The 144,179-nt window shown below is 39.9% G+C and overlaps 1 protein-coding gene across 4 annotated transcripts; it reads right to left on the bottom strand.

The window, feature by feature from the left end:
• Positions 1-63,785: 63,785 nt before the first annotated feature.
• IBTK (inhibitor of Bruton tyrosine kinase) lies at positions 63,786-125,816 on the bottom strand. Of its 4 annotated transcripts, none has more exons than XM_054195223.1 (28): positions 125,609-125,816; positions 117,102-117,771; positions 113,624-113,720; positions 112,000-112,124; positions 110,911-111,021; positions 109,512-109,682; positions 108,297-108,414; positions 106,338-106,518; positions 104,967-105,090; positions 102,573-102,750; positions 100,945-101,119; positions 99,528-100,124; positions 98,135-98,221; positions 97,100-97,182; positions 96,950-96,987; positions 95,116-95,212; positions 94,623-94,724; positions 93,547-93,664; positions 91,874-91,934; positions 91,018-91,145; positions 89,122-89,234; positions 88,336-88,484; positions 87,439-87,602; positions 85,645-85,737; positions 84,318-84,473; positions 77,051-77,203; positions 68,313-68,445; positions 63,787-65,974 (listed from the first exon to the last, which is right to left on the bottom strand). In XM_054195223.1, the coding sequence occupies exons 2-28, from the start codon at positions 117,423-117,425 to the stop codon at positions 65,849-65,851; spliced, it is 4,002 nt and encodes a 1,333-aa protein (XP_054051198.1). In that variant the 5' UTR covers positions 117,426-117,771; positions 125,609-125,816; the 3' UTR covers positions 63,787-65,848. The 4 variants fall into 4 exon arrangements, with proteins under 4 accessions (XP_054051199.1, XP_054051198.1, XP_054051196.1 ...); XM_054195221.1 differs by having other exon boundaries at positions 63,788-65,974; positions 84,318-84,476; XM_054195222.1 differs by lacking the exon at positions 125,609-125,816 and adding an exon at positions 122,291-122,305 and having other exon boundaries at positions 63,788-65,974; positions 84,318-84,476.
• Positions 125,817-144,179: the final 18,363 nt, after the last annotated feature.

Raw genomic sequence — 144,179 nt, 5'->3', positions numbered from 1 at the left:
ATATTTCAGACACTAAACTTACTGTGCAGGAGAGCTACAGAAGCTGTCCAAGTGGTTAATTAACAGTGCAAGCAACAGTGGACAAAATGTTAGTGGTGGAGAACAGCTTAGGCATCCAGTTAGAGACGTGCCTTTCATCATTCTCCATTATTTCAAAAGCAGGCATTTATAGCACCAGCCTGCTGTACATCGGTCTCCTTTTTTTGCCCTGAAGGAACTTCCCCAGCTCATCTAGATGGTCCTTGCCTTACTTTAAGGTCAAATCTAAATTAAGTTCAGATATGTGTATTGATATTCTTGTCAGTCATACTGCTATAATTGATTATAGAGAAATAAAAGTGAGGCTGCATGAATAGAAGTTTACAAACCATATTAAACTGAATGGAGCTGTTCAGGTTGATCTAAACACAGTAGTTACAAGGCAATAATGCAGAGTAAAATAAGTAGGACAAATTGCAAGTAAATCGGTTCTCAAGTTATGTACATAAGTAAATATCTCATATCTTATTGTCTAGGATTAACATCACTACAGTTCACAATCCTTTCCTCAAGAGCTGAGTTTCCAACCATTAACGTCATTCAGATGTCCTGAATTGCTGCTAGATAGAGGTCCAACAGTATAAATCTTACGTCTTGGCACATAAATATTTCAGACAGTGACAGCTCTTCATGTAAAACTTCATTCATGTTTGACGACTAAGTGGAAGACAGCAATCCCTGTGCAGTGGTATCTGTCCCGTCAGCCAGTCTTGAATCCCATAAATTTTCTGGGCACTAAATTAATTTGCTAGATTAGTAACATGTGAAACCTGCTCAATACTTGCAATATTATAGCTTTTTTTCCCTTATTGTTCTTATTCTCTACAGCAGTGCCTAGTCAACCTTTTTCAATGTTCAGATCTGTTCCAAGCTATCATAGAATCATAGAATTGCCTAGGTTGGAAGGGACCTTTCACATCATCTAGTCCAACCATCAACCTAACTGTGACAAAAACCATCACTAAACTGTATCTCTAAGCACTATGTCTACCTGTCTTTTAAATACCTCCAGGGATGGTGACTCAACCACTTCCCTGGGCAGCCTGTTCCAATGCTCTAATAACCCTTTCAGCATAAAAATTTTTCTTAATATCCAATCTAAACCTCCCCTGGCACAACTTGAGGCCATTTCCTCTCATCGTATCACTTGTTACTTGGGAGAAGAGACCAACACCCACCTCACTACAACCTCCTTTCAGGTAGTTGTAGAGAGCGACAAGGTCTCCCCTCCCCTCAGCCTCCTTTTTTCCAGACTAAACAACCCCAGCTCCCTCAGCTGCTCCTCATAAGACTTGTTCTCCAGACCCCTCACCAGCTTTGTTGCCCTTCTCTGAACCCACTCCAGCACCTCAGTGTCTTTTTGGTAGTGAGGGGCCCAAAACTGGACACAGTACTCAAGGTGGGTCTTCACCAGTGCTGAGTACAGGGGGATGATCACTTCCCTAGTCCTACTCACCACACTGTTCCTGACACAGGCCAGGATGCTGTTGGCCTTCTTGGCCACCTGGGCACACTGCTGGCTCCTATTCAGCTGGCCATCAACTAGCACCCCCAGGTCCTTTTCTGCCGGGCAGCTCTCCAGCCACACTTCCCCAAGCCTGTAGCGCTGCATGGAATTGTTGTGACCCAAGTGCAGCTGGCATTTGGCCTTCTTGAATCTCATACCATTGGCCTCAGCCTATCGATCCAGCCTGTCCAGATTCCTCTGTAGAGCCACCTGACCCTCAAGCAGATCAACACTCCCACCCAACTTGTTGTCATCTGCAAAATTCCTGAGGGTACACTCAATCCCTTTGTCGAGACCATTGATAAAGCTATTAAAGAGAACTAGTCCCAGTACTGAGCCCTGGGGAACATGACTTGTGACCAGCCACCAACTGGATTTAACTCTATTCACCACCACTGTCTGGGCCCGGCCCTCCAGCCAGTTTTTAATCCAGCAAAGAGTACTCCCATCCAAGCCATGGGCAGACAGTTTCTCCAGGAGGATGCTGTGGGAAACTGTATCAAAGGCCTTACTGAAGTCCAGGTATCCCATGGATCTACAGATCCCTGTCTAGTAAATTTGAACTTGTACTTTTGTTAGTTACATTTTAGAAATTCCTTAAAAGCAGCCATCATAGGCTTGAAATGCATCTATCACTCTTAGCCTGTTTTCAGAAGCCTTTTCCCTTTTTCCCTATCCACAACAGGGGTTTAAAGGCAGCCTATTAATGGACCCACATATAGCATAAAATAACATCATAATCACCCTTAACCTAAAATAAATCCCACACTTCAGCCCTCAAATGAAAAGATTGATAGTGGCCAGTGGTCACTAAACGGGTGAGTCTATGAACAGAAGTGAATTCCACCTAATGGGCCATTGCTGCTTTCACTCAACTTTTTCACCCCACAAAGTTCTTCCCTTCTCTTTTCCCTTTTCCCTTTCACACAGAATGCTAGTCCTTCCTGTTCATCTGGGGAACCTTGTGCCTAAAGCAGTGACCTATCCCATGGACAAATGAGAGGCAATTTCAGATTAGAGCAACACACATGATTAAGGGACTAGAGAGACTGACTTACCTTACAAAGAGAGGTTTTATAAGATGAATAGAACACATTTGTCTGACTAAGCATGGATTAAATTATGATCATCATCTTCCCTGTAAATATTTGAAGGGTATAAACATGAAGAAAGGGTTTGAACTTTAGTAGTTTACTTACTTGCATAAGAAATAATATCTTTGGTCATGAGTGATTACAGCCAGTGAGGAAGGACTCCTATTTCTGGCCCAACAAAACTTTTGCCAGTTGCCCAAGAAGCTGTGTGTACACTATGAAATCCTGTCAGCCTACAGCCCGGTCTAACATGGGGCAGCTCTTGGGCAGCTGCCTGTGAAGACTGCAGAGGTACCAGTCACTTTTCTGGGTATGTGCATTAAATTTCAAGTGGAGCCAACCAGGATGAGAAACATTACCAGGGAAGGCAGAGTAATCAGGCTGTATTGTTCTGGATGCATTCAGTAATTCAAACCATGCGTCAAAATGCAGTTGATCTGCAACCAACCTGACTTTGTCAAAGGAAATAGGACCCTCCATCTTTTAATATTAACGTAAATTATAATCTATTTCAGCACAGTGGTATCTCAGCACAGGAAGGTATTCAGTAAACATAGAGTTATTTGACTGCAGTCTGTCTTCCCTGTATTTCCTCCATGCTAGTTTTGTGGCATTGACTCCACTCTCTCCACACAAGCAAGTACTATACAACTATATTACTCACTAAATAACATGACACCTAGTTTTCTTCACACAATATAAATGGTGAGTCTTCGGGGGGGCAATAGAGAAGATGGGGATGCTGACTTTGAGTCAGAAAATCAATTCCACGGATGATAGGACAGCATGAGAGAGAAGATAGATTTTTGTGGAGTGTCTTGATCTAGCACTCACTAATTACCTCAGGAAAACTCAGATCAAAGGAAAGCAGCATCATTATTTGTATGGGTGCATCGATTCCAGGCACAACCTCTCCCCGCATCTGAAGTGCAGAAAGCAGATGAGAAGGGTTATTGAGAAGAGATCTCAGAATCACGGATCAACGCATGGTGGGATGGTGCTCAAAGACAAACTGTGAACTACTAAGCAAAACTCAGTCTGTTCTGTCACTTGAACTATGCAAATTCAACAGGTTACGCTTTAATGAGGATTGAAACTACTGAGAATTGTTTATGTCTAGCTGCAAAGCATTTCAGATGTTTCAGCTCATTTTGTAATGGTGATTTCTTTTGGCTTCTTAAAGCTAGAACAATTTCCTAGAGACAAAAACAGTAGCACCACTGCCCAAAGCAATTAAGACAAGACTGGACAACATTTGCTGTCAAAGGCATCACAGACTTAGCAGTGAGGAGCAGACATAAGAGATCTTTCCACAACTAATTTCTGTGCTTTACCAGAAAGAGATTTCCTTTGGCTTTGCTACATTCTTTTTAAGTTTGTGTTCCTTTGTTCCCGTCTGATGTAAATTCAGAGATCATTACATGTCTCTACACACAATTCCATGCTTTACAGTCCTTTTTTACAGTACTAGTTTTTACAGCCTTTTGAAGCATTGCAGACTCAACTGAACCCAGCAGATGACATCTTGCAGGCACAGTCATAGAAATAGAAAAAGAGCAGAACTACATATCTGAAGTGCAATTCCACTCCAGGCAAATGGCACCATCTCCATTTCAGGAACATTCAGTTTTATTGAAAGAATCTCATTTTAATGCACAACTTACATATTCTCCTTGCAGCAACAAGTGCAGAAAAATGTGTTCGTACCTGTTTCACATCCCTTCCTCTCTGACAACAGACCATGAGACAGCCCACTAGACTGGAAGAATGCCTTAGCTGTGGTTGACTGAATACCTGCTTTCTTCTCCTTCAGATTCCCCTTTGAAACGTGTTTTTCTCAGTAACAGTTTATTCATGAGTTTTGAATACTCTGTACAGGTCCGTTGTCCCTTGATTTTTTGCTTGTCTGTATCGTACTGCACTTCCTTCATGGCAGTGTTTGGAAAAGAGAGGAAAAAAGAGCCCTGTCAGTCCTGACCTGACAAGTTTGTGATCTCAGTCAGAGCATTTCTGGGATGAGAAGTGCTGTACGCCCAGAGCAGAAGAGGCCTCACTTGACATAGGTAGGGAGGCAGGACTAACAGGGTTGCTCAGATACAGGGCAGACCTCTGGAACAAGGCGGCCCAGTGACAGACATGAGCAAGACCAAGCAGGGGCCAAAGCATCCCACAGGTGGCCACAGGCCTCTCAGCAGAGCAGCTAGAGTCTTTCTGGATGAGTCCCTATCCTGGACAGAGTAGTAGTCACAGTACAGATCATTAAAACGGATCAACTGGGTACCTAAGGTCTGGATCCAGCTTTCAGGATTGATTCACTCTGACATCCTTGCCTTTTCTTCAAGGTCTCACCACCTCTTAGCAGCCCTCCTCCTTTACAGGAGATTAGTCTTTGCCTGCAAGAGAAGAAATAGCTCATGGTGTATGTCTCAATAAAAGAATTGAAGGACCCCAAACTTCAAGCCCACAAGCTCATGGATATCTGACCTGAATAGATGGACAGCTTGGGTTTCACTCAGCAAGCACCCCAACTGTGTGATCATCTCATCTGGGCACAATCCAATTCAACAGAAAAACTAATGCCAAAACTATTCACAACAAAGCATTTCATTCATTCTGAGCAAAGAGTTTTCACAACTTTTTTTTTCCCATGGGGAGAGGGAGAAGAGATATTTCAACTTTCCACCACGGTTCAGGGTGGAAACAAGTACTGAAACATTGCCATAGAAATTGAAGGTTTGGGGGGTTTTGTTTTTCTGTTTTTTTCTCAGCTTGATTTCTCTATTTGTAGGTGAGAAAGAAGGTGAGAAAAGGGCAAAAGACAGATATGACAATGGAAGATGGACAAGAACTGCAAAGGATTGGGTTAGTGCTGTGCATCCAGTCTGAACTACAGAAACTGCCATCTCTTACAGACTGAAACACTGTAGATATGTGCAATGCATGCACTTACACAAGCAGAAAAAACCCTCGTGCTTGACTTTTCTTTCCTTTTTTCCTATCAGCATCAGGAATGTGAATTTTGCCCCTTGTTAGAGGCCTGAACTCCTGCTCTGGTGAGCGTTCTGGAGTATGATTCAGAAAACGTTCTTTTTTGTCACTGGCCCCATTACCTAATGTTTTGCAGCCCTGCCCAATAAAGATTTATTCATCTCATATGTTCCTGGTTTTGACCTTATGTTCAGCCGCAGTTGGACTGCTTTGCGCTCCAAGGTTCTTGCCTCAGCGTTCCAAACCCAGGAACTGCTGCGCCTGGGAAGACCAGCCTGCAGAGCCTCACTGGACAGTAAATCAGGCCTTGAAGGCCCAACCTTTTTAAATCAAACACTCAGCTTCATCTGTTTTATTATTGCACTAATACTGCCCCGAGGAAAATAATGAATAAGAGGCCAATATATTTCAAATATGTTACTTAACTGAAGCATGTTTTCCTTAGATTTTGTTTGAATATTGCATTGCTTAACTTTTCTTTGAATATCGTTTCTTTATGTGCTGTTTATGATGAATGTCTCTGATTCAACTTTGGTACTGAAAATAGGAGCCCGCCATGAGGGTGTACATGACTGAAGTGGGCACTGTGCTCCACCCACCAGAGCTCTGGTCCGGACGTGTTTCACAAGTAAGTTTTCTGTAGTTAAATCTTAGCCTTCCACAAACTACAGGCAGTTCAGAAAACATGACTGAAAAGTTTTGTTTCTGAGTATTACCCTCCTTCCCTCTCCCTTGGTAGCCAGAAGTTCATGGGGATCATCCCCATGCTCCTCTTAATCCCTTCAGTATTTTGTCCCTCAGTCCAGCTGAGCACCACTACATTTGCCTCCTGGTGAAACCCCATGGCAATTCTTGTGCTGAGAACTAACATTGGTGCTACTTTTCTGCTCAGGGAAACTCTTTGAATAACACAGGAGAGGCTCGGTGCATCCCATCACACAGCTATAAAAATTTACTGTTGACACATCTTAGAAAAGGTGGTGTTTCAGTAGCACGAAAACAGTTCAGAGCTACGCACCTTCTAATAGTCATTTAAGAATGATGAGAAGCTCTTTGATATTAATTACAGCTAACTTCTCCTACACACTGGGCTGAAAGTGAAGCTCAAACAGTCCCAGATTAATGGCCCTTTGCTATTGACGAGGCTCTTTATGGCTAATTTGTCACCATCCATCAAGCTTTGTTCATGCATTTACTCAACAAAATGAACAGGGCTTTAACCAGGGAATGTGAGATATTTAGTTAATAAAAAATAATGAAGGATATTTCTGAGACATTCTGATGAACTCAGTACTTGAACCCTTCAACTTGCACTTACCCAGGAGAGCATTTGATGAGATCTTCCAATTTTCTTTAATCATTTCAGTCAGTGTATTTTTTTTTCCATATATTTCACTATCTGTAATAAGAACTAAGACACCAAGCACATAAGGAAAATAAACTGTCGGTATTACAGCAGAGGTTTTGGTGGGGGGGGCTAATAAAAAAGTTGTTTTATGTGCGCTGTGGACTTTTCAAGGGACCTATCTTTTGCTTTTGGTTTAAGTAGCAGAAAGTTGTCGTTGATGTGCTGCTGGTGTCTGAAAAGTACTTTTCGTTGATTTGAGAAGGAACACATGTGAAACTGGAATAATTGTGTGTTTCTTCAAGAAGCAAAAGTTCACCATAATATCAAGTCTTTCTCTGAGAGAGAAATCAGTTGCGTTTGACCTAAAAACCTCAGACCTAATTTTGAATAACTACAGAAAAACAGTTTTTAACAGGATTACATTTCACTGTTTCAGACAAATGTGAATTCCTTTCCCTTTGCGTGGATTTCTCTAAACAGGGAAATCCAATTCCCTGTGGATTCTTCCCCTCTGAGTGAGGATGAGACTTAGTCATCCTCCATTTGTTTGTCTTTGATGACGAATATTACTCTCAACTTCCAAACAATGTCAGCAATGAAAACGGGGCATCTGAAGCTTGGTTCAGTTATACTTAGAGCCTTCCAAAATACTACACAGAAAATACGCATATATGCTTAATTTTAAACACCTGAGTAACTCCACTGTCTTTAGCTGGGATATTGCTAACGTTAAAATCTGCTGGACTAAGACCATCATATTGATTAAAGCTGTGTCCCATTTGCAATAGCAATTTGGCATTGGTACAGCTGTGGCATTCCTGGCAGTGAAACAGGCTTAACAGTTTCTTAGTTTAGACATAGTCTTGGCATGGCATTCATGATTTAACACAACCACTTATGTTGCGGGTGCCACCTACATCTAGGCAGGTCTTTGGACAGGCCCTTGGAGAGGTCTGGAAGGTCTTGGACGTTTTGTGGTCCCCCTGCAGAGAGCACTGCTAAACTGTCAGACTTGCCTGTGAAAACTGCTAATGCCATTTGTGCACCTGTGAGTGCAAAATGCAAAATGTATGATGGAAACCATTCAAAAGCATCGCCCACTCTGCAGCAAGCCACAAATCTAGTCCGGAATTTTATGTCTTCTTTCTTCAGTGATGGAAGTATGGTTTAAGCTGAAGCAGTGATAGAAGCAGTGATAAAAGCTGAAAGCTGGAACTTCGGCTATCCAAAATAAAGGGAAATAATTCTGTAGCAGACTACAAAAAGCCACACACAGAAAATATGAATATTAATGTATTGCAGTTTCAGTTGCCAGAGTGTTTTCTCCCTGCTGTCTTTTACTCTGCTCAGCAACGAAATAGGCGTTCTGTTGTGCCAGGCTCTTCTCACAACAGACAGGATGAAATTGTTTCCTTGGTAAGACAGCTCACCCTTGAGGTATGCTCAAAGAATATCCTTTTTTGCACATCTATACTGCAGCTTCCAATTAGGGAGGCAATATAAGCAGCAAGAAGCAGCAGGGGAGAGAATAAGATGTTCTTTCTCTGCAGACAGAAAATTCCATGCTGACAAAAAAAGTTAGGACTCGGCAACTCAAAAAGTTTCTTTGCTTTTATTGTGCTTTTATTCATGTGAGAGAATTCACATACATGTGCACAACTGACTCCTTTCCTGGAGGCTGTTGGAACTGCAGCTCTCAGAACTCGAACTATTCAGAGAGATGGAAATATTTGTCTGATCCTCTGCAGTAACACTTTTATGGAGAAAAGCTCTTTTCTCCCAAGAATATTCTCATCTGCAAAAGCAACACAGCCTCTTCTCCATCTGATAGTGGTTTTCCATCAAATTCAGTCTGGGCAAAACAACTAAGCAAATCCTGCTGTTAGTTCTACTTGCTGCTGAGTATTGATCTTTTTCAGTCATTCCTAATGCAATATAAGATGAGAAAAAAAAATTATTTTTAAAATAGGGGACAACACAAATACCTTGCACAAGTTTATTTCCAAATTCCTGTTCATCATCAAAGTTTGAAATGGCCTGGCAGTGATAAGGCAACGCTAAGCAAGGAACAACTTGGGTTAGATATCCAGGAAAGTTCTGTCTCAGCTGGGATTCTAAACAATGCCTTTGAGCAGGTCTTTGGAAAAATCACCGTAGTTCATGATGGTCTTTTTGAGAATACAAAACTTACTGATCATTTTCAGGCTTGACAGTGTACTAGCCCATGTTCACGCTCACAATAGATTGCAATGCTTTAATAATATGCCTGGTGCTTTCTTGGAAGCAGAGAGGCTAAGCAGCACCTAGCTCAATCTGGCATGAAAGCTGAAGCAGGTTTGTGTTAAGTTTGAGCTCTTTGTGCCACCTTTGCAGTTTCTGAGGTTTTCTTTAACTTTTGGCTTTGTAGCCTTCAAGTAACTTCAGTCAAAATATCTGAGTATTGTCAGGTTTCAGGTCAAAAGTATGTCAAAAGTAGAGTTTTACATGATTTCCGCCCAAGAGTAAATCCCTCCCTGCATCTGATATTCAGCCTAAGCTCACTTGAAAAGTTTTAGGTTTTGCTGTGAATGTTTCTCACAGCTCTAGGTTGAAGCAAGCTGGAATTCTATAGTTCTCTCAGCAGGTTTCATCCAAATCCCAGCTAATTTGATAGGCGTCTTCATGACTATGAGGAGGAGTGGATCAAGACAAAGATTTTGCTGGTGTGCAGAGTCAGATTCTCAAACAGTGTGCACAGGACAGTGCCAGACAGAACAATAAACCAGGATGGCAGTGGGGTTTATTTTCTCTTACTAGTTTCAAGAAGCAAATATTGAGGGCAAAGTTCCTGGGAAACGCCTTATGAAACACATTTCTTCTTTTAGACTCATTAGTACAATAAACATCATTTTAGAGTCACAGCAACAAACATTTCCTGCAGACTATTTAAAATAGGCAATTTTTCAACCTCAGAGACAGTCAATTCCAAAACAAGCATGACACCCCCAGGTAGATGCTGCTTGACTCTGGATGTGTATTCTGGCATAGTCTGGAAAGATAACAGTACACAGCTTGCCTCACCAGTGCATCACTACACTTCTCTAATACCTCAAGCACACAAGCTATCTATTGAGCAGCCAGCTATGAGGGACACAAGCAGTGATATTTCTGGAGTGTCCTGCTTAAAATCATAAGGGCGCAATCCACAAAGAGATCTATTCATCTAAGAGTCTCAACACTGCAGTTCAGCTGCTATCTACCTTCAAGCATGCCCAAAGCCCCTTCTTTCCTCTGTTTATCCCAAAAAAGTCCCTCTGGCAGCTACATTTCTGCACGAAGGTGCCACAGAGCCTCCTTCGTCCCAACTACACAGAGTACCACCATAGGAAAGTTCTGCACCAGAGGGATCTGGGAGGATAGGTGCACTGACCTCCAGCATCAAACACACATAGCCCAGACAACAGAAGCCCCAAGCTGACAAGAGATTTTTGTCAGAGGTGTGGTATGACCATGCTCAACCTATGTCTGTGCAAGGGGGCTCTGGTGGGTCCATTATATGAATGCAGCTATCAAGGCAGTAGCTTTGGATGGCAGGTAGGGCCCAAACCTCTGGAAGGAGATGATGTCCCATCCCACTGTCAAGCTGCCGAACTGCTATTCAGAAGGCAGGCTGCCTGCTCCAGGCTCTGGCAGCAGTTTTCAGTGTTGGTGTCAGTCTTGGGTGCTTGAAGAGGTCCTTTTAGGAGACACATGCTCCCTGAACACAAACTGCCTCGCAAATAGGAACGTGCCTCTTCAGTTTTGTCTCTGATTTTCATGAACAAAGGGCCAAAGAAATTATTTTACAGCACATTTCATGAAAAGGAAATGAGTTAGTTTATTTCCTTTCCTTTTCCTTGCCTTTATTTCCTTGCCTTTTCCTTCATAGCCACTATCCAAAGGCGACGAAAACAAAAGTAGCTAAATATTAAGTTATTTTCCCCCATTAGGAAATTTGAATTACTAAATATTGTCTGTATTGAAAAACTTTTTGCAACACTGTTTTTAATTTATCATGCAGAGCAGATCTAAAAATCCAAAGAAATTACATCGAAAACATAGCAAAATGGAAAAAATCTTTGCAACAGTTCTTGTTTAAGTTATTTCAAGCATAACACCTCGTATTGCAAGCTCCCTGACTTCCTACCTATATGCTTGGTGGCTGGACGCAAAGATTGCTTTTCAAGGAAGAGGACATTCAAAGTTTCCCATCACCCATCTTGTCCTACAGGAAGAATGATAGACCTGATGGTAAACTGGTGGTAATTTATGGACAGGCATGTGGTTTGTTAAGTTGCATTCAAGGACAATTTCCTGATCTTTGTAGGCTTAACAAACAATACAGCCAGTTACACCAGTTAAAAATGAGGCCCTGTGGGTCAGTTCTGCAAAACCACAAACATACCACCAAATAGAAAGGATTACTAACCTCTATTCAAACAGGGCTCTCTTGGCAGGTTGTGTTACGCAACTTTTCCAAAAGCATGTTAGATATTGGCAGATGATGAGAAATATCATCCAAGTCCTTTTCTCTCTCTCTTACTCTTTTTCTTCTTTCATTAATAGTCAGTCGATTTGGTGTCCTGGAGAGAGAAAAAATGTTCCATGAAGAAATCGCTTTGAAGCTTAATTTTTCACTGCCAAAGTACTTGGGACACTCGTTTTTTTCCAGTCTTTCTCTAATTCTTGTTATCACTACTGCTGACTCATCTCCTGATGCCGAGGGAAAAACAGTTTTATGGGAACATGAAGAGGTCACAACTGAATTATTTTGGCTGTTATAAATACCTCTGCAACTCATTCTCTGCACTGCTATGAAACAGATTTTCGTAATTTCTGGATCAAAGCTCGTGCTTCAGGGCAGAAGGATACCCAGAGTGGTGGGGAAGCATGTAGCCTTACTTCTCAGGCAGAAGGAGCACCTCTCACCTGGCTGCAGTGAACATCACTCTCCTGCATATTGCTGAAGCAGTGCTCCACATCAACCCCATTCAGCTTTCCCCAGTGGGAAAAAAATATCTCTAACCTCCCCTATAAGTGCTTACAAGGTGCAGTAAATCAGGACTGATACCTCAAGGCACTTCTTGGGAACATAAAAGGTCTGCTCTTTTTTTCCCCTTTTTTTACCTCCAAAACTTGCACAGGGATTTTGTTTGTATAGAAACAAATAAACCACTGAATTATTTATTTCTCCCTCCATAAAATCCTATGTGCTTACCACGCATATACACACTAATATCTTTGAGAGCAAGTTAAGTAATTGAAATAAATCACTATTTCAATGAATTTCATCTGCACTTGCTGTCTGCAAATCTTTCACAGAGAAGTTATGAGATAAACAGTTTTAGCAGAAGTTTGTAAATTCCTTTAACAGAAAAATGCTTGGATATTATGCTGTTTGTGAATAGTTCACTGTACATATTTATAACGACACTGTGTGTAACTGCATCCCATTAACAAATCAGATGGTTTTGTGTCTGTTCCCTTTTCAGAGACAGAACACTGTGTGATGAGAATATAAACAGACTGTTCAGCTGAACGTAGCATTGACCTGTGGGGAATCTTTAAGCCTTTCTTCTTTTCTCAAGATTTTTCAAGATTGTTAATCCAATGTTTGTGTGTGTGTGTGTGTGTGTGTGTGTGTTCACATTAAGATGCCAGAGATTGGTCAGTAAGGACATAAAACTGAAAAATTACTTTTGACTTTCAAGAATCACTCCTGGATATTTTCCTTATCATGAGCTGCACTGTACGAGCCAGGAGGCACACGTGAGCTAGTAGGCTGTTTAGCTAATCCTCATCTGGTAAAACGAAGGAGCGTTTTGCAGCCCGCACGCTAAAATGACATAGGCAAAGTGACGTGCTCTCAGTAAGAGAGGGTAAGCTTCCTCCCGTCCTGACATAGGTTTGCCTTGCAGTTCTCACACTCATCAGACAAAATATCCCACAAGCAGACAGAGCGATGCACTTGCTGGACTGCTGCATCAGGGGCACGGTGCCAGCATGAGGACAAAGGCCATTGCTGCTGCATGTTGGTCATGAGACCATCAGGTGTGCTATTTTCCCATCACTTACTGCATTAACAACTCCAAGCAAGGCAGGCAGAGGAAGGCTGCTCATGTCTGGCGTCCTCTTAGGTTTTAGGCATGGGATGGTTGCTACATGATTACCATTAACACAAAGAAGGTTGTTCTGGACAGAGCAGAAGTCAAACTTTGGCTGCTCAGAAAGTAAAAGACTAGGGTGCCAACGCATTTTAGGCACGCCCAGCATTAGGCTGTAGCTGGGGGAAGGTCTTGGGATTGCAGCGTCGCAGATAAGCACCTACATCTCTCCTAAGTCCTATTTCAGGTGCTCTCTTCTTTGAATCAAGTTCTTTGTGCACTTTGTTCCACCTCAGTCAGTTACTTGGAATTGTCTCTGAAATTTTGAATATTTTTCATTAAGATCTGCTGTGGGAAGACTGGAATAAGCATAATGAAAAAAAAGCAAGAATAAATCTTCTCAGGACATGTTCAACTGAGGGCTGATGGCTCAAATTACTGTTGGCATCAGCTGCTTCTGAGCATTTCCAGTCCTGGCATTCGTGAGAGTAGTGATAAAATATAGCTAACGTCTGTCAGTCCCTATTTCAACAGTGGACTTCACAGTTGAATAAACATACTTCTAAGCACTGCAGTTTGATTTTCTTTTTAAGCACGTAGCTTCTTTATCCCGTCACATAGAAATGGCTTTCATAGGAAATTTAAGATAAATAGAACAGAAAGTTCAGTATAGACCATGTGGTGTTCATCAAGGAGAACTTCTAAATCAGCAGGAGTTTTCCTTCACAGAGCTGGAAACCATCACCATATCATCATCATCTGCTCATCTGGATCCCACTAGCTACCATGGTTGAAAACCATTAAGCCCCTTGTCTGCCAGTTTGACCAATGTCACTTTCAGGATTTTAGTCTCCAGAGGTTGATAACATGGGGAAAAAAACCCCAAGCAATTATGATAGATTTGTATTCCCAGACATGGGCCTTGAACTGGTTACTCCTTGAATTGTGATCAAAATGCCAGATCACCATAGCAATCCCAGTATAAAAGTTTGCTTGCTACGGCACCAAGGATCGCTCTTGGCCACGCACTGTACAGAAGCACAGGACGTGCTTATGTCCCCCCATCAGATGGGTACATGTGTCGCCGCTTAAAATTTCCAGTGATGAGCAGTCTTTTCCTTTAAGCTTGGATAGCTTGTTTTGAATCTAGTCAGGATAAGCATTAGGTATCATCTCCACAAGATATCACTGTGTCTCTTCTGTCTAGTCTGTAGGAAATATGGAAATAAAAAGGGTGCCGTTTCCCGTAGATAACATCACACAGAATCTTGAAATGCCCTAGAAAGAATTAAAAGCATCATTAGCTTATAGCTTTACTCCAGAACATATTTATTTCTAACAAAAAGCAATGTGTCCTTCTGATATATTTATCTATTCCTGTAGGTTTCTTCTGAAATCTTTTCCTTTTTTGCCCTGATCTTTCCACTTAATTTGCTTGTTCTCTCTTTTCTCCACGACTATATTAGCTTCTGTCAAGTAGCTGTTTTCAGTGTTCATAGTCCTTAAAAGCTGTAACTATTTGGTTTCTGCCATTACATTCCTTTCCCGGTTTGCACAGCGCATATATTTACACTAATCCAGTAGAGGCTTTGTAAATTGCAGTCCTCCGTGTGATGCAGTCTGAGGTATAGGATATCTCACAGGCCACCACACGAAGGGGAGACATACCATAGAAGGCAATTTCTTTTGTTAGCATGAGAGAGGCTTCCCATGGCCCTCTTGGATGAAATGGGTCTGGGTGTGCCAGGTGAAATCCTGGCTCTGTCAGGAGAATGTTTGTCACAGAGCTACAATTTCTCCATTTTTATTTCCTCTGACCACAGCTCTGACTCAAACCTTATAGAATAAACTCATCCATTCTCCAAAACATCACATTTTCTAATGTCATTTCAGGGCATGATGAACCCCTTGTTGTTGGAGGCCACAAAATGACCTCTCTTCCTGCATACACCAAGACAACCTTCGTGCTTTAATTGTGGGATATTTTTCCTTATTGGACCAAAACAGGGAATCTGCATCCAAAGCTCTTTCCAAGGTGAGTTACTCTATATGCACCTGGCACAACATCCTGACAACTAATCCAGAGCTCCCAATGGCAGAAACAAGGTGATCTCTCAAGGCCACTCATACAGAAGACTGCCGAGAAACAGCTCTTTCCAACCATCTACAAATATAAGATTTTCTCTTCACCTTTGAATTCTTTTCCCAGGAAAAATATTGAAGTTTGTCCTTAGCAGACCTTGACCTCTCTGATTCAAGAAGTCCAAGACAGTGAATTTGTAAGTATAATAGTGGTTCCACGCCAGCCAGGGGATTTCACTGGTTACCCACAGAAGATGCTGCAAAACTTTTCTAGTCTAATTTCTCCCCAGTTATTTTCCCAGTCTCCATTTCTCTCACTCTCGCATGCTCTTTTTCCACTGGGAATTATCATTGTGAGATTATTCTAAAATTAATTTTACAGGCTAATTTGATCACGTGTGGGTGTAAAGAAATTATTTGATTCCAAAAATCTGTAAAAGTTTGCTACTGTTGGCAACAATATAATATTCTCCTGCTGGTTTTATAACATACAGCCAGCTACACCTGATTCTTGTGGAAACTAGGCTGAAAAGAAGCTTTGATATCAACGTATTTCCATTCAAATCCTTTAAGTGTTTCAAAGTCCAGGGACATTATGGTAATAAGTTACAATACGTCTTGATGAAGATGTCAACCCAGGATGTCAATACCAGAGAAGCTCTCTAGGATAAGTAGCACTGCATATAATGCTGCACAAAAGCCATTGACTCTTTCTCTTTCAAGTTTTGATAGCTAGAGGATACAAGCAAAGCAACTGTGGCACAGCCCCGGGCATGTGAGATTCCCTTGCCTAGCTACCTTGCTAACGAACTGGATCAAAAATGGCCAAAAAAACCCGTCAGTCTGAATTCAGCTTTTTGTTCAAGCAACGTTCACTCCTGCAGAGGCAGGAGTTATTCCCCATGTCAGTAGTCGCTGGCATGATTCTTTGGAACAAAATTCAAAACCTTTGTTCACCATCTGAAACGAATTAATTCAGTGATTGAGCTGTGGCAGCGTGTAATGAATAATCTCTCTACAGTTGCTCATTTGTACTTGCACTAATCTTCACTACTTGTGCATGCATTGACTTGTCAGTAAGGCACTGAAACACTGATCACAGAAAAGTAATTGCCATTTATAGTCCAGCAGAGGAACAGATAGACCTACACTGAAATAATTTCTGTTCATACAGATGCCAGTTCATTCCTTCTTCGCATTGGAAGGCAGAAGACTCAAACCTGGACATGGGATGTGAGCTTGGCAACTTGGGGCCGCAACTCATTTTGAATATCCAGCAAGTTCACAAGCCTTTTCTATGTCTCCTCTCTAAGAGAGGGTAGTGGGGTCTGAGCACAATCAATTAATCCAGATTAGGTCTTGATTTCAGATTTTTGCCACGGTGTCTGTGATTTTGAGCATAACACTTAAGTTTTCAATGTTTTTGCTCTCTTGCTCAAAGCTAAGCATTCAGATTGCTCACAGAATCACAGAATATTTATTAATTGATTACTATTTCTACTGTGTTCAGCTACTGCAGTGAAAAAAGCATCAGAGAGATTTTTTAAAAAAAAATGAATATTTGTTGTCTTTCAGCTGCAAGTAAATTAAATAAAATCACTTCTATTTATCCCCCCTATTAAAGAGTTGACTGTAGCACCCATACTTCTAAAGGAACAGCATCTTCTTCAACAAGAAGTTCTGATTGTGTTAGAACTTCCTCCATAATCAGTTCATTCACCTACATTAAGGATATTAATGGTCTTCTCCAGAAGGAACAACATCCTACAGTGCAGGTTTTGTGCATACATACCTCTATGAAAACTCCTAATACCAATATACTCAGCAGGCCAAGAAAAGTACATGCCAAAAGAGCAAGCACTGGATTATTCCTTTCAGACCACAAATAGTAATGTCACAGTTTATTGAAAAATGTCTGCATTTGGGTAGTTTCCTATTTCCCTTTTCAGGGCTAGGCATGTTATTTCTCCAGGTTCTGAGAGGTTTTCTTTCAATTGTCAGGAGAAATGTTGTTAAACCTTTCATTCTCTCTCATTTTTACTCCATTTATTATTTCTAAAACAATGAATGAGCAAAACTTGGATTTATCAAGGACGGTAGTTCAGTTTCTCGCTATGAGACACTATTTAAAGGTAATTTATGGACCTTGCATTTGCTTATGCACTTAATTTGCTGATGCACTGCCAGTTTTTAAGGACTCGCTTATAAATGTCTTTCTTGCGTTTTTGCTGGAACTAATACCAGTAGAAAAAAAAAAAAAAGCGGATAAAATGAAATTGCTGAAATAAATGACCTGCATTTATCTTTAAAGGAAAAGGCTAATTATCAAAGGGAAGGAAGGTTAGATACGTGACTAAGCAATACAACTAGTATTTAAGAAAAGTGAGATGTTTATTCTGTCAGATCTTCAGAACCAGATAATCAGATGGTGCAACTAGGTGTTTCTCTACAGATTTAAACAAACCTTTACCCATTTTCACAAGTGGAAAATTTGACTCTCAGATTGCAGATGCATCTGGCTAGTGAAGCTTCAGATGATGCTGGCTTCTCAGAAGTTGTAGCACGTGTTGGTCTGATGCACAAGAAAAAATAAGTAGAGTGCTCTCCTAGGTGCAGATATATTCACGTGGATGAAAACTTTTTCAGTTAGCAGCTCTTTTCTTTCAAAAGGGTATAAAACTGATAGGAACGGGCCTGTAGTTTTCAAGGACAGTCATAAAAGCTGTGAGTATGGTACCAAATTAATTTGGTGACCTTGCTAGACAAACTGCATACAGCTATGTTTGAAAGACTGAGTTAAGAATCAAGGACACTTGGTGAGTTCGTGTGGTTTTGGGTAGTTATCTTTTGGTAGGGTAGGTGAAAAAAGAGGAGGATTGTCATTCCAGCCACATTTGCAAAAAAGTCAGGAAGAGTTACACAAATATATTACAGGACAAGCAGAAAAAGAAAAATGCAATTTTTCTGAACCTACCTAAAAGTATGACGTTCACTGTGGGATATAGGAGCGTCTGTAGCATGTTAAGGATTGTTTCCACAGTGTATGGTGTGCAGATAGTTTATAAATAAGATCTATAAGATAAAATGATACACCATCTTTTTCAGAAAGGGAACATCAGAAATATCTTTTTTGCCTACTGATCTTTAAATACAGGGTTTCCTCCCGGGTAGTATACGCTACAATGAAGCTCACTTGCCACCTTAACAATGGGGAAACAAAAGCCTCCTGATATGCTTCATTCACAGATGTCAAACTGACGTCATTGGCAAGCGGTATGCAGAACTTCAGATAAAGAGTATCCACCATTAATGTGCGTATATTAGTCTAGATTAAATTCTACTAGTGTATGTCCAGAATACCTCCAGAAACAGACTTTTGTTAGCTTACTGAAGAAACAGCTTTTGAAAGATTTAGAGCAGAAATGAACCAGGTCACGTGGAAAGCTCAAGTCTGTATGGATGCAATTCCCCAGGGCTCTCCTCTCCAGCTCCACAACAGGAATCAAGGTTCAGTTTAAATTCAGGTCCTAATATGCAAAGCGCTTCAAGAGATTGGCTTAAATTACCTGATCAATAAATTACCTATGTGTCCAAAACCAGGATCACTGTTGTCACCTTTGCTGTGATGTGACATGGTATTTTCAGCTCTGCAGAAAACAGTTGCCAGGGCCAGAGACACGACTGCCACTTGGACAGGAAACCAGTCTCTTAACTGAAGTTTCACATCTAAAGGTAACTTCTAGCGGACTTATATTTACTGCACACTCACACTAAAATAGAAGGATATAAAAGAAGACCTGAAAGCACACAAAGGCATTAATCTCATACAATGCGGGAAATGAGTTAAAATAAAAAAAAAACAACTACATGTTCTGGAAGATACTCAGATGCTGTAGGTGATGCAAAACCATGCAGATTTTGCATTAGAATGATTTTCTAGGTCCTTGGTTAGAGATCCCTCCTACTGCTCCCTCTTTCCTCATTTCATTAAAAGGTTCAAGTACAAAGCAAACCCAAATCTAAGCAGCTATGCTTTAGTGTGCTGATTAACATTTGTATTTACTGTGAACCAACCAAGTTATCTGGGAAAGGACCTTCCACTGCAGTAACCTGAGCACTGAGGGATGTTTTTACAAATCTTTTCATTTGACAAGTTAATTTTCTAAAGTAATTTTTTCTATGGCATTAAGTTAATTTGAATTTCAGGTAGTAATAGGATCCCTGAGTTGGCTTTACATTCTTGTATTCTTAACAGCAGCTTAAGCCCGTCATAGCAATCCTACAGAAAAGTCTGTGGTTCACTTATTCTTTTCCTTTGCTTCCCATGTTCATATAAGTTCTAGTGATGTCTTACTATCTTGTGGTTCAGTCCTAACTAACCTTTGGTTCTGAAAGAACCAAATGGTATTACAAGTTTTTAGATTTATTACTGCTACAAATGGGGTAAACATCTAGATTTAAAACTCATCAGTGTGAAGATATCTGAGTCAAGGTGTCTTGTTTGGGGCTCTTCTCTGGCTCTAACCTCTATGAGAAAGCCTCACAGAATTTAGTGCAGCAAACCTATACTCCAGCATTTACAAATACAGGCAAAAAACCACCTTCCGCTAGAGAACAAGACTGGTTTGAAAAAAAAAAAATTGTTTTATTTAATAAGCGCTGCTCCCTTTGGAGAGCGTGAAATGTGAAACATTTCTGAAAAGGACATGGGCAAGGGCATGCAATGGCCATGCTTGAAAGTGTTGGTCTTAATTTTTGTTTGCAGACATAGCCCTTTCAAATCTATTCCTCCAGCTGCTGAAAACACAGTGTATAACCCATACTCTGGCACTAACTGACTGTGCTGAAAAGCAGAAGATCTGCCCAGACTCAACCCTGTTCTTCACTGTCTGGCAAAGTGCAAGGGCTGGGAGCAGATGTCCCTCCACTGAGCGAGGTAAAGTGAGAGCTCAACTCTGGTGCTTTTGATCTCTGCTTTTTGTCACTTTTGAAGCAATTTATACTCCAAAACTGTTAAGAAAGATAACAACTGCTTTTGATCTCTCAACAGGAGGATAGGTCTAGAAGTCCTTGAACAGGGCCTAAATAATAGGATACGAGTTATGACTGAATTATTGCCCCCTACTAGGGTGACAAGTTTGGTTAGTACACATTCTTATATAGATAAATATTTCTGTAGAAGAGATCTAGGAAATCAATAATCAGGATCTGAAACCCGGGAAGCTAGGGAGATGCCTTGGATATAAATGGCGAGGCACTGGCAGTGGGGGCTGCGGGGCAACTTCTGTGAGGAGAGGCCGGGGCTGTCCCGAGCCGGACACGGCCAATTCCAGGTAGTTCCAACCGACCCACCACAGGGCATGGCTGAGCCCCTCAGCCCTGGTCGTGGTGCCTCAGGGACAGTGTGTGTAAGGAAGGGCAGTAAATGCCAAGAAAAACAAAAAAAAAGGACCTCCAAGGCCAGAGCAGTAGGAGGTGCTCCATGGTGGAGCTACTGACACCCTCAAAGGGACTTCAGTCCAGGGACAACCCACATCGGAGTAAGAAGGAAGGAAAAGAGAAAGAAAAGCGCAAGGAACAAGGAGCAGCAGAAAGAAACCACGATGTCCTGACCTTAATATTCTGCACCAGCCATCACCACCGAGCGTAATCTGCTACAATACAAGGGGAAATGAGCGAGGGGCTGTGTGGGTGCTGGGTTGCTGGCTGGGACCAACCCACCAGAGAAGGTTATTTGCTTTAAAATGCATGATCATTTTTGAAAGCAATAGCTATTTACCATCTAATTAGCAATAGCTATTTAGATGCCCATCTAAAAGATAAAAGGAAATGTCATGATGTTGCTGAGAGCCCATTAGGTAAAGGAAACAATCTTGAAAATCAGCTAAGTCTTCTAGGTTCAAATTTATACCCATTGTCTTCATAATAAAAAAAAAAAATTAAGTAACTGGAAAAAGAGGTCTTCAGTTTGAGTTTCAGGTAGGAGTTCCTGATAGGCAGCTGAAGGTTGCAGTTTCATCCTCAGGCTGTGAGATATAGATCTCCAGATCGTAGTGATAACTCCAAAGACAAATTAAAAGACAAAAAGGCAACAGAAACAAGTGGACTTTAAAACTTTAAAAGTCTTCTATTAGCAAGTTTCAAAGTGGCTGAGGAAAATACATCATCCAAAAGGATTTTAATTGTCTCTTTTACTTTAAAAATATCACCTTCAACACACCTATAGCCGATACTTTTTCATTTCATTGTCATTCAGCTTTGCACAGATATTATTGTTGGAGGCAGAAGAATCCTGACTCATCACTACCATTCAGCACCACTTGATGCATCCGAGATCCAAGAAGTTGTCAAAATAGGTGCAAGCTGTTCTCAGTAACACTGAGACAAAACCAATATAGAACCCTCAGCGTGCTGATATGGCGTACTTCTGTCTGCTGTGCACCCCATTATCGTTGGCTGCATGTGCTCAGTATCTCACAGGATCAGATCAAACTAACAACACAGGCAGAAACATTGATTATGAGTCCAAATGCTGACTATTTTTGCACAGCGTGCAGTCAGTAATTTACTCTACACGCTTCAATTAACCAAGCCAAGCAGCCTTTGCCAGATAACCATGAATACGACTTCTGTCTAATTGAGCAAGTATCGCTTGCAATTCATTCTTGATTATAAATATGAACTGAGGCTCCCAAACCTGTTTTCATACAAATTCATGTGAAAAGCATAGTCTCCAATGAGCATTAAATTATACAGTCCTGATTTGCACCTGTCAATTTCCATTTCTTTTAATTTTGGGATAATATTGCCTGGGAATTTGTTCACACATCCAAAGTAGAAGAGGGAGATGCATAAGCAATAATTCATCTTTGGCGCGTGATGCAATTTTTCTAAAGCAAAACTGCTTTGCTTGCTTTAGCATACAAAAAGCAAGCAAATTCTCTAAAGGAGAAGTAATGTCTTTTATGACTCACTGTAGCAACTGGACAATAGATAAGTTTTCAAGCACAAAAATACTTCTCTGAATGTGCCCTAAAAGTTCATCCTTTTTCTCCAAAACTATCATTAGTAACAGAGAGAGGTAAGATGATAACTCTCCCTAAAATCTTGCCCTAGTGGACACACAGCAGCAAATCCTCAGCTGCTGCAGGGCAAAGCACCTTTCCCTTCATCTAAGCCTTGACAGTTTTCACCTGTTGAGAATCCATCCCAATGCCTTGTCCCTACATTTTCCCAGCGTAGCATACTGCTAACAGAGTGTAAATATTTCTTTATGTCTCACGGGGTTCTCTGTTCCACTGCACAAACAAGGCCATGAGCATACAAACGTGAGGAACAGGTCCTGACATCAGAGAACGGCCCCAGATGGTTGCAGGGTAGCTGGTACCTGGGGCTCAGGAGGGAGGCAGGGCAGACGATGAGATGCTCAGAGCTCTTTTTCAGACAGGCCCCACGAACAGTAGGATTCCTTCAGACCTTACGGCCCACAGAGTAGCACCTCAGCTGTAAATCTCAGTAGACCTCTCGAGTAAGGAGGTCACCCCCCTAGAGCCCATGATTTTTCCAACCTGTGTTGAAAAATAAGTTCAAACAACATTCTTGCCTCAGCAGTAACCGAGCTGATTTCTGAAATGATTCGACCTGCCGGCGTTGCAATGGCTGAAAGAGGTTGTAGCTGAGCTGCAAGAACGCTGCTGGCAGCTCTCATCCACTCATCTAAACGCTGAAAGACATTTAAGTGCATTTATAGGTGTTCTTTGGGGTTTTCTTATTAAAAGGAAAATAGGAAAAGCGTTAATCGGACACCTTATGGAAATGTGCTGTTTAGTTATAAACTACCTCATGCTGAAAAGGAACACACAATTTCCATTCAGGTAAAGCAGGAGAGCATTTCTATCCCAAACACACAATATTCATTAACTGCAGTCAAACATAAGCCACAAGCAAGGAAAAATATTCAATCTTGGAAAATTTGCAAAGTATTTCAAAAGAGCAAGAAGTCAGCATCTAAAAGGAATTCACTTATTTACACCAGATGTTGCAGATGAAATGCAGCCTTGAAAGAGAAGCTGGATGTTCTCCAACTGTTGAAACGTCAATGCTTTTTGAGGTGTGACCAGAGTGTGGGAATCACAAAAAAATAAACAACTATCTACTGCACATCTTTTCCTGGACTTCTAGATCATGAACTTGAAAAACTCAGCTGATTTTTTTACATGTAGGAGTGTCTTTTAAGTGAAAACAGCAAGCTGAACCCCAAAACTTAATCAGTGCAACCCATCTTTACCGTGCTAAGAAATATTTCTGTAACACTAAATTATATATGTGGGCAAGGCGTGCAATAGATATAAATATGAGACACCTCAGACCCCCATGATCTGAGACACCCTGTATTTATTGCAGGCAGGATTACGCAGTTTCCTTTAGTTTGCCACAAATGCCATTAGTCCAGAGCATTTTAAAATAGAAGATAAGCCACAGCACAGTAAAAGCTCTGCTCAGCGTAAGCATCTCTCAGCTGATATCACTGGTGCACAGACCCTTCCTCATAAAGAGCTGTTGCCCTAAAATTAGAGCTACAGAAGAAAAAGGGGGGAAGATAATGAAAAAATTCTCTTTTCCTGATCTTATCTCCTGTAGCTGTCTGGAGAGGAACTTAATTGTCTGAAAGGGTAAAATCCTCTCTATCTTGATTATTGCAGACAATGAATAGATCCACATGTAGCCAGTGTGCTGTGTTCTCCCTTGACAGTTCAAACCGGAAACTATTCAGGCATAAACTCCATTTAGTAGCTGCTCAGAGCATGCTTTCCTCCCTCGGCTTTGTAAGCAAATGCAGACTATAACTTTATTCTCTGCCCTGTAAGCCATGTGAGTTTTGTTAAAGGTGTGGGGCCTGATCCAATTCTGCTGGGCCCCATGGAAGTTTTTCAACTAACTTGCTTTGGCATGAATTGGACAGTAGAAAATTCATTGGACCTCAGGCATAACCATCACTTTTTAAATTTATTAGTTAAGATTGTCACACAGAGTCCAAAAAGTACACCGGGAACAAAAGAAAAAAAATCCTGAAAGGGTGTTTATTGCAAAATTTAGGTTAGCTACACGTTATGTTCACTAAGCTGTTGCCCTGGAGGAGTCTAAACACAAAAGCCTGCAAAAAAAAAAAAAATTAAGGGACTTATCTGTATGGAGAGAAGGCAAAATCACAGTAACAAATTAGAAGAAGATAATGAGGTCTTTGTGAAGCCCTCTATCTTTGGCTTAAGTTGCAGTCTGCTGAGTGCCAGAAAAAGGGAATACGATTCTTCACTGAAAAAAACCCAAACCAAACAACAAACCACCTGAAAAACAGAAGGTCTTTATTTGCCATTAAAACAAGCACAAGATGGTGAAACTGAACTGAGTCTTATATTATGACTGTAATTTGTTATACGGTCACTAGGCTAATATCTGAGCCTCGGCAATCTGCTGACTGCTCATAAAAACATTCTATTTAGCAACGGTTTTGCTGATACTGTACAGCAGATCTGTTGTGTTCTCTCTTCCTTTCACTTTATTGCAAAGGATATTTCTACAGAAATAGAAAGCTTGCTTCTGAGGGGTTCGTCTGTTCCTTCTGGCGTTTCCGCCCCTGTTATCACAAACAGATGATCAAGACTTGACATGGAGTAACAGCTGAGAGAGCTGATAAACCCTGCCCAAGCAAAAGGCCTTGTTGATGATTCAGAACGGAATATTCTCACAGGAGGACTCACAGACCAAGGCTTCTGGGCACTGGCCTACCATAGATTCGCTAAGTAATCTGTCACCTCAACCTATGTGTATATTTTTGTATATATACACATATTCTCTAGTTCATATGTGCCCCACATATTATTATTTCTTCTTATTATTACCACAAATAATAAAAAGAACAAGGAGCTGTTTGGCTTATTGCCATTGTCATTAATCGTGCCACAGTGTGGGGGGAAAAGGCCACTCAGATCTTGTTCAAATTAATTAGCATGGATCTTCCCATGTCTATTGCATGGAGCACCCGTCCCACCACACATCTTCCACTGGGAGACCGTCAACAGCGACATCTGTATTCTTTTAATTTTACCTGCTTCTGCTAAACATAGATCTGGCAATAAAATGGGTCCTACCTTATTACAAATACATGCTAATAACAGTCTTAATAGGATTTCTCACCATCTTCTTCCTACTGGCTGCCTGTTGTAGGGGTGGGAGTTGTAGGTTCTTAAATGATCATTGCATCGCCATAAATTGTCATTGTACAGAAACATTCATCTAGTTTTAAAATCTGCTGAAGGTACTATCAAAGTAGCTGGATGCTCCCTAAACAAATTCACATACTTATTTTAAAACAAAGAAGCCTGCCTGACTTAGATAATCACTGTGAAACTGAATTAAGGCAATACAGTGAAGATACCCTCAACCCAATGTAAAAGCATGCTTGGAAATTCTGCTGTTACACTAATTTCAATTGCAAAATTGTCTCATGACATAGGCCCTTGGAAGAGTTTTTGCTATAAAAAAAACTCAGTCCAGGTTCTCAGATAGCAGGGTCTGGTGCACAGAACATCCCAGAACAGTTACGTTAAGGGTAACAGCTGGGTTTCTGATGAAAAAAAGTGCTTCATTTTACAAACTTGCCAAAATGAAAAGTTCCCACTGATGTCTCATTTTCTGAAGACTGTAGTGATTCATCATAGATATTTGACCCACAGTTTCTGCCCTTTTAAGTTCAAAAACCACTGGAGTCACCGCCTTAGGAGAAGAGCCTGATTGCTTAAGGCTTGAGGGCAAGGATTAAGCTCTCCATAGAGCTCCAGAAAGACAGAATCCCATCAGGGGAAAGTACTATTGAAAACAAGGAAAGCAGACTAGCAAAAGCCAAACAAAATGTAGGTTGCTTTATGTCTGTGCTCAGCAAAGATTGGTGGCTTTTTCTGGTAAAATCAGCTACACTTTACCAATGAGGGAGCTGTGAAGTTAATAAAAATATAAAGACAATCACTGGAAACCCAAACACACTGAATGCACAAAGGGTAGGCGCCAACTTGATCAATTAAAAACCTGTTTAGGAAGCATCCTTTCTGTTACAGACTTTGCAGATCCAATTTGTTATTCCACCTCATCCAAAGGAGCTGAAACCCACTAAAGACCACTGAGGCTGAGGACTCAGTAGCAGCCCCAGCCAGCTGTAATGGCTAGAAAAGAGCCATGCAAACAGGAGTATCACTTCCCATTCAACTACAGTTCAACAATAACTCACAGGGGCCTTCATCCCCCAGTGGAGAACAATGACTCCTTCTGTCCAGCAGTCTGAACAGAAGGAGCTATAGACGGTCCAGAAAGCAGCATCCCTTCTTACTGGTCAAAACCCTCTAAGGCAGCCAACAGACTCCAAATGGGGCTCATTCATAGAGTCATAGAATATGTTGGGTTGGAAGGGACCTCTAAAGGCCATCTAGTCCAACCCCCCTGCAGTAAGCAGGGACACCTTTAACTAGATCAGGTTGCTCAGAGCCTCATCAAGCCTGGCCTTGAATGTCTCCAGGGATGGGGCCTCCACCACCTCCCTGGGCAACCTGTTCCAGTGTCTCACCACCCTCATTGTAAAGAACTTCTTCCTAACGTCTAATCAAAACCTGCCCTGCTCTAGTTTAAAACCATTGCCCCTTGTCCTAAAGTCAGGCAGGAAGAGTAACAACTGACTGCTCCAGCAGGCCCCCCTTAGAGGAGGCCAGCACACTCTCGTTGAGCGGAAGGGGCTAGTGCACGGGTTATTAAGGCTTTCCAAATTGTACTGTAGCTTTTCTGCTGTCTTCCTCCTTCAGTAAAAATCTGTTCTCTTATGGTCTTTTGTTTAACACAGTGCTGTCAAAGGGAAAAGTGCCGCTCCTGGGAAGCCTAGGCTGTCTGATTTTATAGCAAAGGCTTTGGGATGAAGTAAGTGAGCCATGGTAGTTTATGTTTTTCAATTAAACTAGCTGGAAAAGCAGAGCTCTGCTGCGGACCCTGATGTTCAGTGCCTGGAAGAGGGTTACAGCTTGTTTTTGTCTTTGCATTTTAACAGTTTTCAACAATTGCCTCTGCTACATCTCTCAGTAAAGCTGATGGAAATTCACACAACTAAAACAGAAAACATTTCAACAACATAGTGCTTAGCATCTCATTCCTTCCTTCTGCTACATTTGTGGGAAAATAATGGAAATCTAACATGAGATCTAAAGTTACAGAAATGTGGTGTGGAAGCCTGACTGCTGGGATTCAAACAAGGCCATGACCCTGAGAGAGACTGATAGAAGCCTATTCTGAGAAGTGAGGGATATTGTGATAGAGCTCTGACACATTTGATGACAAATTTCAGAGGCACCAGAGAATCTGACTCAATTCTCACCACAACTGTCGTGCTTGGATGGGGTTCAGCAAAACAGATTAGCACTTGAAAACTAGTTGCTAGAGATGTAGGAGGGCAGCAAATTACGGTTGCCACCTCAGAAGTAACTTCATCTTTGGAAAAGAATCTGTGATTTTATAACGATCCGAAAATTACATCTGCATAGTGCCCCAAGTTTCAACAGTACTGCGTACTGGACCTGCCTAATAAAAAATGTGCAACTGCATTGCTAGCACTGTGTCATGCATCGCTACAGCCTAGAATTAAGCAACACCAGCAGCAAACGAGGGTTATACCAAACAGCCAGTCTCTGGGTTACACTGTCTTCTTTCATCGTCTCAAGACATGATCTTCTCTCAGAAGGTCTGATAGTTCAGATTTCCAAGGAAAACATAAGAAGAGGTGTGGGTGACTTAATAAGCGTGACTTTTCCTTTTGAGTAATGGTCTGGTCCAGTGGTTCTTTCAAAAAGAAGAATCTTTCCACTGATGTCAACAGAAGTTGACCACCACGCCCTAAGTCAGAGATGGTGAAACTTCTTGGTCTCTGTGGCTATATTGGTTTTAAGAAACAGTTCAATTTCCTTGTTGGTAACTTTAGGCCAATACATTGTCACTGATGTTAACAGTTTGCTATGGCTGTTGAGAAGGGGATCAGCTCATACTGTGTGTTTGATGTGTCTTTGAAGGACCTCACAAATTTTGTAAACCAGCTTACTGCTGTTTAGTTATGCAGTCACAGTCAAGGACAAGAAGACAAATGCTGCACAGCAATTCAAGGAAAGGAAGTCATGGAAATAAACTACAGCTCTAGAAGAGATTAGAAGAAAGTAAAGGGAAGTGGTTGTAGATAAAAGAGAGTTGCTTGATGAAGCTTCTTTAAGCAAAGATGCAACTAAGAGTTTGACCCGTCCCTCACTAAAACCAACAAGATGCTTTCACATAAACCTGGTGATCAAAGTCTACAACTACATAAGTGAATACAGCAGAATTGCATTTTCTGGCTCAGATTTTATACCATGGCTGCATCCCACTCCCACTCCCCCTCCCATCTGCCTCTCTTTTCTCCCACAAAAGAGTATCCCTGTCCTAACTGCTTATTAGGAATAATCCTGGGCCATGCTGTGCCTGAACAATGTCAAAGCACTACCCAAACACACACTAGTTGCCATTGACCAAATCCATGCCTGGGGGCATGCTAGCAATTAGATGACCACAGGACAGTGCTCTAACCTGTGCCCCAGCCCTCCCCTCATCTGCTTGTATAGACATAAGCAGAAAAAATGCTACAAAAGCCTCATGAAGACCAGAGATAGTATTCTTCACTTTTCATCATTAGGTGTTAAATTGTACTGCTCTCCGCTCCTCAGGAGGCTCCAGGTTTCATCTCAGCTTTGGCTGGGGGTTCCAGTTCATTCATTCAGAAGCTGTATTAATGTGAAAAGAGGTTATTAAAAGAAAATGGTGTGTTCACACCTTAAAAATTTCAATAATAAGTTAAATAGTACTCAGTTAGCACATACCCCATAAAGAAAAAATATGTCAAAAGGATGCACTTGGCCAAAAGACCCTCTGGGGACACAGATTAACCTTGAGCTCCTGCTTCTAACAAACTGTGCAGCCAGGCGCAGTAGTTACATCCACAAGTCTAAGCCTGCTGGCCAGCATCTTTAACCAGCTGTTTGAGATATTTGCGGGAAAACACACAAATAATACTTCTAGAAATTATATATGTTATCTTACAGCAATAAGTTCTTTCTTGAATTTTAAGCTTTTAGTATTTCTTTGGGAATAAAAAGGAAAGACAAGCATTGTGAAGATGAAACAGCATTTCCACAGCACTTTGTAAATGCTGCCGTTCCATATGGTGACTTTTTGCAAACTGCTTTGAAAGGAAAGGAAAGAAAAGCTTTCAAAGCAAATGTAGTGGCCATGTTCCAAGCAGAGGAAGCAATGAGTTTTAAAGGTATATTTGAGATTTACAGCTCTACACTAAACTCACATCTGCTTTTTTAACGGAACGATCAGTTTGGAGGTTCTTTGGTTGTTGGTTTGATTTTTCCTTCATGCGATTCTAGAGCTCCCTCCTGACACAGAAATTTTACCTTTCTATTCTTTTGGAAACAGCTCTGAAAAGCATATGATCGTTATAGAAAATGACAGACCTTAAACTTGACAATTTTGAGGACAGAATTAAAGACTAGCCTCGAGATCAAGTGAAAATTCAGGACAGAAGGATTCTCTGCTACTGTGCATGATTTACCATGACCTGCTGTTTCCACACTGTTTGGACGTTTGCATTTGTTCAGCTGTGTTTGATCTCTTATCGCGGCTGGCTATCAGCCTGCTGCAGTTGTTCCTTCTTGACCTTTCGCATAGTGTATTTTCTTCCCAAAGCCTGCTAGGATGCACAGGGCTGAGATGCACTTCCTTGGGGATGACAAGTGACACTGGCAAACCCTTCAATACCTGCAAGGAGGCTCGTTCCTACTACGATATACATTAGGAGGAACACAGTCACATACAGCAAAGCAACAGCAGTGCAGAAGAAAAGAGGAAAGGTCTATTGTTTCTTACAGCAAACTGGTGAAACAGAGAAATTATGTTAGACTAAATATGTATATAGTAATACCTTAAAATATATGTCTATGTTATAGTTGTGTTTAGAGATGCGCTGTAGAAAAGGAGAAGCACAGCTATCAGGCCATCTTATAATAAACTTACTTGCCTGCAAACAGTCAATGGATCTCCAACCCTTGGACGCAATAACAAAAGAAAATTTTGGAAGAGGATCCAGTGGTAACACTAGGGGTACGAGGATCAATTTTCTCTCCTGCAAATAAATGATGCTTTCCAGTTCCCAGTTTTCTACTGTCTGATTCAGATTGTTACGCAACACTCAAAGCAGCAGAAATAAAGCAAACCAAATACCCAGTTCTCTGGATTTCATTTAACCAGACTGGTGGGACTGTAAGAGGTCACTTATGTCATTGTGGTGTTGCCCGCAGAGCACCTGAGGAAATCACAGAGGTCAACAGGAGCAGACAAAGAAGAACCCCATTTCTGACAGAGCTACAACCGTTCTTTTCCTCAGGCTCCTCTTGAGACCCACTTCAGGTCCTGTGGGTAAGAACACATCACCCCTCTCACTGTATCCCTGGTCTCTGCCAGAGGGAACAGAGATTGAAGAAAGACATTGTAGCTCAATGCTTTATGATTTATTTTTTTCCAAATAAGGTTAAATGTACAATTTACACTCTTAGTTCCTGCCTATGCAAAGCAAATAATTTGCATATAGCTGGAGTCAGGCTAGGCAGTCCCTCTAGCAAAAGGATCTGCAAATTTGAATCTTCCCTGGCTTTTCCAAGCCGGTCAGGGAATAAGAAATCCCTGAGTTCAGCATGTTTGTAGCTCTGAACTAACAGGTATAAAGCAAGTTCAACTTACACCACTTCAGCCCATGACCTGAACTCCCAGGTGTGTGCAGTTGTGGTGGAGGGAGCAGGCAAGGAGTAAGCATCTCTCCACCCCACCATGGAAGAGCAGCTCAAAGGACAGCAGAGGTGCCAGCCATTGACTCTCGGGACTCTGAAGATCCCCTTGTTTATGTTTTTAGCTAATAGGCCTGGCTTCCATGTTCAGGTGTTTCCAGGGCTGTACTTGGTGCTGAAGAAGAATTTTTTCCAGAGACACACTGGGAAAGCCCTGTACTTCCTCTGTGGCACAGCTCATCCCTCAGGGCCATCTGAGCAGCCTCTGTGTAATGACCTCCCCAGCCAGATGCAGGGATGCGGGCACGGGTGGCACTAACTTCCTAAAGTCTGCACTTCACCAGGCTTCCTCTAGGGTGATACGTAATGTCCCACAAATCAGATGTTCGGGTTGCAGCTTTCTTGTCCATAAAATTGAGGGGCAAGCAACAACTGTTTGGAGAAACCCTAGAAGTAGCTACTGGGAAACAACAAGGTACAAGGATGACACTGACACAGAGCCTATGGGAATACAATTTCTCAACAGATGATTAATTAACAACAGCCTGGTAGGATGGAAGGGAGAGGAGTTTGGACTGTAATACTACTGGGAACGTCTCCTTTTCATTCTCCTGTTGCTGACTATCTCTTCCCTTTCTGCCTGTCAAGAAGGATCTTGTCTCCCTGGTGACTGCAGGGTAGCTCACGGCTGATGCCTTCTGAAATGTGCATTTCTACTCACAAAGCTCAGATCATCTCTGCTCTTTTCATCCTACCTGGAATCCCCTTTCAATGACACAATACAACCAATGGAGACATCACGATTTCTTTACTGGGGAAGAGGAGTAGTAATCTGCTCTGAAAATAGCACAGCCACTCATCTGAGCCTTACCAATAACTAAAACCAAAATCAAGTCAGTCTGCTGGGTGTGATGCAATATTTCTCATTTTGTCCTCTGTAGGGCAATTAAAGCAAATTAATATAGCCCTGCAAGTTCCTGGGCTCCTTGGTTTGGAAGGCTCCTAGGGCAACTGAGTGGCCGATCGAGCTGCAAGTCAGTAACTCGTACACCACACCAAGGATTTTGGCATGAGCACCAGAGAACACACTCACGTGCACGCATCTGTATTTTGTAACAGAGTCTCTGTTAGTCAGTGAACAAGTGTTAAATGTTAAACAATCCCTCAATTTCAAAAGCAGAAATTGCTATGGCTAGTGGCAGCCTCTTCCACCAGAATAACCATGTGTTGAAGAGCTCCTGTTAGCTTATCCAGATGGCACAAGACTGCTCGCTCAAGGAACAAGCTGTAGGTCCCAGTCACATCCGCATCAGGGAGCCCAAGAGCAGACCCACTATGCAACTGTGGGGCCAGGATGGGGCTGTAATGGGCTCAGCCCAGACCCCACTGCCACCAGGCTAGTCTGTAGCCATGGAGTCATCTGTGGTCAGGCCAGGAAATCCCATCAGTGGGTCAGGCTCAGCAAGGGACGTGGGCATCATCTCTCCCTCTCCTCCTATGTGGTGAGACCCCACCTGGAGTACCGCGTCCAGCTTCGGAGTCTTCTGCACAAGAAGGCCATGGACCTGTTGGAATGGGTCCAGAGGAGGGCCACGAAGATGATCAGAGGGCTGGAGCACCTCTGCTATGAGGACAGGCTGAGACAGCTGGGGTTGTTCAGCCTGGAGAAGAGAAGGCTCTGCGGAGACCTTATAGCAGCCTGCCAGTACCTGAAGGGGGCCTACAAGAAATCTAGAGGGGAACTTTTTACAAGGGCGTGTAGTGATAGGACAAGGGGTAATGGCTTCAAACTGGAAGAGGGTACATTTTAATTAGATATCAGGAAGAAATTCTTTACTGTGAGGGTGGTGAGACACAGGAACAGGTTGCCCAGAGAAGTTGCAGATGTCCCATCCCTGGAAGCGTTCAAGGCCAGGCTAGATGGGGCTTTGAGCAGCCTGGTCTAGCGGGAGGTGTCCCTGCCCATGGCAGGGGGTTGGAACTAGATGATCTTTAAGGTCCCTTCCTACCCGAACCTTTCTGTGATTCTATGACATATCCATGAGGCAGCGCAGATGAGGATGAGGGTGACAGTCCCAGCAGAAAGTCAGCTCTCTGAGGAAGGAGGGGGAGCTTCTAAGGCAGCCTCAGCTCTCATCAACCCCAAGCTCTTTAATGTTGCCCGGAAAAGTCCTTCACAGCTTTTGGGGAACAATTCTGAATGTTCTCTGTTTGGCTGCATTTTTCACTGTCTTATGTTCTAGATATACTCCATATGTTTTGAAAAAAGAGCACACCGTTTAGGTCAGGTTACCAGGCAGCAAGAAGAGAGGATGCTCAGCTTTGAACTCTCAGTCATTGTATGCCCCTTTGTTTCAACTCACAGCTGGGGAGACAGACACTGTCATGTGCATGGGATGTTTCTGCAGAAAACTGAAATGCAAGCATTACAGTTTGTACTTTTTATTGACTCCGCTTTTCCAAGCACGGCCAGCTACCACACTAGGAGAAGCAAATTACTTAATTTTATAAATATTTTATGGGTTGCAAAGGAGAAAGTGAACAGTGAATCTAGGCAGCAATCTACACATATTTGATTTCTATTCACCCAATCATCAGTATCTTGTTCTTGCTGTTTAAGCATTCCCCTAAATTATAGGTGGCTAATGAACTTGTGCCTCTTTGGTGACCTCAAAACATTGATGACTGGGAGACTGGAATTCACTGTCATTTTGCATTTCTCATATAGTTTCCACAATTTGCTCAAGGTTACTCAAAATATACACTGACAGAAGTGGGCCAAGTTTTGGGGGAAGAAGGAGGAGAGCTGGGTTACAAGGGTTTATTTCTGAGCATTCTGACTGTAATCCAGCAATACAGATAAGCACATTGCAACACAGCAATATGAGGCTATGTATATTCTCAGAATTAGATGCAGCCATAAAGAGCTTCCAAAACTGGAACACATAGCACTATAACTCCACTAAACAATGAAATGCAGAAAGTGAAAATGCATTTTATAGTTCAGTTTTTTTACCTTTCAGCATCCCAGGAGCAAAAGGAAAGAATAAAGATTTGGGAAAGATAAAGTGCTAAAAGCCGCTTTAGAAAAGATGTTTTGTCCTTAAAGAAAAAATGTACATCTTTGGAAAAAAAACAAACCTCCATCACTCCAACATTTCACAGTAGACATTTCTTGATCATTTACATTAAGTGTAATATTCTGAAAAACACAAAGGTTCATATGGCTGGGAGACTGGAAGAAAAATGCATTTATGTGGTCATACAAAAAAAATTGCAGTTTATTGTATATCTTGGGACCACATCCTTGACAATATCCCATCCCAAGATTTTTAAGTTATCTTATTGATTTGATGGAACTCGAGTGCACGGAACAATGACAGATATGGTTTATAGAAGTTCATATATTTTCACAAGCTGGACACAGGCCTTCAAGATGTAGGAGAACCATATTTCAGAGTAAAGAAAACAGATGGAAAGATGTTGTTCCGAAATTAGTCACTTTTTGCGACATTATACAGGAGCCCTACTTTAATATGATTACTAAAAAAATAACACCACCTCAGAAATAGCAAAAGCTTTTCCTTTTCTTTAATCACCTATTTGAAGATATCCAACCTGCTACACAAAGTTAAATTTTTCAGACCAGTAAATCACAGTGAGGTTTTTTTTAAAGAATTTCTAAAGGAAATTCAAAGCAAAAGCCTTCTGCCTCTAAGAACGGTATGAGTTTCCTGGCGTTCACTTGGCTGGTGCCAACAGGCAAGCTTAGGAATGCCGCTATTTCAAGAGAATTGGCTAGAGAGCAACTAGTTTCTCCAAGGCAATAAATCCTGTCCAGCATAACAGATAAGAGACAGGTTTTTTGCTTGACATGCAGACCTACATGTTCTCGTCCAAGTGGTGGGCTGGAAATCTCAAGCAATCAGTTTTCTCCGGTCCAAGAACCCATAAAGTTCCAAGAAATCTCACTGGACCTCGCCTCAAACAGAATCCCAAAGCAGAACAGAGGGGATAATTAGGAATTCCCTTTGCCAACACATACAACATCTCTTTATTCTGTAGCTAACACAGCCTCCTTTCCTATTGGCAGTATGTACAGAGAGTGAGACAATATAAAGGATTACAGATAAGCTTTTTTTTTTTTTTGAGTAAACAATGCTTGACATGCTTCCTTTTCTGGAGCCACAAATAAGAGCTAGTGATAATGACCATGGTGAAGCTCTGTTGAACTCCCAGTCCCTTTATTTTTTTTATTTTTTTTTTTAAAGGAACTGAATGCACAAGACAATAACATCACAAAGTTCTCAAAGTGAGCTAGAAACAAATTCAAACTTTCTTCTTATGAAGGTGACCAACATCCTGCCTTCTTTAATTTGCTCACACTTTATCACTTCCATCCTTATTTCTTCTTCAAATGTCCTAGTGTAATTTAGATTTTATGTAGACCATTAGCAACGAGGCGTTGGCAAAGATTCTGCTCTTTCTTACAGGAAGATGCCCAGCAGGTTTACAAACAAAAACTTCCTTGAACTTTGGTTTGAGTCTTAAATTCTCCATAAGCCAACCATCATGCTTGAGCAACTCATCCATCATGGCCTGACTTGTGCATGGATAGATGAATAGGATTGCAAGAGCTCACAAGAGTAAGAGGTGAAAGACAGAACTGCTGACAGCCAAACTCTGAGCAGTTTTGCCCCTGAAAGAGATAGCTGGAAAGGGCGGGCAGTGCTAAACAAAATCCTCCTCAGTAACTCAGAGTTCTTCTTGTCACGCAGTGGTTTGGTCCTTCTCAGCTAAATGCACAAATTTAACTGTCTTCAAGACTTCTATGGTGATTATTTCTGCAATATCTGGGCTGCTTGCTACTGGTAATGTATGTCTCCTTACAAGACCTCCCTGAGCTAAGAATTGCCATTATCCCCGTTCTGCAAATATAGCCATAAGCACCAACAATGCTGAGGGTAAATGGAGCTTGCTCCTAGGTCCAGAGTAGCCACAGCACTGCAGTCCTCAGCAGGGGCAAAAATTAAATAGTCAGGTTTGAAGTGTGCCTCAAATTCCTATGGGAAGCCCGAGAGTAGAGCAGGGAATTAAATTCAATGCCGTCAGGTCCGAGGGTAGTTCCTCAACATCAGACCAGCCTGTCTTGTTTCCCTGAGTTTAAAAACTGGTTTGATTATACTGCAAAATCTGCCATGAAAACCCTTCATTTTATTTGCAGTATCCATGCAGAATACATTTGACTAAATAAACTTTCTCAACCGATTTAAACCAGGACAATACTTCTATGAAGATAAGACTGTCTTCACAGCCCATCCTGATAAACTCAGCCCCAAAAAGAATGGACTGCAACATCGTTCATACTATTGGCAGCAACAGCTCGTTTTGGCTCCAGATGAAGCTATTGCATCTGAGTAGTCATTTGAACATCTGCACTGAAATTTGGGAGCCTGCAAACAACAAGTCTATGCAGTTCAGTAGGAAACAGTGCTGCACAGTGGGTGCTGCGGGAACACCCAGGAGAGGCAATCCCAGCTCAGCACGCAACTAAGGTTACGCACATGGATAGAGCTGTTGAAGTTGGTGGGTGCATTAGAGTGCTTATCTATTTAACTTTCAAGTGGGTGTGGGCCAGAGCAAGAACAAACAGTGAAATCTTGATGTGTTGCAATCACCAAAGGTCCCACTGAAGTCAGTGCTCTATGGATGCCACCTGTGTTAGCAAGAGTTATAGCTGGCAATGCTTTCAGAGTTGGGATGCTGTGCGTTGCGCTGCTGTTCCAGTCTGTGCCAGTAATTCTGAGAACTCACTTTTGTTTCGTTACTTACCTTCTCCCCCCACAATGAAACCATGCAGCTGAGACACAAAATTTAGGTTAGTGCACGCCCAGGGATCTTCTGTAGGCCTGCAGAAAGTTGTGCGATTTATATTAAGAAAAAAGAACTCTTCCATTAGGTACACACTGTATTACCTTATGTTTGCCATAGGCTTATAGTACGCACATGAATAGTTACAGCGACTCAGATACTCGCTGTTAACTTGTTATGCCAGTGCAGCAGCAGAGGGCAGATCTCCCAGAATGTACACAATGGTGTCCCCCTGCCCGTCACCTACCTGCTGATACCTGACAAATACCTTCAGTGCTACATCCATTTTAACAGGTAGGGAGCAGAGGACTTTTCTAAAAAGTGTCACATGGCGTAACAGGAACAGCCAGGGAGCTCACCAGGTCCATCAAGTCCGACAGAGACCCTTCAGCATGTGATTTCTTAGTGACCATTTTTGTTACTTATTCCCTGTGTTAGTGTCACAAACCCACTTTCAGAATCCTGTGAGGCTCCAACATTTCTATCTGCTGGGCAAGGCACTCTTGCATCTAAAGACTCAACAGTCTCAAAAAACAAGTAATGATGCACTTGCTAATTAACCACAGTTCTCCAAGCCAACTAGCCATTCGCATGCAAAAAGCATGCAGCTGGCTTGTCCACAGCCTTATGAACAGACACAACAACAAGGGCCCATGTTCTGGTAGCCCACATTTTGCGTTCAGGGTCACCCCTACAGATATTTGGCTTACACTGCATTACAGACGCTGGTTGAGTAGCCAAGTAAAACACAGCTTCACAGAGCTGATGTTCCTTGTTCACTTGATTTATTTTAAAACATGCATACAAAACTCAGCGGATAGCTCAAACCCCATATCTGTTTATCTGTGGTCAAGCAAAAAAAGACAAGGTCTCTACTGTGAAAGAGGGGATAGACTTAAGCATCACATTCAATTTGGCCATTGGAGAAACCGTCGTCATCCACCACGAGCAACAAAACCACGCAAAATGACAGTGCCAAAAGTGTCAAACAGATGCACTTTTCAAACAGCCCGACACTACATAAACAATCTCCTAAATTTACACATTTTCTAATAAGGAAGAAACAATTATTCCACTGTCAGACTCACTCACTGACTTCAAAAGAAAATAGTTGACCGGGAATGGAAATTGTCATCAGCAATGAATGCATCACAGTAGCTAACCTATCTAAAATCTAAAGCTCTGGGTTTGGGTGCTTGTAACTTCCTGCCAATTCCCACTTTTAAATAAAAAAAAAAAAACCCAAAACATTTTCCATTGTGTGCAGGGTATGTACGGTGTCAAGGCCCAGATATATACACCTCACAGTTATTCCTGCCACACGACTTTGTTAAATGTTTCAACAATCGTTTCACCTCCAATCTGTTTCCTTCGGGAGAGAAACGGGGGTCCTCAGAGCAGCAGAAGTAACACGGCACTACGGGATGTGTGCAACGGTAAATGCAAGATGAGGTAGCACAAACAGTGATAGTAGTGCTTGACACATTAAAGCAACACATCTATAACTCGTGTGAAAATATTATCCTGCTACAGGCTGAGTTGTCCTCTCTGCTTCCACTTCTTCCCAGTGGGAGCTGGGGATCCCAGGGAGCACACAACAGAGCCTCCCACAGGCTCCAGCGACGACTGCCTTGCTTGACCCTTTTCTCCTCTCTGGATTCATTTCCTCTTTAATCTGCTGATTCCTGTTTGGACACAGAGTAGTAGTTCACTTCAAACCACATCTCAGCGCTTCAGTCGCCAAAGCGTGGTGGTATATGAACATAAATCAACAGAGATAAGCTGATAGTCGTTAAGAGCTACAGCCGACATCTGTACTCACAATAATTCAACAATCCACACATAAACAACAGCTCCATTTCCTAGTTTTATGTTTTCATAAGTTAATGAAGGGAGATAGGTTTCCCCTGAGAGGTGCTGAAGCTCCACAGAGCGTTATTTACCCTTCTTTCAAAAGCATAATTTTCGCCAACGGAAATTACTCAGAATGCCATAAAACATGTTTTTCTAACAAAACGAAGTCCAAACCCTGCTTCCTGGACCAACATGAACTTTCCAATGGAGGACAATAAAGCTACCTCTTAGACCAGGGAAAACATTATTTGAAACATACAACAGTGGTAAATAAATACAGAGACACAAATTTCACCTCATTTTGCTTTGGTTTATGGGTAACGCAAAAATTGCATAATGATCTCAGTTTGATCCTGCCTGGTACATGCTGAAAGGCTTTCTCTGGTCCACTAATCCCAATCAAGTAATGGCTGTCCCAGATATCTTTCAACAAAAACACATCTTTGTCAGTGCTTTCAAAGAATTAGCTATAGATCAAACTGGTTTAGATATAGCTTAAAGAAAAAAAAAAAAAGAAAGAAAATAAAAAGGCTTCTTTCTTGTCTGTATGTTTTAAAGCTGTATAAAGAGTTTTTTCATGGCTCACACAGGCCAGAGAGTATTTTTATCACTAGTATATCTGCCTCTATACCGTGGAGCTGTTTTCCTTTAACTGTAACATCCCAGGTCTGCGCTAGAAATTTTTACCAGTTTTGTACTGCAGGACGTGGGTGAGATGATCTATTTCTATTTTAAGTGACAAAACCATAATGGTGTTTCAGTTATATCACGAGGGGGGAAATACTTCATTTAGGTATTGCTTAGCGTATACTTGCAATGCCATGAATTTCTGCCAGCAAAATTGTTCTTTTGTCACCATAAACTATGTTTACATTAGACAAGTTCAACATTCTGGTTAGAGACAAAGCTTTCCTAATGAGATTATGAGGCCATTAAAACTTTTCTTATGAAGGAATGGCTGCACTGTTTTTAAACAGAAATTTATTTCTGTTCGAATGAGCTCCTCACAGAGCATTTTCCCGTATTATAATCTGAGATATTTCAACCCAATAAACAATAAAATACTACGTTTTATGTTTTCTGTTTAGTTTTATGTTACTAATTTTTTAAATTTCAAAAGCCTGGAACAAAATTATAGTCAGTCTGTAGCAGTACCGAGGACAAATACAGAGGACCAGGCATGACTTTTTTTTTCCCCTGCATGAACATTACCTTGCTTGATTAAAAGTAAAAGAATATTGTCCAGATATGGTTGCTGGATATTTAATAGACAATTATTACAGTTCTTCTGAAAAAAAAAACCAACATAATAAACAAATACATCTGAATAGGAAGTGTGTCATATTAACGTAATTGCCTGATGTCCCAGACTCGCAGGCACCAAAGACCACTGCTACCAGCGGAACTGGGAAAGGCAGAACAAAAACAGCTTTTGCACCTCAATAAAAACTGATGATTAAACCAAAACGGTGTGTGATCTTTCACAGGATGAATGAAGTCTTTTACACAGATGTCAACTCTGACCTGGATTTCTAGCCTCTGAATTGTTTAACTTGTGTTTTAAAAATATGCACCTAGATGCAGATGGATCTAGATGCAACAGCAGGGACAGGTGATTCGAACTAAATAAATACCCACAAGCATTTCTGAAATTATAAACTTTTGAACACTCCAGAGAAATTCTGGTTCTCTAAAAGTTATGGCCTCTACCAGACTCACAATTTCACTAAGTCTATTCAGCCAGCAATCATGGTGACAAACCGAGTCACTTGCAGTGACTCCTGATGGGGCTTTTTTGTTACCACCAGGCAGTTTTGGTAAAATAGGTAAGGTTCTCCAAGCATCAACAGAAGGTCCTGGGTGCTGCATGTGCAAGTTTTCAGAGGATTTTGTGCTGAATGTGGAATGAAATGGGGGCCAACATTGGATGCGATGCTGAGTCCTCTAGCCATGCACAGATGCCGTATGGTAGCACAGGAGCCCTGGCAGATTCACAGGCTCAAAGACTAACGTGGCCTCGGCTGCTTTCATAAGCAGTCTGGCTACTCTTCCTTTGCCATGGAACCTTTTGGAGTTAGGGGGGAAAGGAGGGGGGAAAGGAGGGGGGAAAGGAGGGGGGAAAGGAGGGGGGAAAGGAGGGGGGAAAGGAGGGGGGAAAGGAGGGGGGAAGGAAAATTTTTTACCTTATTGTAACTCTGTAACTTTAAGATAAATTGTTAATTTGGATTCTACCCTTTGGGGCTTATTCAGCTCAGGTAAGTAAGATTGGGCTGGTTTGGCATTGTATGTCCTGTCCCATAGGAATACCTTATCTACCCCTATTCCTTCAGGATTCAAGGGGACAAGAAGCATAGGTATTTAACACGGGGGAAAAGAGTAATCCATGCAAAGAAAGCTTCTCAAAACACCTGCTTGCTGTAGGTTGAGTAGCCGTTCTGTATTCTTTCAGCAGTTATCCACATGGATCTATCCCATCTACCAGTTAGTGTAATGCATGACTCCAAGAGCATGAAGAGTTCCTTAAACATGATCTTCTGAAATGGGCATCTGATCTAGACCAGGGCACATGAGGAGCATTCAGAACATGGACCAAGACCCACACAGGTGCTTTGGAAATTTCAGAAATCTAGTTGTTTTTCAAAGCAGGCAACTGATGCTTTACAATGGATACATCCATTTTTTAATATCTTTGTTCTGCCTGACATGTTTGGTCAGCCAAGGTATTCTGAAGTCAAGAAAGCACTAGTTTCCAGCCTCCAAAATGGAGCTCCTCCTCACCTTTTATGGAACGTATTCCTGTGCCATCACCTCTCAGTGCTGGTACAACTTCAGATAGACATTCACTTATTAGGCAGATTGGTTTTGGGTCTAAGAAGAAGGAAGACTAGGAAGACTAATTGGTTGAAGAAAGCCTATCCCCTTATTTGAAAAACATTTTAAAGAACTCCCCATTTATTCATGAAAACATCATGATCAGAGGAAAGTTCATATAAATGAGGAGGAAGGTACTGAGTAGCTAACACGACTGAGCTGTAAACCCTATGAGATCCTGCATACCACAGTTGCATTGAATGTCAGCATGATCTAATTTAAGAATTAAAAAAACATGGTCAGTCTTCCAGGTTTAGAGTCTCAGGTGAGAGGCTGAATATCTTCTATGACAAATACCTTGTAACATCTTCAGTAATTGTGTTTAAATAATTTTCCAATAGTGATAGGTTTTTTCAAATGTTCTCTATTTTGCTGCAAAGACTTACTAAACGTGTTAGAAGAATACAGAGGTATTCAGACCAAAATGAGAAAAAATTTAAAATAGTAAGAGTGAATAAATAGGACCTACTTGTTCAAAAGAAAACCAAATTACAGAAAGAGTCCAATAAATAAAACCACTTACTCCTTGAAAAGAATTTTACTGTCTCATTTGCACTAACTCTTTCAGTGCTCAGTTAGCCATTACTTCATCAAAATTATAAGTAGAAGAATTACTGGTGTGCTCAGGCTATCTTCAGATCTCCCAGTATTTTTTCATTAATGTTAATATGCCATTAGAACATTCTGCACTTGAGTTAGTGACTCACGATATTAGATGTAGCCCTAAAGCAATCAAGAGAGTCACAAATATCTCACAGCACACTTTCGTAGCAATGCCCTAGAAAATATCCTTTGCATCTGAAATTCATCACTTCCTAAGCAACCTCATAAAAATGATAACTTTAGAGATGCCCGCAGCAATGCAGGCGGTACACAAGCCCCTCTTCCACAAGTCACTTCACAGTGCCCTTATTAGCATTCATGAGTGGTAGAGCTGGCTGGTAGGGAGCAAAGCACTGACTGTCATCTCGTCATGTTGAATCAGTCACCGCTGATATGAGCTAGTGAATAATGCGGTATAAAGTGAGCACTTCTGCAGATAATGGCAAAACATCAAACCGACAGTAAGGGCATCATTGAGTGTAAAGCATGATACTCATTTCACAGTATGTTTTACTTAATAATACTGACAGTGAATAGGGCCTTTTAAATGCAATAAAAATAACTGTTATTTGGTGGCATCTGAATATAAGGCATCAGAGAAATCCAGCCTTATGAAAAAGGAATCGAACAACAAAGTTTAAAACATCTTTGATGCAGGAAGAAGATTGTAAAGATACCTTTGATGCAGGAAGAACAATGTGAAGATACCTCCAGTTCCATGTGAGATAAGCAAGTGTTGAACACTATAACCAACCTAGAAAGGAGATTAGCAGATGTTATCTATATATGTCTACCAATTGCACACCTTTCCCCAGGCTCTACTAGTTTTTATTTATATGGAAAGATTCTTTTTCCTTCAGTAGTTATTCCACCAGCAACAATAGTTTTGATCTGTAATTTATCATTGCACACTTTCACCCAACTGCAAAACACTCTCTCCACGTACACACAGAGGTTTCCCTACACGGTAACAAATCTGATATGGAAGTAAAAGAGATTCTGAAATTGTGGGGCAGAGAGCTAGGAAGAAAGTCCAAAGTAACCTCGGAGTTGGGTATTGTGCAGGAAAAGAAGAACAGATTAGTATCTCCAATTACAAAACGGGGATGAGATAATGGTTGCAAATGCATGGCCTGAAGTGTTCTTACCTTTCGTGTTAAAGTAAAGCTAATATCCATAAGGAAGAAACGTTCTCAAAGAGTACTTACCACATTAATCAAGTCTTCCATGTGGGAGGACAAATTCTCTCCCATGAATTGTGAATCTCTTCTTCTGGCTTTTCTCTTTAAACAGTAGAAATCCTACAGTGATTTCGTGTTGAGAGCTTGATGGCTTGCTACTGCATGAGCTTCAGCAAGATTAATCTGACTCCAAAGCAGACAATGCTGTTTCTGTACTCATTTGCATCGAATATTGTAGCGAGGGAAGAAAGTTATGTTGCATAGCTTACTTGAACATTAGTCTTTCATCAGTCAGTTGATAAGGCACTGAAAATAAACTTTGTTTAAGAAATAAAAAATGCAATTTACGAAGACGACTGCCGTAGGTGGCTATGACTCAGTATTTTTATTTTTTCAGAAATGCATATTTTAATAAAAGCCCACACAAGTGACTGACAGGATATTACCTTGTTGGTGTAAATAGGGTAGCTGGGCTGGAAACCAGCTAACAGATCCCTACATGGTAGAGATAACAGAGAAACTCAGAGCTGCACATCTCTTCTCAGCAGCCCAAGGGAACAAACCAGAACTTCAGACCTGGCCCTTATCTGTGGAATATTTTCTTATTGAATACTTTTCGGATTCAGAGTTTGGTTTGGTTTAAGTCAACACATGACATGCAGCATTCCAGAAATTTGGCTTAATCTTCAGACCCAAACTTGGCCACTCCCGCCCAGAGCTAGTGATGAGGGTGCTGGGTACATTATGCCAGGGATGTACCAAAGATGAGTTCACCCTTTTCTGGGACCTTCCCTGCCCACTCCATGCTTCTGAGAAAGGGAGTCATCAGCAGATGCAAAGAGGCTGCTGCTCGCCTTGACTTCACAGCTGGAGAAAAATTGGCATAAAAATAATCAGAAGATGTTGTCACTCCATTTGGCAATAAAAGCTAAGAAGGAACATTCCTCCCCCAGACGTTCAAACCGCTCCATATGCTCTTCATGGTGAGTTCAGTGGCTGCAAACCCCCACCTATACACCCGTCAGAGAGTAGCTGAGCAGGGAAAGACTCATAATGTGCTATGGCTTCCAGCTGCTACCCTGCATCCCGATATTTCTGGAGTAGGTGTACATTTTGTGAAATAATACCCTTCAGCCTCTGCTGAGAATAAGGTTGTTTTCCAGAGCAACAACCATCAGTCTCTATACACACCACAAAATTGCTGTAATCCCCATTGTTCTAAATGACTGCCTGAGACTTAGTAAAAACACTTTGGTTATATCAAATAAACATGAAGATCTTAAACATGCCTGCTGAGAGACCGGAGATGCGAGATGTGAGATACAGCAAGCAGAAAAGCAGCAAGGAGGGATCTTCAAAAATTACAGGATATTTTGTGTCTAAAACACATTTCTGAAAACAAAACCAGGAAAAAGTGTTTTATGCAATGATGAGATGACAAGAAATTGTAAAAGAAAAAGGCATCACATAGGAAGGAGAAGGGAAAAAATATAGTAGGAAGAAAAAGGAGGGAATACGGCAATAACTCAGAGTGCAAGCGACTGTGAGAGGTTTAAATTCCAGATTTAATGTTCATGGACAGATGCAAAATGTATTCAGACCCTGTTTATCCACAATGATCAAAGCTATGCTAGCTTTCTTTCCAACAGTTTCTAATACCAGTACCCAGAGTCTTACCTCTGCACAAGGCTTGTATAGCTCCCCACATCTTTACCATGAGACTCTGGGATCTTTGCTGATTTAGAGGCTATGGATTAACCCTGCACCTTTTACCAATGGTAAGGCATTAACTGCAGTGGTGACTTCTGCACGGTGTGTGTGTGCTGAGGAGGAATAACAAGGGAAAGCATAGCAACAAGCTCTTCTTCTGGGACTGGCTTGTCTGAGCCAGTTTCTATTCCAGTTTCCAGACCAAGAACACACTGCTTGTCCGTGGTCTGTGGAGACCTAACTTGCTAAAGGCGTTTTGGTTCTCCTCCTCATTTCCACTTGCTAAATTGCCATAAAAAGTAGTTATGTTATGGCAGAAATTTTCACCTTTGGTATTTCTTTAATGTCGAGCCTTCAGCCTTCTTGTTTTCCACATTACTTCCGCGTGTCAGCAAGTGGTGTAGCTTCAAAAAACATGCTGTGTAGTCACGATTAGCAGATGAGAAGTCCTATGTCACTGTGAACTGGGAGGCCAAGGAGCAAGTGTGATCCACTTGCTAGTTTGAAAAAGTCCCTCCTTAATCACTATGATTTCAAGGCAACCTTGCTTAAGAGAAAGGGGGCCCTTAAAAGAAAATTCTGATTTCTCAGTCCTACTGGTGTGTGTCAGTGGTGCTGGCACAGAGAGACTCAGCCCCTTCACGGGATCCCTGTTCTGGCCCCAGCCCCAGATTCTTCTTCATCTTATTCAGTGGTTTACCTCCAAATTCACAGCTAAGACTCGTTGGTAGAGGGTCCTGATTCAGAAGTCCGCTAAATCTCCTCACGAGAACAGGGGGCACAAAAGATACGACGGGGCACCATGGGAATTGTTCTTCACAAGTATCTTCATGAGATAAATCGGGAAATAAATAGAACTTTCCAGAGCTGGAAATGGGTACAACTCTCACAATAAAGGGGGAAAAAAAAACCAACCCAGGTCTGCAAAGTGCAGACATGGGAGATGCTTTTAGTGGCAAGATGCAAGATCAAATGTACTGGAGGCAAATGGGGTGAGAGGGCAAGACTTCTGAAGGCAGAAAGGGAGTTTTCCTTGAGGTGGAGAGGGTGCTTTTATGGTAGCTTTTCCTTTTTATTCAAAACTGCTTTGTTTTGTGCATGTTGTTTAGCTACTTCTGTTACTCAAAAACTTCCTTTGTCCATAGACCCACACAATGTTCCGCTGTAGTGTAAGAGGTCTAAAAATACTCTCTTTACAGCAACGTGAGTATCCCCCCATCCACTTAAAGATCAAGCACAAGTTGATCGCATAATCCTGGGCTAATACTAATTGTATACATTGTAAAAGCTGAGCCTATGGCACTAAATTCAGGTGCTGCATACTGTCTCTCTCTTGCAATGGCGTCTAGCACGAGCAATCTCAAATGGAAACAGTGCATTTCTCCAATGCTTACTCAGCTTTGCTCTTGCTTTTCTCAAGAAATGTCAATTTATGTCCTTCGCTTAGACTTCATTTTTGCACCTCCTTAATAACATCAACAAGCGGAAAAGAAAAAAAAAAGAAAAAAAAAGTAAAATCAGTGAGGCTACAGTTACTTTGACTGACCCAACCACAACTACTAACAAGTACAAAAAGCTTTGTGAAAGCATCACCACAAGAAATGTAGTTAAACTAAAAATATTGCAATATCATTTGACTGGGACTCGATCACTGTGTTTTAAACAAAGTCTTTTCTTTTATTGCTTGTTTTCATGCAAAGTTCACTAAAAAGTCAACTATTATGCTCTGTAAGTACAACCACAGAAAGATCTTGCCATTTCTTACCAAAACTGTGCTTTCATGTCCTCTGTTTTCCTTGTGGGAGATTAATTTAATCTGAAACCCACCGTTACTATCCCTAATTAAGAGACTCGGCACTCCAGAGCACATTTCATAGAATGGCTTAATTTCTGCTTCTGTAGATGATTTGACACAAAAGAAGGTGCTAAGAAGGTGTCCAATAATTAATGTTCAGTAAACTGAAGGGGTTGGGGACACCATATGAAGAAGGTCAGGGGTAAAGACATCATGCAGGTACTATAAACTATGTAAAATAGAGCAGATGCACTCAGGTATTTGCGTCAACCTGCTTTATTTTTTCATACATACTTGCACATTCATACTGCTATTGTACATCGCCACTAAAAGCCAGGCACTTACATGCTATACTTATCTTCCTCATTGCAGAGATAAAAGCACCTGTCTCTCTCTTCTGTTTCCATAATTTCCAAATCACAGTCACCCTGTTTTAAGAACATAATGATTTTTAAAAATGGATGTTTTGCATAAGTTCACACAGGCATAGTAGTGTTAGTATGTTATTTTCATTGAGACAACACCAAGCTCTATCTGCTTTGAACGGCACTTCAAGTACATAGATGCATATTGAAAGCTACTTGCTGAAATAAACTGAAGTAATTAAAATAATTTCCGATTATGCTTAGAGAAAAGTCATTTCAGAGCAATAAAAACTGATAGTCAGTCAAATCTTGTTATTCAGCCATGGCACGTGAGATTCATGTTTTGATGTCTATTAGTTCTTTAATTGTTTTCCCTTCAAGCATTGATTTGTTGAGATTTGATAGCTCTCTGGGGTTGTTATCAATTACTCTAAAATCATTTGTCCTGAAAAAATTGTCAGTGCCCTTAATAAGCGGCAAGTCTGAGTGCTTAGCTGCATGATTCATGAACATCAACTGTTAATAAGAACTCCTCACTAAAAATACTAAGAGTTCATTGCAGTAATAACAGCCTTTAATGCAGAACCTTTTCTTATAATAACTGTCCTTATACAAAGGCCGCTGTTTCATACAGAGGTCAGCAGTGGCAGCAAATGCTTCCTTTTTAGGAGGGTGCTGGTCATGACTTCAGGAGAACTAAGCAGGAGAGGAGGGGATCTGCACGAGAAATGGAAGAAATGGCATGAGTTGGTACCTAGTTCACCCTGTCCTGAGTCGGGATCAGTTACACCTGCCTTCCTCCAGCCTATTCTTAAAGACTTCAGTGATTAAGATTGCCTAGGGAAGTCATGGCAAGGCTTCATCATACCTGCTACCATAAGGATTTTTCCAGTGTTTAAGCTGAGTCCTTCATGGTCCAGCTTATTTCTTCCTTATTCACCATAGACATCAATAAGCCATGATACTTTTTCCCCTGTGCAGTATATTACTATTGCTTTGGAAGACCCATTACTATTATCTTCTTGAGGCTAAACAACTTTAATATTTACAGTCTTTCCTCAGTGGTGAAATTTTCTACACGTGAAATGATTCTTGTTAGCAAACGTGTCCATCTCAGCCAGAAACCTGAACAGGAAAGCAAGCCCAGCCAACCTTCATAGGTATCATTTTACTGCAGAGACATGGTGGGAGGTGCTCCAGAAGTCCACTGTGAGCTCAGAATGCAACAGGCACCCTGTGTGTAAGCACCTAATACATGGCATCACACATTTATGTAAAATCATACATATAGAGTTAAAAATTAAAGCCACATATAATATGAGAGATTAGCCAAGAAAACAGTGATGATGGAAAAAGTATGAATAATGAGATGGATGTAGGCACTCAGAATGCTTAGGTTGAAGGGTTACTGGGATTTCTGTGCATGTAAACAAGTCAGATACATTTTCCCTTCTTTTTGTATCTATCTATCTCAGCCTTTGGTTCTGCTATGACCATGATGGAGTGCTGCATCAGATAATGGCACACAAACATTCAAATTTCAAAGAGGACTTAAAGAAAAAAAAAATAATTAGAAAATCCATAAAGTTTAAAACAGGAGCATCTAAAATAACTAAAAGACGAGAAAATGGCCTTACAGAGAAGCATCAATGAAATCCAGCATATTTAGTTCATAAAGGTACTCAGTTACATCCCTTGGGATTATAAATATATTGAGGCTCTACAGATAAAGCAGTATCGAGACAAACGAGCGGAAGCTGAAGCTAAGCAAATAAGATTTGAAATCAATTCAAACTCCAGGTGTAGGAGACAAGACAGCTCAGAGTATTTCATTGGACCTACGGATCTGTCATTTAACTTTTGGATGGTAGACTGTGTGCATTAAATATCAAGGAGTTGCACTTATATCGAGAGTTGATTATGTTAATATGGCAATTTCCAAACTTGCTGAGTTTTGAAATCTGGGTTAAAAATCTGGGTTTTGATATTCACTGGGATGTTGTCAGACTATAATTTTAAGATACAGCATTTTTCTTTGTTCAGAGCAACAAGGGAAGGTGGGAATATGAGGTTTTAGATTGGAAGAGCCACTGAGATTGTCAAGTTGAGAAGCTCGATTCCAGTCTTTTTCATCACAAGGAAAGTGGGAAGTTGGTTATTCCTTTATTTCACATGCAAAAATACCTAATAGGTAGAGAATAATTTTAAAAAAAAACAGGGATGAGAGGAGACAAAACCATCATAGGGTTCCACTCCAGCCTCCATCTATAGCACAAACAAAACTCAAACAGGAACCTAGCTGACAACCAATAAAGCTTCATTCATGCTCCTTTTGTTCACCAGTCACAGTCCTCTCTGCTTTCTCTATTTCTTCTTTCACCCAACACAGCATTTCTGAGCTCCTCTGAAGCGTCACACAGCATGTGAGAAAGCCTCTTGCGATACCTCAGTCTTGCCGTCAGGCCCACAAGAAGAGGCAACTCAGCAGAGACCTTCCCCTGAACTGCCTGTTTCTGCAGGTGGCATGGGCGGACACCATTCCTGAGACAGAAATGTGCTGTTGTGCTTCCCACCGCAAGCTCCACATTTGCTCCTCCAGCATCTGCTCCTCCAGCATCTGCTCACACAAACCTGCATTGCCTTTTTCCAAAATTACATCAGTTTGTACAAGTCAGGATGCAGGAACCAGGCTTTGTACTGGCGATTTTCTGCCAGCAATAGCTGAAAGACTAAAGACACTTATTTTCCTGGGCTGGCAGAGTTCCTCTATTGATTTACCTTATCTTACTCAACTCCCTTTGACTTCTCTTAATTTGATTTCACTGATATTTAATTAAGCTACTTAAAACACTATCACTAACTGCTGAAAACTTATGTATGAGATAGTACCTGAAAGTGTATCAGATAAGGGGGATCTCAGGTGGGTATGAAATGGCATTGACTGTCCAATGCACTGGCTAAAGATTAGCAAAATACTATGGGAACAGAAAACTGTTTCCAGAGATGTGTCTGACTGCTGTTTTACAGTCCCCTGCAGGAGCATAGAAAAGATAGTAAACTTTAATCCAGTTTCTAAATTGTATTAAAAAAAAAAGAAAACTTAATATGGGCTAAAAAAAAAAAAAAAGACAACCGTTTGCATCCAGATTTAATAAAAAGACTAGAAAAAAAAAACCTGGAGGGTGATTCTGGCTTCATGGTGAAGCAAAGCTAGAAACAAGTCTAGATACAACATTGCGGAAACAGGCATGAAAATCAGGTATTATGAATATTGCAGAGGAATGTATAAATAAAATATAACCAATGAGAATCTGTTAGTAGATCAGATTCTTGTTTCCAAGCAAATGAACTTGAAAGGGACGATGTTTAATAAGTAAGGTTTCCCTAGATAATGAGAGACACTATGAAATTGCAGTAAGAGGAGAGAAAAAGGGCAGGAGCCCGGGAAGCCAAGTGCAGCCGAGCAAGGAGCAGCAATTAAAAAATGCTGCTACAGAATGCCAGAGCATTTAAATAAATCAGAAGATTGCAGGGGGGGAGGGAGGGAAATCCTGGTAATTCTCCAAAAGCCGTTTAAATCCATAAAAAAAAAAATGGCATGTGTGAAAGATGTTTTTGACCGGTGTAATCACGAAGTTGAAGGAACCACACAATAGCATTTCACCAAGCTACAAAAAAAACCAGACTCACTCATGTAATTACCCACTTTCTGGAGATGAACAGATGGCAGTAGTAACAGAAATGAAACAGGCAATAGCTGAAATGAAAGCACAGAAAGTTGACACAAACTCTACCAAACCGTAGAGACTGGCACAAACCTGACAAACAAGCTTGTACGCAAACACAGGTCACAAATCAAACAGGGGCAGAGACAATACACTGAGGAGAAAGAGGGAGGCAAACGGCATGGAAAATAAACCAGCATTCAGTCAACAGCAAATGTACACGGTGCAAAGAGGATACAAGAAAACCAGTGATGTTGTGTAGAAAACTTAATGGAACAACCTTACACAGAGAATCATCATGCCAAGGGTTTCAGAAACAAACTCACCTGCCAGTGACTTCACGATTTCTCACGTAAGACATTAACGAAATGCAAAAATAAGAAGGTTTGCCAGCCCCAAGTAAAAAACAGGACAGCAGCAAATGAACAGGAAATCAGAAGCCGAAGAGAGAAAATGAATGGGTTTTTTCCATGTAAAAGTCTGTACTAAATAGTGCAAATTAAAACTGTGCAACAAGATGAGACTGGGATCCTTATTATAAACAACAGTTATGAAAAGGTAAACAGACTGAAATTTCACAGAGGGTGGAAAAGTGACAGCTTCCAACTAAAAGAAAGTGCATGTATTAACCTACTTGCACTAAACTTAAGACACACAAACAAATGTAAAAGAGAATAGAAAAAGGATGGTTATGAGTCAGTCACAAGTTAGAAGCGAGACATTTGTTTATCGCTGACCCTGAAGAAGAAAAAATGCTACTGCAGATACCCGTCCTTAGCATTACAAGTGCGATAATCATTAGGATTTTAAACTATCCGATATTTTCTCAAAGACCTCCAAGTACGCTCACCACCTGAGACAACAGTTGGAGCAAGCTTCTACAGGATACTGCCTCAGCACGCTCCAACTCCAATGGTGATAGGAGCTGGAAGCCAGCTACCACATCCTGAAAAATAAAGTGGTGGATGAGAAGGCAATGGGCGTCCAGCACAAGACCAGCCAGGCGGAGCAGAAGTACCACTCCAGCAAGAGGCAGTGAGCTGCTGGATTGCGCACCAGCTTCGTTCACCACAGATGGTAAAGAAATACTTGGAAAGAACAAACTTAAAACCAACGTCTGCTTGATAAAAGTCTAGCCAGAGTGTTTAAAAGTAGGTAAAAGAAAAAAAAACAAAACACTAGCAGAAAAGGAGCGTAGCCAGTGAGGAGAAGGCTTTTTTTTCCACTTAGTTGATTAGTGGGTTGTGGGAATTTGGGGGTGTATTTGTTTTGTTTTGAACAAAAAATACCCCAATCAAAACAGGTACTTCACTAAAGGGACTGAAAGATAGCTAGATAACTGCTGAGAGAGAGTGGCCTGGCTATGTGAAAACGCATAAACTGAACAAGAACATTCAACTCACAATCAAATGGAAAGTGCCAGCTGTGCCGCTTAATTGAGAATTTTAAAGGCAGGCATTAGAAGAAAACAGGAAAATAAAACAGAGGAATCCAAGTGCTTGTATTCGTCATTCTGTCAGGCTGATCCCACGGGGGATCTTCTCACTGCCTGCAAAGACGAGAACTGCAGAGGCAAGCTGAGCCAGCTTGAAAGCATTACATAAAAAGTAGAGTGGATCATCGAGAACAAAAGTGTTGTCCAAAGTCAGAGCCACCACCAGAGAGGCAGCTATTTCTGAAAAGCCAGAATTGCCAAATTCAGCCAAGGACACTGGGGTAAGCGGGCATGACACCTGCAGAAGTCCAGCTAAGTGGCAAAGGGAGAATGACAACATGTAGGACTAGCAGCAGGTTTTGCTGCAAAATTCCACAGATCTACCTTCTTAGAATATGAAACAACACTCAAAATTGAGAATTTAGGGTATTGCTGGTCCCAGAAAAACCTTTACACAAGGGGGGGGGGGGAAGAAAGAAAGGAAACCACGGCAACAGCGTTTCAGTGGAACAGTATCACAAACTGGCCGTTGTCTTGCAGTGAGTTCTGCGTATCACATCGCCACCATATCACCCTCACGCAAGGAGGAAAGCCAAATCTTCTATTAAAATCCCCCAACATGCATTTTTAAAATTGAAAGAAAAAAAAGTGCACTCGTGGGTTGAGAACCTCTCCCTCAGAAACATTAATGCCAAACTATTTCAACACATGCTACAAAGACAAATGTACATTACCTAAGGAGCTCGCTGGCTCCAGCATGCCTTTGGGCAGAAACAACGGTAGAACTGATCATTCAGAAGAGAGATGATTGCAAAGGTCATGACTTGCAGTGCCCAGGTCATCCAGCCCTGTTAGAAATACAAAGACTTTGTCAGCATCAATCTTTCTCACTTGGACAAGTTACTGCTGATGTAGAAGAGCTTATTTCTAATTATCCTTCAGCATAGAAAGACCGAGCGCTTCCATGAAATACCATTAGTGTGGAGAGGGCTGTGTGTCTTTCAGATTAGAGATGATTTTGTATTGACAAATAAATAACGGAGTCAGCTCACCCACCCTAACACAATGTTATTTGGTTTTAAGTTTGCCATCTCAAACAAATGTGACAGAGGAACAAGTTACGCAGTGTCCCCGTACTGGGTGCTATGATCCTACGTAAAGAAACTAGAAAAAGCTTTCAGGACTTTTTACTTGGGGAGGACAATGCATGTGCAAGAAAAAACAGGACCAGGACACTGCACTCTTGCGTCTCGCTCTTCTCTCACACAGAACAAGAGGGAACTGAAAGAGTCCATGGGATAACTGACCTGTTTGAAATGCTTTTAGCCACAAGAGATTGAGGCAATTTTGCCCGCAATTTACGATGCTCCTTTGGAAGTGTTTTCTGTCCTGGATGTGAGCGTGGGGAGGTACACGGGAAGGGAATGGGTTCCTGATTTCTGTCTGCTCTCCATCCTGCTTTTTTATGCTTAGCTGCCTATACCTCCATACCATCGTCTAAGAGTTAACTGCAACCTCCATGCCAAGTGACCAAGAGCTGGTATAGATAATGAAGCGGAATATGACTTTCCTCTTTCAATTTCTTTGGTTTTAGCTCGTTCTGGTTAAATATTTCTTAACCTTTTGTAAAGTGGATGCACTTACAGAGCTTAAGTCAACATAAGATTGTTTAATGAGAAAATAATTCTGATCTTTTTTCCTTTCTATTCAAGCAAGCTTTCTGGTACTATATAATTTATATTTACTATCAAAATATCATCAGACAACCTTACCCTAGCCCTTGGTATTGTCCTTACTGCAAGGCAGTGTTTCAGTCAATCTTGCATAATGCATTAAAATACAGGCAGCTTGATTTTTTTATCCCTCTCAGCTGGACCCGAAATGTGTTAAATTGATAGAAGAATGCCTGGAATGTTGTAAAGGCTCAGGCTCGACATATTGCACCTACAACCGTAGCACAGCTGAACTCCTGAACTCTATCACAGCTGCAACACCATAGAAGAATACATGAAAAAGCAGTCATACTTCCTGGAAGTTTTCAAGGTACAGATACCTTTAGGAAAATAGAGCTCAGAAGCTGGTATCCGATTTGAATCTGGGAAGCAAGAGAAATATATGTATAACTCAATAGGTCATAGGACACTACGGACTCATTTTCCACCTCTGCCTCACACCTGAACTTCACAAAACTTAAGCTTTAGCTTCTCTCCCTATAAACCGTTCAATAAGGCTAAAAGGAATTTAACATCCAGTAACTGAAATTAATCACCATTACACTGTCAGCAGTAGAATAAAAGAAAAAAAAAAGATGTTATTAAAAAATGTTAGAAATATTTAGACAAAAGTCAAAGAGCCAGTTATTGAGTCTACTGGATGTCAGCATATTGCTGCAGACTCCAAAGCAGCATTACAACATCCAACCCTGAGCTTAGTGATGACACTTTTAATGAGTTAATTAAATAAATGTTAAATACATGAACTCATAAATTCTTCTTTCTTACAGAACGGACACTGATTAATTAGTTGTCAATAAATGAAAGATCATCAGCTTTTATTCTATTTTATATGCCATTTTATTTCAGCTGTGATGTGTTTGCACTCCCCTGTGCTACCCACTGCATCCCCCCCAGCTGCTCTAAGCTGTTAGTAACATTTCCAGAATGAAAACATGGAACTGTTCCTGTCTTTTCCCAAATGTCAGAACCGACAAAAATGAAACAGAGTGACATTGCCAACAGTTTTCACCTGATCCCATCATGCTTGCTGAAAATAAGCATGCAAATAATATGCAAGGCATAACGCAGTCCTACTCCTACTGAAGTTAACCAAATTTTTCCTTCGACTGAAGTGGAAAGAGACTCTTCGTATGCCCATACACGATCCCTAACCAGAGCAGATGTCTCTGTACCTCTCATTTCTCATCTGTAACTTCAATTGGGGGGTGCAGGGGGAAGAAACAAACCAAAACAAAGAACAGGCCACGTACCCAAAAAACCCAAGTTATGATCCATACGTCACAGTTTAGTGAACGTCAGTGCTCTCTCTGGCCATGATAAGTAGTCCTCAGTTGTTTACAGGACCTTGTTAAACAGCAGAATGTATAAGTTTGTTATTTCCACGTAGCTGCATGCCTACCACATAAGTTGGGGCTGGGCATGATCCTTCCACGCAAAAACCTTGTCAGGCAGTATTTAAAGGAGCTAGATTTTACAGAGAACTATTTTGCCAAAAAAAAATTTGATTTTTTCAAAATATTCCCCTACTTTGTATCTAGAGACTACTAAAGCAAACAGCTTTACAGTCCTTCAGGAGAACCCAGTTAGACACAGCCAAAAACCCTACAAAGAAGCAGCGATAAGTATAAACATGATAAAGCAAAGCATTGATTTCCAGTCCAATAAACTGCTCCTTTCAACGGCATCCACCTACTTGTATTGGCTACACAAGGAGATTAAGTTCCTGTGTTTTCCTTGCCTAAAAATAGCTGATGCAGAAACTCTCTTTTCCGAGCTCCTTATCTCCAGCGTACCCATCTTACAGTAGCACTGATAAGGAATCCTTCACAAAGTAGATTGCCTTCAGTAGCTTGTAAATTAATTTCCTTTCCTAATTAACATTCAATACATTTTGCGCTAACAAAGCTTTAAGAGCTTGCTGCACTTTCGTATTTCTGGCCCTGCAGTAAAAGCTTCTAAGAATCTGGTCAAGGCCTCGCTGTAAGCACAGAATCACAGTAATAGCAGTGCATATTTTGCAAGGTTATACAATTAATGACATGGTTATTGTTATAGTCAGTATCCTGACTATTGTTTATGGATAATACTGTGTCAACATTCCCTACCAACAACTCCATTAAGCAAAGTTGAGAAGGACATACAAATGCAGACTCGGAGGGAGGCATGAAAAGAGAGAGCTCCTTTCCCACACATGAAACCGCTGAAACAAGCAAGAAAAGCCACCAGCAGTAAGTCAAGTCAGCTTTCCTCCTAGCTAACATCTCACCGACACAGAAACACAGAGGCAAGTGCGTCATGAGGCCTCAGATGAACGCAGCCAGTACAGACCCATTTGATCCATCAGTGGCGTCCCATCCAAACTGGGGGGAGGAAAAGGAAAGACGGCGTATCCCCTAAATGGAGAGAAATGGGAACATTCTCTTCAGCAAATGAAAAGGAGTGACATGGACTACGACTAAAAGTCTAAGTTGTCTTCCATTTACCTGTTCTATCAGTATATTTCCCCAAATTTAGGACCATTCCCCTTTGAAGATCCCATTGTCTGAATGCAGCTTCTGAGCACTCAAACTGGAAAGCGTACACCTTAGAAGTTCCTAGACAGTCCAAAGGCATGGACATTTAATTTCCCTTTGGTGACAGGTAACTAGTTCGCCAAGCGGCACCCCGAGACTACAGATGTGGCCATTGTGGCTGCCAACACCATGTGACAGAACGGTAACAGGAGAAGACAGCCCTGTGCTGACCACTGGCAAAAGAAGACAAGACACAGAGGCTGGAGGCCTCAGTTCTTGCTTCGATGCAAACAATAGCATTTTATTAGACACTTTACAATAAAGATAAAATAAAAAAATCTCCGCAAAGGTCAAAGCCATGTTCAACGTGCTTGGAAAGAGAAGACAAGTGAGAGGTTCACCTTGAGTTTCCCAGATGATGGGGCAGAGCACACCCTCAGCAAGGCTGCAGATGACACAAAACTGGAAGGAGTGTCTGATACACCAGAGGGCTGTGTTGACATCCAGAAGGACCTGGACAGGCCAGAGAAACAGGATGTCAGGGACCTCGTGAATTTCAATACGGGGAAGTGCAAAGTCCTAGCGCTGGGAAGGGACAACCCCATGCACCAGGACAGGCCGGGGGCTGACAGACTGGGAGGTGGCTCTGCAGAAAAGGACCTGGGAGTCCCTGTGGAGACCAAGTTGACCATGAGCCAGCAGTGTGCCCTTGTGGCAAAGGCTGACAGCCTCTTGGGCTGCATTAGGAGGCGTGTTGGTGGAGGGAGATGATTCTTCCCCTCTACTCAGCACTAGTGAGGCCACATCGGGAGTGCTGTGTCCAGTTCTGGGCTCCTCAGTACAAGAGAGGCACGGACATACTGGAGAGAGTCCAGCCAAGGGCCTTCCAGCCTCAGCCACTCTGTGATTCTGTAATTTTACCCACCACCGTTGTGATAGCAAAATGAGTAGCAGCTATCAGTATATCACAAATAACAAAAGTATTTTGATACTACTCTGCAGTGGCTCTAAGGCTGCCCATTACACTCCAATGGCATTTCTAGTTGTGGCTCACCTTACAGCAGGTGGAGATCTCAACTAGAAGTTTCACTGTAGATTTCTGTGTCTGCACGGGTGTGTACGCACATATATGCATGCATGCACATGCTTATACATGAAAACAATGCAACTGAGATATAGGAAGAGAGCACTAAACAAACAAAACCAGAAAAAAAATATTAATTATCAAGATAACACTGACAAGAGGAAAAATATTTGGTTGTTATATGTTCAAAACCAGAAAAGAAGTCCCTGTAACTTGCACTTATAACCCCGCTTTGTGCTCAGCTGGAGTTGCTAGAGGTGCACCTCAGCAAGCTCAGGGGCAGACAACGAAATCTGGACTGAGAGCTATGGCACAGGCACAGAAATACCCAAGCATTCTGCACAGTGCTAAAGCCTTAGTAAAGATGTACCTATGGGAATTTGTAACACCTAAAAAGTGACTTCACGTTGTAAAAAAGTTTGCACTGGATCAGCAGTTACCTTTATTTTACAATGGACTTAAGCCCTTTGTTGCAGTATGCCACCACCACACATCACTTGAGACAGAGAAAAGAGAAAAAATACCTGTTCTATAAAGCCGCAGTGGGGCTGGACTCCACCATACCCGAGGCAGGAGCTGGCCCTTGACACATCAGTGTGCTTCTTGCATGACCCCTTTGCCTTGGCCCCGTGGGACTCGGCAAGCACCTCCCGTACTTAAGATTGAAAGCTTGCAGAAGAAAACTACTAAAATATTCACAACTCGACAGAGCCAACTTGCAACGCCCAGCACTGCAGCCGCCGTGCCAAGGCTATCAGCACTGCAGTCACTGGGAAAAAGGCGCGTTTGAGAGACAGTACACGGTTACGATGCCTCTGATCTGGCAGATTTTTGCTACTGTGTTTCATAAAGCCTTTTCAGTAGTGTAAATTTTACTCCGTATCACTCCTTTTGGTGTTTTGGGTTTTTTTTGTTTGTTGTTTTTTGTTTGTTTTTTTTTTAAATCCCATCCCCTTAATGAGCTAAATTTTTATCATGAAAGCAGGAGACTTGCTCACGCTTTAAGTTACGAGAGGTATAAAACCACAACCCAGGAGAAACTAAATTCAGCTTCAGAACTACATGGACTTGGACATTACTGAAATTAAGGTGGTAATCTGAAAAACATAAAAAAGTGCACAGCTTAATGACTGCTATGCAGGGAAGACTTTTATATGGGAACATGGGGTATCTTTGGGTGCTGTTTATGCCAAGTCCACTCTTCAATAAAAAAAAACCAAAACATTGCATACACATTTTGTCATCGCCACTTACAGTGAAAGTCTCACAATTTCTGCAATCGGTGCTTTTCTAACATATCCAATAGCACTTCACAGACTGAGTTTGCACTGCACAGTATTACTTAAATCTTCGCATCTCCTTGTCCACCAAAGCTTTATCAATGCTATGCCTTCAGTTACTGCTGCTCCTTCTGAAGCTCCAATGGAGCGGGGAGAAAAGGACTGGGTAAAATCCGGGTTTATTGTTTCTAGGAAAGAAGAGGTTGGACATTGTAAAATGAGAATGAATATAGGGCAGCAGAAACAATTGCAAGCTTGCAACTCACAAAGATATTTCAGGATTCCAGCCAAAACCTCCTTTTTGATGCCATCAGCCAGAGGAGAGCGAGCCCCAGGGCTGCAATTTCCACCTCTCTCTGCTCACGTTGCTGCCCAGCCCTGATGGGACGCTCTGAAAGCTCACACACATCAAATAATATCACGTGCTTTGAAAAGTAACCATATACCTCTTTTTCCCCCCAAGCAATCAAGTTAGGCTCATGTTTTTTTATTTTTATTATACTGTTTTGCCATTTCCCTGTCCCTCTGCTGCTACCCACTTCCCTTGCCCCCCCCCAGCTTAATTACTGGGAATCATTTTGATTTTATTGCTTCAAATAACAGGAATTTCAGGTCAGAACTTTCCTAGATTTACTAGAGGACATTTTAGAGATTCAAGAAGTACTTACTGCCTGTTCTTACAGGTAGGCTGAAAGATGTTGCCTGTTAAACACCTGGAAGAAAATATCAGTGTTGAGGTTATAACAAGCTGTGATTAAAACCTTCGCCTTCTCTTTGCTTTTTTTCTTGTCTTGATGTTACTAGGATAATACAGTATATTTAACACACTTAACCTTCCCTATTTCGAGTGAAATCATGACACTAAAACTCATAGGTAACAATCATCAAGGACTTGGCAATAGCAGGTCAAGCGCTTTTTACAAGAACATTTGTTTACAAGACTAGCAATTGCTCAAAAAAAAAAAAAAACCAAAACACCAAACCAAAACAAAAAACCCCAAAACAAAACAAAAAGAGAAATATGACCTGACCAGGTTGTGAAGGGCTCACAGCCCCTTCAGAAGAGGAACAGGCAGCCCAGGGGAGCATGTTTGGCAGCAGAGCCACTTGCTTCAGAAAGAGGGTCAGAGAAAGAGAGGAACAAGTCCTGGTTGAAAGGAATTTTTTTCATAAAGTTGATCCCAGAAAAGCTACAGGCTCTACATGGGGCCGAAACAGGTAACTGGAAGAAGAGACTTCCAGATTCTCCTCCAGGACATGATGGTAAATTTGCTACTTAACTTCAGACTAATCAACTCATTACTTGTGTGTTGATAGCCACCACCTGGAAGTTGGCTAACAGTTCAGTTATTCTACCTCACAAATTTAGTGAGGTTTAATTGTTACCATTTGCAAAGCGCAGAGATAAAGGTCAGATGAAGAGGTTCACTGCCACTCAGTACACACAGATGGAGAGAAGAGATAACACATTAACTCTGTTTGCTGAAGTGGTGCAATGTAATTCAATTCTGCTACTGCAAACAAATCAAATGAAGAGTCCTGGTAAGACACACGTGCATGCACACACAATCTCCTTCAGCCCTGATGCTATCAGCTATTTGTGCAATACGGAGATGTCATCCTGAAAACCCCGCTGGGTTCAGAGCTTTACAGATCAGTTCCATCCTTGCAGTACGCACAAACGTGGGCAGCGTGTCTTGTAAACACCTTAAAATACACGCAGTGGGGAAAGCGACTAAGATTCTGCATATTTTTCTCTTCCATTGCAGTAAAGGCAGCATACAGAAGGCAGGATAAACACAAACATCTGTACATGTGCTTAAGGAAAACACAAGACAACTTTACACTTAATATATTCTTTATATTTTTTTTTTCCTTTTTGCTAATGTATCACCTGTTGTTCAGGCCCTGCATCACCAGATGGCACGAGAACAGTTCGCACGATGCTGTGCTGCCACCAACGACATTAGAGCAGAAGGTGCCCTGCAGAAGAAACCTACAGCACCGGGGCAGAAAACAGCCCCAGCAGCTCAGCCAGGCTGCAAAGGCAGTCAGGGCCGATGAATCACGACGACGGGAGAGAGCAGGAGCAGGTAGCTTGTATTCCCCACGCAGTTCTCACGACCTCTTCACCTCCCATACAGGTATTATCACCAGCCTCACGTAGCAGACACGGCTGCTGCGCTTCAAGCAAAGGGCACCTGGCATCCTCCCACCTCGAACCGCGCAACCTGCGAGACAGGCAGCTATTTCCTCCTCGTCAGGGTTCACTGGCTGACAAACGTACGTAACATATTCCTGCAGAATTACAGGACGGTGAAATGACAAAATGGAAAGGCAGGCTCATCTTCTACAATAATGGCACTTCAGTCGGAGGAGGCAGTGATCTATAAACGCTTTATCACCGTGAGAAATTAGTTGAGAATCCAGCCTCGGGTGTTGAGTTCTCTGTATCTTCCTGGAATAAACTTTTAAGGGATAGGAAGAAAAAGAAGAAAAAAGGCAAGAAATCTTAAAGTATTATCTTAAAGTATTTTGAGTCAATTTTCCCTGCTTACTTTCTTATTTGAGAACATTTCGTGAAAACAATGATTTTTTTATTAGGAAAGGAGAGAGAGCTGACTTGGCTTTCCCTCAGCTGTACCTTATTACTTGAGAGCAAACGCAGTCGACCTGTTTAAGTGTGCTCTTACATAAACTTGCTTTTCATTTGTTTGTTTGTTTGCTTGATTATCTGTTTTTCATGTAGGCGATATCGTCTATGCAAATGAAATAATAAAAAAAAAAAAGAACCCACACATAGCCAGGCTTCTAACAGCTTTATTCCCTTTGCTATCTTAAAAGCTCATGCACGATCTGGAAGAACTGACCCCTAATATTAAAACTACATTGGTCTGTAGAATTGCTTTAAAACACAAAGAACTCACTTAAATCGAGATCAAGGAGGAGAGTGTGATTATCTCTTCTGAACCATCGCTTAACTCAGACCAGGTGACCTCACTGCATCATGTTTCCCCTCAAAACCCTCAGCTACAGTTGAACAAGAACACTGCTCTCCCTGTTCAAATTCCCACACCGTGAGATTACTGATCCTATGCTGATTTTATATACCATTTAACACACAATTTTAACTGGGTTTTTCCAGCCAAAAGCATCTTCCTAGAAGAGCCACCCAAAGGCAATGCACTTGCACAGATTATGCATTTGACAAACTGATGGTGACATTAACCATAAAAACGTTACCCAAGAAGTTCTTCTGCCTCTTTTGTTAAGGTTGAGATGTGTAAATTCAAAAAGGCACCTTTACATGCCAAACGTCTCACCTTTGAATGGAGCTGCTGGAGACCCAGCCAAGGCAGGCACCAGAGCCTAGGGGGAACTCCACCGACCAGCCCTCAGGAGCCCACTCCAGGATCTTCACACTCCCTTGACTCTCTTGCCCAACACTGCCTATAACAGGAGCTTTGTCATCCAGCATCTACCCTGAGGCCCAGAATTTCAGGTTTCAGGCTCTGGCTGAAATCCATACACATTGCATCAAAACAGAAACCCACTAGCATTCCAGTCACTTGAGTTACAGGAAACTCAAAAACACAGTTTAAGCAACACCTTGATTAACTTGGGTAAATTCTTCAAGGCTAACATACAGTTTCAACTTGTGTAAGTATCATATATTAGTATTAGTTCCTGCTAATCGTTACCTGAAGCTCTTGCAAATGTTTCCTCAATTCTTTTTATTTAAGTGATGAGAGAGAAAAAAGGGGGAAAAAGACAGGCCATGCTAAAGAAATAGCATTCTATATGTGTTTCTGAAAGAAAAAAAAAAAAAATAAAGAAAAAAAAAAGGCAGATTCTTTGCTATAACAACAAAGACAGCTCACCTGAGGAGTAGCTCCATCTCCAGGAGATTCTTGTTTCTTCACACCCAGCTCCCTTCCTCCAGGCAAGGCCTTCGAGGCTCCCAGTGCTGCAGCACTAGTGCCACACGTGTCCATGCAGGTATCTGACGCTGCTACAAAGTGGAATTGTTTTGGTGCCGTCATATACACCATAGTGCAGGAAATAATTGCTTGGAAAGCAAAAGTTTTCTAGGTAGAGTTTGTGTCGGACACCACTCTTCCATCCAAGGAAAGACTCACCCAAGCCATTAGAGGGACTCCCTGAACTCAGAGAATTCCTTTGCTGCACCCTTACTAAAAACTCTTTCATTTCAAACTCGTATTGCATGCATGCGAGTTTGTTGTCCTTTGTACTGATTCTGATCTAGTTGAAGATGTCCCTGCTTACTGCAGGGGGGTTGGACTGGATGACCTTTAAAGGCCCCTTCCAACCCAACACATTCTACGATATGCATTTTAACTGAATTCCTCCCCCTCTCCACCCCCCCCCGCCCCCCCGATAAATCGCTGGTAGATGGCAACAGGACATTCTAGTTGCATAATCTAAGAGGAAGGTATTCACAAAGGCTCTGCTGAAGTTTTCTGCTACGGTCAAATTATGGAACTCAACTTCTTTAAATGCTTTTGGACTTCAAATTATTTTGGTGTCTACCTGTGTCCCCACCCCCACCCCCCCACTTTTTTTTTTTTAAATCAAAAAAAAGTAGTGCTTATAATAGGGAAATAATACAGAAAGTGGCTCTTTGAGCTCTTTTTCATGTGTACCATAAGCTATCCCCAGGGTGTATCCAGGGATTTAGAAACTTTTATTTCTGTTCCCACTATAATTTGAATTTCTTATGTACGCTTCAGACATTTTAAACTCTGTTAATTTCCAAGTTTTCAGACAAATAAAAACGGCATCTGCAAGTTTACACAGCTTTCTGTGACACGTTTCAGCCTTAACTTTAAGCTGTTCTAACACAACAGTTTAAAAAAAAAACCCAAAACATTCTCAGTTTTAGAAGAGTGGTACACTGATTGTTCCTCACTTTTGTTTGTGAATATTAAGTATAACCAGTGATGATGCATAAACAAACTGCTACAATAAACCCAGAACCTATAAGCAGTCAAGCTTCTTGGCACAGTGGAAGCACGAATCCTCTTATAATGTCAGGAGAATGACATTTTAAACAGCATGTTCTAATCGATTTTGAAAAAAAAAAAAATATCAAAATGCAAATTAGGACCTCTACAATGATTTTATATTGGAGAACAACTTGGGTTCGTACCTGGAAAGGCCCACTGCTTTTATAGCTATTTCCCATGGTTGTTTTTTAATTCCGAAAGACAGTTTCAGCAGGCCCTAAGGCCCTGCAGTGCATCAAGTAAAGCGCTTAATGCGAGCATTCTCATCAGTATAGTGAATGAATCACCAGAAGAATTTAAAAATAGAATTAAAAGCTACATCTTCCTTTGCCTGTGTAGCTTCAAAATGCCAACAGTTCTTGTTTCATACACAAAAGAAATACTTTTAGATTACTTTATAGTTACCTAAAGCGTTGATTATATATACACAGCACATAAAAGTACATTAACTTAGTGTAAATCAAGACTTTATGGTTTATTGCATTTGTTTACAATTCTTATGGGGGATTTTTTGGTGTAGCTTGACCTGAAACCATTAAACTTATCTACATAGTTGTTTGGTTTTTTTCCCCAAGATTTTTTTATCACACAGTGATCAATGCTCTACATTCATTTTCTGTAGCTCTCTCAATTCCAGTTTTCCAGAGTTCGTGAGTACTGACACTACTGAAAAAGTACAAGTTCAAAAACACCTATACAAACAAACTAGACAGAATATTGCAGATAAGGCTACTTTTTTTTTACTTTTTGTTTTTTATATATATATGTAAATTTGTTTAAACCAGGCACAGAGAACTTTGGAACACACAATACTGAAAGCCACCTATGATAATCTTTGAAGGTTAGGTGTTTGCAAATTCCACAGTCAAGCATTCGTCCCTATAGCTTTAACGATGAATACACAGATCTTTTATTTCCTCAGCACTTCAGGTGAATTGTTCCTTAAAACACAGTGGTTCTAAAACTGTACCATGTTTACCGGAATAAGACTATAAGATGAGCTCATTAAGTGCCACCACATTCTCTTCACCTGCGTGCTTTACTTCACAACAGAGTTGACTGCTCGAAGGCCAGCCTCACGACAGGGAAAAAACATGCACAACCGAACTGAGGGCAGGCAACGGCAGGGCACTTCGGTACAGCATAGAGGTTCATGGTGGAGCATGACAGCAAGAAGCACTGGCCGCAACAATCAGAGAGCCCGTACTTACACACAACTTAAGGAAAACTGCATTATCAAACTGTACTTTTACGTGAAGTTCAAGCACAAGCTTTTTCCAATATTCCCAATTTGCCAGGAAGCTCTGAAGAACATAACCCCCCTCCCCTGACTTAAAAGATGTATAATTCCACACATTCAATTCCACATTAAATCACAAAATAAGCACTCGCTTTTCAGCCATCTGTGAATTTAACAAAAAACCCTCACAATTTAAGATTAGCAAATACATTTCCAATCTACAGCTTCATGTAACATTACTAATAATATGTTTTGTTAAAGAAATTCTCTCAAAACATACATACAATATCTACTGTGGGTAAAGGACACAGTGAACACACTACTTCCATTCTCCCTAACAAATACCTAGTGGTTATGTGCAGTGTTTTAATGCTGATGTTAAAAATTACATGATTGCTGTTCTTCCAGTCCTGTTTTACTTGTAACCAGGATTAGAACTTCAGAAGTGCACATACAACACGGACTGTGAAGAGTACAAATTAGTGCTTGTTCCACATAGGTGCTGCTATAGGTCCCTGCGGAGCCCTTTCAACAGTCACAAATTCATCAGGGTTGTCAAAAGCTTCATAGTGGATTAATAAATCTTGAATAGCACATTCCTCGATCTGGAAGGAAAAAAGAACGTGTGTCAGAGCTATATTTACACCAGTATCATTGTTATGAACTGTCTTTACTGAATGCATGTCTGCTACAGACCTCCTAATCGGGAAGCAGTAGTAGATGAGGCCTTCTTCAGACAACTTGAAGAAACCTCGTGTTTGCAGGCCCTGCTCCTCATGGGAAACAAGCCACCCTGGTATCTGCTAGAAAGGCAACACAGCAGGGCACAAGCACTCCAGGAGGTTTGCAGTGGTGAAAAATTCCTAACACAGATCAAGGAGTTGATGAAGGGAGACACTCTGCTGCATCTCATACTTACAAACAAACAAGGACTGGTCAGGGATGAGAAGGTCAAGGGCAGCCTTGGCTGCAATGACCATGAGATAGTGGAGCTCAGCATCCCGAGAGATGGAAACAAGACAAATAGCAGGATAACAACCTGGGACTTCAGAAGACTTCAGACTTCAGAGAAGACTGTGATCTGTTCAGGGATCTGCTTGGAAAAAATTAATGGGATATGGCCCTGGAAAGAAGACAGGTCCAGGAGAGCTGGCTGATTTTAAGGATCACCTCCTCCAAGCTCAAGAATGGTCCATGCCGAAGAGCAAGAAGCATGGCAGGAGACCTGCATGGATGGGAAAAAAAGCTCCTGACAAAACTCAAACTAAAAGGAAGCATATAAGAGGCAGAAGCAGAGAAAGGCGACTCAGAAGGAAAACAGAGACACTGAACACACAGGAAGAGAATTAGGAAAGTCAAAGCCCATCCAGAGTCGACTCTGGCAAGGGACATGAAGAGCAACAAGAAAGGCTTCCAGAGCAGCAAAAAGACGACACGAGCTCACTGCTGAATGACAAAGGAGATGGGAAAGGCTGGGGAACTAACAGCCTTCTTCATCTTGGTCTTTAGTTGCAAAATCAGCCTTCAGCAATCCCAGGCCCCTCAGATCAGAGCTGGCGAATATGACTGCAAGCCCACTCTCAAAAAAAAAAAAAAAAAAAAAAAATCTTTGAAAGGTTGTCGCAATAAAGGTTGATTCCTGAGGACTGGAAGGAAGCAAACGTCATTCCTACTTTCAAGAAGCGCAAGGAGAATCTGGGTGACTACCTACCAGTCACCCTCATCTTGATCCCTAGGAAAGTGGTACAGCTTAAGTGGACAAGCTTAAGTATGGACAATATAAATGGACAGTGAGAGAGACTGAAAACTGGCTGAACTAGTGATCTCAAAGAGTTGTGATCAGTGGCTTGAAGTCTAGCTACAGGCCAGGCACTAGCACGAATACTGAGACTAGGGCCAGTACTGTTTAACATGTTCATTAATTACCCGCACGATGGGACAGAGTGCACCCTCAGCAAAGCTGCAGACAATACGAAGTTGGAAGGAGTGGCTGATATGCCAGATGCCTGCATTGCCACTCAGACAGACGCAGACATGCTGGAGAAATGGACTAAGAGGAACCTAATGAAATTCAACAAAGAAAAATGCAAAGTCCAGCTCCTGGGAAGAATAACCCCAAGCACCAGTACACACTAGGGACCGACAAGCTGGAAAGCAGCTTAGCATAAAAGGATGTGGGGTTGTAGTGGACAAGCTGATTGAGATAGGCGATCCTTCCCCTCTACTCAGCACTACTGAGACACATTTGGAGTGCTGGGTCCACTTCTGGACTCCCCAGTACAAGAGAGACATGGACATACTGGAGACAGTCCAGTGAGGGGACACAAGAAGTGATTAAGAGCTTGGAGCATCTGATGTATGAGACGCTGCTGCTGTAGCGTGGAGAAGAGAAGGCTTAGAGAGTGTATCAAAGTGTATAAATATCTGATGTGAGACAATAAAGATGACTGAGCCATGCTCTTCTCAGTGGTAACCAGTGACAGGAGAAGAGGCAATGGGCACAGGTTGAAATAAAGAAAATTGCATTTAAAGATAAAAATCTTTTTTACTGTGAGAGTGGTTATACACTGGAAGTTTCCCAGGGAAGCCATGGAGAGTCTCCATCCTTGCAGATTTTCAAAAGCTGCAGGGCCACGGCTTTGAGCAACCTGCTCTAACTGACCCTGCTCTGAGCAGGGGTTTGGATTAGACAATTTCCAGAGGTTCCTTCCAACCTCAACCACTCTCTGATGCTGTGAATGCATTAATCGTGGACTTAGTAGTCAATCTGACTTCAATATAGGCCTACCGTATCAAACAGCAATGTGAAGTTATTATTAAATGATATTTAATATCATTATGTAAATTATACTAAGTGTACCAATACATAATTAATCTGATCTCTGAAACAGCTACTGGAAACTCCTTGTGTTACTTCACAGCTGCAGTAACTTAGCACTTTACCTGGATCAAAGCCAAAGGTTTTTCTCTGCTCCTAATAAGAGCAGCTTCTTGCTGGAGCTCCTCTTCTACAATAGCTGAAAACATGACAGGTGCTATCACAGGAGAGCTAGATGGTGATGCTGATAACCAAGGACTGGAAAAAAAAGAAAAAAAACCCAAATGACATTATGAGGCAACATCAAGAACATGGTCAGAACAACACACAGAAAAAAAGCTCCAGAACCTAAGCCACTGTCAAACTTAATTATGACTCTCCAGCTGTGGAGAATCCAGAACACGGTCTTCCAGACCTGGGCTACTTCTAGAGGTGCACCTGGAGACAGGTACGATAGGAGAGTGACAGTCACAGACAGAGCATTCTCCTATGTCATATTGTGAAGTACAAATTTACAGTAGGCAATTACAAACGTGTAGGGTTTTTCCATAAGAAAGGCACTAGGATGTAATGCTGAATTTGTCTCTAAGTGTGATACTGTGACTAGAGGAGACATTGGTGCTCATTTCTGACTACCAGAACTTAATGGATTTTCAGCTTGGGTGTTAATTCTAGCACTCCCTAACATTTGAGCATTTGAATAAAGGCATTTTTAAAAAAAAAAAAGTAGTGTTTTTTTTTTTTACATGTGAAATAGTCAACTGACTTCTGCACTAACAGCATTGACTATAAATGTTTGCAATTAATACGAAAAGAATATGGCTTCAAGATTTTTCAAAAAAGACAACTGTCCTGTATTCAAATCAAGCGGTTCATATAAAAGAACCAAGGCTACAACAGCACTACTAAATTATTTCCTCAAGTGTAAGCCCAGAAGTTACACGCTTTCAGTACATATCCTGCAACCATCTCCCACATTCATAAGAAGAGCATAAAACTAGAATTAACAGCATTGAAAAAAAAAAATGAATCCTGAAATATCACTAGAATTCCCAACAGGAAGATATTTTATTCAGTTGCAAAATGTTAACCTCTCAAGAAAAATAAGTCACATTTAGTACATTGTATGCCTTAGGAAACAAGTATTTTTGTCAGAAAAATCCTACATCAGTAGATCAGTAGGAAGAGAGGGACCTATTCTCATTATTGAGATAAAGATATGACCTATCTTTGGCAGCTTTTGTGATTTCCGGAATGCTAAAAAACTGTTACAGCATACTATGAAATGCTAGCAGACTTTTTTGAATTATTCTGTAGCACTGTAAAAAAACCAAAGGGTGTTGGTATTTCAATAAATCAGTCTCAATTTTCTTTAAGGCTTTAGTAAGCCTCTGTAAGTGCCCACAAACTCTTGGAAAAGAGGAAAAATCTATAGAAAGCAAGGAGAATTCCAGTAACTGTTAAGTTCTCTGCCTGGAATATTTTCCCCAGAACACAATTCCAAGGACAACAAAAACCATGATTCCTACCACTAAGCAATGAGGGCAAGATGTCAGAAAATCTGAAATGCAACATCCATCATCAAAACTGGCATTTAAGTGAACCATGTCCAGCTTTTTGTCACAAAACATGATTTTGCCCACCAAACAGCCAACTACTCGAACAGAATGAACACAAATTTAACGCTCAGGGAAAAATACGTATCTGCAGCAACAGCTGCCAGGGCATAACAATGGACTTCAAAAGAGGCTTTTCACAGTGTTACTCCCTCAAAACGAAACCATCAAATACACCTTCTGCCAGGTCACATTGCTTCCGTGTTTCCACAGTTCGCATCAGTCAAAATGATCATTACCCTCCATTTTCAGTAATGGTGGTCAATGTCCCGATGGAGATGGGTGACAAGTGGTGTCCCTCAGGGGTCTGTATTGGGACCACTACTTTTCTATATCTTCATCAACAACATAGACAGTGGGATCAAGTGCACCCTCAGCAAGTTTGCGGATGACACCAAGCTGTGTGGTGCTGTTGACACACCTGAGGGACAGCATGCCACCCAGAGGGACCTGGGTGGGCTTGAGAGGTGGGCCCATGTGAACCTCATGAGGTTCAACAAGACCAACTGCAGGGTCCTGCACCTGGCTTGGGGCAACCCCCCCATATCAATACAGGCTGGGGATGAAGGGATTGAGAGCAGCCCTGCCGAGAAGGACTTGGGGGTACTGGTGGATGAAAAGCTTGACATGAGTCATCAACGTGCACTTGCAGCCCAGAAAGCCAACCATATCCTGGGCTGCATCAAAAGAAGCATGGCCAGCAGGTCGAGGGAGGCGATTCTGCCCGTCTAGGCTGCTGTGGTGAGACCCCACCTGGAGTACTGCGTCCAGCTCTGGGGTCTTCAGCACAGGAAAGACATGGACCTGTTGGAGCAAGTCCAGAGGAGGGCCACAAAAATGATCAGAGGGATGGACCACCTCTCCTATGAGGACAGGCTGAGAGAGAGTTGGGGTTGTTCAGCCTGGAGAAGATTCCAGGGAAACCTTATTGAGGCCTTTCAGTACTTAAAGGGGGCCTACAGGAAAGACGGGGACAAACATTTTAGCAGGGCCTGGTGCAATAGGACAAAGGGTAATGGTTTTAAAGCAAAAGAGGGTAGATTTATACTAGATATAAGGAAGTTTTTTTTACAATGAGGGTGGTGAAACACTGCAACAGGTTGCCCAGAGAGGTGGTAGATGCCCCATCCCTGGAAAAGTTCAAGGTCAGGCTGGACGGGGCTCTGAGAAATCTGATCTAGTTGAAAATGTCCCTGTTCGTTGCAGAGGGGTCGGACCAGATGACCTTTGAAGTCACCTCCAACCCAAACTATTCTATGATTCTATATCAGACACTGACAGGACAGACAGTGGTACACTCTATGGAGAAGAAACCAAAAAGGTGTGGAACTCTCAGAACTGGATGTTTCTGGATAACCACTATTCCAGAGCTTTGAGAGAACTGTCACATAAAGCAACAGCTCCATGGTAAGAGTGGTCAAATTTGCTGTATGATTCTCCAGACTGAGTATCTATATAGCTGCAGTGCCTTTATTTTGACCTAATTAATATGCAATGCTTTTTCCATAGGTGTTGAGAATAGTTAAAAATGGAAAAAAGATAGAAAATCAGTATCTTGTAAATATTTTTTTTCTGTTTTATCTTTGGTACAAGAAAACCCATGGCAGGTTAGAGAATCCTATTTTATTTAAGAAAGGTATTGGGTCATGCCAGGAAAGTGTGACAAACAAATATGGGAATTCTGTAAGACACTGAATCAAGTGCCACATAACCTTTTTTTCCTTTTTAAAAAAGTTTCTCATACCTCTTCAACCTTGCTACTCACTTTACAGCTGGGTTAATCATTATTTTTGAGAATAAGTTCACTAAAAGAAATGTAACTAATGTAACGCTGGTAGACACAACAAGCAGCAAAGCTCAAACTACTAGAAAATATTAAGAGATGGTATTAATTTAGGAAAGGATAAAAATTAATGGTACGATTGTGGAACAAAGCCATGGTAAAGGAAATTCAGAAGTAGGAAACAAGACTGTGAAGTGAAGGCTGTAGTAGTTATAAACTGGGAGGTTTTTTCAGCTTGAAGAGAAAAAGGAGAATCCCGGGTGTACTGATCACAATAATGAATCGGAAGTATATGGCTAGAGGGAAAAAGAAAAAAAGTTGTTTCCATTTGAAACAAATACTTTAGACAACCTATACCACACTGGACAAAGCTTATTTGGACAACCTTTCAGTTTCGGTCTCTCAGGTTCGAGGAAGAATAATTTAAACTGTCATAGATGCAGAGGAGAGTAACTGATTTTTGAGTCTTCCACTGATCATCTTCTGAGAGAAGATGAAAAATTCTCTCTAACCTTGCAAAGGAGAGAACTAGAGAGAATGACTGCACTTCATACAGACACTATCTGGACTGATTTCTGATATACAAGGACAGCCTCCTCCAAACACAAAACCAGATTATTTCAATGTGCTTGAAACCCTGCAAGCATGGCAGAAGATTAGTAGGACTGAAGAGGCAACTGTACATGGAATTCAAATTCAAAAAGGACACATAGAAATGGTGCAAGCAGAGACAGTCTACACCAGAGGAAGACTGAAATCCTTATACTCAGTCTGAAAAATACGGACTGAGTAAATGGACAAGATGGGTGGAAAATGGGCTGGATCGAAGGGCTTCAGGGGTTGTGGGTTACCTGTACAAAGTCCAACTGGAAACCAAGTACTACTGCTGGTACGCGGGGACGGATACTCAGATCAATTCTGTTTAGCACCTTTGGTAGAAAGGAGCGCACTCTCAGAAAGGCCACAGATGGATGGGGGGACAGTGTAGCAGTCCATGTTCTCGATAGCAGGCTGCCATACAGAAGGCCCTCAAGAGGCTGGAGAAATGGGCAAATGAGAACTCATTAATTTCAGTGGCAAGTGGGAAGTCCTGTATTTGGAAGACACTAGCTCCACACAGAAGTACAGGCCAGGGGTCAACTGTCTAGAAAGCAGCTCTGCAGAGAAGGATCTGCAGAGTCCTGTCTGGCAGCAAGTCAAAGATTAATCAGCACACGCCCTTGCAGCAGCAAAGGTGACCAACTGCATACTGAGCTGTACTAGAAAGACTTCTTGGAAATCTTCTTAGAGATGTACAGTGATAGAATAAGAGGCCACATACACAAGCTGCAAAATAGCAAATTCCAGTGAGATGTAAGAAAAAAAAATCCCACTATGGGGATGATCATACACTGGAACATGTTGCACAGAAAGGTTGGGGTATCTTCATACTTGGAAGCAGTCACAACTCAACTGGACCAGGCCCTGAGCAACATGATCTAGTTTGACTTATTTTGAGCAGGAGGCTGAACTAGAGAATCTAAATTATTCTATGATTTCAACAGCAGGGGACTACTTTTCAGCTGACGTCTAGATAAGTCAGCTTCCAGTTTTACTGCACTTAAGACAAATAATAACATAATAAAAAACAGGAAAGAACCAGAGAAAAGGAATGAAGGAGAAGAGGAGATGAAGGCAGTTTTTCTCCTTGCTGGTTGGTTTGATCAAGAGCATGTTTGTACAACTTACTAAATGCATTTATTCTGGTGTCATCTCTCAAGTTTCTCTTTTTCCACCTGCTTTAATAATGCTCACCTTCCTGCACATGTAACACCAACCAACACCTATTCAGACCATTTGACAGCTACACTTTTTCCCATTCACAATTCGAAGTATTCACAGCACTACTATAAATTAATCCAAGTAGATTGTTATACTTAAACCTGTTTCAGTACAGATAAAAAGTTCTTTCCAGAATAAGACTTCTAAACAAACAAACCAACCAAAAACCCCACCAGAGCAGAAATTTACTAATAGTTCCAGTGTAAGCACGCTCTAGTTACCAATTAAAAAGATAAGTTTAAATAACCTGTGTCATCTCCCTCAATTTAAATGTGGCTTTAAAATGTAGGAAGCAGTTCAGATATTTTGAAGCTGTTTGTACATACGTACATCTGTGTTTCTTGCTAGCAAGACACTCGGTCCAGATATTAAATCAAATGCAGATATTTCAACATGCTAGATTAATTCCTCAGCTGGCATCAAAATAACTGAGAGAAATGGAACAGACGGGAAACGGTAAGCTAGCATATACAGAAAAATGGAAAAAATCCTCAAAAATAGAGAACTTGGAAACCTGGAAGTCTTGAAAATTAAAGACTGATGCAGAGACATAAGTGGTTCTGCATGGAAACAAACCAGCCAAGTATCATCAGTACTGAACCAACCTGATTAAGTCAGTTGGCTGAACTTGCCATGACTCCTGCACAGCCACCAAGCTGTCCCAGCTCTCAGCTCCCCACTGTTTCCTGAGGATTGGTTCATTTGAAGCCAGTTCAGGTCCAGTGCCTCCCTGATCTAATGACTGCTTTCAGAAACGGAACACAAAGCCTGGTCTCCTGCAGAACCTCTTGGGTTTTGCTGTACCAGTTGAGTCATGTACTACTTATTAGCTCATTATTAGCCCTGCCAGAACTAGGCCATTCCCACGCGAAGCCACAAAGACTTGTTTCCACTAAGACTCTTCACTGCTCCCTGGAGTAACACAGTGAAGACAACCCAGGCTGCCACAACAAAGTTAAGTCATGTTAAGGCCTATGTTTTCAGCTTGGACTATGAGCTACACATGCACAGCTGCACAGCATACCTCCCAAGGCTGAGCTGTCCCTGGAAACAATGCAGCCACATCCACACAGACCAACTTTTGGGCTGATCTGCGTCTGGACTGAATCCAGTTCACATCTCCACGTTCATGACACGGTTCATCTACAGAAAATTTCTGGGTTGCATAAATTGGAAGGTGACGGTATATGGAAGACTGTTTATACAACCACCAAAAATCCCTTATCCACAGACTTAAGAAAACTGTTGGCTTACTTACTGCAGTTTACCCTATGGAAAAAGACAAAGCAGGAACAGAAGGCATGCAAGTATCTTCAGTGTCCCATCAGTGAGTCTGACGTCAACAGATGAGGATTACTTATGCTATGCATAATTGCTACTATGCACGTGTAATTTCCTTTCCTTAAAAAGGAAGGGGTAAGGGTGTGGATAATTAATCTTCACAGAAATAGCCCTTGAATGCCACAGGCAAAAATCAGAGCCTACCATGACAGAAACTGTACAGTCCAAGAATAAAATTACCTCAAACTAGAAACTCAACTCCTAACTTCCAGATGGATGAACTAGTCACCTAGGCTCTTTATACCTAATAGACAGAAATAAGCATCTTCAGACACAATTCAAAACCTGAAATAGCTCTGGAACTGCCGACTTTTCCAACTGATTATAGTCAATCTAGTCATCTATTCCCACTAGCTTAATGTATCATTTTCAGACAGCTAACGTATTAGGCCTGGATTCATCTCAGATAATCCACTTCGAGAGCGTGCAGGCTGGTCAGATTGCACAGACTAGACAGAGCAATCCAAACGGAAAAGAAATGACTTTATGAAGATCACAGAGCAGGTGTGACACAGTAAATAATAGCATCCAGTGAAAATTCCCTTATTGCCAGCCCTTGTCATCTCCCATGTGACGAAAAGCTTTATTATTTTGCTAGCAACAAAATTAATGTTTTTCTGCAGATTTGTGCTTCATGTCCCTACATCTCCACTCACAGCAATATCTTTAGCTTTATTGCTCTGTTCCTGAAGAATACCCACCCGTCACACACATTCTCCAAATCCCTCCTACCTCTCTCCTCTAACACAATGCCACACACAATGTTCCTATATTTCTACCCTTATTTTGTTCTTTATCTACCAATAGGACACATACTACTTCTGTCCTAGAGTAACACCAGTTCCTACACAAGCTGAGCAACCAAGAGGGAGGTCCAGCAGAACTTTCTTTTCCTTATAAAGGGGACAGTTTTTGGAGGGGGATGGAACAGGAGTTCATAAGAAAAACTGGGAGGTAATGGTTGTCAGGACTCCCTGTGCACCAACAGGCTCTGCAAACTCTTTTCCCTCAGCTGTGTAAACTTGAGTCAGGCTGCTATAAACAGAGTTGTAAGGAGGAGCTGTGCAAATGCTCACAGGGGTTCCCCCTCTTTACTCAGAAGCTGCATTTAAGCTCAGTCCCTCAGTCGAAGGACTTTCTTGAGCTACACTGCAGCTATGCCCAAGCCCAGCCTTGCTGTTCCTGACCCTGACTTGACTTCCAGGCTTGACCTTAACCCTGCCTCATCCCAATGGACCTGTCTGCACTCACTGACTGTGTCTCACCCTGGTTTCCCTCATGGAGCCCTGTTCACCTCACTCGGGCACAGAGGGACTGTGCCCTTCCTTAGGGAGGCCACCACCTGGCCGGTCCTGCCATCACTCTTGCCTTCCCTACCACCATGGGGCAGCTGGCCTGTGCTGCTTCCAGACAGCATGTGGGAAAGTCTGCAAGATTTTCAAGCCCTCTGTCTTGTAAATGTATTTGAAATACATAGCATAGTTACTGATGATAGGGGGAAGAGATGCAGGTGGGTGGGCAACTCAGTCATACAGACCTTCAGGAATAAGGCTGAGATTTCTTTCCTCAGCTTAGACAGTTATTTTAAACCCAAGCAGAGGTTTTCTTGGAGGCAGCAAGAAGATGCGTGGCTAAAACAATTTGACCAAGGGGAAATATTGTCTAATAACTAGACATATAATTCACATGCACCTCAGAACAAGTTATTTTTGCCCTTAGAATTGTAGTCCCCCACTAATTATAGTACACAGACATAATTGATGCATCAATATTTTAGTAAGCCCTCTTAATCCATGAAAAGTTGGACCTAAACAATTAAGTCAGTTTATAAGAAAACTCAGATCAGAAAGTGCCATAACTCTGTTGAATAAACTGATTTTATCCACTCAGTGGTTACACAGAAATACCCCTAAGCAAACTGTTTCATGCATGCTGTATCTGAATGCAAAGCAATATCTAATTTCTACAGAAGTTAGAAAATATAGATTTATCATTTTTCTACATGCATACATGTACTAACATACACACACACATATTTACGTGCCCATATATATGGACACAAACACTTCGAACCTCAAACAAAATATTAGCAGTGGCATTATATTGCTTCAGTCTTTAAGGTTCCTATTCATGGGAGCATTTAATTCATAAAATTCTATTAACAGAATTCATTAGAAGAATGTTTACAGGATTTTTTTCTCTTTAATGACATTTTTATCCTTTATTATTTCACCAAAATTTAAACAGGTTATTGTGGTTCTTGTATAGTGGCTGATCAATTAGGAAAAGACTGCTCCCTCACCTTGTGGTGTTTTGGACTGACGAATCCTCAGTTCCTTTACATCCAGCTCTTTTGATACCAGTACCAGATGAATTATTCGCACCCATGCATTTTTCTTCTTCCATTACAAGATCACGGAATGACTTTGGCAAAGCAGAATGCAATGAAGATGACCTTTTAAAAAACAAAAACCCACAACACAACAACTCATTTTATACTTGCACCTTCCAGGACTTCATATTGTTCCGCAATTCATATAGCAAAGAGGGCCTTTTTCAGTTAGTAAAAATAAAAATACTATGTCACTTAGCTTTTGTATCTCACCATTATGCTGGCTCGACCCCATTCACTAGAATAAGTCACTTTGGATCAAATAAGTAAACATCAGAAAATAAATACCTATGAAAACAGAACAAGCTAGTAGTATGGAAATTTCACTAGAAGGAAAAAAAACCAACCCCAAACAATCCAAAACCACCTGTCCATCTATTTTCCCCCTAACCCATCCTCTTAAAAGGCAATTTTATTTTACAGACACCTTGTCTTAGACAAGCTGTACCTTTTCTAACAGTATTACTCCTTGAAAAGTATCCTCATAAATCACACAATTAGTACTTTCGTACTGTTAGTTTATCACCATGGAAGTCAAATATAGTTCATCTTCTTTCTCCAAAATATTGAATGAGTTACTCACACCTGCTGGAGGCTCTATAAATAACTTAATCCACAGTGAAGTTCATAAAACTGATACGCTTTGTTTTCTTTTACTTGCCCAAGTATAATGTGCACTGTTACTGAGCTAGAGGCTGCATGTTATCTTTCAAAAATAAACCAGTATGAATACACAGCAATTTAGCATCATAGCTATTCTGAACACTTTCTGATCCAAAAGCCTTTTTATTTACAGAATTCAAGGAAGTTACCATTAGTCTTTCCCTTACCCATCAAGACTTTGGAATTAATTCTTCATTGGTTACATTTATCTTTATTTGACAATGAGTGTCACTGCTATGCTTAGTATACGAAATATGTACTGGAAGAATAGCTCCGCTCATTATTTTCTCAAGGAAATAAGAGATGAATTATAACCACTACTGAAGTAAAACAAGCTTTCTATACCATGCTAATTGTTTATGCAGCTACCATAAGAAGGGAAGCATTTCAAGCCAAAGACTTTCAAACTACACCTATATTGCAACATAGTCAATATTGTACCTGAAATCTTACAGCAAAAGCATCTGAAAGTTATAAGTGATGTCTGAACCCCATGCCAGACTACTTGGGATTAAGTTTGGCAGGGGGTGAGGTAGGGTAGTGTTGTTGGGGTTTTTTTGTTTGGTTTTTTTGTTTGGTTTTGGGTTGGTGGTTGGGGTTTTTTTGGGTTTGTTTTTGTTTGTTTTTTTTTTTGTTTGTTTGTTTGTTTTTTTTTTTTTTTTTTTTTTTTTAAACACTGCATGAGCAGCGCAGAAGACATAGAAAGCAGAATTGGAACCTGCAGGTGCAGGGGCTCATAGTTATTTTGCACACCCTCTATTCCTGGTACCAGCCAGCACACAAGAGTCCGGGCAAGTGTTTGACCAGAACTTCCCCAAACTTACTGTATCAAGTAGGCGAACGGTTCCCTTAGGATTTTCTGTCACAGAAGTTGCTTCTGTTAGTAACAATTTCAGTAGCCTACCCATTTTCACAAAAATTCTGTACTGCAATCAGATACACTTGCAACACAGCACCAAAAACATCCCAAAACCACCCCCTCAAAAAAACCCCAAAACCAACCACCCAACCCCGAGCGATTCTCAGCTTGTGAACGTATCCAAAACAATGACCAGTGGCTTAAATGGTTCGGCTTCAACTGGTACAAATTTTCCTAACAGTAACAACTCTAAATTTCAGCTTATCCTGCCTGATACATTGCCATTTCTATCTAATTTGTAGCATTAGAAAAACTAATTTATACATCTTTTTTAAAAAGCATAATATGATTAGGTAGGTTCCTCTAGGCTGTAGCTACAAGACATCAAAGTATGAAGTTCCAAAACAACTGCTGATGTTTCAGTATAAACTGGAATACCGACAAACTGACAACCTAGACATTAAAATATACAATTGTTAGTTCTCAAGATAGACTTCAAATTTCTTTATGCCTCCACTTCTGAAAAGCCATAGGCTCTCCTGCGCTTAAAAAAAGAAAAACAAATAAACAACACCCCCCTCCCTTGATCAAAGTAGGTCTGGAGCACTAATAAAGTTAACACCTAGCTTCTTGCACAATATACTCTCAAAGTATTACTAGTATGATTTCCTGATTTCCTCCCCCCCTTTCTAACTTCCACTTTTCTTTAAAGGAGGAAACCTAGGTTCAGTCCCCCCCAAACTATGAAACTGGAGTTTTCTTTTGGTGGAAAAGGTAAAACATTGTGTATGATAGACTCTGTCTTTTAGTCAGCCAAAAAAGAACCGGAAGGTCCCACACCCTTCTGGCAAGTGTGCTCACTGCACATCCAAGATGAATATCTTATTTCATTGGAACACAAGTTCTACAGCTTTGACTCTATTGCATGCGTGGAAAACTCAGTCTGTTGCCAAATGCACTCTAATAGTCCATTGTGAATTTACAGAATATAACTTTGCAAATACAATATTAGAGCAGATGAGTAACACCATTCTATCTTGCATACAAAACAACTAGCAGGGGCAATCAAATAATTGATACCTTCCCTAGAGTAGCTTAAAGTTTATTCAACAAATGCTCCCTTCCAGCAGCTAGGCATAATTTTAAATATCCATGTACCTCCCACTGGTTCTTTGCTTGAACTCTTGAGCTACTGGCATTTTCCAGATCAGCAGCCAGAGGAACGTACAGTATCATGCGTGGTGACCACATGAGCGTTAGACTGGATTCCACCCTCCTGAAGTATATCCTGGAATTTTCACTTAAGATGGTTTGTGTAACACAGTAGAGCCCAGCTACTTTCAAAAACTGTTTAATCAGAACCTTAAGACCACAATATATTTTCTGGAGACAGTTATCTAAGTACTTTCAAAAAATCAGTCCATATTTGCTTTTTAAATGCAAGGAACAGTTCATAGGCAGTTGGTAGTTTAAAATTAAATAACACCCAAGAGGTAAAGAATTATCTATCAGAGTGTAGCCTAATAGCTTGGATAGTCAAACTATTCAGATATCAGATCAAGGAAGTTATGCCCGATATTTTTATATGCCTTTTATCAGAGCTTCTCTTAATATCTTATTTTCTGTATTAAGAAGCAAAGTTATTTAACTAGAGGCATCTAGCTCACGTGCTTAAGTCAATTAGTACAAATACTTTTACAGAGTCATTTATCTTGCACTGAAAAATAGGACTTAGGGACAAAAACAACAAAAAAAACCCCAAAAACCAAACTCTTTTGAAGAACCCCAGATAATTAGATAAGCTATGCAATGTCCTCCAAAACCCGATTCAGGCTTTGTTGTACCTAAAAGTTGTCTATGAAGGGGAGATGGAAAAGACCAGGCTGGAGAAAGACAGATACCCTATACAAACATCCTTCTGCAGAGGAGTTCTCATAGCCTCCTTCCCTTGATACCCAAAGTCTGTCAGAGACAAGCATATAAAACTGCAGCTTGAAAGAGGCTAGTAAAACAAAAAAGGAAATTAACTGATGATATTTAAGACTACTGGTTGAAAATACCCATGAAATGCCTACACAGTGATCACTAACATCAGCCCAAGCCATGGCATGGAAGGTCTGGGGAAGTTCTTTTGAAGACTCCAAAGACCCACTTGTGACCGCTGATCACTGAAAGGCCCCTGACTTTGCTGGGTGCCTGCAGAAAAGGATTGACTTATGCAGGCCCTGGTCCACCTCGTTAGCAGCACCCCTGGCCAGCTGCAGCTGTCCTACCACATCAGCACAGACACCCCTTTGAGTCACCCATCGGGTAGTGCACAAGAGCAGGGCTTCTCTGGTGCAGCCATGCCAAGTCACTGATGGGAGAAAGGCGGTGGGTTTGTAACAACACGTAAATTAGCATGTGAATGAGCCCGTGTAATTTGTGTATGTAAGACTGTACATCACCATTGTAGATGTTAGGTTACACATTGTTTATGCATAATTATAACATTAATAGTAAAATTAAAAATCATAGATGGAATTTTTTTTTTTTAATGTAATAAAGGATAACATAACTCAGTACTTCCTGTGTTGGTCACCATCTGATTCAACTGAGTCTCTCCCAGCAAATTTTAAGCCTCAGAGCTCTAATTGCCCTGTGACTCCTCCATTAGCTAAGCCAAATAACTAATTTGCCGCTTGACCTGCAGTATCAGTATCACCTGTGTAAAGCAGGTAGCATGTTCTTTGCAGCATTTCAGAGGATCAGTGTTAAGGATTTTGAAATTCATCCACTCAGAATTCAGAAGATAAATCTTGCAAACCTTGTTTCTCTTATTGTGAAGGTCCCAATTACAGTTCAGGTAGAGTCTGAATCCTTAAGTGCAAAGAAAACCCTATTTCCTTTTTAAGACAAAAATGTGGGCTTTTCCAAATGTTAAATCAGAGTAACTTTTGGGGGCTGTGAGAGTAAATGAGACCCTAAATTTTGGTATTAGGTGTACGTGGTTGAAAACAAATTCAGAAGACAGAAATTTAAATCCTGCTTGCATAAATCAAAACAAAATAATTCAACCTTTTCTCAGGTTCACTTGAAATATTGTCTACTGCATATTTTTAAAACCGGGTCATCTTAGGCAGTTCGTTTTTGTAAATGACTACTGTAGTAACATACCTCTATAGCTTGTAAGCTGGACACTACAAATACACGGCATATAACTTTTTTTTTTAAGTTACGATATACGTACGATATACCCATGATATACAGATGCCTACAGAGAAGATTTCTTGCACTTATTCTCACTGACCCGTGGAGGAATCCTAGCCATCAAGGAACAGACAAGGAACTACTGGAGAGAGTCCAGCGGAGGGCTACAAAGATGATCTGTCTTATGAGGAAAGGCTGAGAGACCTGGGTCCGTTTAACCTAGAGAAGAGAAGACTGAGAGGGGATCTCATCGATGCTTATAAATATCTAAAGGGCCGGTATCAGGAGGATGGGGCCAAACCCTTTTTCAGTGGTGCCGAACAACAGGACAAGGGGCAACAGGCACAAACTGGAACACAGGAAATTCCATCTCAACATGAGGAAAGAATTCTTTACTTTGAGGGCGACAGAGCACTGGAACAGGCTGCCCAGAGAGGTTGCAGAGTCTCCTTCTCTGTAGATACTCAAAGGCCGCCAGTATGCGTTCCTCTCCAACCTGCTCTAGGTGAATCTGCTTTAGCAGGGGGGTTGGACTAGATGATCTCTAGAGGGCCCTTCCAAACCCTACGTTCTATGTTCACTGTCCAAATCACTACTTGAAGGACACATCATGCCACACTACCTTGAATTCATCAAACAACTGCAGAACAGACTGATAATGATCCTTGAATGGCCCTGTAAAATCTTGAAGCCCTTTAACCACAAGGCTGGATGTGCTGCATGGTGTCCACTAGAGAAGTAAAGTTTATTCTGGTGTCGTAACTGGAAGTAGAATTAATTATTATCTGATTTATAACGCATGATTTTGGGATGATTACAACATACTCTCTCAGTTTTTCCCCATGATGAATATTTTGAACACCAGCTCTATTTTACCATTGTTATGTTCTGGGATATTACTGTTATTGCTATGGTCTTAAACTAAGATAACAGCACACCTATGTGGAATCTCAAATAAATCTAAAGGCACTTCAAACTCAAGGTGCTAATCATAATAACATCCATCTAAAAAAGAAAGATGAGGTAACAGATACATGAAATGGAGCAGAGAAGCAAGCAGTTCTAGATATTGCCTGTATCTTTTCGACGCGTAACGCCCCTCAGGAAGCAACTATGGCCAGGAAGCAGCCTACCTTTTCTTCAGCCAGCTAGTGATGTGATTGTTTTTCTCTCCATACATTCATTAAATTAGCTAACCGGCTACACATCTGCTTTGAACATACAGAAGCATAGCAGAAAGGCAAAGATTGCAGCGGATACTTAGTACTCTTACTTCTGAAAGGAACAACCAATTAACACAAAGGATCAAAGAAAAGAGAGACAAAAGAAACAGGAGGGAGATGGCTCTAATTGTGGAACATAAACCTATCCTTTGAAAGACAGACTCCTATTTTACTTTGAAATCTATCCAGCACAAAAATAAAACAACTACAATAGCATTTAAAAGCGCTAAATTGTCTAAAAAAAGACTTCATTTAAAACAGGGTGACCATGGTGGGTATTGCAGCAAGCTTTGTTCCCACTAAGACACAAACAGGTAAGCTCTACAGAGAGGAGACTGACTCACAGAGTTCCTCTAGGGACCAGTACAGAAGCAAGCTGCAATAAAAGTCTAGACATTCTTGAACAGGAAGAGGCAGAACTGCCCAGCATGCACATAAGGTATTTACTCTGTAATAATTAAATTAATTAAATTTACATAGCTTACAACTTTTACATTTATGCCTTTATGCTTTTATCCAATAGCAACTGTAAATGTGACGAACAAAGCATGAATTGGGGCAGCACCTCATTACATTCACTGTTGTGAGCCTAGTTCATTGAACAGATGATAAACCGTTTTTCTATTTCATACAGTGATATTAACTTGGAACATACATTGTGTGTAATCAGCATTAAAAGTCATTTTAAACCCATTATGCATCCTTCCAGCATAAGAATTCTAAGCGGCATCTGTCACTCTCTCCATTTCCTAGCCACCTAGATAACTTTGTTATCTACAATGTCAGTCTATTTTTGCTCTACTCCAAAGTCATTCTAGCCCTTTCCCCCAGGAAGGGCTAACATTTTTCTTTATGTTTTCGACAGAGAAAAAACAGCATTCATAATGGTTTTCAATAACCTCTTCCTGACTAAGTTTCAGAGCTTGTGCTCCATGTTCTTTTTCTATACTTCCCTTTGATACCATCTGCAAATACCACATCACACACAGGCAAGAACCAGATGGGATGCAGTCTTCTGACTCACTATAGTAAAATTTAAAGAAACTGTTAAACTGCAACCACTGCATTTCCCTGCCCCCTTTGAATTTCTAGATTACTACCAAATGTAGATACAAATAGTTCAATGCCAGTCTTTTTAGTGAACAGAACCTAGGCCATTTTTATTTACGAAACTGCATCTAAGAGACTATTCAATGTAAAAACCCTCCAAAGAAAAAGAAGGGGTATTTGATTTATAACATACCATGCATTCCCTAGTTTCGCAACTTTTGTAGGTGGAGGTGGTGTGGTTATTAATGTAGTAGGCTCTGTGCTGCTAGTTATTGACCCATTATCCTTTGCTGCCAGGGCAATCATTTTCCTTTGCTTCTGAGAAAGCTTGATTCCATGAGATGCCATTCTGCTGTGAATTGATATTGCAAAGAGAGATGTAAGATCAGTGTCCTTTGAGATGACTCACCTTTAATCTAGCAAATTAAACTCAGAAATACTTCTTTCTTAGACCAAATTACTTTGACTAGGGTGCTAAAAGGGAAGTACAGGTGGGGGGTTGGGGGGAAGGGTTGGGTGGCTAGGGATCAAAAGGAGGCTCAATGAATATCAAGAGTGACAGAAAGAAAAGCATCATAAAACTATTCTTCACTTACACGTCTACAAATGAAAACAGGCAGAGAACGAATCAAATCGCCAAAAGAGATGGAACAGCACCAGTTGAAGACTATTTTCTAATTTTGTGGGTTTTTTAGGGACTGTCAGAAGCTTAGCTCCCTTAAACCAACAATATTAATTCATAAGAAGCATACAGAACATAACATAGCCATTTTTTCCATTTGTAATAATTTGTTTTCTAAGCTATTTGGATTTTTCGGTCTTGGCTGTTTTGTTCACAACTTCTGAATCTACGTAGCCAGCAACCCTTTACTAGGCTCCAGGACTACTGTCCCAGCTGTCATTTAAAAGGATGCTACACTTCAAAGGTCATGAAAGTCATCTCCAGTTCCCTTCCATATGTCACCAGTTAAGACACGTTAGGTTTAATCCACTGCCTCCTGAAAATGTACGTTTATCTCCCTGCGTCTTTGCGATGCTTCTCCAAGAACCATGCTTGCTTCTGCCTGAGCAAAACTGTCAATATCAACACATGGGTGCTGAGGGAGGTCATAGAATGCAAGACAAGAAACAGACTTCAGGATCAACTACAATACTTGTCCACAAGTAATTTCCAAACTGCTAGGGACAAGAACTAATTCTTTTGGTGGGAAACAGGAAAGCTCAGCAGAGCAGGCCACTGATTTCAGATACTAGCTTACTAGCTTGCTCTTTCACATTTCAACAGCTAAGACACCTTTTGCAGTAGTTGACCAAACACGACTACAGGAAAATAGAGGGATAAGTTTTCTATGCTCACAGAAAAACAATATAATGAACTGAAGTAAACAAAGCTGTTCAAAAACAAATCGGACAACTTTTTCCTGCTTGTTTTAAACTCTGAACTGCCTGAACCACTAAGTAAATTTGTAATAGCCTGGTCTATCACACTTTTCTTTTATAGATATTGGTTTTTTACCAACCCTGAATTTGCCTTTGGCATGGTTCCACATTTCTGCATACTTTCTTCAATTTCCATGATGGTTCTGAGATCCATAGCAGGAGGGCTGGCAGGGCTAAATGAAAAATAAAAAGTTACCTTACAAGGCACTCATTTTCACTTACATTCCACAGTTCCAGCCTTCACTGAAATCCTCTAAATCATACATAAGACTGGTAACAGGATGTATAATTTATGTCTGTTTCCTCAATTATGGCAAACCTCAAATAGAATGTTTCTGACAAAACTTTTATAAATATATACATATTTAAGAGCTCACTATAAAAATACCTTCAAGACGCATTACATTATGAAATAAAAAGATGTGAACTATGATTACTTTAAAAAAATCAGATACCTAAATCCAGGATACTGGTTTAGTAGTCAACTGCTCATGCCAAGTACTACAGAGGCATCGCTCACTGCTCTTTCATGAAGGTTGAATTAGATCTTTCTTTGAAGAACAGGATTAAAATTATTTCACATGGTAAACAGAACACTCTTTGCAAAGTTTGAGCTCTGTACAAACACTAGCAATATTCTCAAACTTTAGGAATCAGTTTATTTTTCATAAATGACTTAATTTTAGACTTCCACAGAAATAAACATGAATTAAATCCAGACATTTCCAAGCTTTACATGAAACTAGAAATTAAAACCTGTGCACATAAAGACATTTGCAAACTAAGCAGTGCTACCACTAGATTCAAGGACAAGCTTTGAAATAAAACATAAGCAGCACTGCCTCTGTCTCTCCCTACATAAACCCAACTGCCATAGAGTAACTAGTGAATTAACCCCTGGGAGGTCACACCAAAGCCTGTTGTCACTGCTCCTCCACAGTAGTTCAACCAAATATGCTACAGTATTAATCCTTTAAACATTCTACACAACAGTGCTGCCTTCTTTTTCTTGACATCATATCAGCAATACTAGAAAAAGTGAAGAAAGAGTACAAGGGAAACCCATAAAGGCACAGTGACATTACAACAAAGTCCTACGGTTTTATTTGTTCCCTTTTCATGCAATCCTCTAAAAAAGGTTCAAAAAGAACTCTAAGATAGCAGATGAAGGCGAAGTTTCTTCCAACCAGTTTGAAGGCTAAGAGTTGGTTGTGGGATGTGTTACCCTCTCTGCCCAGACTAGGTTTGCCCAAATACATAATGAGACAAAACAGATTCCTAATGGACCCTGCTCACCAAACAATATACTTCAGAGCTGCAACTTCTAATTTCTACAGCTCTATCACCTGTAGCCACAAAGCCCAAAGCCCATTAGCCACAAACCAACAGAGCCTGGGAAAACTGTGTGAAATTATCGCTATATGATTCCCTAAACCTTTAAACTCTTCTCTATTCAACCTTTATTGACAACTGTCAGAGACAGGACACCAGGCAAGACAGAACTTCAATCTATCACAGTACTGCTCCTTTTTCATATGCAGATACTGCTACAGATAAAAATTAATAATAATTTTTTTATTACTGCATCAGTTAAACCTGTGGCGTTGATTTTCACAGACTGTTTAAAGGCATGCCTTAAAAATGTCAAAGTACAATGGTGGTTCTAATGGCTTCAGGCACGGTCTGATTCTACAAAAAACTGCCAAGTATTTTACAAAGTGTTAACCAAGCAGGCCTTAAAAAAAAAAGATATTATCTTTTGTCCAGATAGTCCAGACTGGTAGCAGTTAAAAAAAATAAAAAGTTATTAGCATTCACTACCAAGTGTAGAACAGTGATTCTAAGTTAGGTAGGCACCACAACTATTACTCCACCTGAAACTGGTTGCTACCCAATTGGGAGAGCTTGCAGAACAGTTTTTAGCACTGGGAATGCACTGTGGAACAGACTGCGTCAGTGCTGATGATCCCTTGTACAACTTCAACTCCTTGTTAGGCTGAGAGGGTTTCATACCCTGACTGCATGCTTTGTCCTTCATCTAAAAAAAGACAGAAAAATGCTGAATAAATATTCTTGTATTTTTTCATTTAGAAAAAAAAAAAAGAAGAGTGATCCTACAAAAAACTTGAATGATGTTTAAGTGAAAAGATTTTAAAGGATACCCCAAAAATAGCAAAAACAAAGTGAATCCCATATCAGTCTGCTATTTGTACCTTTTTTTTTTTCCTTCCCTCACTTCACCCCAAATCATTTAAGTCCAATTATGCATCTTGATAGTGGAAAATTCATTCAGAGATGTTAACTTCTGAAGTTTTAACACTTAACACAGGCACAATTCTCTCAAACTTATTTCTCTTTCTAGTTATGCCGGACCATACTTCTGTCCAACTACAGTAGTCAAAGAACAGCAGGATTTCCCTGGAGTTCTTTGGCTTCTGGTTTTGTTTTTTTGGCTTCTGAACTTCAGATTTGCTTTGCATTTTAAATGAAGTAGATGAAGACTTTACGTAACTACTCTTTCACCTTGAATTTGTCTGAACACTACGGCGTGTAGAAATTCTTATTATGGTATCACATGACGAAATTACCCTTAGAAGATTTAACAAGGAATACTCATTTTTATTTGCTTTATCAGACAAACAATAACTACTTGAAGTTGTCTACTCCATTTTAAGGACAACAACTTCTCAGAAACACTCCAAAATAAGAACACTGCTTTTGATGAAGTAGATGAACACAAAAAAAAATGGCTAGGAATAAGGAAATCCAACCTCAGTCTTCTCTGGAAGAAATCCTTTTGTGAAGTCAGGGGACTGCAAGTCTCTGGGGCTACTCACCCCTGCATAACTACCTTCAGAGTCAGATGTTAGGAGTTCTGGAAGTGATTCTACAGAGTTAGTTTTATCCAGTTTTACTGAGCCTAAGAAGAGAGAGTAAACTACTAAATCATAAGAGCTAGACTAAACAATGCTTAAAAAAAACCCCAAAAGTCATTCACTCGATGTGATGAATACAAAATAACCAGAAGTTTACTTAGGCCAGTATACTAGACTGTAATAAGTATAAGCAAATTTAAGACCATCTTAAATATTTTTTCAGAATAAGATTACTCCCAGTTTTCTTTCTCTGTCTCACAACATGTAGTTTTAGGAAGTAACATCGACACTTTTTCATTGAAAATTAAGATTTCTACCATCTTTCCAATAAACGCTAATTTATTTTTTTCTTATATTCCAGAAAAAAAAACCTACAAAAAGCCCAAAACCACAGTAGCAGAAGTGTTCCACTTATTAAAACCACATGGGAAACTGTCCATTAACTTTATTTGATAAAATACATGCATCTGATGATAAAATACAAGAATCTGAACTTTGGGCACAAGCTTAATATGACACACACGCTTTCAAACAAAACTTAAGAATTCACTATTCAAATTCAACTATGGTGTTCACTAGAAAAGAAATAATCTTTGCAAGATTCCCTTACTGAAATACAGAAATCGCATTGCATTGCATATTAAACATTATGTTCTGGTTTTATACCTCTTTCCCACTGACCTGTAGAGGCTGGGCTCTGAATAATATCTGATAGATTGTATCCTCCAGAGCTGTCGGATCGTTTTCGTGGTTTCTTTTTTGCCTTAGTTTTTGCTCTTTTGAAAAGGGCTTCCCTATTGAAAACAAACAAACAAAAAAACTTAAGATGAATACAAGTCAAAGAAATTGAGCCTCAAAACTATCAGTGTCAACGTCAAGCGGTTATACTTCAAGCAGTAATACCTGGTCCCACCAGCTGTCACCTGCTGCTTGTTCCTGCTCTGCTTACGTACTGGCACAACTATTTAGTACACAATTTGGGGGGGGGATGGTGGTGAAAAATCCAGGAGGAAGAGAAAAATAATTCTCTCCAGTCCAGATCTAGTCTCTGGTCTACTTCATTGCACAAAGACTTCTGCTGAGACAGTGGAAGATACAGCAGCTGCACAGGCTGGCGCTGCCACCTAGGTCAGATTAAACCTGCTACACATCACAGCAGCTGACATAAAGGAAACTACATCCAAGTCTCCACTTTTTACCCCCCCTCTTGATTTCTCCTAAATTAGTGAAGTTCAAACTCCACAGTTGGTCTCATTTTTCCCCAACACAAATATTGCCACCAAGATAATAGTACTTCTACAACAAAGTAAGTATATGGTTATGTTACCAGAATGTCACTTGTTCCTATCTATATTAGGAACAGTGGAATCAAATAAAAGGCATCTTTCATTTTATCAAGACTAGAACCTCAGAGTTATGCGAGTCACAGCTACAGTAACCCTATTTTCAAAAAGCTTCTTTGAGAAGCTTTCTGTGGAATAACTACACTACATACGTACTTATTCATTCCTGCATCAATACTGTAACCTCAGAACGGTTGGGGGGGTTTTGTTAGTCCTTGGACTTCCCTATCCCCTAAAGGCTACGGTTAAGTCTTTAAAAACATGAAAGGCTTGAAGTCTAATACAAAATAGTCTCCCAGTTCCCTTGAGCTATGAGTCCTTATCTGTCCTAGTTCATTTAGCATAACTTTTCTTGACAGAAGTGGTCAGAACAGCACACGCAATACGCAGGTGAGGTCTCATCTGCACAGTAACATCATATTTCACTATCCATGTTGGAAGCATGTTACCAAGTCATCCCATCAAATTAACTTTTCATAGTTGTGATGTCATAGTCAATTTCTCCAGTTTAAAAAATGGTACCAAAAAAAAAGCAGTTGTAATTTTATTATTTGCTTATCAGAGAAAAACAGCACGACAAGACTTTACAGACTGCATTGCTCTCACCCCTATGTCTTCAGAACAAATATTCACAGACAGAATACCAGAAGTTCACAAAACCAAACTACCTGATCTACAGTTGTTTGGATCACATTTTCTAGCACCTCTTAAACCCAAGTTGCTTGTTTTGTTACGCTACAGCCAGACAGCAGCCACTTTAAACTGACGGATTAAAAACTCATACTACAAAACTTCCCATTCTGTATGACAATTCTGCTAATATTAAGAAACGTAGATCATCACAATTTTCCACACAAATCTATAGCACATTAAAGTCTGGGGTTTTTTTCTCTTTTGATTTCTCCTAGTTCAGTGAAGTTCAATGAACTCCACAGCTGGCCTCCTACACGCACAGGTACTCTCATCACATGCATAACTCCCAAATACTACTGTGCACGCTTGTTTTGCTACCTTTACTTACATGCTATTTATAAATTGAAAAAAGTGCTCCACTGCAGTTCTGCAACATTTTAAAATACTTAAGGGAACTGAGAACAGTCTTTGAAATCTCCATTTCTCCTATTTCTTAGGAATTCAATTCTGAATCCAAACAGAGTCAGGCACCATGTAAAGGGGGATAAATGCCATATACATCTCACCTAGTTAAAAACGTTGACGAAAAATAGATACTTACTGAGAGTTCTGTTCTGTATTCATTTCTTCCCTTAAAAAGACAAAGTTCTCTCCTTCCTCAGGCTCAAAAGAACTTATATCAGGTCCATCTGGATATGGAGTAATTACTCTCCTGACCATAGCTGGAATCTGCAGTTGTAAATGCCGTTACACTAAGTTTCTCTTAAATTGTATGCTAGCAAATATATGATCTCTTGTAAAAGGACCAAAACCAACTGTCATTTGAAATACTTTTGCAGATCAAGTAATTATTTAACCAGCTTATAAACTTAAATTACATCTTTAAGCAAAACAGAAGGAGAATTACTTTAAGTAACAGACTCAGAATGCATACATTTCAGCTGCCTGTAACTCAAGACAAAAAAAATGTTTCAAGGTTTTGCAAACATTCATCTTTTACTATTGTACGGTTGAAGACGACTGGATTATAATGTGCCTTGGTTTTCCCCTTTGCATAAAGTACAGCTTTCACATTCTTTTTCTTAGTGCTTTTAAGATCTATATGATCACCCTGAACTTTACACTGGAGAACTCCCATTTACTTTCTCCTAAGTAATAGATGCTCTTTTCCACAGGTTTTGCTTTGTTTTTTCATGCAACAATTGTTAATTACAGAACATTAATATGTTTAATTTGTATAATTACTTAATTTAAAGGCCACAATACTGTTACAGCAGTGGATAGTGAATAATGAAATATGAGCTCCAGGAGAGTGATAATAGCAGTAGCTAACCTTAGCTTTTGAGTCAGATGTTCCACACGCAGCCTGTCATCTACAGACCCTGCAGGTATGTATTTATTACCCATCCGTTCTCATTTTAAACCTAGTCAGCTTACACTCAAGTTGTACCACTTACCATTTTCCTGTAATAAACAGAAAGATCCTTTACAACTTCATCACTTAAGACATCCAGAGTCCTAAAAAAATAAATACAAATTTATTTTACCAGCTTAAAAAAAAAAATCACATTAATGAAAAATTCAAATTAACTTTTTAGATGAATATCACCTACATTATTACCTAATCATTGTGGTCACAGAGTCAGAAGGAAGAACACAAACACAAAATATAAACTAGTCAATGCCCTTGTTGTAAAGCAGGATTACACCAACAACCTTTCCAGATAGCCTAACTTTTACTTGAGGCCACAGCCAACATAGACCTAGATAGTTAAGTTACCACAGACTGGTCATTACTTTACCTATTTCTGCATACATTCAAGTCTTCCTGACATGTATCTTAACACTCCAAGTCTATGTAAATTCTTCTATAAAACTCAGACACAACATTCCTTGATATTAATTGCAAAAAATAATACTACCGCAACAAACTTTACTCATCAGAACTGTCTTGCCCACTTAAGCCACTCTCCTTGCCCAAAGCTGTCATGACATTCTATCTGTCTCAGATTAAAAATCTTTCTATCCAATAATGACATTTTCAGATTTTCACTAAAATGCAGATACAGTCTTAATTGTAGTAAGAATGTTGCATGTCCTTTCCAGGCTTAAGATAAAACAAACCTAAATTCAGAATAATACCTAAGATAACATTAAAAAATTTTTACCCTCCTCTCCAAATGTTTATAAAGATGTGAAGAGGAAAACTGTTAGTATGAATGGATTCCCATAACTGTGATACAAGCGGAGCAGTTGTGTGACATAGCAATGAAGTGCTGGCATTCTGAACTAGCTCGGATGTCTAAGAAGTTCTATAGATAAAAGGAAGCATGACAAAAAGCCTAGGAGTGGACAGAGGGGACCAATAATAGAAATGAATTGGGTTTTCTTGGTTGGTTGGGTTTTTTGGGGTTTTGGGTGGGTTTAAGACTTTGCTAGAAAATAGGTTCCATCAGTGCTGATAAGGCTTGCTCTGAGAAGATGATACGTATTCTAGAAGCAACCTGAAGCCCTGTCCAAATATATCAAGAGAAGGAAGGCCAGAGCACACCTTCAACTTCTTAGAACACTAGATGAATCATTGTGGAAAGCAAAAGTAATCAATTAATTTGTTCAGCCCACACTGCAGACAATGAAAGCAAAGAGACCGGAAAGGCAGGCCCATCCTCTTTTGAAAATGCACCAGCTATAATAAACCTACTTACAATAAATTCAGTTTGCATATTAATATCATGTCTTTAAAAGAAAAAAAAGGAAAAACCAAACAATAAAAAAACAACATCAGTTTTATGCATCTTCAAAAACAATATAAAAAACCCAAACAAGATTAGACATAATTTCAAAGCCCACTGAATTCAAGAGTTTCTTCTGCTTAATTCAAGCTCTTCACGAGAAATTGTAACGTAAGGTTTTGTACCGTAAGGTTTTGTACTGTAGAACTGGTACAGTATGTACAGATAGTTAACTAGTTTCTCTCTCCCTGTTTGGAAAAAAAGAGCCTCCCTTTAAACTTGCAACATTCAGTTGCATTTGACGATTTAACTGCTTCTATTAGTTCTTCCAACCCTTTTGCCTTTTTGGGATGTTTGAATTTAACAGCTAGTACATGAAGACGTGCATTCCTCCTTACCTTGCTTCAAGCAAAGCTGCCATATTGAGCCCTATGAACTGCAAGCAGGACAGTTTTAACTGTTCAGCATTATACATTGCTGAGAACTCCAACAGCTCGGCAGCATTCTTTAAAGTAACTGCAAAGAAGAAAAACAACAAACTAAACTGGATAACATGCTGCAGTATCATGCAGCAGTTTTTAACACATTGCACAGCGTGACCTTGTTATTGAAACATACCATATACTTCTCCATTCCTAGAAAAAATGCTAATGGTCAAATGGCCATAAACTACAGAAAGCTCCACATAACTTCGTAGCAGCTTGAATGCAATGGATGCTTTACAGAAACAGAAAGGCCCTATCTACAAACGTAACAGTTTCATATATTGAAACTCGGCAGCCCAAAACAAAGGGCGAAAAGAAAGTTAAAAATAGCAAGTTTCATATACAGCATAAGCAGTTCTTAAAGCTCCAAATATTCCCTTAGCAGGGAGGAATTAAAAAAAGAGGGGAGTGGAGGGTGAGAGAAAGAGAAAAATGGAAGCCAGTAAGAAATCCCAAGCAAAAAAATCATATGCTGACTTCTTGTATGAAGGTAAGCAATGACACTTAGTGTTTTCTAGAAGAGACAGACCTTCACAGTCGTATAGAAGTGGCACAGTGTCAAACAAACAACAGAAGGACTAGTAGAACCAAATACGAGGACAGAAATAGGAACACAGAATACATTTCATCATGTTTTAAAGACAAGAAGTTTGAATTCAATGAAATAAAGGTTTTATAAAAGTTTGGTTTATTTGTTGTAGTGATTTGTGGTGGGGTTCTTTTTTGCCTTTTGCCTTTTTTGTTTATTAAAGAGTGCAAGATGAAGACAACCATGCTTAAGAAATGTAAAACTATGCTAACCTAGAACATCACACAGACTAAAGAAGCAATTGTTAACAGCCATGCAATGAACAGCAAAAGCTAATTAGAGCAAAGGAATATAACCAAGTAATTCTGTGCTGTAATAGGCAAGAATGTTAACATCTTTAAAAAAAAAAAAAAGCCTTTTTTATTCTCTAACCCTTTATAATGCAAGTGGAAGAACTCACGTTTTTCTGCAATGGCTACTTCACAGATTTCTTTGAGTCTGGATATAAGAAGTTGATCTGCTACCACAAGAACATTACATATGAATTCCACATTTTGAGAATCTGGAAAACAAAGCGTCATGTAAACACTGTGGGCAAGTCAAAGCAACTCTAACACATACAGCTTTAATGAGATTTTACCAAAGGACAAATGTAATGGGCTTGCAAATTGTGACTGGATTTTCGCAGCGCAAGGAATAGCTTAGAAGAGCAAAAGCAGTCACTTTTTGAAGCAAGAGAAGGAGGGAAAAGGAAAATTACAGTTTGACAAACTAAAGAAAAGGTACCAAAAGGCCTGGGGTACAGCCATCACCTCAAAATCTAAAGCAAGCATCACAAAAATTTGGATTTTCTACATAAAACTTCAACACAAGCATATTAAGTATTCACTTTCTATTTTAAAAATATCAAAATTGCAGGAGTTACAGTTGAGTTGAAAATATATTAATGGCACCTTTTATCGCAAGAGCTTCATCTGTATACAGGTAATCTACGATTATCTGCAGTATGTCAGAATGGATTGGCATTTCCAGAGCTGAACAACAGGAAGCCTAAAAGGCAAAAGGATTTTAAAAAAAGAGAAAAAAACACAAACAAAAAAAGAAGCTGACTACTTGGAATAAAATACAAAATTAAGACAGCAATTATTTAGCAAATGACTCAGACTGAGGGTCACATTTTCAAACTTAAGCAATTATTTAAGCATTTGGACAAAATCTTTTCAAGTTCTTAAATTAATAATTGATTGTAGCAGAACAATTAAAATCTGCCCAAACTTCTGAATAAATATCCATGAAACAATTCAGTGTTTCATCAGTTTGAGCTCTTCTCTAACAATCTTTCCTGATTATATTACTTTACCCACAATCGTTTAAGAGTAGAACAAGAATCCCCCATGCAAGTACTGAACTGCTTTCCTTTCAAGGCAAAAGATCTAGTGAAATCACAAGTTCCCATGCAAGAATAGAATGAAAGTAGCCACTACTGTTAATCCCTCAGAAAACAAGGTCCTCGGCAAACCCTCCATTTGAAGAGCCATCTTAACCATTAAGGTAAAGCTTTTGTATAAGTAAACGTTACCCATTAAACGACCTGTTTGTCACCATTCAAGTTTATGCAACATCACTGCTTAACAACTTTGGTTTATTTCGGGTGGTACTGAAGCAAAGCTTTATACAAAGATTTCTTTTGCTGTAGAACATGCTACTGGTACTGACATATTTCCTGTATGAAATTTAAAAACCTCTTACAGACATTAAGATTTTTATACAACACCTAGAGCACTTGATTCACAAAATATTTACTTATGACTTTAGTATGATTTAGATTTACTTATGAAATAATAATTTATGAACTACATACAACTTATACAGAATTCACCGATACAAACAGACATTCAACACTTCAGAAAAAATAATAAATCAATCCCTTGTCTCACAGTGTTTCAGATATGTTTCTTCAGGGATGACTGAGGAAAAGGCAGCACAGTAACTTAGAGGACAGGTAAAGTTCTGTTACACAGCAGAAGAGAACTGCCAGTACTTTGCCAGTTTCTTAGATTTACGTATTGCCAAAAAGCTATGAAAGTTGAGAAAACTCTTGCACGCTGCTTCAGCTCTTAAGTCTCTGAAAAATGCTTCTCCATTTACACCTCTCCTCTCTTTCAATAAGCATTCTCAATAGTATTCAGATACTTTGAGGCATTTAGTGAAATTACAATGTCCAGGAACAACCAGGGCATTGACACACAAATAGGAACCAAGACAAATAAAAGATCCACACCTTTTGAAGCAGTAGATGGTGACTAATAGGAATAGTCCCTGATATTTATTAACAGTAAAAGTCAACTAGAGATTCTACACAGTGACTCTCCATTCTGCTGTATATTTCACTCAGTATGTATGAAAAGCTATTCCATAATGCATATTATTTAAATTATCTTTTACAGAAAGAAAATGAAAATTCATCCAAAGCAGTATCCCATAAGAACAGCTCAGCAGCTTTCATAAATTCATGAACTAGCTCAAAATAAGCCTCTAAAACAAAAGTAATAATTTAATTTCCTTTGATGTATATTATTACTTTTACTACTCTCATTTAATTCACAATCTCAATAGTACAAATATAGAATAACCAAAAATGTGCGGATTTTTTTTCTTGCAAACAGGATCCAAAAAAATCCAGCCTTTCCTTTTCCCTAGGATATGCAATTCTAGGAAAAACTGAAAAGCTGTCACTTATTTGATGCAACAAAACATACTACCACACATGTTTATTAGCAAGCTTACCTCAATCCATGAGCTGCTTAACATGCTGTGAAAATAATCTGTAAAGAAAGGCATTTCAGTTCAAGATGCAATAAAGTTTCAATTAAAAAACACAATACGACTTATATTTTATATGTGTGTGTATATATATATAAAAATACACAGACATACCAAGTCTTGCACAAAGTACACACTTATGACATGGGAATTCCTTTCCATCTAAAGATTTCAGTGTCACATCGCAGAGGTATGAACTAGGAGAGATTTAATATGATCAGAACTGAGACTATTCAGAAGAGCAACAAGTTGTAAACTCTACAAGTAAATGCTTACTTCAGCAAATTAGGATTTATCCTTTAAAATAAAAACACACATAAACTTTAAAAATATCATATAAAACTAACTTAGAAGTACAGGCACAATAGTTTCAATAGATAGAATTTTGAGAGCTCAACTTTGGACAAAAAAATTATCTGAAGTATTTCCTTCAAAACACAGTCAATTACTGTTTCAAAACTGATATGACCGAATAAATTAATTATGTCTAATTTTAGTCAATCTTAAATATTCTATGTTAATTTAGTTTTCTTTTACATTAGTAGCTACTATAAGCTTTGGATTACTTCATTCTCAAAATGCATTATCAAATTCAGTGAAAACACTACTTCTGTGCAATATAGCTTTTACTATGTAAATAGACAATTCAAGCCTTTGAGTATAACTCAATCACACCAATGAAATTAAAAACCAAGTATCACTTTGATAAAAGCGTAAAGAATTTTTCTGTTGAAAGATATTCCAGAGATTTTCTTAATTAGAAAAAATATTATACATTTGCTTATTTCCAATCCATGTAGTCTTATTGTCACAGCAAGCATATTTGCAAAAGTCAAACTGCTTTTGACTGGATTACACACAACATTTCTCCTGGCATTAGTATTCTGTGACTCAGTCAATCCACAGAACACATTAAGATATGGCAAGAGAGCCAAAACCACACCATACACAATCTATCAGAGATTATTAATTCATAGATCAGCCTATAAGCGTCTACAGAGACCTTAAAACATGAGTTACTGTGAAAGAGACAAGTGTACACCAGAAGTTAAAATACAGCTGATCAACAGTAGCCTACACTTAACAGATAAAGAGATGACCTAAGAGGAAAACGGTGGGGGTAGGGGAAGCTTGATTTTAAAAGTTTACCATTTCTTCTGATTTAACTTTGGTTTGTTCCCATTCTTCTTGTTGACAACATTAATTTTTCCATTTTCTAACCTGACTCCATCCAACCTGCAAGTCATTAACATTAGCAATAAGTAATACAATTAGTACACAGTTCAAACCATTAAGAAGAACAGTTTCACAAAGTAACAGCACTTCAGCAGGCTCATACTGTGAATATGAAAAAGTATCAAAATCATTCATCACAGAAAACCTGAAAAGCACAGTTATTACTTGAAAGTCTTCACTGCAGATGCAAAGTGTAACTGACATTCTTTCCAGATCTTAGCTACCTTATTTATTATCTTAGATGAAAGCTATACTGCTACAGTTAGGTCCATCATCACAGGGTCAAAAACCTAGGAGTTTACATATACTGCTACCAGTTATCTGAGCAAAGACTGGTTTGGAAGAGATGCATGTTTCACCACAAGCTTCTTTAGCACCCTAATTCATCCAAGGAAGCTTATGAATGGGATGGTAAAGACACAGGACTGCTGCTGGTGGATTACAAATCAATACACTTTCAAAAGGAAAGTGCTTTAACATGGAAATTTTCCTTGGGAATTCAGTTTTAGCAGCAGCTTCACACCTCTGCTGATTAATTTTAGTGTTTGGAAAAACACAGTGAAGAAAACTACCCTCCTTTGAAAGGAAAAGACAAATGCAGAAAAAACCCCAAAAACCCGAGTATTACAGTAATTTGGTCTCAATTTCGTTAGTCTCATCAAGTTAACATTAGAAATGCATCAGTTAAAAAAGAATTTAACTTTGCAGTGTGTAGTTTTACACTGAATATGTTCGTTGTCAATGGAAAAAAAAACCGGTAGACTACAGACCACAGCATAGAAATTCATCAACCCAAGACTCAGTTAGATCAACTGTCTCTAACAAAACAAGAATTGACATTTTATTACAGTCGTTCTGGAAAGTCAGATAGTTTGCATCAGATGTCAAGTCTCAGAGAGCTCATGCCTTAAAAGACACACAGGACAGATATTTTAAATACAAATGTCCAAGAGTTTCTAGGAGACAATAAGGGCCAACAGCACATTTCATCATATAGAAGCCTATTGAAAAATGATGTTTTAAGTACATAATCATGCTACGAAAGTCTGCTTCTGACATTATGCAAAAAAGTCATACATGCTTTCTCTTAGCGAAGAGCATCAAAACAAACTGATGCTGCTTTAAAGAGATGGCATGGTGTGTGCTGTAGACTTTTATACTTACAAACAATAAAAGCAATAAAAAAAGGCAAACTTACCAACCCCAACTAGCCTTCTACTTTAATAACAACTGAAGTCAGATCAGCCTACATAAAAACACTCTGTGAAGAGCTTCCCAGAATATAAATGCGTTTCTTTTCACCTACCTGCCACTTAAATTGCTGAGTCCAAACTTCCTTGCAGCACTTTGCAACATTTTTATGAGGTTAGCTTCTTCACCAACAACTTTGCCTTTTTTAGATTTGCTCTTCTGTTTTTCATTTATAACTTGCACTTGATTATTTCTATAAATCTCAAATGCAGACTTTCCATTAACATTTTCATCAAAACTCATTTTGCTCAGGTTAGAAATTAAAGTATCTTGATATTCTTCCGATTTTCCTTTATGCAGGATTTTTGGTTTGTAACCATGAGTCAGAAGATCACAAGTATCAGTGTATATGAACTGCAGAAGATACGCAAACAGATCTGGATGAACTTTCTCTATTACATAAAGATCACATCCAACAGCATCTTCATCTTTACGGTAGACGTCTGGAGTGTCTAGCTGGCTGTCACTGGAAACAAACAGCTTCTTGAAGAATTCGGAGCGTACAGCCAAGATGTATTTGTGCACAGGGTAAGTTCTTGTGCCAATCTGAAAAGTCACATCATGGATGCTGTCCATTTCATCTGTTTCATCTAACAGTTTGCCAAAATCCTCTCCAAAACTTGATAATGACACACTTGGAATTTCATAGAGACTGGAACAAAATGAAATCCATCAAAAACCCCACTATTTACAAGCTCCATAAATTTTACATAGCATGTTTAATGATTTGGCTTGTTTGTTTTTTTTTTTTCTTACATTGGTTGATTACTCAACATTTTTTGTCCTATTCTTTACAAAACAAACTAATAATATGGTATTTAGGCAATTAAACCACATATGTAAGATGTGTCTAGCTTCAGATTATCAATTATAGTATTTTGTCTTTATAATGTAGGCAGTAAATATGTATTATCAGAACTATCTTATCTTCAACTAATTTTTCCAACAAGAAAACACAGAAATGTTTGCTGTATTTCATATTACAATCCAAAGCAGTAAGAAAGAAAAGAAAATATTTATTTATCAGATATATTAGAAACTATAGCGAGAGTGCAAGGAACATAGTTCAGTACTCATTCATTTTATTTTAAACTTTTTTTCCAAACAAAGAAAGATCCACTTTTCACTTTTATTTGAAAACAATCATTGGTGATTACTGAAGGTGTGAATCTCTGCAGTATTTAGAGCTCAGAGTGTGTTAAGAAATACATTGTTTGCCTTAAATACTCTAGATAAAACATCCAGACTATCTATAGTAATTATGCAAACATATAAGCTGAGGTCTTTGAGTAACTTCAACACAGTTGTTTACTAGCAAGTGCTTTTCTCCAGCAGTACGGATAACCAAGTTTACTGTGACTTCTATTGTGAGCCAAAAAGTGGTTTTGAAAAGCAGAATGATTTAATTGCAATAACATACACCAAAAAAAAAAAAAAGAGAAAAATTGCAGTTGTTGATATTTTAAATATACCTTGTTTTAGGATCTGACTGTAAAACAGCAAAATTGCAGCCATTAGGATCGGTGGCAATACTAACAGCTCGGTGGACAAAAGTAAGCTTCTGAAGTCGAATTCTTTCATACACGCTGTTTGCATCATGTTCACAAGACACATCACATGAAGAATTCTGAAGGCTTGATACAAGTTCTGATAAATTAAAAAAAAAAATTGAGAAAAAGCAAGAAAGGTCCAGCTAATTAAAACGCAACTGATATAACAAAAAGGCAAGATTTATGACATCTGTAAATCCATTGATGGAGTCACTGAATAAGGCTAAGTTGTGCTGAAGATTTCAGCTCGCTTAGTTGAAATACAGTAAGACATTTTAAGAATAAGACTTTACATTACATGTAAGACAGCCTTTATCCAGAACTTCTTGTGGAAGTGTTTTGCAACTTCTTCGTGTAAGGGAAAACACTCCACCTAATATTCAATGCAACCTCTGGTGGAATGAAACAAGTTGTGCAAGATTTTCTTTTCCTGTCATGTCAATTACAGCAGATATAATACAATTGCCTTCAGACTTCATATTACACCTGTTTAAATTATACCCAAACTAAAAAAAATACTATTGAAAAAATGTGATATTCTCCAAATACTGGACTGTTTTTCAAGAACTGGATAACTGAATACATGCGTACCATTCACCACATTCATTAAAATCTTTCGAAAAACCAGAAGTTCTCCATCACAGATCAGTGATGAACAAGTAAAAAAAGAAGAGCAATAAGCATAAAAAAAAAAAAAAAAAGACGACTGCCTACAGACACATACCAGCACCAGGATAAATAGAGCAGAAAGGAGATGCGTTTGGTGCCTCTGTAATGAGGGAACTAGTATGTGACGTGTAAAATAAAAGAAAGTAGCAACAGAGTAAAATTAGTATGCAACTCTGGATTGAGCAAGAGGAAAGATTATTTTTTTTCTGTGAAAGAATGCAAAAATGGACTGATAAAACTGAAGATAGAATCTCTGTATCAAAGGAAGTAGAACTACAACATAAAGCTATAAGTTCAAATACGCCCCAGATTGGAAATAAATCCATTTCTGTCCATAGAGTTTTAAGAGCCCTACATGAATAGAACTGACGGTTTCAATTAAAATCTTGTCCTGCAGTAGACAGGTATCTTCCTCACAGAAAAACAATCCATCAGGACCTACTCTCAGCAACATGGGCCAAGTTAATAAGGCAGAAATTGCTCTGGACCCTGTATTATGTACACATAAGGGTTTGGTAACACGAGAAGGTTTCACAGACTTAGTAGTGCAAGTACATGCTCCTTTTTTTATTCAATGCCAGTCTCTTAGGTCTGGTCATCTAATATGCGACAAGAACATTATACGGGACCTTTGTGCTACTATTACTCTTCAGAAGTATTTTTGTTCCTGGCCATCTCCACCTGAAGGTTAGCTGAAGGCTGCAAAGCAAGTAAATCTTAGTATTACCGAGGAAAGAGAACAGTAGTGGTCAATGCTGCTAACTGTAAGCCACAGAGGAAAGAAAAAAGACTCACCACATTAGAGACTGAGACTGTAAAGTAAGATTAAACTTTCATATTGATTTGAAGTACTTAAAAACGATTAAGAAGTCATAGCTAACCTTTCTTTTCTGAGACTTTCTTCCCTTCTTCCAGCCACTTCCCTGTAAAGGCTTCACCATCCTGTGTGACAAACATTATTTCATTCCTATTTAAAGCAACATCGGACATGAAGACTTGCCGGCCATACACCCAACGACACTGCTTCATGGAGTTGTTAGATGACTTCCAGCAAAACACCTAAAATATCATTTTTTTCAGAGAAAGGGGAAGTCTTGTTACCATACAAAAGCAGTTTTATATTACATACTGCTTTTTTAAACACAAGAACATGCCATCTCAAAGTTGCATATAAAAGGAGAAAGACATTCTCCAAAATTATATCCTAAAGTGTTATGAGCATCTATTACAAAGAACTCACAAGTAAACCAGGGAAAATCTATTATGATATCAAGATCCATTTGCCCATGAAGGGCATTTGAAAAGCTGCTCTGAATATTCAAACATCTTCATAGCAGTCATCTATAGGACAGTGTTTACTGACATTTCATCAAGGACAGCAAAAGCTGTCATCATGCCAAGAAATAAGTTTAATCTAGTTCTTAATTTACAGATTTGTCCAACTGGTTTGCTTATAAATTAGACAAAATTCAAAGCTAGCACACCAAAAATGTAAACCATTTCCTCTTAATTGTTTGACAAAAATCTCAACTTTTTCTGTACCAGCCAAGGTTTTGGAATGGAGATCACAACCAAACACAACTTCAAAACATTTAACAGAAATGTGAAGAAATGCATGCACAGGAAGACCCCAACAAGGTATACTGCAGATGTCTGAAAGAAGAGAGCATGAAGCAACAAAGTAAAGCCCAGACGGGGCATTAGCGGCGCTGAAGTCGCTCTTTCATCTTCTCCCACTGAAGGGCCTGCACAGGTCTGTTAACCTCCACAGGTCCTTTCTAACCTCAACCGTTCTGTGATTCTGTAGGGCTCAAGACAGGGGCAAGGAAATGGGTTACTCAAATTATTTTGTCCCCTCCTTATTTAGGTGTTATCTAGTCCAACCCCTTGCACAAGCAGGGCCACCCAGAGCCAGTTGCCCAAGATCATGACCAGACAGCTTTTGAATATCTCCAAGGATGCAGACTCCATATCTTCCATGGGTAACCTATGCCAGTGCTCAATCACCCCCACAGTGAAAAGGTGCTCGCTGATATTCAGACTAGAGCCTCCTCTGTTTCAGTTTGTGCCCATTGCCTCTGGTTCTGTCACCGAGCACCACTGAGAAGAGCCTGGCTCCATCTTCTTTACATCTTCCCTTCAAGTATGTATATACATTGATAAGATCCCCCTTGAGCTGTCTCTTTTCCAGGCTAAACAGTACTCTCTTAAAAAAAAGAGTACGATCAAGCCAGATCAGGAAGTGCTGAGTCAGGAAACAGAAGTATTAAGACCCTATCCTTCTCCTCACTCAGTAACTTCATAATGCCTAACTGATGCGGGAAGACAACGTAGTTAGTTACTGCTAAAGCAGTGTCCTAAAGATGTTGAAGGGGCACTACCAATACTACAGATGCTAGAGGCTAAACCTCACATGAACAAATGCTGAACTAGAAGTTTATAATCTCCGAGACAACAAATGACCTAATAAACAGATAAGATCATCCCAAAACATAATTCAGTTAAATGCAAGGAAAGAAAAGGAAATACCCACACTCCTCCCTATTTTGATATACAAGCTCAGTTTTTAACATTCTTTAAGAAGGCATTATTTCAGTAACAAAACCTTTTTGTAAACACCACTAGATGGCACTGAAGGTTTAGATAGCCTGGTGAGCAGATCTAGAAAAGGCTGGCGGCTTGAAGGGTCCTATAAACTGTTGCTCTATGAAAGAATGAGGGAAGGAAACAATAAATCGGCCATAGTATTCCAGTTTTAAGTCAACACAGAGTCTACACTTAACTATAAATACTAAGCCATTCACCAGGTTTAGCTGCAACTTTTCAATAATAAAGGGGACACCTCATCCACAGAACAGCTGCTTTTTCAGCAAAGGCTCTAAAACTTTCAAGTCCAAAGACAATTTCTTACACTATTTCTGGAGGGCGTAAAGGTGACCGGGTAGGTGGAGTGCAAGAAGAGATGGGGAAAGAAAAACCAAGCAAAAAAACCAACACGCCACATACACTATATAACCACTTATCTATGTAAAAGTAAAGAAGTTTACACCTTAACTGAAAAGCTATTAAATGTTCACAGATTTAAATATAAACTACAGTATATTACTTTGGTAGCCTTCCCATAGCCCTTTAAAAAAAAAATCACTAGCAGCTCTACAGAAACAAACTGGGTATTATCTATGCATGATTTTGTCATGTCAACTTCTTACGTTTAAAGCTTCATTAATCAGTATGCAACTTGCTATATAATTACGATTTCTAGGGACACAACTTACTCTTCCAGCTTCATCCAGTGCTAGAATGCAAATCTTCTGACCCCCATTTTCTTTAAGATGCTGGGTATCTACCTTATATTCCAAGTATCCACCATTAACAAGAACTTTTTTAAGGTTCAGTTGTCTGAAAGAACACAAAAGGCTAAATTAGTATTTCTTCATTGTGTATTGATGTTGATTCTGTGACAGAGTTACCATTTTCATTTGGAGAGGCAGTAAAAAAAATAGATGAGGTAGTGACACGAAAAAATTGCTGGAGTTTAGTTTCTCCCCATTGGTATTACTAACATAACTGCTAATAAATACTATTAGTAGATTGTAATTTTTGCTTTGCTTTTAAGTAAGTCACAACATCCACAGGTTCTTCACAAAATTCCATAAATGAAAACCAGCATATGATTTGGCTTTGATCTCCAGCATTACAAAAGTTATAGTTGTATAAATTTAATTTAGCTGTTTGTATTAAATGACCTATCCTATCTCAGTAGGCTGTTTCTCAGGTTTTTGGTGGGTTTTGTTTTTTTAACCTGATCAAAAACATGCAAGTCATCTCTTTTCAGTTTCTTAGCGCAAGCACAGAATATATGGCATTAAGTTTCTCCAAGTGCTAGCCTCTTCACTTAAAATCATGCAGAAAATTAAGTATAAAATAATCATTAAACTATAACATGTCAATAAATACTGCTAGAATTTGAAGTCTGAAGCTGAACAGCTAACTGGGAGTTAACTGCTCAAAAATGCTAATTACCTCTTCTGATCTGTTATTGCAAGCTAAGTAAACCAAAATGGGATCAAATCATTTCCTTGATTTATGAGTCATGGGCCCAGTTTCTTCAACAAGTTTTACATTCAGGTTTTAGCATATGGACCAGATGATGTCCTAAGTTCCCCCTTGCAACATAAATTACCCTTTATAACATACCATATCCCCACAGTAATTATCAAATTCAGACCCCAAATTAATGATTCCAAATCATAACCACATAACTAAATAGAACAGAAGATCTTTAATGCTTCTAGCAAGGTGCATGTATACAAATTCAGGCTAATAGATGAACAAAAAAATACCAGTTTCAATATTTTTAAACCTATGGCACAAAATATTTCCTCTTAGTATGTTGGGGTTTTTTTTAAATATCTTTGGTATACAGCACATGGCACCTTAGCCTCATGTAATAACAAAACCAAATAAACAAACAAAAGAGATAGCCACAGTTCATATGAAAGAACTGCAAATAAAGAAAACTCGGGGGAGCACTGTATTATCTCTACTTTATGCACAAAAGCCTTTCTAATAGCTTGCAAGTATAAGACTAGAGTGAAATCTTCACCTATTTGTGCTTCATGACAAATTAGAAATTTAATACATACTTCGAAGCCATCTTTTTGCACTGATAGTCTGCAAGCAAATAAATATCTCCTCTTTCAGTAACGCATACTGTAGCACCATCGCTTGCAGAGACCAAGGACACAGAGATATCTTTATGATGTAGAGCAGAAACTTGGCGAGGTGCAGTTATACATTTTTCTCCATTCGGATCCAGCAGATAACCTAGAAAAGACAACATACCCCAAAAACATTATGTGCCATTCCACACATTGTTCATTTAAAGGACCTTTGCTACACTACTTTGAAGAACCTTTAAATTCTAAAAGACTGTTTATGTAGTTAGATAATTCATCTTCAAAATAATCAGACAGATAAGAGACTCACCACATACACTTGTTAGTTCACCACAAACACCAGAAAACATTCAAAATTCGATAAACAAAAAAAAAAAAAGTGAAGCAAGGCATACTCTACAGGGAAAGCTATTTAATGTGGTTAGACTCTGCAGTGGTACTGCCTTTGATTCCAAAGAAAGAACATTTATTTGACCATATTACAATTCAAGACACTAGAAATACTATCACACTGGCATAAGCTATAGATGATTTCAGCCATTGGAAGATACCAAACAAGCTTGTCATAGAAATTGCTGTAAGTGCACATAAGCATGAAGGCAGGCAGCTACGTGAAACAACAGATAAAGTTGGAGATATAATGGAAGATCTCTGAAAACATATTAACAAAACCAAACAGGCCATTACCGCTCTGCTGCGTCAGGAAACCTGACACAATCTCATACATAACATAACCCTGCTGTGTGTGCACTTACGTCTGCACCACAGAGTTGATGTGGGTACAAATATCCAGGAACAAGCAGCAGAGCTACCTCCAGAGCTGGAAGCGACCCTGTAATATGACAGCCTAGTGCTATGTCAGAACATCTTAAAGAGGCAAGTTTCTTACCACAGGCCTATCATAGTGCCCAGATGACACAACTATACCACTAACAGTCCAATTACTGCGTCCATAGGGTACTGCACTGGCCCATGTGCATACCAGAATAATCTCAACAACACAAGCAACTACAAAGAAACTTATAATATGGGTGCATACAAAAAAAAAATACATTAGTAAGATACTTCTCTGATAAAGACAAGTTTTTTCACATACCTTTGCAATCTTAAATAGGAACACAAAAAAGTGTCTGAACCTGATGTCAGAACTGATGCAGATTAACTGTAAGTACCAGAGCTAGCTAACAGTTTTGTTTGCACACAGATACAGAACTGCGGAAATGCAAATCCAAACCAATATTGCAATACCTGTTCATTAAAAAAAGACAAAAGCAATTAAAATATCCCATTCATAAAACAATCAAGAAGTTCACTAGTTGGTCATACGTTTTATTAGGTTCTTTCTTGACTTAGAATAATACTGAGTTAAGTGAAGATTCTGGTAATAGTGTTGGTTGAAAAAGACTCTAGATATGGGCAAGCATTTCAGTTTAAAAGTTAGGAAAAAGTTATCAGTAGCATGTTTATAATGCGTGGTGAAAGAAGGACATAGGCAGGAGAGATGAATGCTAGTTTATAATTTATTAGGGGCCAGACTGCTGGAAGGAGACAAGCATGCCTTGGGGTTATGTGCCACACAAACAGCAACATTCTGTCTCCTAAAAGTCTTCAGTAGCAGGACCACATAAGATAAATGGAAGGCAACAGAATTATAAGGAGTTCAAATAACAAAGCTAACTCTGACTAGCTCCCATCATCTCAAAATGTTAAAGTGACTGGCAGTAATGAAAAATATTCTTCAAAAGAAGTGTGAAGGGATGATGTCATCAGACTGCTTTAGAAAAAAAAAAACACGGAAAAAAAAAAGAGAAAAGAGAAAGCTTAACCAGGCTTCTGTTGCAAGAAGCAGATGACAGCTTTAGTACAAATAACATGAATAACATCTTTTAATGGCTGGGGTTTACTTTCAGAACACTTCTACCTTACCTAGTTGGCCGCCATTCAGCCCCATGGTATACACTGCTTCCTTAGTCCATAGCACTGTATGGAATCTGCCTGCCGCCACTCCAATCACCATTCTACCTTTCAGGTTTTTTGCCTGAACCTAAGCACAAATCCAAAGTACATCTTAATATTGAGCAGCAACAGGTGAATTTCACATGTACAAACTTCTGACAACATTTAACTCCTAAAGTGATTAAGAATGAAGCATTGGTATCCATCCACATACAGTCTCATAACTAAGCATTATTTCAGAAGTTTGTCAAGTGGGGCACTATTGCGCTAGTGACAAAGTAGTAAACTTTTTGGATTACCTAATCAGAACTAGAATCAAATCTCCTTAGGCTGTCTTTATATGCAAGATGTTGAACAAGACTGCACAGGTCATGTATAAGACAGCCAAGGAAAACTCAGGTGCTGCAAAAGTATCAGCTAAAATGTTTCAGCTTCTAACACCCTAAACACACTGCAGAACGCTATACTACTAACTCCACACTTCAAATCAAGATGATAAAGATCAAAGCAAATACTGTGGATATATTACACTATTGAAGAGCATCCTATCATACCCCAAAGCACTATCCTGTTGCACCCTGGCCAATTATTCTTTCCTACTTTTTTAACACTGGTGCAACGTTGTTCTACTCTAGATGAAGCTTCCTTTCAATAAAAGGTAATGTAATTCTTATTTACTTAAAATATTAGAAAAAGTTATACATTGAGCATAGAAATATAGTCAAGTTGGTGACGCCCATACACTCTCTTCCCTGTTGCTATTCTTCCCAAAGCATTATTACTCCAAGAATCAACAGTGCTTCCAGCAAAGGACACAAACATCAACCCTGGGATCTATCATCCAGTGATTCAAAAGGAGTAAAGACCATGAATCTCAAGTAATACATACCTATTACTTTTACATCATTTCAGCTACAGAATGCTTGGGGAAGAAAAGGGGTTTGGCAATTGTAATTTGTATCACACTTAGCACTACAAACTTTAGTACAGTTCAGGTGACAAACTAGGATTTTTATCAGCACGTAGTTAAGTATTTAAGATTGAGATGTACGCTAACACAAAATCAAGATCTCACCTAAACTCACATTCAACTTCGTTGTTCTGAAAAAGTTTAAAATATTAAAATAAAAAAAAAACCAAACAAAAACCAACAGACAACTAAGCTTTGCCTGATGTTATTTTTACCTGTCTAGGAACAGTGCAATTAGCAGGAGGAGGAAGAATACCCAATTGATGGAAAGTATTTAAGCCAAATGTGTAAACATATCCATCTTCTGTTAAAACAACTGTATGATCCTTAGCTGCAGCTATCTGGGAGCACTGATGGCCAGCTAAGCCTTCCACAAGTCTTGGAACCTGAACAAGGGGGAAAAAAGAAGAAGTTTGATATTGACCAGTGGCCATCTGTGAAACTAAAGTTACACCAACAGAAAGGCATGACAAAATACTGAACTACAGACGAAAATGCATTTGAACATATAATACACCCATTAATATAATTACCACATCCAATGCAATAAGATAAACTGCTTTCATTTGAAATGCATCCTGTGCTATCAGGGGAGATGATTTTTAAACTACCTGCTCCGAAATTAGGCTGGAAACTGTATCTTCAGAACAGATGGACAAATATCAACTATTACTTCTTTTGTTTTTCTTTTTAAATTACCATGAGTAATAAAGACTTCTCCCTTCCTCCAAAATACAGAATAACCCTAGGAAAATTCCAGAGAATAAGGAAGCAGTTCTGTATGTTTGACTCTTCATGCATTCTAATGCAAGTTCTCCATTATTCAACTGGGTAACATCCCAATTTCGAAACAGCAATTTGCAAAAAAATTCTGATGTCATGGAACTGCTTTTTTTTTTAAAAAGCATTAGAAATTGAGATCCAGTCTTCACTATAACATCCAGCAACATAGTATCAAGTTCTACCAGATACTTGATAACAGAAATTTCAAAAAATTATTATGCTGCAAACTAAATGCACACTATCAGATAGCGCGCACAGGATAAGATACTGCAGTCTAAGAATTGTATTGTCATCGTATCTTAGTCTTCTCAAATTTTGTGTTTGCATATTGCAACAGTGTACTGTTCAAATGAAAGTGATAGGTAAGTTTTCACTTAATATCTGTGCAAGTCTAGTAAGAAGCAACCCTACCATCACTTGTCGTGCCACTACAGCTCCACAGTACTGCTGTTTCCTTTGTGCCAGCCTTGACACTCATCAGACGGTATCGCAAACCTCTTTCAGAAGCCAGCCCAGACAAAAACCATTTGCTTCCACTTATCTGGCATCAGCTAGCCTTTAAAACAACTTAGCCATAACACAGAAGTTTGGCTGCAGCACCTAGCTACCTAAAATTAAAATACATGTAAATGCACATTCTTCTACTCCCTGCCACTTCACTAGTAGTACTGGAGAGGGTTTCTTTCTGTTATTTGGTAGGGAGGAAGGGGGTTTGCTTGAAATCAACAGTAAACTGATTTTGAAAGTAGTCTCACAGAAACCCTAATTCACTTTTTAGACCTGCTGTTTGAAATAAATGTAGACTACGTGAGATAGCATAAAATAGCATACCAGGCATGTTTGTTCATCACCATGACCCAAGCGTCCTCCTTGTCCATGTCCACACGTATACACTTGACCTTTGTGGGAAAGGAATACAGAGTGGAATTTGCAGAGTACCACCTGAAAGGAAAAGGGCAAAAAAGTGGTAGGGAGAAGGTGGTATAGGACAAATTAATTTTCTTGGTAACGTGAAAACATCTGCCAGAACTACTTTGTGAAGAAGTTCAGCTTTAATAAAGATCCGTTTGTGTAAATACGAGTAAGATACTAGTATTAAAGCACAGGACTGCCAAATCAAGCCACAGGGCACACAAAATTTTTACTTTAAATTTATTATGTACTGCCTTAACCTACTTGAAGAGACCTACAGTTCGCGTTTATTAACATAAGATAGCCTACAGGCTAGCAGAAGCTCAAAAGATTGAGTTTTAAGGGCAACAATACTGCCTCAGAAGAGATGAAGGAAACACATTATGACTGTGGCACTGATTGTCTGCCCTGAATGCTTGTTCAAGTTGTACTTTAAACTTTCAAACTTTCTTAAACTGAAGTCCCAAGAAGTTACTACGAACAAAACTACTGTTACAGGAAGAGCGCTAAACAGCGCATGCTGCTTTCAACACAAGAAGAATTTTAATTCAACATGTATCAGATTCACTGTCACACTTCAGTTCTCTATAGGAGTTGCACAGGAGGTCAGAAACTCAACACAATTACAGAAGTATCATGCTTCTGAATTTATTTAATGATATACAAGCCATATATCCAAGGCAAATAACATCAAAAAACATTTTCTCCACCAAAATAGAGAACCATGATTTAACTGAGGGTGATCAGGAAGGGGGGAAGCAGCAAGAACATAATACAGCAAGCCTAACTCTAGTACTCCTTAGCTGCTCTGAACTGCTTGCTCAGAAATAACTGGGAAGAAAGAAAAAGAGAGGGGAAACAAAACCAAACACAACAAAAAACCCACCGACCCAACTTTTTTTTTCTTTCAAATTTTCAAAACTTGGTAACATCTTCAATAGTTGTTCCCCCATACACACCCCTCCAAGTTCACCAAGAAACGTGCCTACGTAAATACTTGCAGAATACCTGTTTGATATACACGCCATTCCGAGGAAAAAGGTCCACCAATTCAGGATGATGTTTACCCTGTTGACCACCATGACCCAAAGTAAAATTTATATTGTTTCCCCAGGTGTAGACCTCAGTGGGATCTGCAATGAAAAAAAATTCTCTCTGCAGCTTGGAAATTTACAAGTCTCATACATAATGACTTTGAAAATCAACTCCTGCTGTTTCTACTTAAAATTTGAAGGGGAAAGCTGATTTTTACCTAAAATTGAACTTTTAAAAGTTTTATTCTTAGGAGAAGGAAGGTGCTACGACAAAATATTTAACATCAGTGTACAGATGATCAACATTACTTATACATATTTTCCAGCTGCAGAACACGCAAGCATTCCTCACCAGCAAATTTATTTGTTATGTTTTCAGAAGACTCTACTCCTACCTTAGATTGTACATGCTTTGCTTCAATTTAGTAAAAAGCCTTCCCCAAAAAAAGGTTATCCTGTCATGCATGAAAACCATAAACACTTTCAGATCAGAGGTGTGACCAAAAACTACCTTTTTATATTTTTTAAATAATCGTTCAGTTACAATGATATCTGACCACCATTTTCTGATGAGTAAGAAACTGAAATTGATGTATATTTGATCATGTTGAGCTACTACTTGAAAGATTAAACAATTTTAAGATATTTTACAAGATAAAATTAAAAATAGGCCAAACTCAGGATTTGTGTCACCAAAAATACTTAAATTTACTGGAAACAAGTTGAAAAGAACACATTTTTCTGTACAACAAGACTGAACTTGGGGACATGGAGAAAAGGGGAATGACGGGGGATAGAAAAGCATAAACCAGCATAAGAATAAATAAAAGCCACTGCAAAAACTACCCCCTCTCAAAAAGCATAAACCAGTGTAAAAATAAATGAAAGCCACTGCAAAAACTAGCCCCTGTCAAAGAAAAACTTGTGTGCTCAGAGTTATTTTTACATACTCATTTCCAATTTGGAGAAATTGTATTTAGAGTGACTGTAACTAGCTTATATCAAGCTGCCTTGCCTAAAAATACTTTGAAGATTCAAGAACATATTCCCTCCCTTTTCACAAAAGACACAGAAGTGATGTGAAGTACTGTATCAAATTCAAAGATACTGAAGTCTCTCTGATAAATTGAATTGAGATAAAAGAGGGGGGGAAAAAAAAAAAATCACAGAATAGTTGCGGTTGAAAGGCACCTCTGTTGATCATCAAGTCCAACAACTCTGTTTAAGCAAGGTCAGTCGGAGCAGGCTGCCCAGGACCATGTTCTCTCAGGTTTTGAATATCTCCAAGGTTGTAGTCTCCACAACCTCTTTGGGTTACCTATTACATCACCCATACTTTTTTTTTTTTTTTACTTCTAAGTCAGCCATTATTCCTTTATTTTTGCTACATACGTGCATCCTATGCCTACCACCTTATACGGATTCTGCACCTGCTGTCTTATAATATTAGTGGCTCCACTACCACTAGCTTGAGGTATCTCATAACTTATACAGTCTTAATTAGAAACAGAAAATATTGTCCACAGTGGTACATACATTTATGCCCTGTTGAAACATATTTCCCTGTAAAATACAACTTAAACTACTTGATTTCCTACCGGTTTTCTTGAAGACCACATGGATTGGCCTATCCTTCATCACAAGATCCAGGGCTGATAAGCCTTCTTTATCCTGAACATACAGACTAACGCCATGCTGAAAGAGAGGGGAGGGGAGGGGAGGGAAGGGGAGGGGGAGACAAACAAAATTAAACTTTGCAGCTTTAAGTATGACAAGTAAATGTTTAAGAAGATCAACAAATCTTTAATTTAAGTTTAATTTTGATAAAAGAAAACCTTAATATTCTTTCAAGTAAATTGTAAGCAGATATGAAAAAAAAAACCAGTGCCATTCTGTTCAACTACATATACATCATGTTGACCTATCAACTGGAATTGAGCAATAAAATGTAATCAGGGAAACACAAAAGAAATACAGTTGAAGATAAAGCACTGCCATCTAGGAAGGGCAAGTATTTACCAAAAATGCATTTACCAGCTTTGAAGAAAACATTTTCTTACACCAGCATGTTTACAGAATCAGTTTTGACAAAATGGAAAACTGAGAAGATCAAAAAACCCTACTATGGCTTTGAAAACAAGCAGGGAACAGTGGTTCAGAGTTGCTGAAAAAGGGCAAGAGGATACGAACAGCCACACAAGACGATAGCAAGGAAGCTTCAGAAGCATAAAACATGAACTGGTTATTCATTGTGTTAGAACTTTGAAAGAGGTAGATATTCTCTGTAAATACCATTTTCTCAATACAAAAAAGTGCTGCTACACCAGCATCGGTTTTAAGGAAGTCAAGTGTCATCAATCAGATCACTGAAGGGAAGAACTACAGATGTCCCCAGGCAGAACCTAATGGATAATATGGCTGTACCTATGTACTACAGCTCACGCCTAATATAAAAGAAAAACTTACAGAATTTCACACTTAAGAAGTAAACACATGAAACACAAAAATCAAGGGACCACAATCCATTCAAGCATGACCGAAGGACAGCTAGCCACATCTGCAGCAGGGATTTTAACCTGTAACTTTATTTGGAAAAACACTAGCCAGAAGAACAACACACATTCTGCAAATTGTAAAGGCAACCCTACTAGCAACAGTGCTGGTATTAATTCACTATATGACAGAAAGACCAACCTATTTCTATCATTTAATGGGTAGCTGGATATTCTTCTCTTTGGCAGCTGCACAGATCATTCACAAGCAGAACAGAGGCTTCTTGATCTGAATTTGTAATAACACATTATCTGAATTTGTAATAACAAACCGCAATTGCTGAGCAGCAAAACTTGTTGTTAGATAAAGTCTGAGAATAAGTCATGACTGCCTCCAGCCTGCAACAGAAGTCTGTCATCCATACTAGTTGAGTACCCCACGGGTTGATACTGGGGCCAGTACTGTTTAAAATCTTCACTAATGACCTGGATGACAGAATAAAGTGCACCCTTGGCAAGGCTGATGATGACACAAGTCCAGGAGGAGTGGCTGATATGCCAGAGGGTTGTGCTGCCATTCAGAGGGATCTTGAGGCTGGAACAATGTACTGAGAGGAACCTCATGAAGTCCAACATAGTGAAGCGTAAATCCTGGCCCTAGGGAGGAACAGCCCATTGTACCAATACAGCTGGAGGCCAACTGGCTGGAAAGCAGCTTGGCAGAAAAGGACCTGGGGCTCCTGGTGGACAAACCAGTTGACCACAAGCCAGCAGTGTGTCCTCGCAGCTAAGAATGGTGAAAGCATCCAGGGCTGCATGAGGGAGTGTTGCCAGTAGGCATTACTCAGCACTGGCAAGCCACAGCTGAAGTGCAGGGTTCAGGTCTGGACTCCCCAGTACAAGACAGACATGGACGTACAGGAGCAAGTCCAGTAAAAGACCATGAAAATAATGACTGAGGCATTTTACACAGAAGACAAGGCTGAGAGAGCTGTGACGCTTAGCCTAGAGAAGGTTCAGGGTGGGCGGGGAAGGACATCTCATCAATTTGTATAATAAATACCTGACTTGAAACAGGGGGTGGGGATCCCAGTGATATCCAGTGGCAGGAAAAGCAGCAATGGGCACAAATTGAAATATAAAAAATTCTGTTTAAACCTAAAAACCATTTTTACTGGACTAGTATTAAAACATTGGAACGGACATGTCTGAGTCTCCACCCCTGGAGACATTCAAAACCCAACTGGACAATCCTGGGCAACCTGCTCTAGCTGACCTTGCTTGAGCACGGGGGTTGGACTAGACAATCTTCAGATATATGTTTCTAGCTGAGCTATTTCATAATTCTATTCTATAATCCCTTCCTGTTGTTGCTATAATAACTTCCTACAATGTAGTACAGCAGCGAGGCTTCAGTTAAGGAACTGGGTGACGGAGCATACTCCATGAGCTGTTTCATTCTGCTTCTTAGAGGAATATCAGAAAAACCTCACTCATTTTTGCAACTGATAGAAAAGTAAAATACTTGTGGGGAAACCTGTATAGGCCTCCTGTAAGCAAACATCAAAAGATACACACAAATACACTAGAGAACTGAATACTTTTTCATACATCACATACACAGTTTCCAGTTTTCTAGAAAACAGAATCATATACAATTCTCACACAAACACCTACTTTTGTGAAGTTTAATGAAAACCTCCTCACTAAGTAAGAGTACAGCACATGAAATACATATTTAACAGTTACCAGGCCGTCAAGAATTACAGTGTGCTAGATCCACAACCATTTTGCTTAAACTGCTTGTTGAAAGCAGAGTTTAATGCTTACAAATAGCTAGTCACTGCAATTTAAAAAAGCTGAACTCAAAATGGAAAATGAGTTCCAACCATGAAAGGTTTACATTTAAGTAACCCTGAGACACAAATATTTCATTTTCTCACGTGGTTAAAGGGACCCTGAAGATCCCAACCATATGTAGCTCTTCCCTTTGTTCTACTTGGGAAAGGTGGAACAGAAAAGCAGTCAAAAAATATACACAACGTGCTCAATGGTAGGGAAGAAATAGCAGTCGCAAGAAAGGAATGAGGGGGACTGAGCAAAAGCCCTGGTTAAAATATGAATTAAATGGGGATTCAATTAATAAAATGTTCCGTATCTCAAAGTGCTTATCTCCCAAATGTAAGATTAATTTCCAATTAGAACTCCATTTAAGCTTTTATTTTATGTTCTCTGAAAACACTAATTGGTGTAAGTATTGAAGAGTCTATTTTTAGAGTATCTTTAGTCTGACCATTCTCCACTTTTAAGATCCTGACCCTGATACCACCCACACAAACCAGTCTTCAGGGAAGTCCACAATTAATCATGGATCCTTACTCAGTGCTGATTTCTTCATGGGGAAAGGCAGAGATCTTTTATGAACAGAGGCAACTTTCAAGTAAATCAATGCACTGTGATCTAAATGCAGTATTAGGACAACCCTCAAGCGGCTTTCATGGAGGTTAAAAGCCCACTTTTACATAATGAACACAACTCTAAAAATTGTAGACACCAAGGAAAACTACAGTTCTAAATCACTCACCTTCAGTAATGACAAAACACAATCAATGTATCCATAGAATATACTTCTGTGCAAAGCTGTCCATCCAGACTCTTTGTCTTTTGCCAAGAGATCTACTCCTTTGGTCTCAGCCAACCAGTCTAGCACACCTTTTTTGCCACAAGATGAAGCAAGATGTATAACGTTTCTACCAAAGGCATCCTTTATAGTTGCAGCATTGTAGCAGTAAGAAGAGAGAAAGGCCTTGATCTGGCCTTCACTTCCTCTGGTTACCACAGAAATAACATCCAAAGCATGCTGTAGAGATCGACACTTTGAAGTGCAGTCTGGCATGAGAGAATTCATCTTCACTTTTGAAGCTGCTCCTCTTCTTAAGGGGAACGACCCCTTAAGTATATCAAGGCACTCCAATTCAGTACACAACACAGTGCCTTAAAAATCTTGTAATTCCAAGGATGTAAATCCAGTTTTATTGAGCTGCCATTAGAAGTTTTTGTACTGCTATATTTGGCACTTGATCCAAATAAATATTTATAAATATATATTTTTTAGAAGTCTTATTTCACCATCTTATATAACAAATATTCTTGTCCGTAGAAAATTCCAAAAGTGAACTACCTCAAGTGTGGAGAGGGGGATTCCCCCTCCACACTACCTTATTCTTCTAAAACTCCATAATTGCAAGGGAGACCTGAAAGAGAACAAACCAGAACAGATTAGTCAACAACAATTCTTTTCCCCAGCATCTGTACCAATTTCAGTGCATATCAAACTAGCACTTCCAAGTACAGGAGCAACATGGCAAGGGTTTACTGACCTGCTCCACGCCATCTGAGCTTATACTCAGGGATTTAGTCAGTTTAAAAAGACATGACTCCACTCCCCACCCCAACCTCCAAAGGCACCTCCTTCCTTTCTTTGACATAAACCTTTGAGGCTACACGGAGAACTGGATCAAAAAAAAATAATCTGAAGAGAAAAAAAGATATCTGCTTTCCCAGCCTTAGGGTCCTTAAGACCCTCATTGTTTTCTGTGTAATTATATCATTACTTTGTGATCAGAAAGGAAGGACTGAACTGAAAGACTGCTGGAGAAAAAAAAAAACAAACCAACCACCCACCCAAAAAATCCCCACAAATGTTGAGTAGATCTTGGCTAACAGAAGCTTTGTCAGTCACACCCAGAAGGAGGGAAGGACCACCAGAGTTTACTTTAGCCACTGAAAAAAAGGATTTTTTTCTGGTTTACTTTCTCTTCCCTGGCCTGAATGCCTACCCATCTCCCTGCTAAGCCTCTACTGCACAATCAACATGAAGGCTCCTCCCCACAATCCCCAGAGCTGCTGCCAAATGTGAGAGGAAGGATGGTAACAGAGCAAAAGAAAAAAAACTTGTACAAGGCCGTGAATTCAGACAGAATAAGCACTTATGAAAGGCAAAGGTCTAAAGCTCCTGAAGCAGGCAAGAGGAAACGAAGGCCTAGGTTGGAAAGGGTAAGGGAGGAAGAAGGAAAACGAGGCAAAGATACAAATTCTGGTTCATGAAAACATCATCTGGGGCATACGGCATTTCTGCTTATCTGGTCATCTAGAGTATGTCCGTCCAACTTTCTCTGGCACCCACTTTCTCAAAAGTAAAGAAGGCCTGACAGAAGCACTCATCTCACTTATTAAATGCATGCAGTCACATTTAAATGGGTTACAGTACAAGAAATGCAGACAGCAGTATAAAAATCACACACAAACCCATCTAAAACAGAAGTGAGCTATACACATCACAGATACACTGCATAATTTAATGTGAACTGCTATTCAGTCCCCAAAAACTTCACACTTCAATCTTTTCAAGCATAAGTTGCAAACTCAGTGAAGTAGTATTCAATCACATGTTGATGTGTATGCTTGCTATGCAAACTGTAGCTTAAAATTGTTCTACCAATCAGTAAAATATTCCAAAAGAAGCTGGACAGTGGTACCATGAAAGGTGAATAAATAAGAGTAAATATGTTAACAAATCCACAGGACAAATCAGCAAACAAATAACACCTGCTATCTTTCCAGCTCAGCAGTCACTATAATTGTAACCATGTGCACATCCCACTCCTTGCCCCTCCAGCCTGCTGATCTTAGCTTCCATTGCTTTTCAGGCACTGAACACATAACCATGTTTTTGTCAATGTCTCTATATGCAAAGACACATAAGGAAAAAATTACTTTGTTCGGAAGAGAAAAGAGAAATCCCAGTCCTCCTCCTATTTTAAGAATTATCATCAAGATTGCCACCAAGTTGAAAGCAATCAGTCTAGAGCAAACATTAGTAATGGAGTCTAAACTTTCAATAAAAAAAAAAAAGAATATTCTAATCCAAGTGTATTCATTTAAATATCTCATGACACAGCCTTCAACAATTACTTTTCCACCTCAGGCAGAAGGGATTAAATACTTGGAATGGAAATCTACAAATCAAAGTTGTTCAGTATCTACCTTCAAACAAATTTCAAACAGCAGGCACATGAAAAACAAAAAAGTAGTTCTTATTGATTACAATTTAGTCTCCCATCCCTGCCCAAGAATAACATTTAGAAATATTTCAGAGACCAAAACTGAACACAACCATTTAGTTTACATTTGTCACAGCGAGCTTGAGTTCACTCTACAGGGCATTTTACAACCAACGTACAAACTTCTGCAGTAACACAAGAAGTTTAACATAGATCTGTGTGGACTCCTCTCCTTCCTCCTTCTCCAAAGCCTCAGAGTATAAAGAAAAGCAAACCACTGTTGCAAGCCCAGGAAAAAAAGCTCTAGTTTCAAGAACACAGCCTGACTTGCTGCTCCAAGGAATCAACGCACGACAGGTGACTGCTATCAGCAGACTCCGATTGCCAGTGCAACAAACACTCTTCTAAATAGTAATAATTTAAAAAAAAAAAATTTGTAGATCTATAGGAAAAACATCTGAACTGTTATTATCCTCAAACCAATTTCTCACATTTCATCAGTATGCCACCAGGCAATAAAATTATGCTGTGGAAGAAGTATGAATTTTACATATGTCTTGTAACGCATATCTTAAATATAGCTCATTTTTAAGACACTGCTGTTAGTGCTACAAAGAAAGAAAAGTAAAAATAAAAAGAACCAAGAAAAAATACTCATAGGGGAGTCATAAAATAAAGTTGACTAATCTGTTCAGTAAACTGGTATGAAATGTCACCACCACCCAAGGAAGCAGTCCTGCCGTGCCCCATGCCATACCTTCCCTTGTGCAGTACACACCTATTTAAGACACTGAATCGCATGAGAAAAGGATTCAGAAGCAAGTAAATCCTGGTTTCAAAGAAACTTATGCCATTACAAGAAAGGAACAGTGAGGCCAGAAAAAACTTCTTTAAAGGACCTGAGCTCAAGCCTCACCAAACATGAAAATAACGTGGACAACAAAACACACATTAAAAGAATAAAAAGTTCGCTATTATATAGAACCACAACCCTGCCTACCTCACACTAATTTCATTGTGGTGACATTTACTGCAGCTATGTGAAATTCAAGTCTGCTGAATTATTTCTTTATAAATCATTCTAACCCAGCCCTCCTTTACTATAAACATTACAACACTAGATACTATGTTAGTACATTGATATATACACCTCCAATTTCAAGACAGAAGGCCGTAGATCAAGTTTTCACCCCTCTGCAATAAAGACTGGCACACCAGTAACACAATATTGTGTTATTAGAACATCTTAAAAGGGTTAACCATCAGATCTGATTGTTTTTAAATACAAAGTAGGTCCTTAAGTGAAACCTTAGAACTTCAAAATTGTGAATCGATTATTACATCTATGTGAAAACCTTGTGATTGCTGTCCATATGTTTACTCCTAGTATATGGAGTCCCAGCTGAACGATCAGCACCTAAAATAATCACAAAATAGGAACAGCACCACCAGTTTTTAAACTTTGAATCTAAGTGTCTAGAATACAGTGACCCTATGATTACACATCTCTGCTTTTATTTGCAGATACTTCTGTAGGCTTCTCAGCACTAATTATATTCATGTTATAATACCAGTGTCTTCCTAATGCTGTAATTAGTGAAAGACATAAACAGCTAAATAAGATTATCGTATTTTAAACATTTGTATGAAACAATAGGTATCATTTGGGATTCAAGTCCTTTTTAAAAACTGACCCTAATCAACATTTTCATGATAGGAAAATGTCGCAAAAAATGAAGGAATTGGAGCAGTATTCAGAGCATCCCAAAGATGTTTTATTTCAGTAGCAAGTGGGTTTCTAATTTTTCCCTTGGAGACACGAGCTACTTATTATACATGTTCACAGCTAGAGGAATTTAAAAGATCGCAACCAACTTGGAAGCAATTCTTAAGTAACAAGAGAATGTTTGTGGTATCTTGCCTCCTGGAAGCGAGTAGGTAGAGCCCTTTCACCCAGCTCTTCCCCTCAGAGAGGGCAAAGCACCACCACACAACAGCTGTCAGAGCAAGGAGGAGTGTGTCAGATGTGTCATCCGACTTTATGGAGTCAGAACTCCTACAGCTGAAAAAGAAGCTCTCCACCTACTGTGGAGAAGTCTCTGTTACTTTCAAGAAGTCACTACAAATAGCAAAAAAAGTGCCAAATCTTTGCCTAAAAAGTCCAAAATCATAGCTGTCACACCTCTCAAGTATGAAATTAACTAATATTCTACACATCTGTAAGACTAAGCTAACAAATAGTTTAATGACTAAGGAGGATAATGATAGATTTCATTTCCTGCAAACAGCAGAGGGCAGATCACAGATGTGAAGTCTTGAGATTCTGTTCAAGCTTCCCACTGAGGAGCTCCAGAAATCTCTCTGCATATCAAAGCTGCTTACAAGGGACTTCTGATGGGTTTGTGGTCTTCAAGTCCAAGGCTTCTGTTTACCTATTTTTGTTATCCAGGACACTTCCCAGAATAGGTAAAAATATATATAATCAATTCTATTTTGGTAACGTGAAATTTCACAAAAATTAAGCCAGAAGAAAGAGATGATACCAAGGCAGCTTTAGGATCCCCTGCTACATATCTGTCTCTTAGTCGCTGTCTTTCAGAAGACAAACCCAGTGAAGGCAGAGCATATTCAGCACAAGTTTTTGTGATGCCTCGAATACTCAGTATTAGATATAGCAAGATCTGTCTAACATGGATGTGGATACCAGTACCAAGGCAGTGGCTAGTAGGTGCTGTTGTGGTCTCACATGGAACTGGAAGAGAAAACCAAGAGATTCAGATAGTTAGAATTCAGTGACACTTGAAGACAGATTGCTAGTTTTGCATTTTCCATGTGCACTGCACTAAAGTAACTCAATTGTCAAATTAGTGACATGGCCTTGAAACCCGGCTTTAGGCCGCTTTCCTAAGAAAATATGTCTCAAAACCTTATTTGATCTTTAAATTGGCATAACCTCATTCCATTCACTGTTTTCCCATTGTTTTTTATTTATTATTTTTTAAAGTGGTCCTGATTTTTTTCTAAATACCAGTTGCATCTAGGATGTACTTGGTGAAAAACTACCTAGTATTTGGGTCTCCTAAAACAGAACTAAATAATTGTTTCTATTTTCCATACAGAAGCAGCCTACAGTTTTCCTTGTTAATCCTAATACCCCTACTTTAAAAAAAGAAACAGTATAAATAATACGGCTGTTCAGAAGGTTCAAAATTCATTTCCTCTTCCTTTCAACAGTCAGTCGCTAAATGAAGACAGATATGACTGGCAGTATCATACACTCCAGGAAGGTTAAGTCCATCCTTATAAGGGTACTACGAGTTCTTAGACTTCCAGGGTGGAGTGGAGGGGGGATTGTTTTTTAAACAAGCACACTGACATTTAATAATATTCTCCACATTGGTCCATTCATACTTGTTTCATAACATCACAAAAGACCTGTAACCATAACAGCATGGAAATCCTGAAAATATTTGTACCCAAAACAAACTTAACCACACAGACTACTTGATTACTAAGCTAATAACAAAAACAAAAAAAAACAACTACCAAATCTAAAGCTTACAGAAGTAAAGCCATGTGAATTTCCTATCACATTACTGGTTTTCCAAGACTTTCTGTTGACTGCAGTCTTACCTAAAGGCAAACTTCACTAACCCATGTTAAAGTAGTAGTTCAGAGTCTGACAAAAGTGACTAGCAAATTGAAGCTGGGTAGCAATATAATAAACATAGGCCTGGCATTAAGCAACATATCCTCAAGGAAACATAGATGAATTCCTAGATAAATAACAGCAAACACACCCTTCAGCTATAAGCAGCACATTGTCCAAGGCTTTAAAAAACAGCTAGACTACAAACTTCTACTCAGATTACATAGCCACAGATAGTTTAAACTGCTTAGAGACTTCCTGCACATTTTTTGAAGACTAGGTTTAAATCTAGACTTTTTTACCCCTTGAACAATATTATTTGAATACACGATATATTTTATGAGGGGAAAAGTGATTGAATATATAAGGAAAAAAGGGTAAATCTAAGCTATCCCAGCAGTCCAAAATTCCCACATAGGTTTGGCAGTCAGAAATTCCCACATAGAGTCTTTTAAAAAAAATTAGCTTCTTCTCAACCGTATTACAGAAGTATTACAATACAAGGAACAGAAAGCAAGGGTTCTGCTCTTCTCAATATACAAAAGATCAAGTAGAGCGCTGCCTCTAGTTCAGACACCAAGAGAAGTATGTAAGTAGAAGAAAACTTTGGAAAGAGCAACCAGGATTCAGAAGGTTTACAAAACAAAACGTTGAGTACAGGCTGAGCAAATTGGATCTATTTTATCCTTCAGCTGTGTTTTCTACAGACCACCCAGAGCCTTTGAATAAGGCAGCTGTTACATAAACAAGAAAAATCAAAACTCTAGTCCACGTTACCCGTGACAGAGGGATAAGTAGTCATTTGTTCAATTTTCTTAAGAGATTAATATTATATGTCAGGAAGCACTTTCAAATGATAAATTGAATGCTAACGAGGCTCTCAAAGTGGGCTAGACAGCAAGCAATCTGTTCAAGTTTTAAATAAATGTGGCCTGCCTAGAAGTAAAGCTATGGAGGAAACCCAACCTGCTTTAAAAAACACCACATTCCACCATGCCTGCTATGTCCCCCGGGCCATGGCAGATCCAAGCCCCTTCATTCACTAGGCCAGGGCCTCTCTGACGCTGCTTGGCACAGCCCCTGGCACAAGTGACCTTTAGAGGTTCTCTCCAGACTTTTCTATAACTTCTGCCTTCACCGCGGTAACAGCATAATCCTTATCAGGATGAGACATTCAGTGATCCAGCAACTCTAATCCATGTGCTCCTAATAGTGCTAACAAGCACTACCAATTAAAGGCAGACACGCCTGTCAAAAAAAAAAACCACCAAAGTACCATTGGTAGCTAAATTCAGCTACAACACGTCAGAGCAGATCTATTAGTCAGGAATCATAGCACATAAACAGTAAACTGTGAAATACTGTGCATGGCTTACCTAGAAACAGTTAAAACTACTTAAAAAGCTTAACACTGATGAAAAAATTAAAACATACAGAAAGTGGCATAGAAAAAAGTACAGTGAGTGTAATTATAGGCATTTCCACAATACACTGGGACCTTGCTCTAGATTTTTTTTATTTAAACAGATAACCTGAAGATAAGTCAAGCGCAATGAAACACAAATGTGTTCTAGAATTTCACCACACTTAAAACTGTATCAGATAAATACATCAAACGTTAGGAAAAGCTGACTTTTCTGGATAAACTCTGAACTTCTGGTACAGTATTATTAAAGAGTACCCACATCAGATGTTGTTGGGTGATTATTATTCTTTTGTAAACTACAAATTGTGGTCAGTTTCCACGAAGATAGACAACTACACTGACCACGTCAGCAAAATAAAGGTCTGGATTTCAGAGATCAGGTGGCTGGCCCCTAAGAAGACAGCACGGAAATATCCTTTTAAGCTAACTACGAGTTTTCAGCTCTTTGGTGCTTATGCTGCTGCTCAAAGCCAGCAACACTGTGAGCTGCTACCAAAAACCACAGACAAGTATCACCAAGAAGGCCAGAAACACGACGGCCTTTCCGGGAACCTCCAACTAAGGAAACCTGGCAGAGGCTGCTGCCAGCGTCAAGGGGGGAAAGGTCCGCAGTGTTTCAAAAAGCCACCCACAGGCGAGGGCCAGGCAGGAGGCAAGGTGGCTCTTTTGACTCACACTACACAAGTCCACGTAGCCGGGAAGCAACGAGCGACAGAAGAGACTTAACAAGCGACCGAGGCACTTCTCTTCCGCCTCGAAGCCGGTTCCCTCCCATCCTACGTGGCCGACTACCCTTCACCCTCCCTGGCTCTCCCGCCTGGGGTTCTCCCCATTCCTACAGCCCCCCGCCGCCGCCGTCCCGTCCCCTCCGGCAGGGTCAGCCGTGTCACTGCCCCTCCCGCAGGCCCGGCTCCCCCTCCGGACACATCAGCAGGTCGCGGCCCGCCCCTCACCAGTCGCTAGATGAATGGACTCGGGCGGGCAGGGTGGGACGGGCGCTGGGCAGCGCAGGGGCTCATCCTCAGTGACACCGGGGCAGGGGCAGGGCCAGGCTGCTGAGGCTACCGCGACAGCTCAGGCAGCGACGGCGGCGACAGCCTGTGCCAGCAGTTCACAGCGGGGCGCAGGAACAGCGACCACCGCACCCCCGAAGAAGCAGGCAGCCGATTGGCCGCAGAGCCGCCGCACCTCGCACGCCGATTGGCTGCGGTTGCCGCCTGGGCTCCGCCTCTCACACCCCCGCGGAGGAGCCCGGATTGACTGACAGGCCGGGCCCGGTCAGGTGCCGGGAGGGAGGCGGGGCTTGCCGTGACGGGCTGTCCCGCGGGGCGCTAGGGTCAAATCAAGATGGCGGGCGGAGGTGTGAGGGGTCGGTGTGGCGAGGCATGTCGGGAGGGAGGGAGGGAAGGGGCTGAAAATAATGGGGAAAGAGGAGGTGAAGGAGAGAAAGCTGAGGTGTTTCAGTGCCTTTTCCTGTCAGCCCTCATGAGACAAGCAGTGTGGGTGTCTGTGAAGAGAGACAATGGGTTTCTGGCAAGATCATGCCTCTCCAGGAGGACTGGAAAGCAAACAGTCACATAATGAGCCTGTCAGGTTTCTAGAAAATAGTGAAGTGAGAGAAAGCATTGAAAAGGCTGTGTTGAGGCGGATTGTCTTAAGTCAATGAAATTTCTGCCAGAGCAAGTGGCCTAATACAGACAGAATCATATAAAGCAGCTTGGGTTTTGTGAGGCTTTTGACACCGACTCAGGCAGCAGTCTCATAAGGAAATTTGGTTTGTGCACAAGGATTTGAAAAACTCCCGTTGGAAAGTAATTACCTGTGGTTCACTGGATGTGTGTTTCAAGTAAACTACCATGAGGGCTCGATTCAATTCTACTTCTTAAGTAATGTCTTGGATGGTGTAATAAGTGGTATAGATTAATCTGGAACAGGATTAAGGTCTAGTGTTTTAGGGTGGGAAGCTAGGAACCAAGACAAGTACCTAACATAAAATACAGAGTAAAAGAGTCACACATCACTTTTTCTAAAATAAGGAAATATATTAATAACATACTACTACCAACAGCCAGAGTTTCTGCGTGTTTCTTTGAAGCCACAGTTTTGTCCCCTGTGTGGTGCAAGCATTAAAAGAATGTAAACCAGCCTAGTTATTTTTTAAACCACAAAACATTTGGAGTTGAAAAAAGTTACATGTGTTCTTCAGCAGCAGTTCAGTTTGGGGAAGATTGAGTAGAAATTGTATGTAGGTGAATCTCAAGCATTTTTACCTGTGCCATCCAACCCAGTTAATGGGGATTGTGCAATCTGCTTTCTGTATTTCACTGTATAAATGTTTGGTTTGCCAGCAGTCATTCACCATTGTAACTAACCCTGCATGCTATGTGAAATTTATTTATGCATGATCTTGATAATGATTCTATTTTTCTAGTTTCTTTCTGCTTCAGTCATATACACATCTCAGAAGTGGCATTGCTCCAAGCATGCTGCCAGCTGGCCTAAGAACATTAATGACTGTCTGGGGAGATAAGGAGGTCCAAACACAGCTGAAGTCAGTCACAAACAATGCTTTGTTGTACAATAATGAATTCAGGTGAATAGCTGGGACAGGCATCCTTTGGAGAGGTAAACAGCACAGTGGAAAGATCAAGAGGCTTAAGGTAGAACAAGGCCCAAGACAACATGAATAGACTCTATATGAGGAAAATAGTTTCTGAGAAGCTGGACTGTCCTTCAGCTCTTTCATAAAAAATACTACTGCAAAGAATAGAAGACTACAACAAAGGACACAGAAAAGTTGGAAAATAATACTGAGTCATGAATAGGACCTGATGGAGTCTGAGTCAGCCAAAACCTTGACAGAATAACCAAAGACTTTTAGCAATGGGTTTCTATGCAAGAGTTTGATGTCCTTTGCAGGACTTTTAATATTTTCATGGAAAAAAAAGATACTAAATACTTTATTTATTGTTTATTGTTCAGGAATTCTAATTGTCCCCAGCTCATTGGTCAGTAGTAGAAATTCCTGCTATCTTGTGCTGCCTCTGCAAAAGCAGCAAGCTAATGAATACCATTCACAGAATCAGAATGATGTAGTTTGATTTGCAGAGATATGTTGAGGTGATAAGGTAACATTGTAGAACAAAAATAGCTCAAACAGGTTGACTTAAGGCTCTGTTTAAATTACTGGTTTTGTTTCGGGGCTTTTTACCAGTGGAAAATGACAACATCGTTGCAGAAAAATATACTATTTTAAGCCTTTAAGAAGAAATTACAGGCAGTGGAGATGAAAAGCTATTAACAAGTCACCAAAGAGTCTTTTTTAATTGGGTAGTCCAACAGCCAGATTTGTGAGTTCCTGAAGCATGTAGTGTTTTCCTGGCAGTTAGGAATCATTCATCTTTTTTTTTTTTTCTCGGTCTGTGGTGAAAAGGTCTGAATTATCACAAATAAATATGTAATTATTTTATAGGAAAAAAAATGTATCTCTCACCACTGTTGTTACTTTTTATAGCAGCTTTAGACTTTTAAGTCAAAAAATCCCTCAAAGAATTGAAAGAGCAGCACTTGAAAACCAAGTATACTTACCCATCTTCAGAATTTGAGGAGGAACATCAATTTTGAGAGGCTTAATTAGTCTACAGAGTGTATTTTTTGTCTCAGTTCATTCACTGTTGAAGGGTTATAGATTGAGCATGCTCCAAATGTGTATACTCATTTAAAGTTAGGTGAGATAGATCTAGGCTATAGGGAACACACTACCCCATTAGGCAGCTTTCTGGTCACCTATGGATCCCATCCATCCATCCATCCATCCATCCATCCATCGTAGTCTGCAGAAATATTGAGGTAAAGTTCCATGCTTTGTCTGCTGCACCAGGCTTAAGCTAATGGAGGAATTAGAGGGGAAGATGTAAGTGACAGTAGGGAAAAAATGTATTCTGCACTTTCTGTTATCACTGTAACAATCTCATAACAGATTTCAGAAATTGATTCTGAATATTGAAAAAAGATGGTAATTACTTTTACCAGCCAGTAACAAAAAGCTCAGTCTATATATCAAAAATGAAAATAATTAATTTTTTCCTTTTCAGCTATGCTAAGTGTCGAGTGACAGATTTCCTCCTTCACATTTCTATTAATGTGCCTTAGCTGGCCTAATTATTACCAGTATCCTCTAGAGCCTTGAGTAATAATTCTTATTGGCAGCAGTAATACTCTCTGCTGAAGAAAAAATTAATCTGCTCCAGGCTTACCTTCTGCTGATACTAACTAAGTTCTTCATGATCTTTCTCTTTTATGAACTTGAAAAAAAGATGACAAAATACTGGGAAATTTGTATTACAGAACTAATAAAGGAAAATTCAGTGTAATGAAAACTACTATTTTTTTATCAGATAGCCACACGCTCTAGCATTTTTATACTAGTAAAGTATCTCCAAATTTATTTAAAATATGTGCATCTTGCTTTAAGAAAGCCTATCTTCTAACTCAAAGAGGCAGGGTTACTCAATTCCATATACCCTCTGAGAAAAATGTGGAGAAGCCTGAGCATCAAATAATAAGGGAAGGAGGATGGTGAAGTATGGGGACTCCCTGAATTCTGCTCAATCTACTTGAGAGTTCCTCTGTGAAGGTGAAGTAGGAAATGGAGATGCAGTGAGTGCCCAGGAGCTTTCACTCAGTCACAAACCGTGGCTTCAGCAAAGTGGGTTCTTCATCTCACAAGATTGGGAACACTTCCATGTAGCCCTGTCGTGTCAGATACTCTGACATCTCTTCTTTAACTCATAAGACTTCCAACTTGTGTAATTAGACCTTGGGAGCATTTCTGATGTCCAAGGTATATTTTCTGTTATTATAGGAGCCCAGGTACCCCAAAAGGATAGTTTGTCACCAGTGATGAGGTGTATGTGATAAGAAAGCATTGTCTCACATATGTACAGAATTGCCATATGAAAAAAAAAAATTTGCAAAAACTTGTGGAAAAGGGCACAACATACATAAAACGAAATGGTAGTAAGAGATAATAATTTGTGGGAACTCTTCCAGGGACAGCTACTTGCAGCGACTGGAGTATAATCTTCAATACAATCAGAAACTGCAGTACCTGTGAAGTGGATGTTATCTGTTGTGATGTTAAATATTTTGCAGAAGAGTAATTTTAAACAAAGTGTTTTCTTATTCTGTGGGAACTTTATTGTATAAGTGCAGCAAGAAAATTCAATTTGTAGTCTATCTTTTCTGCACATCTTCCACGCTCATCTTCCAAAATAGAAGACACAAGGCTGTAGGCTACCTCAGAACGTCAGCCTCCTCTGGAAGGGAGAGGTTGGATGGAAGGACATGAGAATCAAGGATGTTCTCTTGGTCTTCCTAAGGACTTTGTAGTGCATATCTCGGACTCCATAGCCATTGCAAATAACACTGGTGGTCTTGTGGCCATCTCATGGACAGAGAGGCAAGATCATGGTGATTAGGAGGCATGGAGGATCTGTTTATAGCTTCTGAATATGTGGGAGTGGAGAGGAACTGCCTCTCTTGCCTTCTTCTGATGATAGGAAAAAAGGGGTTGTTATTTTCAAAAACTTTTTGTAAATAGTAGGTAAACATGCAGTTTGCAGTACAGCTGTGTCGTGGTTTTGGCTGGATTGGCCGATCAGAACGACAGATGGCCCTTCCCCCACCTCTCCTCAGAGAGGAGAGGAAGAGAGAAGGAGATTTATGAGTTGAGAAAAAAGAACTAAACTACTTTAATGAAAATAATAATAAATAAGGAAATAGTAAATAATAATAGAATAATAAAAATTAAAGAAAAAAAGTATACAATATATACAAAACCGTATTCAGCTCCCAGGATGACGATCACATCACCAGCAGACACAGGGAAAGTCCCAGACTGGCGTCAGCGATGGACAGGAGCTGAATTCCGGAACTAGAGTCAGGAATGCTCAGATCGGTATAAAAGGCAGATGAACAGACAGGGTCCTCCTCAGACGTCAACCATTAAAGAAAGAGCGAGCCAGAACAGCCTTGCCCCTTTGATCCCTCAGCTTTTATACTGAGTGTGATGCATATGGTCAGTTGGTCAGTTTTGGGTGACCTGTCCCATCCGCTCCTCCCTGCAGGTGGGACCTCTCTACACTGCTCCGCTTCTGACCCTCTAACGGGGCAAGCAGCGAAGTTAGCTGACCTTGGTTGTTACAGCAATAAGTCTAAGCAAGAGCTTCTGTGCGTACCGTTCCTTGGTATAATCAGGTCTTATCACTCTGAGAGAGAACAGTGTCTGAACAATATGCTGTTAATTTCAGACTTCAGTCAGTTAGAAGAGGCCCAGCTAAAAAGTAAAATTACAAATCAGAAAATTGGTTCTGTTTTACCTCAAACCAGGACAAGCTGATTTCTTTTTCTGGCCATTGCATGCCCAGATGCAGCTCTTTGGGCTAGGTTGGTGCTATCCCTGAACAAGACATCTGATATGCTTGTCTGGCACTCTGAGAGCTGCAGTGTCCCCAAAACTGCTGCCAGTATGGTCCTGCTGCACTAAGTCTGGGTGGCAGAGGGTGCCCACCTACTGCCAAAGTGCCGTGGGTCAGGATGCACTTCACAGCACTGGGCACAGTGGAATGCAGCCTGTCTCTCTGAGTCTACCAGCATGCTCTCTGCAGGACTTCATGGCCCAGCTGAAGTGGCGCCTGGGGACCTGGGTTGTCTTGCTCCAGCTACATGACCCAGGGGTGCCGGGAGCAGCTGGAGTCACCACTCCTGTCCATCTCTGCAGTGACCCACCACTGTTGTGGGAGGTATTGGTTCCCAAAATGAGGTAGTACGTTAGCAAAGACAGCATAGCATCCCCTTTACATCACCTCCACACAGGTCTCTCCTCTGGCCTTACCTTACTTCTTTCTAGGTCTTCTCTGGGTCTTAAAAACCTCTTTTGAGGTTTTTTAATCTTCCAAACACTGATTTCAGAGTGATTGGGAGATAAAAAACCTCAAGAGATTAAAATCCCCACAGCTACTAGACGCACCTTTGCACTTACCTTGCAGTGCCATCTACAGTCGATAATCTCTTCTGACACTCAGGTGACACCACAGTACAGTCTGGTTAGCAGGTCGCAGGCTTAGCAGAGCAAACCTGCTGCAAAAAACATAACACCACAGTTTCCTTCACACGCGGAGGTTGTCAAGTGCAGGCTCAGGACTGAAGGTGGTTCTCTTGAACTTGTCTCAGCTCTGCCAGTGCCTTACTGAATATTGCCTCAGGCAGTGGGGACAATATTCATCCTTCCTCACTCCTAGCACGGGCCGTCTCCATGCAGAATCAGAGTAAGCTCCTCTACTAGGACTGCTGGAAACAGGAACTTAATTTACCTGCTTTAAATTGTCCCTTGTATGAGTGTGACTCTGACTATTGAGTCCCCTGCGAAATAGGGGGATTATGATTTTGGCTATCAAAAGTATGTTGAAAACTATGAATGAAAGTCTGTATAAGAAATGGTAAATATTTCAGTCCTTAAAATTTGAGATTCAGTTTTGGTTTACTGTGTGATGAAACTACAAATGAATGTGCAGGCGAAACTGTAAAAGGCATGAGTAGAGTCTCTATTTCTACAATTTTTGAAACAAAGATATGCCAAATTGTAGGAGGGGGAAAAAAAAACCCTTAGAAACTAAAAAAGTTCATTTTTTCTTTCAAGTAATTCCAACTTTCCCAGCTATCATTGAGGCCCACTTTAAAAAGATCATGCATATGTGCATTGTATTCCAGACAGAATATATCAGGAAATGTATAGAATATTTTTTTTTAATAAAAGCTGTAGGAATTTTTGATTAATAGCTTTCAACATTAATTCTAGCAACTTTGATACATCCATATGAGTGTCTACTAAAGATTCTAATAGCAAAAGCCAAGCAGCAGCATATCTATGAACTGCCATTCTAATGGGCATAAGTACGATTTTTCTATGACCTGTCACCATAGAACCATGATCATAGCCTTTAAGGATACTGAAAACTTATGAGCATTTTTCCATTATAAAAAATTGCATCTTCATATGCTATTCAAAGTTTACTGAAAGTAAAATCAGGTGTAGTGACAGATTAGCAGTCAAGTCACGATGGAAATAGTCATTTATATGATTTGTTCTGGTTTCACAAAGAGGATTTATAATACTTGATGGATTTCATACACTCTGCTGATTTGTAAGTTTTGATAAAGTAAATAAAAATAAAGTTTGATGTCATTGTTTCTGATTAATTATTTACATTTTTTTGCTTCCAGGTAGAAAACTTCTCTCTCTCCTACTAGCACTGGTTGCTGCAGTATGAACTGCCAGTATCAGACTGCAGATACAAAGGGGTGTTTTATTGGAACTGTAGGCCAAAAAAATCATGAGTGCCTGTGAGACAGCATGGATTGAACAACAGTAATACAAAAACCACTTGACTCTCTTCTGCTTTCTTTCTCAAATGGACAGTAAATTTAATGACCTAGTTCTAGGGCCCAAGACTAAGACCTCCAAAAAAGGGAGCCCAAGGAATGCAATTTCAGCATCTCTCACTGCACTCATAGCTGTATCTTATTTTCATAAAAGTTTGCTCTGAAGAATCAAGCCAGCTCCTATATTTACATTCATTCTAAACTCTTCAGTTGCTCCTGGGCAACCATGTGTGCTGCCTGTACGTATGCTTCTCTTGCCTCTCCTGACTGAGAGGGTACATCTCATGCTGCCAGATGACAAATCAAGATGATGATCCACATCTTCATGACTGGTAGGCTGGATTTTTGCAATATAGCAAACACACCAGAGCACAGTAGCACAAACATAAGCAAAGTGAAGGTATTTGGAAAACAGGAAAAAAAAAAAAAAGGTGATTTTTTTTTCCCTGTCTTTTTTAAAAATATTCCAGTGTTTGAATAGTTCCTATATAGTTCCTGTTAGCTCTGCTAACTGAGACAACACTTCTCCGCTCACTATACCAGTTCCCCACAAAGCACAAATTCATAGTCCTTATGCTCATGTAGTTTGACTTTCTGTGTCAAGCTAGCTTCAAGAACACTTGGAAGATACCAATCTTCCTTTATTGCCTTCACTACACAGGCAATATTTTTAGGTGTGCAAAGGGCAAATCTTTCTTAGCAACTGAACTAAAAGCATGGACCTCTTCCCCAGAGCAACATGGATGGCCTCATCGTCTCCTGTGCAAACTGCTAGAAGTACTCTCTCGTCTGTTCTGGCTGGAATAAGTCTTCCAGTCGCCTGCAGGCAGGCTTCCCAAAAAAGTACAAATCTGTGGATCAGTCATTAGTGTATAAAAGAAGGTGATGGCTAACTGTCCAGCTCAGCTCAGCTGCTGCTGCTCTTTCAAAAGCTTCGTACATATTTTGCCACTAGATGACACTGTCGAGACACATTTGTTCTTTCATCCTGCTTCTCCAAAGGTATTCAGGAAAACCGAGTTTAAAAAAAAAAAAAGCAATATATATTTATTAGTAGCATTTGGGAAAGCCTCATTCTTAATACATGAGGGGAAAATACAATTGAAAAAGCTAAAATTTCTAGCAAATATGGTATAGTCTCCTGAAGTAGAATCAGGGAAAAATCTTTTCAGACTACTGCAAGTAAATGAGTTCATTTTGTATTTAGCTGTTTTAAATAGTTATGGTACCATTTAGAGACAGAGTGAATTTCTTTTACCTAATCACAAGCCTATTCAAATATTATAGAATGAAAATTAGGGAGAGAGGGTGGTGTGTGAGACTTCAATTCAGCCAGGAAAAACACTAGATTTTCCCAAGTTTTGCTGAAGTCCTGTTATCTGGGAACATATGCTTTCCTCACTCAGCTGAGAAACGTCTATTTCTAACATGAAAGACACCTAATAACCAACAGCCAGGAGAAAAAGAAAGGAACCCATAAGATGGACAATTCTTTCCCCTTTTTTTCCCAATAGGGAATACCTAAATACCAAAAGGTATTGCGTGGAGTAGGAGGACTCCATCCAGATATCTGATTGGGACTAGAGCAAATTTGCAATCCTATTTCTAGACCTTGAAAATTGAAATCATCCCTCAGTCATGTGCAGTTCTCCTTCTGACGCAGAGCACGTCCACACGCTCTCGCATTTGTTTGGTCTGGTGGTTATCTGAACAGCTATCTTAGTGCTAAATATTGCTCAGCTACTGCCAAGGTACCTGCAGGCAGTGGGAGCGTTTCCAGGCTCAGGCAGGCTCGCAGAACAGGGAGACTGACCTGAAGTGCCGACTGAGGAACAGTCACAGTCTGATGTAATTTCGATGTTGTTTTGAGCAAACATGCGACTGTTTTAATTTGGCACCATTTGGACGAGAGATAAAAGGGCTTGTGCTCAGAATCTGTAAGTGGCAATTCAGTTAATGTTCAGTACTTCAAAAAATGAAATGAAACCTGTATCATTTGAAATTCAAAAAGATGTTAAAAATGCAGAGGCATTCATTCATTCTTTATTTTTAAAAGTCTTTTTTTACCATGCATACATCTTCCTTAGGTGTTGCTGCTTGAGAGTTTGGTCAGCAGTAAATTGCTTCCAGAATAAGTGCCTGCTACTTCTTGAAAAGCAGTCTTATCAGCTTGGTGCTTTTTAAAATTGTTTTTAAACAGAGTAAACCTGTGAGGGCAAATTACATGCAGGTTTGGGCTACATTTTACCAAGCCAGTAAGTATTTGTTCAGGTCAGTGAAGACATTGTAGACCCACATCACTAGATCTACGCTACATCCTGAAGTGATGTGGATTTCAAAAAAAACCCCTCTTTTTGACCCAAATCAGACCAGATCTTGTTTTGAGCAGAGCCTCACAAACTTGCCTGAGCACAACTGAGCAAACTGCGGCACAGACATGGGAATGAATGTCTAGGACAGAGGATGCGATAGAGAGGCAGGAATTTCGCGGGCCAGCTTTGCTAACAAAGAAAACATTGCATTCTACACCATAGTCTATTACACAGCTCACAGCACCCTTCCAACACCTTTCTTATCAGCAATAACGCTGGAATATTAGTGTAATACTGCCCAGACCACAAGTTTTAGCAGAGGTATGTAACATTTTCCAGATAAGTGGTAAAATACTTTAAAATCACTATGACAGCCAGGAACCTCCAAGCCGGCTCACCGTACTAATTCTATTTCAGCCACTTCACATAATGACAGTGAAAATATAATAAGGAACTCGAAGAGTACAGGCTCCTTCTCCTGCAAAATAGTACAGAAAAAGACTAAGTAAGAAAAATTCACAGATGAAAATGTTTTTTTTTAAAAAAAAGACCGGGGGCAACTCTCATCTGTAAGAGTGCTGGGTATCAGTTCACCCACCGATGACGTAGTAAAGAAAACCCCAGGGGATCCCTGGCTGCAAGACCCTGCCCGCCCCAGGGGGATCCCCTGCCACCCCGACCCCCTGCCCCACTGTGCCCTGACATTTGCTTCATCTCAAGGAAGAGGTCAGGAAGAGTAGGAAAAGCTATTTTGCCACTTTTTGTTCCCCACTAATGGTTGTTTCTCTCTGAACATACCCATTTGTTTGCCAGTTACTCTTCCTTGCTCTCTCAGCTCTATTTTTATAGCAAATAGTAGGAAGAAACAAATAAAGGTAATTTTTCATGCCAAAGCTCATTAAGCAAATTTGGTTCAGCTCCCAAAAAGCGAGGAAAGGAAAAAAGTAACTTGGGAGCCTGTTTTTCCCCGTACTTCAGTAGCATCCTTAATGAGCTGACCTGTGAGAAATTATTTTTGTCTACCTTTTAGTTACCTCAGTAAAGAGTGTGCAGCAATGTCTCACCTCAGCATTGTCTTATGGCTTGGCTCAGCTATACAGCAGCACAACAAAACCTTTATTGTGTTCTTACCAGTGCAGGCACATTTTATACTAAGTGGCGTTATGCTATCCTTAAACCACGGCTGGGGCAAAAGATACTCAGAGGTGGTATTCTGAGATTAGAGACCCATTAAGGAATTTTCAAGTGACTGCTGTTGCACAGCTGCGAAAGGGATGAGACACGATACACAATTTTTGTAATAAACAAGTCCAAATAGATGGGGTTTAATGATATCATGTAGTCAATGTGATGATTCAGTGGTTACTCTGTAGGACACTGCTGTTACAAGCCCTCCTCAGGGTCCTTTTTCTTTCTGCAGGCTGCTTTTATATGACTTAAAGCTTTGTGCTCAGCCTTTTTCAGCATGAGCAGATTACAGCCAGCTTTTCCTCACCTCCTTCCAACAAAGAGCTCTGTTATTACCAGTACAGGCAATATCCTTGCACAGACACATTTCCCCTGTCCTCACACATAGCCAAACACCAAAGCTGGCACAGCTTTATGCAAAGAACAGGCTGGAGGGGAAGAAAATAACAGAAAACTTCTTTTATAAGGGCAGCTTCTGAAAAATAAGAAGCTTAATCTGTCTGCTCCAGTCTCTTAAGGAGTATCTCCCTTTAACATCTAGTAAATCTCTGATCTGGGACTCAGCTGCTCCTGGCGTAAAAATGGCATATGCCACTGAACCTTCAGATGCCTCAGCACCTACAGATATTTTAAACTCATAAGCACTCACAAAAAGTCGTGTCCAGATGGTATAAGACCTAAACATAGTTTCTCTCTCTCCGTGGGACTTGATTTTCTCCTATCTTGCTCTTTATATTGCTTGTACTGCTTGTACCTTCTAATTTATATCTCTGTAAAGCATTGCCATTTTGGTAAGGTGACACTATACACACACCTGTAAGTGGTTGCGTAGGATATAAAGTAGGGGAAGATTAGGTCTGCGGTTCCAATCTGTCCTGCAGAAGGGAAAAACAATCTAGGGAGAAAAGGATAATAGGAATTACCAGCTGCCTAGGACAGCAGAAGATAAACAAAACTATTATTCTCCCATCAGTCAAGGAAGCAAAAAAAGAAAATCTGCAGTGAACTCAGACACTTCATCTAGGTTTGCCTTTCTTATATCCCAAAATGTAGGTACGTAATGAGAGAAAGTCCATAAAAATGTCTTCAGGAGTTTTTCTGAAAGCATATGAACCAATGTCATCCCGTTACCTCCAACGGAGAGCTCAGTCACTCTAACAAATGGCAGTGATTCATTCTATAGCACGCTTACGTGGCACTTATCAGTATTTACCGATGGACAGCAAGCAGAGCAATGCCTGTAACAATATCGCTGAAACGCTAGGCAGCTGCCTCACGCACCTGAAAAACTGGTAGGGAGGTAATTTCTTCTCTCAATGCAAGAGAGAATTCTCCCGGTGCATCCTTTATGCTTCAAGAGGAGTACTGAAAAGAATAATGTTTCTCTATAAAGAAGCCAGGCTATCAACAGCTGCCTGTGCCGCTTGCAGGAGGGGAGAGGAAAGCGTTCCTTTGCAGTCCTTTGCCTCCCAGGGGACATGACAGCCTCCCTGTAAGACTACAGCTGCTGGGAAAAGTTCAGGTCTGTGACTCTGTAATATGCCTAATTGGTGTTTTTTACTAATATGTGTACTGAAGTCATGCAGCAGTAGGTATTTACAGTGTTTGTGCATAGTTCAGACATACATATATACAGCTTATAATTGTTTACACCAATGCTAGTCAGACTAAGCAAACGGGGCTGACTCAAAGTACTTCAGCTATGACCCATTGACAAGCCATTTTACCTCGCAATACTTTTTAGATCTATCCCCCGTGCCCTTTTATTAACATTTTAATTCTCTAAAATAAGATAGACACATAAATCCCAGTACTCCTTATGAAGGATTCAGATAAAAAGGAAAGAAGGAAAAAAACATTTGCACAAGGTTATACCTATCAGCTTGCTCAAAATTAGTTTTGAAGCTATCCTGTGAGAAATGCTGATAATAACAAAAACTGATTCAGCTGAGCTCATAAATCTGTTGATTACTGTGAAACATTAATACTTAATACATCTGTTACACTGTCTAGAGGCTGTTCTTTATGGTGAGTTATAGAAAACCATTGGATATCTCCAGGATGCTCTACACATCATCACAGAAGCTTTTTGACAGCTGAAGAGCTACTTTGTCCATAGGGGCAGTATCAGAGAGCATGAAAGTTGTAGACGAATTTAGGATACCAAAGTACAAAAAAGGAACAACATCACTAATAAAATGGGGTGACCATAGCAATGCAATCTGGTGAATAGCTTTAACCAGGCTCCCAGAAAAGTCCAGACATGGAAAGGAGAAACTAGCAAGGGACAGGAATGGGTTAAAAGAGCTCAGCACTAACTCTGCTTGAATGAAAATCAGTGCCTTCCAGAGAAACAAAGTAGGAGAGGTTTCTTTTTAAAAAACAACAGTACCTGTAGTCCTTTCTTATTCATTACCTGTTTTCCTAAAGTAAAATTTTCTCCTGGGGTGAGAAATAAGCACTGCGTTATCCCAAGGATCTAGATTTCTGTTACTCTTACACTGAATAACAGGCAAGTAGAAGTATTTTAGTTAGTACAAATGCTAGTACAGGGCTGATTTTCTTTCTGTCTCTGTATAGACGGCGCCCAGTTTGGAGTGCAGCTCACTTCATGGGACTCGGCTAGGAACGGAAATGTAACATATGGAGCTGTTTGTAAAATCAGCATTGAAATTTAGTCAAGCAGCTTCTGTAGTTTTAAATCCATTCTGACCCAGCAGAGTTATTCCCTTTCTATAATTAAGTCTGTCGTAACTGTAATGGGAGCCATATCTGAGGTTGGAGAAATGCTACTTTAGCAAAAAAGAACATGATAAAAACTGCCTCATCAAAAGTGGAAAATATTCAAAGATATTAACTTTTCAAAAAGATACAGTAAACAAGTCATTTAAGCTGTCAAAATAATCCTTTTCTTTATCTTCACATTATTGTGTTTATACAAAGACTATCTTGCAAGCAAAATAATACATTCTATAATTTGCATGTAACATTGCACCTGAAATAATTTCCTCCCATTGCAACAAAAGCAGGTTTTTTACTTCTGCTCCACAAAATGCATCTCTGGGATTCTCAGGCTGCCAGATATTTTATATGACATGCTTACAGTGAAAAAGAAAAAAATTATACTCCATTCCTATAAAAATAGTGGGTCTCAGCATATTAACGCAGTCAAAGCAATCTGGTACGCAAAGGAAATGAAAACAGCTATAGCAGGTCGATAAGGAACAAACAGTATGGGAAAAAAGCCAACGTAAGTGATGAATTTTGAATAAAATGGAAAGTTCTGGTTGACTTAAAACTTAGAGTGTGGTCAGTCACCTCACTGCCAAAGCTATGTGGCAGTGCGTGGAACAGTCCAACGTCACTTACAGATAGGAAAAAACAACATTTCCATGTTACACATCAGGACCAGTTTCAGGTAGGCAAATGCCATTGCCAGTGAGGAAATGGTTAGTATAAAAAAAAAAAAGGAACCTGTGTAGTGGCTGGTGTTACAGCTTAACATATCCACGTGCAAAGGTGTTCTGCTGTGGATCCCCCCTCTTCCACGCAGGATGGAGGTATTTACGCAGTCCCATGCGCATTTACACAGAGGCGGCATAGATCCATGAGAAAGTAGTTTTATACTAATCCAAAAATATAAACGAGCCTGATTGTATAAATATAAGACAGGTTAGTTTTCCAAAACCAGAAATGTTTTATTACTGCGGGTAAACAAGCCAACCACTGAGATACGGAAAGTCAATTGTAGGCTTAACAAACTAAAAATACTCCTCTCAAAACTCACTTGACATCTGTGCTTAAAAAAAGTTTCAGCCTTTAGCAAACATAATTTAAACAAAGAAAAGATGATTTGTTCAAATCTACCCCCAAGCTTTGAGGTAAGGTTATTTTTTTAATTAATTGAATGAAAAACTAGTCCTCCTCTCCATCCAACTAAAGACCTCTGCTATACACAATTAACACGTGCCTAAACATATTTAGCTCGCTTTTATTCTGAAGATCAACATTTGACCTTTTCACACACTTGGTATTGCTTTCTACAAATTATCTTTATTTTTAGATTAAATAATCACAGCACTTTTTTCTCCAAGATGAAGCTGCCATTAAAAAGTAATTATGGGATGCATCTCCCCATTCATGTTTCACTATTAATGACATTGCCCAAACAATGACTAAGCCTTCTCTAAGACTACAATTGGCAAGGTAACACATGAGATTTAGTAAGTGTAATTCAATTTATATCTTTTTTTTTTTTACCTTATAGACTGAATAGTAAAATTTACGCAACAACAAGAAATGCTAATTCCATTTTTTCCCTATTCCCAAGGGAGATATTTCATATTACACATAGAACCTTCATTTTTAAGTAATGCTATTCTAATCATTAAGAGTCTACAAACAGTATAAATTTACCTTGTAGAGGCACCGACTGAGTGTTGGGGATGACAGTATCTCTGTAACCAAGAAACAGAAGTCCTAAAAAGTGCCCTGACTTGAGAATTTAGTTACTCACAATGAATACATTAAACACCTGGAACCACAACAAGGTTAGCATTTGCTAAAGTGGGGTTTGTTTTTTTTCTGAATGAAGGAATTCATCTTCACAGAGAATCAGAATCCTGAATTCTGAATTCAGGATTATTCATTAGCCTATTATCAATTAACATGAAGGAAACAAACAAAGGCATTAACTGAGGAAGAAATATTGAGAAGAGTTAACAAGCTTTTGAGAAAGCTGAAAAAGACTTGAGATGACAAAATGGTTGTTCTAGCTTTCGTGTTCCGTATCTCTACCAGTGTAAATGGCAACTATAAAACCTGAGAATTACTTCATCCTATTGGAAAACTATTTAATTCTGAGCCTGCAATGTAAGTAATTATGTAATCAGATTAAAACATTTCTACTGAGCTTCTGCTCCCATTGAAAACATCTGCAGACTGTCACATTACCTGTGGCTTTCATGACTTTACAGCATTGTCTGTCTGGTGCACATCTTGGTTAAAATGCCAGTCCTAGCCTTTTTTGAGAGCTTTTCAATGTATGTTTTCCTTCTTTACTTATACAGGCTCATTTTCTACACCGGTTAATACTTTGTACAAATAATCACACACCATCCAGAGCAAATATCTAAGTAATGATCCATCAGTGGGCACATACAGCTGGGTTCTATTTGGGCTTTTCAAAGAGATTTAGGAGACACGGAATGAAGTGCTGAGAGTTGAGGCAAAGCACAAGCTTCAGTGATCCATGGGGTTTGGGGGAACCGTTACTGTCTACCAAGTCACTAAAATCTTTGGCTCGTGAAACTGTGGCCAGTAGTCCTGGCAATCACCCTGTGCTCCTGGAAGCTGGTAACATGCTGTCACTGAAAAGGAGTGTGATTTTAAAAGCATCCTTGAAAATGCCAAACCCTTTGTTCAGCCTGAAAGATGAAAGTAATTAAAGGCACCTCTATGTGGGCATAAAAGACAAGTCAAGCTGTGATCTGAGAAATGTTCATGGGACAGACGGCACATACACAAGCTAAGGAGTCAGTTATAGCCATGCAAGTCTCTATATGTGAAGGAGCAGAAGAAAAAAAGAGCAGAACGTCCTAGCAGGAAGCTGAGAGGCACTCAGAAGCTTTCAGGGGATGCAAGGGATGGATGCCACATTATGGCTGTCAAATTGTCCAAGGAGCTACGTGCTTCTCAGGCAGTCTGTGAAACCTCAGTTAATCAGCAGGGCTGACAAAGGGTTGCAAGCTATATTTGATCTCTGTCACAAATTCACTAAAACAGAAAAGACTTGTCCAGAAAGGTCCACGATGACATGGTCAGCATTTTTTCTCTTTGCTGTAATGAAGAAAGATTTTCAGCTCGATGAGTGATTCCTTCATTGATTCTAAAAGACCCAAGTTTGACTCTCTGTTTGCTTCTGAAGCCCTTTATTAACTTTAGATAGGAGAAAGGGATTTTTTGAATGATGCTAAGTATCTGTAAAATCACAGAAATGTATGCATGAAGGAGAGTTTTGAAAAGACGTGTCCCATGAGGGTGATGGATGTGCTCAGGAAATATCAGTGATGATTGTATCTTAAGTATTTTCCAAAGCATACATCTTGTATGCGTGCTCAAAGATCAGCTAAAAATCAGCCTGTCATTTATTTTCCAAAACCATTTTCTCCATCAACTTTCAATCATGTTTGCCCTCAAAAAGTAAGGGGTGGGGAGAGGGGACAGAGCATCTAAGAATGTCCATTAATATTAATGTGTGCATTGTTGTCCCAAGTGCCAATACCCTCTGTACAGATTACATACCAAATAACAGGCATGCTTTTTGGTATGTTTGCTAGAATACAGGTACAATTTTCAAAAACATCAGAAAGACTTAGAAACCAGTAAACATGGGCTTCTTAGTATCAGTAACTTCTGAGGACAAAACTTAGAAGAGCCTTTATCTTTACTGCAGATTGCACTGTAAGGCTAGAGATACCTGAATTATTTCAGAGCAGGTTAACTGAAATACTCGTAGCTCTAGCTCTAGCCGCAGCTACAAAGAACAGCATCTGGCAGTGTGTGCGTTCTGTAGTTAGTTTTCCATTGGGTGGCTCCACTGGGTTTGAGGTACGTTAACGGATTATTTCCTGAAGGAACAGCAGAAGAATACAGGCTTTTGAAACAGTTCTAGCCAGTGCTAGAGCTCCTAGCAGCATTAAATGAAATCTTGTCCGAGGACAGTCTTTTTTCTCTTGTATTTTTCCAGCTATTGAATTTGCCTTTGTTCTCTTGCGACTCTGAACTGTGACTTGGCAACGTGAGATTGGCAAGTGAAGGCATTTTTCAAACTGATACAAGATGCTGGAAAAAATGCCAGCTGACTGGAGATTCAGCTGTCATGCCATATATAAAAGCTACCTCTACTTTATGTAAAAGCAATAGATGATTATCTTTGTAATACTTTTGGGTTTCAGTTGAAAACACAGTGAAGAACAAATGAATGCATCCTGCCTTTTTTTTTTTTTTTTTTAATATCTCATCTGGTTCTGTTTCCTGGCTTGCAGCAGTGCTGTAACAGTATGAGTTTGCAGTTTGTCTAAGCATGCCGGAAAGAACAAGCTGACTGGAAGGAATAAACAAAATACTGCAAAGTGCAAAAAAAGTGAGCAAGCTACTTTTCTGTCACTGTAGAATGGTAAAATTTTAAAAAAAGTTTTACTTGTAGCCTCAAAAATGTCAAGGTATTATGCAGCACCTATTCATTGGAATAGCAATATATAAATGTAACAAGCCATGTCCCTGTATTTTTGCAAGTAGTAAAAACTGGCTTTTTCACATGAGAATTGCTATTAAGTACGGAAACTGTTTTCCATTCAAGAAAGCACTCACTGCCAGTATCATTTAGCGCAGCTTAAATGCACCCAAGACCTCCAGGCCCAATGTGATCAGTCCCCAGTTATGGTAATAACGGTCATCAGCGAATTTATATTAGAAGCAATAAAACATATCCAGCACTGAAAACTTCAGTGCGATATTTTTTTTCCCCAGCATGACCTAAAGATGATTTAACCATCTTAACAACTGCTTTCTGGCCATTTTC

This window comes from Rissa tridactyla, chromosome 3 (genome assembly GCF_028500815.1).
Source record: "Rissa tridactyla isolate bRisTri1 chromosome 3, bRisTri1.patW.cur.20221130, whole genome shotgun sequence".
In the NCBI taxonomy this organism is placed as follows: Eukaryota; Metazoa; Chordata; class Aves; order Charadriiformes; family Laridae; genus Rissa; species Rissa tridactyla.
The sequence above is the reverse complement of the archived record's forward strand: the minus strand, read 5'-3'. Positions and strand labels throughout refer to the sequence as shown.

Bases quoted from the DNA above. Each gene is read 5' to 3' on its own strand.
- IBTK (XM_054195221.1), bottom strand. From the start codon at position 117,425: ATGAATTCTCTCATGCCAGACTGCACTTCAAAGTGTCGATCTCTACAG. The intron at 96,988-97,099 runs GTATGTCTGTGT...CTTTCTTTACAG, and splicing joins TGTACTTTGTGCAAGACTTG to ATTATTTTCACAGCATGTTA. The intron at 91,146-91,873 runs GTAAGTGGTACA...TTACAACTGCAG, and splicing joins CTGTTTATTACAGGAAAATG to ATTCCAGCTATGGTCAGGAG.